This window comes from Hemibagrus wyckioides, linkage group LG06, assembly GCF_019097595.1.
Source record: "Hemibagrus wyckioides isolate EC202008001 linkage group LG06, SWU_Hwy_1.0, whole genome shotgun sequence".
In the NCBI taxonomy this organism is placed as follows: Eukaryota; Metazoa; Chordata; class Actinopteri; order Siluriformes; family Bagridae; genus Hemibagrus; species Hemibagrus wyckioides.
The window spans coordinates 19,391,942-19,533,610 of record NC_080715.1 but is presented as its reverse complement, the minus strand read 5'-3'; the positions used below and the strand labels follow the sequence as shown (position 1 = coordinate 19,533,610).

At 39.1% G+C, this 141,669-nt stretch overlaps 6 protein-coding genes across 24 annotated transcripts in view; 2 read left to right on the top strand and 4 right to left on the bottom strand.

Annotated features, from left to right (window-relative positions):
* Positions 1-5,863: 5,863 nt before the first annotated feature.
* shox (shox homeobox) lies at positions 5,864-15,328 on the bottom strand. The gene is made up of 6 exons (XM_058391145.1): positions 14,858-15,328; positions 13,395-13,603; positions 10,351-10,408; positions 10,026-10,114; positions 8,053-8,265; positions 5,864-7,732 (listed from the first exon to the last, which is right to left on the bottom strand). The coding sequence occupies exons 1-6, from the start codon at positions 15,105-15,107 to the stop codon at positions 7,643-7,645; spliced, it is 909 nt and encodes a 302-aa protein (XP_058247128.1). The 5' UTR covers positions 15,108-15,328; the 3' UTR covers positions 5,864-7,642.
* Positions 15,329-75,180: 59,852 nt separating this feature from the next.
* Positions 75,181-94,683, top strand: ppp2r3b (protein phosphatase 2, regulatory subunit B'', beta). Of its 7 annotated transcripts, XM_058393314.1 has the most exons (16): positions 75,181-75,256; positions 76,293-76,417; positions 76,903-77,269; positions 87,573-87,758; positions 88,264-88,367; positions 88,719-88,821; positions 89,804-89,878; positions 89,988-90,074; positions 90,161-90,317; positions 90,645-90,693; positions 90,781-90,870; positions 91,069-91,244; positions 91,483-91,601; positions 91,672-91,787; positions 92,270-92,315; positions 93,047-93,182. In XM_058393314.1, exons 3-15 carry the CDS (start codon positions 76,940-76,942, stop codon positions 92,286-92,288), a joined length of 1,611 nt encoding a protein of 536 aa, XP_058249297.1. In that variant the 5' UTR covers positions 75,181-75,256; positions 76,293-76,417; positions 76,903-76,939; the 3' UTR covers positions 92,289-92,315; positions 93,047-93,182. The 7 variants fall into 7 exon arrangements, with proteins under 7 accessions (XP_058249297.1, XP_058249293.1, XP_058249296.1 ...); XM_058393310.1 differs by lacking the exon at positions 92,270-92,315 and having other exon boundaries at positions 93,047-94,683; XM_058393313.1 differs by having other exon boundaries at positions 92,270-93,189.
* Positions 94,684-94,839: 156 nt separating this feature from the next.
* Positions 94,840-113,866, bottom strand: si:ch211-269e2.1 (cohesin subunit SA-2). Of its 2 annotated transcripts, XM_058393255.1 has the most exons (33): positions 113,731-113,836; positions 112,996-113,030; positions 112,083-112,178; positions 111,528-111,612; positions 111,172-111,336; positions 110,930-111,026; positions 109,844-109,920; positions 109,677-109,748; positions 109,347-109,551; positions 109,072-109,223; positions 108,828-108,901; positions 108,614-108,737; positions 108,364-108,462; positions 108,060-108,139; positions 107,840-107,947; positions 107,239-107,356; positions 106,559-106,676; positions 106,354-106,457; positions 106,000-106,092; positions 105,818-105,904; positions 105,035-105,235; positions 104,803-104,879; positions 104,266-104,353; positions 104,100-104,180; positions 102,664-102,756; positions 102,037-102,214; positions 99,933-100,072; positions 98,440-98,541; positions 97,525-97,679; positions 96,543-96,674; positions 96,184-96,389; positions 95,994-96,042; positions 94,840-95,871 (listed from the first exon to the last, which is right to left on the bottom strand). In XM_058393255.1, exons 3-33 carry the CDS (start codon positions 112,121-112,123, stop codon positions 95,742-95,744), a joined length of 3,531 nt encoding a protein of 1,176 aa, XP_058249238.1. In that variant the 5' UTR covers positions 112,124-112,178; positions 112,996-113,030; positions 113,731-113,836; the 3' UTR covers positions 94,840-95,741. The 2 variants fall into 2 exon arrangements, with proteins under 2 accessions (XP_058249238.1, XP_058249237.1); XM_058393254.1 differs by lacking the exon at positions 112,996-113,030 and having other exon boundaries at positions 113,731-113,866.
* A 226-nt stretch (positions 113,867-114,092) lies between these two features.
* Positions 114,093-117,652, bottom strand: si:ch211-218d20.15 (uncharacterized). Of its 2 annotated transcripts, none has more exons than XM_058392894.1 (8): positions 117,365-117,652; positions 117,065-117,183; positions 116,943-116,997; positions 116,780-116,847; positions 116,600-116,702; positions 116,371-116,489; positions 116,035-116,180; positions 114,093-115,548 (listed from the first exon to the last, which is right to left on the bottom strand). In XM_058392894.1, the coding sequence occupies exons 1-8, from the start codon at positions 117,426-117,428 to the stop codon at positions 115,443-115,445; spliced, it is 780 nt and encodes a 259-aa protein (XP_058248877.1). In that variant the 5' UTR covers positions 117,429-117,652; the 3' UTR covers positions 114,093-115,442. The 2 variants fall into 2 exon arrangements, with proteins under 2 accessions (XP_058248877.1, XP_058248878.1); XM_058392895.1 differs by having other exon boundaries at positions 117,065-117,178.
* A 1,840-nt stretch (positions 117,653-119,492) lies between these two features.
* On the bottom strand, positions 119,493-135,260 carry med14 (mediator complex subunit 14). 2 transcript variants are annotated; one of them, XM_058393105.1, is made up of 30 exons: positions 134,872-135,260; positions 132,166-132,192; positions 131,918-132,023; positions 131,516-131,689; positions 131,262-131,391; positions 131,029-131,157; positions 130,832-130,939; positions 129,990-130,122; positions 129,764-129,914; positions 129,528-129,639; positions 129,300-129,425; positions 128,483-128,561; positions 128,224-128,383; positions 127,915-128,109; positions 127,227-127,361; positions 127,041-127,117; positions 126,720-126,880; positions 126,388-126,534; positions 126,050-126,141; positions 125,767-125,919; positions 125,095-125,364; positions 124,499-124,733; positions 123,988-124,113; positions 122,864-123,040; positions 122,456-122,694; positions 121,883-122,062; positions 121,354-121,461; positions 121,138-121,263; positions 120,769-120,955; positions 119,493-120,308 (listed from the first exon to the last, which is right to left on the bottom strand). In XM_058393105.1, exons 1-30 carry the CDS (start codon positions 135,039-135,041, stop codon positions 120,235-120,237), a joined length of 4,287 nt encoding a protein of 1,428 aa, XP_058249088.1. In that variant the 5' UTR covers positions 135,042-135,260; the 3' UTR covers positions 119,493-120,234. The 2 variants fall into 2 exon arrangements, with proteins under 2 accessions (XP_058249088.1, XP_058249089.1); XM_058393106.1 differs by lacking the exon at positions 123,988-124,113 and having other exon boundaries at positions 119,494-120,308.
* Positions 135,261-140,815: 5,555 nt separating this feature from the next.
* usp9 (ubiquitin specific peptidase 9) overlaps positions 140,816-141,669 on the top strand; it is a 28,347-nt gene continuing 27,493 nt past the window's right edge. For all 10 annotated transcript variants that reach the window (XM_058391134.1, XM_058391129.1, XM_058391133.1 and 7 more), the window contains exon 1: positions 140,816-140,998. The gene's annotated coding sequence lies outside the window, so the exon portion shown is untranslated. The remainder of the gene's footprint in view (positions 140,999-141,669) is intronic.

The window sequence follows — 141,669 nt, the reverse complement described above, 5'->3', positions numbered from 1 at the left end:
TAGCCATTATAAGATAGAAATTGTAGCCATATAGCGATTCACATGGTCTGCAACAATCCTCCGAAAGGTTATAACATTCAAACGATGGATGGTCAGTATTTGGCGAGAAGTCATTCCCCTCACCATTACACCAGCAACCGCAGCAGCAGTTGACCCAAGGCAAACCAGGTCCAGGGATTCGTACTGTTGATGCCAAGTTCTGATGCTACCATTTGCAAATTACAGCAGATTCAGGGAGCCTGTGCCCGCTATAACCTCAGATTCATCTGCTTTAAGGCATTCTGAGATGCTTTTCTATTCACCACAGTTGTAAATAGTAGTTATTTGAGTTACTATAGCCTTTCTGTCAGCCTTAATCAATCTGTCCATTCATCTCTGACCTCTCTCATCATCAACCCTTTTCTGCACAGAGAGTCACTACTCACTTGATGGTTTTTTATGTAATTTTGTGTAACCTCCAGAGACTGATGCACGTTAAAATCCCAGATCAGCAGTTTCTGAAACAATAATTGCAACCTCTGAATAGCGTATTCACTTCCATATAGTTAATAAAGAACTAATAAACTGCTTCAGTCATAAAAAAATAATAATAATAATCACTCCAGTTTAACAGAAAAGCATAAATCCTGTTATAGAGATCTTGATTTTATATCCTATCACAGCTGTCTGTGGCCAGGAGTCCATGAGAGCAAAACTGACCTCTGGGTGGGAGGGGTGGCATTACTTTCTCTCCTCTTTCAGTCAGAGCGACAGTAGACAATTGGGGGTGTCTGTAAGCTCACATGTGCAAAAGAGGGTGGATAGTGCTTCAGAGTGTTACTGTGCTCTGTGACAAAGCAGGAGCAACAATTTGAAAACATGTGGTTGGCTAGTTTCATGTGTCTTAGAGAAAATACTGGATTCCATGTCTGGTAGCGGTTGTATGACAGGGGAGGGTCTGAATTTTGCAAGACTAAATTAGGGAGAAAATCAACAAACAAACAAAGAACTAACTGAATAAATGAATGAATAAATAAAAGTTTTACTCCCTGATTAAACTTTCCATGATGTTACAGTCTCTAAGCACTTTTTCAAAGATCCTGTATGCTACATTTACACAATATTTTTTTGTGTATAATGGTAACTTGTTTGAGAGATGGCTCGGAACATTTGATTTGCTGGTGCATCCGAGATGAAAAAGATTCCCATTTCATACAGAGGTTCGTATGAATCTCCATGATATATGGCAAGAAAAAAAAACATTTTTATTTTTAAATAACACAATCATTTCACTGTGTACTGTGTCAGCTATAAATGGTTAAAATGCCAATAAAAGCATCTTGACTTCTTCTTGATTTGACAATCACTACCAGTATTTATGGATGCCAATAAATTAAACCGGTCATTATTTGTAGAATCAAAACTGAGCCAGTAGCCGATTTACACTACACAAATGTGATTTTTTTTAATGGCCTTTTTTTTGGATTTATCCAAATATTAAAAAAAAAAGAACGAAAACCCCAAATACACAATTGAAAAGTTAGATTCTGTGCTTAATTGTTCCTTAATTTCTCAGCCTCCAGGTCTGAACAATTATGTTCTTTTTATGCTTCAAATACTCTATCTCTGGTGAGTTTCCCAAAATGTTCCTAACAATACGTTCGTTATCTTGTTCATTAGTACATTCTTTAATTAAACAGTGTGCAACAGTGAGCTTCACTACATGCATTCACTACAATACTGCACCACACATTAATTAATCAAATTAATTTAATACTAGTCAGTGTCATAGCCCCATCTCTTCCAGGTAGCTCTTCCATCCAAGCATCATTTCTGTTGTAAATTGTTGATTTTGCCCGGATCTCTCATGTTTTTTATGCTGTTTAAGTCAATTTTACATCCAATTTCAGTCAATCAGTTGTTTGACTATCAACTCAATCGGCTTTTATCCAGACTGGGGCTGGACAAAGTCAACAAGAAACTACTTGCCACCAATTTTGTAATTCTCTGATAACAAAAGCTTTCAGGAAACATTTGCCAAACAGACACATAATCAATGTAATGAGTTTTTCATTATTCACTAAAATTCATCATTATTTGGAACATTACCCTTGATAATACCCTCACTTTTATACGTGGTAGTAATATTTTGGCATAATGCATCCTGAACAGAGGAGATTTTGTTTTTATTGAACTTGATTCCAGATTATTAGCAACCAAAGCCAGCAGTCCAGTTTACAGTCTACACTTTGACTACATACTGAAAATCCTACCAGACTATAAAAATATAGTATAGACAGATTGGCCTTGAGGAGTTAAACAAAAGCAGGTTGCATCCAAAGCATTCAACTCCTAAATCTGATCCTTCAGGCTAACAAGATTCATGTGGTAAACACAAATAATCAGAGAGTATCTTTCTATGACTATTCCCTGACTGTGAAACACAACTGCTTGAAAATAGTTTCAATAGCTAACCACAGAGAAAACCGTTTTGGTTGACATCCAAAGTGAAACTCTTCTTTATACAAAATCTCATTCTTATGAGTTTTATGCAGCTCAGAGATAACTGCCTCTGCTGGGAAAAAGGAAAGTTGCTTAGGAACACTGCTGACAGTTTGTTGAACGTTTGCTTTTTCAGCGCTGAATGATGAAAGTTTTACATACTGTTACATGTGCTGTACATTAATTCATTTCAGCACCACAAAATATTATGCAAAAACTTATGTACTTAACTTCACCCAATTCCATGCTTTATGTAAACGTTGTTGCAGTTCAACTAATCAAGGAGGCAAACTCACATGGTACCTTCATATGGCAACAAGAATGTGTTATATAGGTTATATAACAAAAGGTTAGAAGGATAGAAGGTTATATACAAAAGAAACCAAAAAACACACACATATATATATACATATATATATATATATATATATATATACATATATATATATATATAGAGAGAGAGAGAGAGAGAGAGAGAGAGAGAGAGAAGATTAACTACCATTAACGGTGTTTATTAAATAAATATTCTGCACAAAACCATTATTTTTGTTGCTTTAAATTATTGTCTTAATGTTATGTTGTTTATTACATATTAAGTGAAGCTAGACTATAAGGTACAAGATGTTTCCAATAAAGGAAGTTTAATGCATAAACATCCTGGCTAGACTGCGTAAATTCATGAATAAGAAGCTTGAGGAAATCTGACAGAAGAGCTCCTGTTCAGAGTTATTGTAATTACACATGCTTCCCCCTCCTCTTAGTGTTCCAGAGAATCATCAGAAATTAGATGCAGACATTGCAGGCAAGTTAGGAGACTCAGTAAGACTCGGTAAATACTAAACTTCTGTGATAGCGATATATTCAGGTGGATCGCCCTCAGTACCCCGAATAACACCAGTAAGTGTAAGACAGTTGGTGTTAACAACTTGTGAAGGATTTTATTCCTGTAGAAAACAAAACAAGATTAGAAACTTGTACTGCATGTTATACACTTCTGTACAATGTTAATACTAACATCTATTTCTGATTATTTATTAACTGTTAAATGAACTAAATGCCCTTGAAATATGTAACTTCAAAATCAGTGTCAGATGATGAGCAGGCTTGGACACGCTTAATATCTTTGACTTGTGCAAAATATTTCTATGGATTAAAATACTATAATAAATTACAAAATAAATTTCATAGAAAAACAATAAACACTGATTTTTTTTACTCATTACAGTATTTTATGAAATATACTTGATCCTTAAGTCCCAAAGGATTGCCTGCAAACTAATAAATGCAGCCCATTTACAGAAATGTAGTGTTGCACCAACCCATCAGGATTTATTGTTCTAGCTGGTAAAGATGGAGTGATGATCTTTTTGTTAGTGTTTAAATGACATGGAGATTTATAAACTTTCAGATGTGACATGAAATAAAAATAGGAATGCAGTGAAGGCACTGAAAAGTATTACTATAATGTTGTTATCACTTGTGTTGCAGCACGAAGCACAAGTGTTAATTGTTAGAGATGCATCATACATCATGTATTGACATTTAGCTGTTCAGTGTTTGGGGAAAGCGACTCCACCACTGTGACGGGACCTGCTGTTATTCTGATACGTAAAATGTGGAATGGCAAATTATTACTCTTATTAAAACCTACACTGCTTTCCACAGAGTAGGGTGGGACATCATTCTCAGGTTTTTACCAGCCATCACAACTTACTGCGGCTCTTTCAAGATCTATTTTACGACGTTCTTTTCGGTGCGAGTCAAAAATCTGTCACATCAGACTGTAGCCTATAGCGCCGTGATGGCGTAACGCAAAAGGTAATTGCTCGCTAACAGTTTGAGCACATGGGTATGCATGGTTAAATTACATCATGGGACTAATTCTGACAGAGTTTCATGTCTAGCTGCACATTTCCAGAGCAAATCAAATTTAGATATGCATGAACATGCAGCGTAGTTTACCACAAAGACTATAGCACAGTTCAACAGCAGCAAAAAGCGAACTCAGCTAAAACAGGGAACAGCTATACATTATTCCACTACTGCACGGTTTGTAATCGGTTAATTGTAATATTAAAAAATAAAAAAACGATATACTTTTTTAACTGCATCTTAACAGGCTGTTTTGTTGTTTCTTGTTGTTGGATCATGGAAGTATTTAAAAAGCATCACACATATGATGCTAGTGTGTTGTGTATAAAAAGAATCTTAGTGAAGACGATGCAGACCAGCACGAGCTTAAGAGAAAGAGAAACACAGATCATGATGTAAATTATGTAAACAATTTCACTATCTTTAAATAAAGCATCCTGTTGTGCGTTTTGTTTCATTTTGTATTTGTGACCTGTGGCCAAGCCAAATACTGTTGTGTGCTTGAACACATAATGTAACTGTGGCTCACTACGCTTTGATTGATGGCTTTAACATGCTGCTAATTATTAGAACCCCCCCAAAAAAGAAAGCCACTCTATTCTGCTCAGTCCAGCAGGCCTTGGTTAGATGTCGGTGCCTAAATGTGAGGCCTCTATCAGTCTATCTTGATGTATGAGTGCAGGCGTACAAATTAAACATGATACAACCTCTTAGAGGGTCTTTGCTCAACAGGACGCCATTTGGACTAATTTCTCCTTGTGATTAAGACAATAAGAGCACTATGCAGCACGCTGTAATTACTCTGTGTACAGACATCTGGATTTGAGTTCCCAAGTGCAACTATCAAACAAAAGCCTGCTCATTTCAAATTGTATACAGAATTAGCGCAGTGACAGCTAGACTCCTTCTGCCTTTGTCTTCTGCTCTTTACTAAATCCATGCCATTCACTGGTAACAGCTGTAGTGTTAGCACACAGACTTACTAATAACAAACACAAGTAACAAAGCAGAGAATGGTACGAAGAAGCAAATCCCAAAATTATTAGATCACCCTGCAATTTAAAGAGTGCAAATGTGAATTAGATCTAAATCCAACCACTGCCTAGTGGGAGATCTGATTGATCCCGCTGTAAACACTCCTTTATCATCTGTCTCACTGGTGCATTGCTCCTCGAGTGTGAGGAATAAGGGAAAAAAAATCCTTTTCAAAGCCTTGTCACATGTACTGCATTAAATGACTGCATGCTTGTGGTTATGTATAATATTGATACATTTCAGCTTTAAGCTTCAAGTTTAACTGGATTGAACGGCGCTTCACTTGGGCATAAAAATGTTCCAGAACTTGCTTTTTTCTCAAAGTGTATGTTTTTTTTTCATGGAACTGTCTTTATTTTAAGACATTTTAGAGATGCATAACACATTATAAACCTTATTACAAATATTTATAATTTTATTGATAGTTTACTTGTACAAGATGTACATTCAATTTTTTTTATGAAACAACAAAAAAAAAAAATACAAACCCAATGGCAAATCATGTTTGGGCATGCTTTCATATGAAATGTCATTTATGGGATACAACAAATTTCATGGAGCTTCAAGAAAATTTCAGCACAAAGTTTGATCATGTTCTCCATCGTCCCTGAAATGTTTGTAAACTCAGACACGCTACATTTTCGTCAAACAAATGTTTGCAAATCACATGTTTCTTTCAAACGGTTGCAAATGTTAGCTTTAAAAAGTATATAAAAATAATTGCAAAGCCATGTAAAAATGTACATGTGAAATTAGACCATTCAACATTTATAAACTTTCAGATAAAATAATAAATAAAAAGAACCTATGACCTCACTTTAAGAAACAGAAACATTCCTAAATACCATAATGAAGTGAACAACAAAACTGTACCACAATGGATAATTTATTGTCAGAGGTAGACCTAACTAGGATCTACTAGCTCAAAGGCAGTTTATATTGAAACAAATAGAAATCTGTTACATATACAACGGGCTTGCAAACAAAACTGTTTTCCTCATAGTATTATATTTAGTTCCTTTGACTGACAAAAAGTTTTAGCATTTGTGTCCATGTGCTAAAAATATGATACACTGTTCAAAAGTGTTTAAAACAAAAAAACATTTTACTATTGTAAATGCTTCTGTAGATTTACAATCATTCCTTAAGTTGCTCTAAGTACTATTATTGAAGGAGAGTCTTTGGTGGGCAATTTTAGCCAGAAAAGCCTACAATGCTAAAGTAAATGCTGTATATTTGTAAAGAATCATGTTTTATATTTTTTGCCTGGTCTACCTCAATGTAGTGTCAAGATTAAAAATGTACATATGCAAAGCTATGTTTGAGTACCATCACACGTGGGGAGTTATGGCACATGACTTAGCAACTTATCATTTACACGGCCTGGAAAAAAAATGTGTCTGTGAAAAACAACTAGGAATACATCAATATCAGTGCCAAAAGAAATTGTTGTTTGTTGATTACCAAACATCAACTGCTATTTGTTTTTTTTTCTCATATTTACAGTATTGCACTTAACTGCACATAATTGCATTTCAAATTAGAAAATTGCAGTGACCCTTTTATTATTTTTGTCTTTTCAATATATTTTGACGAAACCCCAATTTCACCCTCATATAGAAGTAGTATTTTCTTGCAATAAGGATTGTAAACACCTTGATACAAGACCTGAAGTGCAAAAGCTAGTTTCACTTCTATTCCCAATACACATTGCAAAAAGAAAAGAGAGAGCCAAAATGATGGAAAAATGAAAGCTATGAAAGTTAAAGTCCTTCATACCCATGCCCAGAGGAAATATACAGGATTTATATTCCACTATGTATAGTGTTTCTTCAAAAACTTTAAGAATAAGCAAGAGAAATTCAATTTTCGTGATTGTACTCTTGGTGTGAGTGCTGCTTCCGATCTCTGTCCATTGTGGGTTTAAAAAATAAAAACTATATATAAACTAGGTGCGTGGTACTATGATGGAAGGTTGTCATAGCAGGGTGAATGTCAGTTACAATGGAGGCCCTCCCCGTTAGAACTATCCTTCATTTTAACACATGCTCTTGGCAGCAGCACAAACACAGTGGGTGGAGACAAATATGGCCGTTGCTTTTTTTTTCTCTCGGTACGGCTGACAATCCAAACTTTTGAGTTTTGAGACTCTCATTCTGAGAGTACTGACCAAGCTCTATCTTCCCTCAGTCACTCTGAGTCTGCCTTTTGCTTTGCTCATTTTCTAAGAGTCGCCACTCTTAATCGCTGGGTTTCAGACAGACATCCAGATATTTTTGTACGGTCCTGGGGCTGTGATCTGGGCCTGGAAAGGGCTGAGCCAGTGGCCTCCAAGCAGTCCTGCCTGTTGGGCGAAAAGTAAAAGGTGACTTCATTGGTATTTAATTACCTTTTTCTACAAGTGGTGTGTTTTGGCAGCTGGTTTTTGTGACATTTTTTTTCACGTTCTCTTTACCCCCAAGCTCCCCCCATGCTCTCTCTCACTCTCACTTTCTTTTCTCAGTACATTTTCTCTCTCTTTAGTTTTTATTTTGTTTTTGTTTTAACTGTGAGTGTCATGGCCTTTTTCACAGGCGCAGTCTTGTGTGAGAAACAATTATCAGTTCAGAGCAGTAGAGACGCCCATGGGGGTCAGAGTCCAAGCGCCTCCGTGTGTTTTCTTGCCTTGAGTCGCAGGTCAGCGATGCTGGAGTTCTTGCTGTTGCTCTTGGCAGCCGCTGCTACAGCGGCCGCTGCCGAGGCCGAGTCTGCCAGCGAGGCGATTGGTAGTCCGAACGGCGGAGGAGGGAACATCAGGTAGGGAGCATGTGCTGCCAGGTGGGGGTGCAGGTGAGGATGCGAGTGGGTCACCCCCTCCAACTGCAGCTGTGCTTGTACCTGTGAACCAAGAGAAAAACAATTGCAGCATTACTTTGTGGCAGGCGTTTTCAGCCTGAGGAGAGTCAGGGATCCAGTTACATGCTTGAACACACCATGCTTCCCCCTTCGCTTCTCTAAACGCTTCCACTAACTGCATGTTTTCACTGAAAATAGGCCAGGGCTAACTCACACTTCTTTTTCATCTGAGTTAACATTGTTGAATTATGTAGTGTGCCCAGCCAACTTAATAGTCAAAGGAATCCGATCATTTGAAAATCTCTGCATATTAGTATGATTCATGAAACTTTGCATCCATGCATGCAATCCTACAGGAGCTCGTAATCCTAATTATGTATTCAATTGCATGAATAAACAATTTTGCTCACAAATACGGCTATAAATATTTATTCAGATTCGTATTCCTAGGCAAAAGGAAAAGAGGTACAAGCAGCCAGAATAAAATATAGAGTTGCACATTTTCAACCATTATTTTAATATGATGAGGTGAAAATTACACATCACCCGCTTATGCTTTTTTTCTGCCACCGATATATCTAATTTTGCACGAGTATCATATAAAACCTTAGTGCCATCAGTTAAGACGTCCAACTAAAACAAAGCCAGGCTCGTGGTGTTTAGGTTTATCATGTTGGATTTGTACGAGTTGCGTTTTGGTTTTTTTGGTTTTGTTACTGTTTCACAGATTGCATGGAAAAGATAATCTGTCATTTTAGATGTTTTATTTTACTGCACTGAGATATAACCATATTCAAAAGAGATATGAGATATGAGCATTAAATTACACAGCTATTCATAATTCCCTAACACCAGCTCTCCTGCTGACATTTAGACTAAAAGTGAGAAGCACGTGCAGCACTATAGCACCGCTCGCGCCGTCTGGACAACAGGTGGCGGACATTTTGCTACAGAGTAGGTGGCGCCAGTTTTTGTCCTGCTCTCCCCGTGCTGGTGTTATGGTGTCAGTATTCAGGTCTCCCTCCCCCTGCCCTGCCAGTGCCGCTCACAGCCAATATCCGTCTGCGCTATATTTCTCCCCACCGTAAGCTCTTTAATCTAGCTGCACCGTTAGCTTAATGAGCGCTGCTTTTTTCCGCCTGACTGACGCACTCGCGCTTCCAAAACACACACTGGATCAAATGTCTCCCGGTCTCTCTAATCTCACCCTCCTCTCATCGAGGCTCAGGGTTGAAAAGGACGCTTGGGTCTGACATGGCCCCCAGTTTGCGACCCCCGCCTCATACAAACCTTTCGACAAAGCGGTCCGCCATTACGCTAAAAAAAGTCAAAGTGCACTTGGTGTTTAGCCCTTAAGCCAGCGGTGTGTCCACTGTTTGGTTTTAAGGTTCGACCTGCCAATTGACTGATGTGTTGAATCGGGGGTGTGTGGGCTGTGAAATCGGAAACTTGTTCTGAACTTTAGACATACAGGACCATAACAGGGCACTACATCGACCCTATCCAAAAGCCTTACACTACCTTACTAAACACTGTGCCAAAGAAATGTTTCACACAAATAGCAACACATGCTATGATTGGTTATTTTTATGCATTTATTTTTAGGGGCCTTGGGACGTGGCCCATAGGCTCCTAGAAGATCTGGAGGTCGAAGATATATGGATCAAATGATCTGTCTTAGAGTGTGTTTGTTTGTAACCTTGGTGTAACTGCACCACAGCATTATTATTTTCATTCATCGATTTAAAACGATTCTTTTAAGATGGAAAGAAATGGTTTTAGTTAGTAGTAGATGTGCATACCTGTTGAAATGGCATTCTCAAGGCGCCCATGTTAACGTAGGGAGCGACTCTGCACGCGTCCAAGTGACTGGCGGAGCCCAGAATCACACCTACAAGCATACAACAGTCAAAATGAGCCAGATGTCAGAAGTCAGCTGCTAATGATGCTATAATTTCATGATGCATACTACAAGAGAATCAGTAACTTTCATTTCATTTGTTAAATTGTAGGAAGTAGTGAAAATCCTCTTCATCATCTCCCTGAGTTGCACTGAAAGACTAAGGCTATCCATGAACCGTTTAACACAAGGCCTTAATTGACTGATAGAAATATTTTACCATATACCTTTGTGCATCTGATTTTCTTGTTTTCGGCATTTTGCTCTTCTGTTCTGAAACCATACCTGAAACACAAATGACAGTGGGTGAACTTGACTGTTACCCTATTCAAATTACATATCACACCAAATTATATTTAGAGCCGGGTCCCTAACCCTTTCAGCCAAATTTAGGAATGGGCGTGTTTACTTATCGACATGACGACGTGAAATATACTGTATGGCGATTTATATCAGGATTCTGTATAACACAATTATTGTAGGCACTTTATGTGAAAGTGTGTGCATGCAAATTAAGTATTACGAAATATTTATGAGTGCAAGGGGTTAACAAAATATTTTTTTAAAAATCATACACGTTGTATATTTGTCATGATAATAATAATAATAATAATAATAATCATCATCATCATCATCATCATCATCACATCGTATGAGGAAGGCCTGTATGATGTAAGTGAATGTCGACTGCTCTATCCAAAGGTCCATTTCATGATAGTAATAGACTTGCTTTTTTTTTTTTTTAAAGAGATACCCTTAGCTCGTTTGTGTGACTTGTTAGAATCGGTCTTTTTTCAGTGGCAATATTAGTGACTTACGCCTGGTTAATAAAGCCTACATTCAAGACACAGAAGCTGCAGCTATATGAATTTAGCTAACACAGTTTGCCGAGCTCTTTATAAAACAGAATGTGTTTCTGTGCATAAGTGAGGGTCATGATTGTCTGAGTGGCGTTTTCGATAATAAGATGGAAAATATCAGTGAAGTGGTTTAACGCGGCTGTGTTATTGGCGTTATGTAGCCTACACATAATGCTCAGCGTTTCATATCTAATGAGATCATTTAATGACCATTACAATTTCAGACGTGCAAAAGGTTCAGGTCAGCTTCGCTCCTGCTATACTCTGTTTTGAAAATGTGTCAATTATATTAGAAGAATATAGTGATATTATTATTATTATTATTACTACTACTACTACTACTAATAATAATAATAATAATAATAATAATAATAATAATAATAATAATAATAATAATCTTGAGTTGACGTTGTACTTCTCGTCTTTCCGTTTTGTTTAATAATATGTACCTTATGTGATATTGAAAACAAATCAATTTTCCGTTCGAGATCAATTCTAATTATCTATCAGTATGCTAAGCGAAGTGAATAACACTGGTTTAGACAGTTATTTCTTCATTAAGGGCCACTCAATGATGCATTTCGCAAATACCCTAATCCGATTTCCTTTTGATTTTTATTAGAGACAGTGAATAATGACATTTAATTTAGCTCTGCACCAGGAACCGAAAGATATTAGTTGTAATTGAATTACTGCCTTCTCTTCACCAAGGTCTCATAACTTTCAATTAGATTCCTGACAGCTGCTCGGTGTGAGGTTTCTGTATAACACTTCAGTAACAGGTTAATATCGGCTATCCACCTCGTGTCTTACAATTTCAACACCAGCGTTTAAGCTGAAATCAATTTTGTTCCCTTGCTACTGGAGATATTGCGCGTCTGTTGTCTGCATTCTGGTACAACCACGGTCTTGTGCCAAAATATGTAAAGAGCATATTCTTAAATTCAACCACGTTTTTTTTTCCTTTGGTGAAAAGGCCACAATACTTATAGACTGGTTTATATGAGCATGCTTAATACGATTTGGCCTTTGCCTCTGAAAGAACATTTTTTGAAGATTGACCAGGCTGTGGCCCAGGCGGTGAAGCTGCTACCTCTTACCGGAGCAAAGCTGAGCCCCAGCACCAGCCACTGCCCAATTGGATTATTTCTAATACATTTTTATGGGAACAGTATATCAAGCCAATGGTAGATATTACAAAGATAACGCTGGAGAAAATGAGGTGTGTGACATAAGAAGGTGTCCCCTGCAGCAGCAGTTCAATCTCTTCATTAATTTTAATGATGTGGTTAGATCTTTCCGCAGCACATAAGCAAGTTTACCTCTGATCGCTGGAGCTGCTGGAACTAAAGGAGCTATTTCATATCCGCATTCACTCTGGCTACCCAAACTCGCTCAAACTGACAAATGACTTTTTTAATTTCATAAATACCTGCCTTGATAAGCACATTCTAAATGTGATCATTCTGCTGCACCAGAAAGACCTTTTATAATTACTAACCAAAATATGAAATATATTTTTTTTCATTAGTTTTTTATATGTTATATATCTAGTTTATTGTGTTGGACGAGCTGCATCATATGTACATAGTATAATTGCAGGATATAATCTCTACCGTGCTTTTTAACTAAGTCCTATTTTGGACGACAAATCATATACATAATATGACAAATAATAAACATATATTATACCACCCACAAATTGCGTTTATTAACGATTATGTGATGATATGGGATTGCCGGAGATTTTTAATGTAATAATAATAATAATAATAATAATAATAATAATAATAACGATCAACAGTGATTTCATACAGTGCCAAATTATAACCTCTAAGTTATTATTATTATTATTATTATTATTATTATTATTATTATTATTATTATTATTATTATTATTATTTTGTAGTTGTGATGATTATAATTATTAGTATTTTAGTAATAGTAGTACTTGCTGGTAGCATTAGCAGTACAATAAACTGTGCATCCAAGGGGATCAGGATGTGTTTTGTTGAAGAACACAGGCCTGCTAAACTTCAAACATTTGTGAGCAAAGGTGGTGCATATAAATCAATAAGCGACTGAAGAGCCTTTTATCTTCATCCATTCCTTCAGGGTCTAAGAATTACAAATGTATCGTATAGTTAATATCTAATATGGTTATAAGGTAGTGCACAGCTGAGTTTTTAATGTGTATAGACTGACGCTGTGTGTAAGGTTGTTTTAGAAAAACAGCCTTGAATGGACACTTATTATGGTTCCAGCCCGGTTTAGTCTTAATCGGCCTGCTAAAAATAACCTCGGCCTGCTAAACGTTTCCATTGTGCCTCTAGAATGTGTCTAAGCCTAAATATCCTTAAAAAAAGTGCAATTTGGTTTCATGCATTAACAGCACTGGTAAGAGCTCTTACCTGAACCCTGGCCTCGGACAGTCCCAGTCTTTGGCTCAGCTCTTCTCGCATGAACGCGTCCGGGTAATGCGTCTCATCAAACAAGCGCTCCAGTTCATTCAGCTGCTCTAAGGTAAAATTTGTCCTGCTCCGTCTCTGTTTCAGTTTACCCTGGGCGTCCTCGTCCTCCGATTTCACCTCTTCCTTCTTTTCTTTGCACTCATAAATCCCTAGGAAAAAGCAAAACTCGTTACTACAAGCTGCCTCATACAACAGTTTACCCTGTCAGTGTGATAAATATACAGACGAGGTTCCTTCTGTTCCTTCAAGCACAACAACACAGCGCTCTGAGCAAAACATGTCCTGCCACAGAAGGCTTGTTTATTGCCAACAATCTTCTGAAGTATCGAAAACTTGGACAAAAAGAGAGTGTCCTTAGGCATCTTACTATTAAACTCATATCACAGACATAACACTAAAATAGATATTTATTACATCCATTAAATATTTAATGCGATTGTTCTTGTTTAATTTTTATATAATGTTCAAAACATGCATCTTTAGAGCAATTCCTCTCAATAGGTAAAACATATTAGCATAAGACAAATAACATAGTAACATTGTGATATGTGAATTTGTCAATAAAAAGCTATATTACTCAGTCTTGACTGAGACTGTGATTTTACATACACTTTTGTAATTTCCGTTTTTTTGCCTAATTTTGCGCAGAACCATGTTTGCAATAATTATTCCTTCCAAAACTCACACACAAATAATATATTATTATTATGATTATGATTATTATTATTATTGTTGTTGTTGTTGTTGTTATTATTATTATTATTATTATTATTACTATTACTATTAATAATAATAATATTAAGCCTACTTCAAGAAAAGATACAAGATTTATTTACAAATAGCTGGGTTTCTTAAACATGTTTTTCGTGTGATCAGTGTTTTCTATAATACACTGCTCTGTAAAGTGAAACAGGTTTAGCTGAAAATAGCCTGATCCCTTATTGTTTGTTATTAATTTTTTTTTTTTTTATTGCTTTCTTTGTTAGTTAGTTTTTTTTTTTTTAATTTGTCGTGTATTTATATATATATATATATATATATATATATATATATATTATTCTGGCAATAGTGGAAGAACCAAGGCCTTTTATGTAATTTAACGTCGTTTGCTTACTAAAATATTAGGTAATAACATCGACAATTAATAATCGTGAGATTGCTAAATTCTAGAAAATGCCCGTTTTAAAGTTAGGATTAAATTCACATCTTACATCAGTATCAGAACAATCACAACATGCTTTTTATGCACACTTTAAACATTTTTACTAATTCGGGAATATTTTCCGTGAATTGTGGGGCTTCACTTCAACTAAAACGTCAACACAGACTTTAGCAGTGGATATTTTCACGCGCCACTTCCTTTAGTTCGGAAACGCTTTGAGAAAGCCGTGCACGTCTCTTACCGTCGCTCGCCCTGGCCACGTTAAACTCCTTCAGCTTGTCCTTGTCCAGCTCCACGTGTTCCTTGAATAGATGCACGGGACAGTGCGTGTTGCTGTCGGTAATGTCCTGCAGGCTGCTCTCCGAGTTTCCCAGCTCCCTGGCCCGCGCCAAGCCGCTCTCCAAAACTTCCCTGTACGTGATGCTCTCTTTGCTGCTCTCCTTGCTCTTCTGGTCGAAGGATTTCGACACGAACGCCGTGAGTTCTTCCATGGTTGGAGAAGAAGCGCTCCTGATGGCACAAATCCACTTTACGACCCTAACGCGCTGCTCTCTCTCTCGCTCGCTCTCTCTCTCTCGCTCGTTCTGTATGTGTGTATGTCTATGTGTGTGTGTGTGTGTGTATGTGTGTGAGCTCGATAGTAAACGCGCGGATGTTGGAAAGGGGGGTGTACGAGGAGGAGGAGGAGGTTTAGATCACTCCGGTTGGTGTGTCTGTGTTTTTGGAGATCACACTATTTATACGGCGCTCACCTCGGCCCAGCCCCCACCGCCGTGTCCTGAGCAATTACAGGCTCCTCGCGCTTCTGAATTCAACTTTCAGCAGCTTTGCTCCAAATCAATGCCGCCGTGGAGCCCCTTAATATGATTACACTTCATTAAACATGCCTACGGTGTTGAGGAACCGGGGAGCCGTGTTTAATTAATTCCGCGATAATTTCATTAAGGCTATTAGGTGATATGAATGGTGCCATAACATGAGCCGATTTGCCTGAACTCATGGTGCATTGATGCAATTTATGGATGTTTTATATATATATATATATATATATATATATATATATATATATATATATATATATATATATATATATATAACTGTCTATTGATAGGAATCAAATAAGTCAAATTAACGCATGAACACCAATCCCATACTTTAAAAAAAACGCCGGATTTATTTCTAAAATTCAGGAAACAACGCAAATAAATCGATCTATTGCAAAGATGCATTGATTATTTGAGCAATCAGTCACAGCACTGATATGTAGTTACCATAATTGCATGAATCTAATTAAACTTGTGCTTTCTACATAAAGTTTCTTTTGTTATTAAAAAATATTAAATATATAGCCTGTAACAACCCTGGATCAAAAGAGTAGTGTGAGTAGTGTTAGTGTTTGAATGTCAGCTGTGTAACACTTATTATTGTATATATATGAATACTATATATATATATATATATATATATATATATATATATATATATATATATATACAAAAGACACCTATTACCTATTATCTATCTTTCTAATATTTTTGCGTTGTGTTTAAATATTAGATTAGAATAATATTTACTTATTAGCTATATCGTGGTCATTAACTATTAGTCGACCGCATATGAAATGTTGTAATTATATTATATTAAATCATTTGTGAATTAATTATAATTTGCATAAGTCAACTTTTTATTTACATTATGTAGTATTTTCATTGTTTTTTTTTTTACAATTTAAAAGTTTCCATGGTAACAGTGACATAGCAATCAGGACAAAATACGCGCAGTGCTTTGTTTTTATTCTGAAAAAACAAATTGCTTTGTAGTAGTTCATATATAGCGCAAAGTGCTAGCTGGAATATTGAACTACTACTACTACTACTACTGCTACAAATGATAATAATAATAATAATAATAATAATAATAATAATAATAATAATAATAATATAAAGTCTGTACAGCTATCTGCTGATATCTGATAGGACTTTATTTATTATCCCAATCCTGTTTATAACTGCCATCACACACCGGGATATTCCAACATGTGAGTGAGCTTCAGCTTCGTGCTGCTGTATTTTTCCTGCATTAATTAAGTACTGCTCACTCCGCGGTTGGAAGTTATTTGCGAGACTGACTGATATGCGAGAAAGGGTACAGGCTACTGTGTCATTAATCATCGCATTAAACACCTTCTAACAAATGCGTATATTCTCCAATTCTATAACCTATCATTGTTCTTATGAATTTTATTCTTAAGCCAGAAAATGTTATGGTGATTAAGTCTTGCACGTTAGCTATGTATATGTAGATGTTGATATTGTCTATATCAATATGTCGATTATATTATATATTTAATATTGTAGTAACATATTTTTATTTATCTCTTTATTTTTTTGTGTATACAACTGTAAGTATGAAACATTAAATAGCTCAGATGTAAGTGTTGTAAGGTGGTTTCAGAGACATCAGGTGCACCTGAAGTCAACGTATATCCTATTGATTTTATACCATTGTTCATTTTGGTTCTTTTTTCTGTAAAGCTGCAATATTTCTGCAGTACATTTTGTATTGTTTATGAATATAATGATTTTAAATTATTATCATGGCACAAGTGAATGATACAGCCGTGAAACTTAGTCCCAGTGCATGAGCAGAAAACCCACGTGTGTCTCCCAATCAGCAGCTGCCTCGGGCGTGTACACGAGAATTGTTTCTTTTAGCGCATTTTACACTAAGTGGCTATCCTTAAAGTCGTACGATCCATATTTTAAACTATCTGTTATCGGCAGAGCAGCTATAGGAACCGAGTCTGCCCTCCCTTCCCCTCTCTGTTCCTGACAAACACATTTCTAGGTGCAGTTTGTATGAGCCCGCTTCACAATATACTATAGCTATATCTATGGAGAGCTAATAACAACACAGACATTAGTTTTAATGAGTTTATTAGATGATAATGGAATGAGAGGGACGGCCCATGCGAAAAGCGAAAAAGACAGGAAATTTATATATATATATATATATATATATATATATATATATATATATATATATATATATATATATATATATATATATATATAATATTACTAGTCTATTACATAATAAGATATTCGTCTACTTGTTATTCTTATATTTATGTTCAATAATTTAAGTTCAATTTGGTAAATGACCAAAGCTCACATAATGAAATGATAATGAACTTGTGAAAGGTTTCAGTGGGAGTGCGGCTTGAGGGCGGACAGGCTGATAGATGGCAGACTGAAAATAAATAAATCGTCAGATTAAATATCGATAGAAGGTTTAAATCTGAAGCTAAGACCAATATGAATGTGCACATTAAACTCCTGTCATATTTGGCTGAAAGCGCTTTTCCTGAAAAAAGGATGGACCATATCATTTTTAAGTAGCGGTGTGCTAATGTCATGTCAATTGTATTTCATTTACTTATCAAATCAACAAACGAAGCTTTGAAACAGCTTTGAACCGATCAGTATGTTATCCAGTGAAGTGCAGGTACAGCGCAGGGTTACACAGCGTCTCTGCGGCGTGCGGAAGGATGAAGCGCTCGGGGACAACAATTCCCCGTGTTTCATATGGTCATTATGTTATATCCCTTTGGTGAATAAGATTCACATTTTCTCTGAGTTAGAGACTCAATAAAATATTGACCCCTTCGGTCATTTTCAAACCGGTACTGTTTTATAATAGGGATGCACAATGTATCGTTCGTTAATGTGTTTGTTGCCTTTTCGGTAATGGCATTATAGCAGGAGTATAAGGGGGGCTTTATTTGCATGCTTGATGATCCTGAGATATAGCTACCTGAATGTTTCAGGCTGATAAATTTCATAACTGTTGCAGACTGGATTATATGTCAGATCAAGGGTCAGCCAATGTCCCTGAACAGCTCAAGCGTGGTTGTTTTTGTTTTTAATACCGAATCCCCAGTGTGTGTGTGTTCAGTATCTGAATGCGCAAAAAGAGATAAATGTCTCGCACCATTTGCATTATAACACGCTCGTAGCTTTGATTAGCTTTTGCCACTTTAGCCTTTTAACAAACGGAGTAGCGTGTATGAAGTTGCACGGCGAAATGTGGTGTGTTTGAGCGCAGTATGGTCCTGTGTAAGCGGTGGGTGGGTTTGGAGGGGTGGAGGAGGCGCGTGTTGGCTGATGGCCATGTAATCTGTGAGCTAGTGATCAGTCCCTGTTGCATCAAGCCTGTCTTTAGCTGGATGAGTGCGGTGGAGCTTCAAGCAGCCTTCATTCCTGCTCGGCTTTGGGATCTTGTTAGTGGCTGAGTACGGGGAAAGTCAGAGGGTTTTTTTTGTGTGCAGCAACTCCATGCTAACTCTGACCAAATGGCAAGAACACCGTTTAAACTTGATGGTTTCTGTAGATGAATCCCGTATGTGTGCAAGACTTAATGCTTCTACGTTCAGATATAATATTATGGGTTTTTTTTTTGGGGGGGGGGGAGGTTGCCCTGTCTTTTTTCTTTTTTTTTTGGCTATATCTTTTTGTTCACCTGATCAGTCCAAGGTTTAAAGTACCAGAGCGCAAAAGGGGGTTTCCAGAAATTCAGACACTTTTCAGTGTTATGCACGAGCATGCATGCATCCGAGATAATGATCAGTAGTTTACTCTAACAGCTTTGCCCCAAGAATTAATAGTTTTCATTCTGCTTCATGTTACAGTCGCACTTTTGTTAAGAAGCAAAAATGGCTACTATCATAGGCTAGGAAATAATTACTTAAAGATTATAGTGGCTATTGCGTGGGTAATGTGACGGTGAATTAGCGGTGTATCTATAGAGGGGCCTTTGTAACTTTAGAATAAATGCCTCAGATAACTAGATATTTTAAGCTTTTTTTTAGTGACAATCTATCTGAACATATTCGTTTTTATGTCATTATTTTAATGAGTTAAAGTATTAAACTAATTCAAAATAATTTTGCTTGTTGTCCGGCACAGGGGGGGGGGGGGGTTGAGAGAGTGAGAGAGAGAGTGAGAGAGAGAGAGAGAGAGCAGGAGACCCCTAGAGCATGTGTTTGTTTTAAATGTATCCCCCCCCCCTCCTCGAACACTATCTGCCCACAGGGTAACGTTACCAACTAAAAAGAGGCATGAAATTGACTTTACACCCAAAAATGTTGAGGCGATTTGCTGCAAAAACATAATAGTCCAAAAGCCTGTTTCACTCTTGATCTCTCCAATTTGTTTTCTTTCCTCTTCACCATTCTTACAACCAGTGAACTTATTTGTAGCCATGATCCACATCATTCATTTAGAACTGGCTCGCAATGTGAACGGGGTTTAATTGATTCTTTCACATGACCCAGTTATTAAGTTGTTTTTGTGCTTTTGTGGAACTATCTTCAAAGGCAGTTTCTTACATCAGTGTATTTTGTAAATGGGTTTTTATGCTAAAAAAAAAAAAAAAAAGATTCACAAATTTAACTCTAGTAGGCATTTAAGTGGGTGTACAACAAACACCTGACTTATCTAGAGATTATCCATGCAAACCGACAGAGACATATGAAGACATCACTGGTAACCCATGTTTCTTTTATAGATTCCGTTATAGATTTTTCTTCCATGCAAGTGATTTTATTTCCCAGTGAATATATTGCATGACATTCTATCAAATAAAAAATAGAGCGAGTTCATTTGCAAAATCGAAGGAAACAACATAAAATGGATTTTGCAATGTCACCAGCCTTTACTTCTAGTTTTTATATGGCACTGTTAAGCAGCAAAAGCAGCATAATAGTGCAGCTTAGTGCATAATAATTCTTCAAACTATAATGGCACATTATAGGTAAAGTCCACATTTATTTAGTACATATTTAGTACTCAATGTTCAAAGTGAAATTTCATTTAAACCTTTATTAAATAATAAATACATTTATTTATTTACAAGAGAATTACTGTTTTGAACAAATTCATTAATGTTACTGTAATTTTATAAGACAATGCCTTCTCCCTAATGTAAAATAAAGTATGGAATGATATGATTTATGCTTTATTTAAATTTACTTGATGGTGCAACAAGGTTAACAAATTGAAGCTCAAAGTAAACTTATTTTTGCTTGGAAAATGTCATAATTTAAAATGTTTAAATTATTTAGTTTTGCATTGGTAGGTCAGTAAGAAAAAATGTTTTATGGAATTCTCCTTTAAAGCCATTGCTATTTTTAAAGCCAGCAAAATTTAGAAAATCATTTTGTGGATAATGTTTGGCCAGGCTGCCCAAGAGGATCTACTGCAAAGATTCAGATCTGATAAAGTATGACTCACATAGCAGCAACAATGTTTTATCTGTCACAGGTCAAAGGCCCGTGTAGCTTGCTAGATGAGACGTGACAGGGGAATTTCAGTAAGAGGATCTTTCCTGATGATATCAGAGTTAATAGCCTGGGACCCTAGGGAAATAAAATGGCTCAGCACAATACACTCAAATCAATACTATAAGAACAAGTTTATAAAAGATGCACAACGTAGTGTTTTAGCTCCTCATTCACAAATAAGCTTTATGCTTCATGTGCTCTCAGAATTGTTCAGTGCTTATATCTGGAGGGTCAAAAGGACATGCATGAGTGCTGATATTGGTCATGGTTTGTGAAGAGCCTGCTGGGTTCTGTATGCAGAAAGGCAATTAAACTTGTAAATTAAACATGATTATAGGAGCATCGATGAACCATGAATTATGATGTCAATTAGTTCACACTCAAAAGGTGCCAGAGGATTTGAAGGTATTTCTGCCACCTTAAATAGCGAAGGAAACTCATGCAAAATCGACTACTTTGTGCATATCATTCTTATCAGAGAATTCTTCTAATGGAGATGTACAAGTCACGCTGCATCAGCTCTGAGAAAACTGATAAATTTGGTCATGCCTTTAGTCATACATTTGGTCATGCCTCTATTGGTTGATTATGAGGTTATCCTCTCCTCCCTTAGTCTTACATAAAACACACAGTTATTGCATGGCAAGAGAATATGATCAATAAAAGCTTGTGATCATTGCATCCTGCGGTCAAAACTGGAGACAGACACACTACCCCTTGCCTCTAGCATACATTGATTTGGTTGGGGTAGATATGTTTCATGGTTGCCTCGGCAGGCATTGTTAAATTAACCAAAGACTATTTGCTTACTGTAAGTGGGTGGTTAAATATATGCAATGTACACCATTATTACAAGCAAACAGTTTCTTGTGTCACTTAAAGATGGTGCACCCATTTTATATTAAGACAAGCTTTTATGGAGCTGCCCAACACTTGCTCGATCATGCAATTAAATGATTTTTTTAAGCCACGTTTTTTGTTACCCAGCATTGGTTAGAGATGTGTGGCACATCCATTTGTTGAGGGTGATTTATGCAGTCATCTTAAGAAGCAGAAGTCACCGATCGGCAGGCTCATTAAGATTAATTAGTGCAGGGATGCAGAGTGGCAGGCCTGATTAAGAGCCACTGGAGATGGCTAACACTGCTGAGGTGAGGGCGAGGAGCTCATCTCTTCCCCTCCCTCACTCCCTGACTCCCTCTCTCTCTCTCTCTCTCTCTCTCTCTCTCTCTATCTCTCTCTATCTCTCTCTCTCTCTCTCTCTCTCTTTCTCTCTCCCTGAGGCCTGCAAGTTGAATGGTGGGGGGACTGAAGAGACCACCATCTGTAGACGAGCTCACCAGTCACCCCATCTGTCATGCTGTGTTCCCCTGTCCCCCTGGGCTTAGCCATTCACCCGCTGCTAGAACCAGTAGTGGACACAGGGTAGAAGCCTCACTGACCCCTGAGGTAGAGTGCTATAGATTAGGGTTAAGTTCACATGAACAAAACTATATGCATGGATGTGTGGATATCTGCAGCCTTTATTTTTAGATCTCTGCTTGACTAAAGAATTTGCATTATCATATAATTCAATATTTTTTTAAAATGTAGGAAAAACAACACTTTAATAACATAGCAATATGTGTGTGTGTGCCTGAATGTGAGTGTGCCTGAATGTGAGTGTGTGTACCTGGTTGCAACAATAAAAACAATCAGGAAGCACCCCCAGGCATTGCCTGTTGTTGAGTTCAGACTCTGAAAATCCAAAAAGCTGGCTCTCATCTCTTACACGTCTCCTTTAGTTCCAGGCAAAGCCCCACTGAGACCTGTACATGGCCACTGACTGCCAGAAGGCCCCAAACAAGAGATGGACCACACAATCATGTTAAGCCTTAAAGGATATTATGTACTGCCTTCCAATCAGACCACCTGTCATTGCACATGCATTTGTGTGTCTGAAGCAGCGCTCGATGTGTCACAAGACATGGCTTCATTTAAGACAGTGTGTGAAAATAACAACAACAAAAAATACAGAAGCAGCAAAGATGAATTGATTTCTTTATTGTCACTATATTGCACATGTTCAGACAAATTGCTTTGATTTCAGACCATGGTCTTATTTTGTGTGATTTTTTATTAGTTCATAAAGTGAAGTATAAAATCAGTGTTTTTCTTAGTTTAATTTTATTAACAGTCAAAAAGAAATCATCAATAATTTGCTTCCTGAATATCTACAGGATCGTATATCAGGCCTATTTTTTTCTGAGAAGTACTGAAGGCTGATACGAAGAGACAATTGAGGATAAAGACTCAGATAAAAAAAGATACATTTTGGTGAGTATAAACGACAATTGATTCTATCTCCATTTCTTTGATATACCTGAGGTGAGCATGAATTTGAAGCGAGCAGGGGGTGCTGTCATATGAAATGTAAAACGTAACAAATCTTCCACAGAGCACCTAAACAATAGGGCTCTCACTAAACAAGGCCTTAATCTCTCCCGTGTATGCAATATCTTTCACAAGGCTGGCATGCATAATCACAAAATATTGGCCACATTAGATATCGCACACACAAAAATAGCCCTGCGATAGTGGAGAGAGAGAAAAAAAACATAAAGAAACGTGAGTGGCCTGAAGCACTAGAGCCATATTCTATTCAAAAGTTGTTTTCCTGAGAATTAGGCAATTGACTAATGGTGTAAATGCTGTTAATTAGCCGTGCAGAAATCCAAGCAGGCTTTTCTGCCTGTAACTAATAAGAAATCAATTAGCTAATGAATTGGTCATTAAGTGAAAAGCTAATCTTAGTCGGGGCATTTTTTAATGATTTTGTCTATGATCCTGTCTAATTGCCGTTGTCATACAGAGCTCTCAGCTTTCAGCATGGCTAATGAAGCTTCATTAGATCATAACTGGCACTCTTGGAAGATTTAGAGGCAAACCTGCTTCCCAATTATTTTTAATTGCCAGACATTCACACAAACAAGTGCTGCACCTTGTGGAACAGGAGAGGAGATCAGGCTTCGCCAACATCTCCTTCATTACTTCATTTGAAACGATTAGAGACATGTTCAGGGTCGCTGTTTTGCTGCTGTTTTTTTCCTAATGTAAAGACCCTCTACATTTCAAAAGTGTGGGTTATTGTATTCTTTGTCACTTTGATTACCATCCAGCAAGAAAGCTTGTTTCCTTCTTACTCTCTCTCTCTCTCTCTCTCTCTCTCACACACACACACACACACACACACACACAAACACATCCAAAAGTATACACAAAATGACTCACACATGGACTTGCTGCATGAGCCGCCGCTAAATGTGACAGCCAAGAAGTGAAGAGAAGGCAGGGTGCCTCCCAGCTATGAGTAATTAAGACAAAATAACTTTGTTTTATATTCTTTCTTATCAATCATGCCCAACAAATTCAATCTTCCACTTTCAGGTTCAGCTGTTAATAATCCAGAGAAGTGCCTCTTTCTCCATTGATCAAAGGGTCTTTTATTTGACCCAGTGAAGTATCAGAAACTTGCTCATTTTGAACAGAAAATACAGTGGGGGAAATTTTCTTTATTGCTTTTTTTTCTTAATCTTATACTTTCATATTTTTACACATACTTGAAATACATCTCTTTAATTTTATTTTTTTATGATTTTGTCATTTCTCCATTACTTTTATTGTAAAATTATGAAAATAATGGCTCCATTAATTTTCCTCAGATTTATGTGACATCATCTCTTGCCTCTGGTCTTGCCAGTCTTTCCATATGTTCCTTCTTCTAAAAAATAGGAGGTGCTGAGTGCAAGCTAATTCCCTCCAAAGTACAAACAATGGGTTTATTATGCTGTTTAAGGAGGAATTCAATGTCCAGCATCTTCTGAACACTTCTGCATTAGCAAATTCTACATTTACACATTTCTTGGGCAAGCAGTTTGGCAAATATGCGTCCATTGGCTTGCCAAACTACCATGCCTTAGAGGCATTTATTTTCCTGGAAAATGAGTGTATGCTGTGGAGAGGGATAGAGAGAGGGGGAAAGAGAGAGACACAGAGAAAGAGAGAGAGAGAGAGACAGAGAGAGAGAGAGAGAGAGGAGGGCTGGACTGCCTTCACTGGGTGGCGTGGTTTTGATTGGGGGTGAATGAAACACCAGATGTCTATCAATATTTAGTAGTAAACATCACAAGCGTGCTTCACAATGTGGCAACTGGGTGTGTGGCATAGTAATTGTTATGGACAAAAATCTGGCAACACTTCACTAATACAGCATATATGGTTGCAATGGAAATTCCTGCTCATACATTAGACATGCAGTACATAACTCAGACTGTTATGAATTCCACAGTGTTTCAAATGCTTATGAATGTTATCACTTAAATGTCTAATGGATTTATAAAGCAGCTTTTACTGAAGTTAACCGTGACCACAAATTGATTTATCCAGTGAGTACTGACCATTCGCTCAGACAGTATGAAGACAAATGAGTCATGAGGAAAAGCATGGGTTATTTTGTAGTCTTGGTGCCATGTGACATGTGGAAAAGCTCCCCTGCATCACCTGGAACCTCTGACTAGAGCAGATGACTCATCCAAATTGGCCAGGACAAACGAAGGAAAGACGGCAAATTAAAAGTCTGTTTCATATTGCATTTTGCTCGAACTCAACAGACAAGGCAGAATCAAATTAGGACATGCATAATTTAACTTTATATTATAGGGGTGAGCATATGTTCATTCGTCCAATTGAATAATTTGAAATGTACACAGTAGGGTTTGGGAGCTGCCAGGTCTGCAGATGAGGGCACAGCAGTGTGTGTGCTGTCTATTAATTTCACCATCTGATATGTGATCTCATTGCAAAACAATTCTAAACTATATACAGTAAATGAAAAGCAAACAACAAACTATAACTGCATCTTCTTCCCAGGTTTTAAGGATCTGTTGCTATTGCTTACTGTTCTCTAAAGGGAATAGGAGGCCCTATGGCTTAATACTCTTCTCAGTCTATAGGGTTAGTGCTTAGTGTCTGGACATCTGGATGCAGTAAGAATACACACACACACACACACCAGCAGGAACACTTAGCCAGAGAGAGGCCAGTCCTCCCTTCACAAGTATTATGTAAATTGAATTTGTTAATTCAGTGCCCCTGTCTCAGGAAAATCTGCCACCAACACCTGCCACTGTTTCAAGCGCAAAGACGCAGATTCACACTGACATGGTCTTCATTAAATAAACAAACCAGGTTCTCCATAACAGCATTTGGTGGAAGGCACCATCAATTCTTATACATTTAGATCACAGAAATTGGGACTGACACTGAGGAGCTCTATCCTCCTGTCTCCAAACACATGGGGTGAAAACAGGCTGTGTGTGTGTGTGTGTGTCCCCTTGCCTCTCAAACCTCTAAGACTAGGACGTGACTGATGTATATTTCAGCCACAGTTCTACAATCAAAGAAACTCTTGTGGCCTTCTGATGCATCATCTAAATTTCATAAAGGCTCCAACACCACGAGTCCCTCCATGCCACGGTACTGCTGGCAAGCATAATGTCTATTTTCCTTTAACTCTGACACTTGCTCTTTGTGGCTGTCTATCTTATTTCTCCTCCACTTATGTCCTCTTAACAGGATCAAGATAAATTCATGTGGGAGTGGATCGCAGAGGCAAGAAAGCAGGAAGGACTGGAGAGCCAGTCAACATTCTGCAGCAGATAGGTATAAACCTCTTGTGGTAACACCATCCGACTTTAAGTTGAATTCTGAATGTGCAGTGATCTTTGGATGCTCATGGACTTGTGCAGTGATGGGGGGGGGTAAATGAGGCAGGAAAGCTGTTGTGCATTAACAGTGTTGGGAGCAGGGCTTTACATTTCCAACTCTGGTTTCCCCCATCCACTTTGCTTTATGGTTTATTTATTGACACCGGCTCAGGCTCCAAGGAAAGTTCTCCTGAGGTAGATGTTTTTACCAAGTGGAGAGAGGGCATGCTTTTAAAACACACTGGGGCATTAGCACACTGTTAACAAGAGCTAATGAAATGCTTCAATCCTGTAAAAGCCAACACAAACAACTCTGCCCTTACAGGGAAGCAGGGAGCATGTGGCTCAGTGTTCTTCACTACATGCATGTCCACTTACTCTCTATCTCTCTCTCTCTTTCTCTCTCTCTCACACACACACACACACACACACATTCTTTCTCTCCTACTGCACATGAGAGCTTATAAACTCAGTAAACTCTGTAAATCTGCATTTCATTGCTTACTTATGAAGAAGTAAGAACCTTTATTGTCATTAATTAATTATAGACACTAGTTGGTTGACATCCAACTAAAATAAAACTATTCAAAATCACCAAAATCACTGTAATGCAAGTTTTCATTAAATAGACAATCCTATGTGAATTCACATCTTACATACCTTCTGCTCTTCATATGCCCTAATAAGCAAAAATTGCATTTATTGCATTGCTTTAAATCCGTGGTGGAAAGCAACTCAAGCCCAATAATCCATGCTTGCTACTGGATCTAGAGTAATGCAAGGCTGCAGCATCAGCAGATGGCTAAATCAATCATATGTCTCATAAGGAATCTCATGAACATAAGACATAAACATAATTAAATATCTGCAGGAGTTACCACAATACCATAGTGCATCAACATTACCAAGTGCATTCTGACAGGATGAAGAGATGTATTCTTGTAAGAATAAAAACTCAAGCATTTTGTTCCCTTTTGTGTTTCTTGTCTGTTTATGCCTGTTGGGTATGGTTTAGAGATTATGCCTCATTTGACCAGTTTTTGCTTCATTTTTTCATAGGATAAATGTGCAGTCATGTCAAAGTATCTGACAGCTTGAACAACATTCATTGCAATTAAAGGTCAAATGGCATGCAAACTAAACAAGGTGGACCATCAGTCGTTGCTGTGGTTTTGAATAGGGGGGAATTGCAGCATAACTGGGTGCATCAGCATTTGGTCATTTCCATAAATGCTCGCGGCTGTCTTGCTATTACTATTTTTAAATGCACTTGGGCTAAATGCCCTGTCACATCATTTGCGTTTTCGCCAAATACGGCTACCATTTCCTAAAGGCCATATTCTAAAACAAATGCCCATTATCATGAAGTCTGCCTCAGCGAGTGAAACTTTGAGTCCTCGGTTGAGATCATTGACAGCTTGACGTGGCGAAGGTCAATTGAAATAACAGGTTTGCGCTTTATTATGAATTTAGCTCCTGTGTTTCACTTTGCAAGTGAGCTGGGAACATTGTGTCTGAGAGAAGGCAGGTAGCCGCCATCCACACACGCTAATGAGAAGGTTATGCTAAACCACACATGGCAAAACTTGTGATTAAGATTAATATTTCCTGAATATTTTTAACCAGTCATACAGCACATATGGATTGTCGAGAGGTTAGGCTGAGAAAGAAAGTATGTGTGGCATCATTAATATTATGTAGTTACTCCACCATAACTTGATATGACATATTACTTGATATGGTCTTTAAACACATGGCAATATAACTAAATTAGGAAACTGTTAACATAATTTTAGGGTAATATTAACATAAATCTGTTTAGAGATTTACAGCCTTTCAAGACTAGTTTTCAAGTAAATTCCTCAACTTCTGCTACCAGTTAATGCAAAGCAGAATGCTTCGAGATTTTACATGTAGCACTAGACACTTACCTCTGGCTGTGCATGGCACTGGTCACATGGCCTAGTTAGGGGGATTGTTCCTGTTTTTTCTGAATATAAATTCCCCCCACACAAATACTTTTATAACGCTACAGGCCTGAGTTTACCTGCCCCTAACAACCGCTATGGTCTCAATGCCTTCTTAGGAATCAGCCATGATGAACACACAGGGAGCAGCTGTCTCCTCCCTGCACCCAGTCCACAAACACATAAACACGCAGTTAAATATTCTGTACTGTAATCTGGTGTGTCACTCAGCCTCTACCTTTACAAAGGTTACATGTATTAATGTCAGTCAGGGGGAGTCCCAGAAGCAGGGCTCCCCATAGCCACCGCACTTTTAAAGGTGCAGCGGCACCGCACGTCACAGCCAGTATGAAGATACAAACAAGATGGCAAAGCGCATCAATCCGCCACTGCCTCCTGCCACTTTGATCTAATTCCACTCTTTGCTTTCTGATGCATGGAGCTGTCAGATTAAGGGCTGCTCAGGAGCATGCCGTGGCTGTTGAGCTTGACAGCCTGTGTGATGGATTACAGACAAAACAAAAGGGTTATCACCTTCACCACCAACATTTCTATCCTTTCAGAGAGCTAGGGGAGGAGAACACATCATGCTCCCCCCGACAGAGAGAATGCATTGGTAAAGGGAGAACGCAAAGTTGAAATGCTTCCCTACTTCTGCAGGTCTAAGAGCAAGAGCTCTTGTAGGAACAGTGTATTATGTGATGGCTGTCTAGAACCTTACATGCATATCCGCAGCTTTCGAGCACAAGCACCTGGATTTCAGTCAAAGGTTAGACCAATCTTCCAACCGCCAGTCAGAAATGAATTATGGCCCGCTCTCGGAACCATTACCACAGAAATGGTCTGAGAACCTACAGAATATTGTCTGTATTGACTGTTCTCCATGGTACACTGGAATTACAGAATGTTAGACCCAGGGTGTCATAGTGGGTGGCATTACCACCTCTCAGCTTCAGGATTTCTCAATCCTGAAATCAGATGACTGTCTTTATGAAATTTTAATGCATGTTTTCTATGGAATTCTTCTGGGTTCTCAGGTTTCTTCCCATCTTCCAAAACATTTCTGTGGGTGGACTGGCTAGGGTAAATCACCTTTTTCATTTTTGTAAAGGTGAATCAGAGTGTCCTAATCAGGGTGTATTCCTGGATCACACCCAGTGTTCACCAACCAAAAAGCCTACAGGACTAAATGGTTTCATTATACACTGGTGTAGTATCTTACACGGTGCTAAAATCCGCTTCCAATTGTTTAGGGTTAGTAAACAGTGTTAGCATCTTCAAATCACTTTAAAAATGATTCATCATTTTAAAGTGCTTGAGGTGACCTTACCAATTATGTAAGCGTTCATTAGTGTGGAGGAGCTGCTTTCTTTTTGTCCTTGTCAAGATGAAGCATATGTTATTCAAATCAAGTTTTGAAGAGGAACAAGCAGGGGGAAATTCACATTCAGTGGAGTGTACCGAGTTTTAAAATACCCACACTGAATTCAAATGACAGAAGGAGATAATGAGTGTGTTTGATGTGACATGTTCACTGGGGAGATGTTACAAAGGCAGTCAACCTCGCTAAGCAACCACATTACAGGTCAGTTTACAACACACCCTCTTCCACACAGACACAGAAAACAGAGTTTTTACCAGGCTTAATGATGTTAAAGTGGAACGATAGCTGTTTACAGCTCCTATCTTCAGAGGGTCTGGGTGAAATTGGAAAATATGCATGGATACATAGCTTTTGTGTGGATTTCTTTGCTAATATCATTAGTTTTCAGCTTGTTTATATAGAACAGGAAGTGTGTACCTCTGTGACATTGTGTGTGTGTGAGTGGACATGCATCTACATTACAGACCGCAGGCTGTCTCTGGAAACAAGACTAATAAGCAACCCCCAGTAGTAAAACAGGCGTGTAGAATTGAGTGACAGATGAGAACTAATGCTGTGCTATGTTTATTCTAACTGATGGAGAAATCACAGAAAAGCATGCGAGGCATTACGACTGTACATAACAACAAACATAAGAAACATTACTACTTACTACTTATAGCGCAGCAGTGTTTGCATCTCTCTTTCTCACACACACAAACACACAAGAGGACAAGAGGAATGGAAGGGAAAAGAGAGGTCCATTGTATTTTTGCATGGGTGTGTTTTCGTTGGTATGTTTTCAGTTACCGCTGATATTAGTGACCAGTTCTCTCAATACATTCTTTCATAAAGCTTAGGCACTTTTTGGACATAATCGATTGAGTAAATTAGATCTAGCGACAGAACATAAATCACCCTGTAACCTTTTCTGCATGTCTTCGGTCCAAAATAATAGACTGACAAGCCAGTGCCTTTTTCAAGCATTAAGAGATCAGACGTTTGAAAGCTGGCTACGTTGCATTTCATAATTGTCGTGAAGCCAAGCAAAAAAAAAAAAAAAAATCTTCCCCCGTCCTCAGAATGGGACTCGGTGCTCAGTGAAGCCTCCATGATCTCCCCCTCCTTCCCTTACCGTAGGCTCTACTGATTAGCACTGACGGGTCCTGGCATATCTCCTGGGAACCAGACCAGGTCTCATGACTGGCTCTAGATAGAACGATCTAATGGGGTCACACTTTAAGTCAAGAGTCTATTAATAAGAATCAATAAATACGCCATAAGAGATGCAGAAGATGACAGCAGACACCAGAGCATTGTGACCAAAGGAGGTCGGGCTCAGAGCTGCAGAGGCCTAGTGAGGTAAAACCATACTGGGAAAATGTGTTCTCTGTCACGAGGATGTGTGTGTGTGTGTGTGTACAACAGTTTGTGCGGTAGTGTGTTCCTGTGTACGACTGCCGGACTAATATGAAGGAACAGAGCTCCTGTATGTGGGGGATTGTCTTTCTGATTTTATAGGCCCAGCGCAACGTCTGGATATTATTTTTAGAGCATTTTGTGACACAGAGCTTTGTACATTTTGTGTAATTCTCTATGCATTAATAAGTTTTTTCCAGCATGGTTTAAACTGAGGCAGCAATCATTATTTTTAGTTGTTATATCTCTCCTATTGTGGGTGTAGGCAGGCAGACTTGTTATACTTTTTTTGTCACACCAATCTGAAGTAGCACAGATCAGGAAGGACAGGAAGGAAAATACAACAAGGATTCAAATCAACTTTAAACTAAACACTACTGTGTAAATAGCAATAAAACGTAATATAGTATTAAGTCGATTTGAATGTATAAATATTTACGTATGGACACTATGCTGAATGTAACTGATTAATAATGATTGAGGCATCTCACTACAAAAAAACAAAATCAATTAATACTAAAATAATTTAAATTTAAGGGCACACAACCAAATCATAAGTAGCATTAGTCAGTGACCCAGGAGTGTGGGCAGAGGGGTGCTGTTAATTTCACTGGGGTTTCACTGGGATAGTGAAATAAATCAGGCCCAGCTGATGTATGCCCTCCCCACTATGCCCACAGGAGCCCTAGGTAATTGAGCATGTTCACTGCCCCTTTAAAACCCTTTAACAGAGTGATAAAACTAGCAGTATGGCTCTGACTGTGGGAAATGTTCACACAGAGCCCCTCCTGAATGGAGTAGGATAGAACTACCAAGCATATTTTAATTTCATCATATTTTAAATTCTTCTTCACCCTCTTATTTAAGTATGAAATATAATAATATGCACTTCAAAGCCAGGCAGAATTGTACATTTTGCAAATAGTACTTTCTCCAAATTCCTAGTCCAAACACAGCTCTTTGTTTTGCCACTAGTGTTGGGAAAGACAGCGGGAGTGAGTAGTGTATGTGTGTGTCCCACAGGCATGCATGCCGTGTTAAGTCAGGAGTTGCTGTACACTTTAATTCAGCTAGCCAGAGCATACTCTTATGTGAAGCATATGATATTACTTAGGTAGGTATGAAAGCAATCTGCTTTAATATCAAACACTTTGCTGCAAAGAATGCTAAGGTCAACAGAGGTGAGGACCTGGCTGGTTGACGAATAAAGGCTATAAAGTATTAACTCCAATGCCAGTTTCTTACTCTTGCACAATAAAGTTTGTGGTAAATTGCTACAAATGCACCATGAAATGGCAATGAAATGCAAGTGTGTGTATAATAAGCTGTAGGGGCCATGCAGTGTTATTCAGTATTGCCTATAAGCTATGGTTTGTGGATTTAGGTTGTTGTTTTTTTTCTTCCTCTGTTTATGCTTACCAGACTTTAGTATTAGATTGTTTATTTTTTTTTATCAGGACTTGAGTAGAACTTCTAGCAACATTGCGTCTGAAGTTTATCTGCCATAGCCTTAGAGAGAAAACTGCGCAGGAAAACCAGCAAAGGAAAACTGAAAAATAACATCCTACTCCAGCCACAGATATTCTGTGATGTAAAGTTACAAGCATGTTCATCGTGAAAACAACATGCCTTTCAAAATGCCTAGCTAAACAGGAAATTGAGCTCCAGCTGAGTGTTCAGTGGCATTAAGGTTTATGGCGCTGTGGCACACCGCATGCAGATGACGACGTGAGCTGTATAGCCATGTTCATCTGTTTGCCTTCGTCTACATGTGCCCATGTAATGATGCAATGAAAATTCATGATGCGAGAATATTAACTCTAGAGTTTCATGACATGAATTAAAAAAGAGCCTCATTTTGATGGCTAATTATTTTTTAGACTTGACAACCTTGTAGCGGCCAGCTCATTGTTGGTAACAATAGACTTATTGCTTTCCCAAAAAGATGCACAGCGGTAAGTGAACCCATAATTACCACCCATAATGACAACATTCCCTCTACACACTCGGCTGAAGAACAGCTAGCGTAATTGTGCCTAGATTCCAAGAATATCAGCAATGCTTTGAGACTGTCACGCCCCAGATATTGTTCGCTGGGCATTTTAACAACATTGTTTTCTTACATAACACACTCAATATGAACTTTTAAACTCCCGGATACCAGCAGAGAGATCTAAATGTGTTTATTCTTGTGTGTGGTGAAAATGACTTCCAAAGTGAATATTTTGATCTCTGAAAAGAAGACCAGAGTGAGGAAGATAAGGGTATTTTACGTAAAGCAAAGTATATAGACAGTCATGCTCACTGAAAACGCTTTTTGTTTTGTTTTTTAGTCTAAAAAAAGCTTTATTTCTAGTTCCACAGTCGTTTTTTTAAAGATACATTTTCTTCATAATTCACAGTAAGCTTAATGCGATATAGTATGTACATTAATATTTTCCAAGATAAACTAGCTTAGCCCAGCAGAGATTCTTTTCTTGTGATGAAAATAGCTTCTTTTGGTGAGCGGGGCTGGTTTGATTCTGGCCATGCTTTTGAGAGGCAGGACACACAGTGAAACTGATGTCCATGACGGACGCCTGTGGGCATCCAATCACAGAGGTTCTCCAGCCCTGCCAGCTCAGCGAGGCCTGTGTCAGTCACATGGCTAATGACCACTTCAGTGACGGCTTCCTATCAGTGTAATAAGAAGCACCTGTTAGCGGGGAGCCCAAACATGGAGAGGGCTGTAATCAACCCCGGGGGACTGATTGAATCTTTCCTCCTGACGGTGGAGACGCGCTCCAGTGAAAGGCTGCCTCCGCTCATGACTGCTGGAAATGGATCTGCGTGGATTAGCCTGGGACCAACAACCGGATGAGCCTTATTGGTTTATGATTGGTCTGAGCCTGACCACATTAACCCACTGATTGTTCAAGAAGACATTATTAAAGGTTTCCAGAGAGAAAAATTACAGTTCTAATCATGCTGCTCCTAGATGCGAGACTGGAAAAGCCCCTGTTATTCATGGAAAAGTGCTGCCAAAGAAGTGTGGCTCCTTGTCGATTAAGGTTATTGTGCAATTTCATGTCATCTGTAGCACAATGAGGGATGAGATTAAGTTCAATTTGGACCTGCAGTAGGATTTCCTCACCTCCGTCAGGCCCTAAGCCCCACCATGTCAAGCAGGCCCACTGGGAAATCAGCCATCTCCAGACAGGTCACCACTGGCCCATGTATATATTCATGGGCTTAATCTCACATCATTTCTGTGCTGCAGGGAAAGAAACGTATTTAATTTACACTAGCTCCATTTGGTTCTCACAATGCACACTGGGGAAAATTTCATATTTGTGTCTTTCAGAGTAGAGATTCATCGGGCTAGTGAAAAACATATCAGGAAATGGAACCTGGTTTGTGGAATTCAACCTGAACACTTTAAAGCATTGTGGCCTCTGTGGGAGTCAATTTGAGTGAAAGGCTCCAAGTTGTCTCCAGCAGATGCTGAGTGTATATTAAACAGATTAATTATTAAAACATGCTTGACAGATGAAACGTGGGACCTCAGGCTCAAGAGAGAATGTTTGTTCTTCTGCCATATACTGTAGTCATTTTTTGGGGGGGGGTTCTCAAGTTATTAGGCACCTTGTTGAGGTTTTATGGGCTTGCTGTCATATGGGCTGTGCTAAAACCATTTGTGCCTGTCTGAGATCGAAGGTCTAATCAAAATATATAGTACTCTTTAGATTTTTTTTTTTCAAAAACTCAGGAATTGAAATACTGTGATAGCATGGACTCGGGCTGCGATGATTATTTATTCTTTTATGGAGTGTCATGGACATACCTCAAGATAAAATTGTGACAGGATAAAATTTTCCCTGTTAATCATCAAACCATCCGAGAGTTCATTTCTAAATAGATTATCCAGATTATGCATTATAAAGAATCTGTGTAATATGAATTTTTTGTAAATAAAAAAGCAGGAGAATTTTCTTAGTCTCTATGACGAGAATCTCATGCATATTTAGCAGTAAGAGATCTCAGGATGGTTGCCAAAGTCCTAAACAGTGGTAATTTGAATTCCTATTTTAGAGAAAAGAGAGAGAGATGTGTTGGAAGGAGCCTGTTTTAAAAAGCAGCAGAGGATGCAACAGCAGCGGCACTAGTGCTGAAGACAGAGAACGAGTCCCCCAGCCAGGCAGATCTGCATCTGGCAACGGGTCTGAGAGCCACCTGCTCCAACAAGCCGTCCCCCAAACATCTGACCATGAAAATTGGGAACAAATTATTCTGTCTGAGATCTGAGCACTCTCTGGTGCTAAAACGATCAAGAAATGGCTGGACCTTATCTCCCATTAGACACCAAAGACACGCGACAGCAGCCACCAGTTACCTGGCCTCCCTGTTGACAGCATTGTCACTGGCAGGTCCCCCCAGCCTCCTCCAGACCCTGGGGAATGGGTCTCAGATGCAGATCACCACGATTAGGGCAGGACAGCCCTCCCTTCAGAGTGATTAGCATTCCCCTGGCGTGACCTACAGGTGTACCCCAGATTAAGTGAATAAATTCATCGCCCAGAGGATCACTGGGCCTGACCCCCTGCTGCAGGGGCCTGAATGAGAATGTGCTGGGAGCTTACAGGCACAGCCATGATTACAGCCTCACCCTGGAGGACACACAGGCCTGACAGACTGGAGAAAGGGGGAGACCACAGGAGGAATGAAGTGGATTTGTTTGTTTTCAAAGCAAACCCATTTGTTCATTTATTGCTTCATCATCTTATATTTATTTGTTTAGTTTTTCATCAGATCTTTACAGTATCTTGTTTTTTGTTGCGCTTAACCATTCTGTGAAATTATGTAATTATATACTTCAAGGTTGTTCTTTTCATTCCTCGTTCTTCTCAAAGTGAGTCAAAACATCTTCCAAAATTACCTTTAGCTCCTGAAAAGTGACATCAGGCATGCAAAAAGATGATAGTTTTATGCCCTAAGCATTTTACCGAAGAAAGTAGCTGTCAAAACAAAGATCACTCTCAACTGCGGCAAAGGTTGAGCTCCTGAAACATAGACATGTGTTCATAGTCTATTAATTTTCATAGTCTTTACTTTTATAGTTGTTTGATTGTTTCTATGGTCTATTGAAAATTGCATTAGGTCTAAGCTTTCTTCTGAAATGGTTTATTATTACTGGCCCATTCCAACTACTGTAAGGTTAACTGGGTAAACCATTAATTGATGGTACTTAGCATAACACATATTCTTTATATGGTAAGCAGAGATTAACAATATCTGTCACTTTTATATTTTATTTAGTTCTGCCTGCTGTTGTGTCTCTGTCTGTTTTAATCTTTCCTGTGAATGGCAGATATTTACCACTGTATCTCAGGAACATCAACCCACTATCTAGCTACCCTGTATTGCTGCTTGTTGTTTTTAACCGTCATATTTGTTTGCTGGATGCTATATGCACATCAGACAAGAGTGAAGGAAGACATCTCACCAACTTTTCCCCAATCCCATGAATCCCCCATTGCATCATGTGGAAATGAAGATTTTCGCAAAGGCGTTTATCATGTGCCAGTAAACATATTTACTGCTGCTGGATCTGTTCGTTAATGTTTCATTTTGGACATCCTCACATCCTCATCTCTAAGTAAAGAAAGGGGTTCTGAAGTTTAGTTTGTCTTACAGGCTGTGCTTCAAACAGATATGCTTCTTCCCTAGCTAACCTCTACGTGTCCTAGTCTCTCAAGTGAAGAGGATAGAGACACTCACCATTAGTTTAAATGATCCTGTATTTTCAACACATCTTATAAAGGAAACAGGCCCACTTTTTATGTTTTGCTAAATGTTTTTTAGCTTTTCTATAAATTGTGCAATACACTGGCTTGTGCTTTAAAAGCCAAAATTTTTATATTGCACTTGAGAAATGAGACAATTAAAATCTCATTTAACCCAGATCATTCTTTATTTGCCTGTTTTAGAGTGACCTCTTATTCCCTGTTGGCTTTGGTCTTTGGACGGTAAACTCAAGGTTTCAGACACGTCTGGTCTGCTTTTTCATATTCAGTATTAATTGAGTGATAATAAAGTGAGCTCACTGAAGATTGTGACTGGAGGTGCATTCACTTCAATGGAAGCGGGTGGATTAGGCCCAGTCTTAGCACCCATGCCGTCTGCACTGGGAGAAAGTGTTTCAAGGCTCAACTGGCCACAGATGAACATAAGGGCCATTAGCATAAAGGGCAGACCATATGTATGGGTCTGTGCACAGATCAGGTAATCTCACCTATATTTTCTCAAACTTATGGCTTGTTATGAAACGTAGATTAAAAAATATATCAATGGCCAAAATAATGATTACAAACGTGAAAAATGAGAGGTTATTGAGCAGCTTTGACTTCTTTCTCTCTATTCTCTGCCATTGTTGTTATCAAATGACACAGTTTCTCAAGCACAGCATTTGAATCCTAAGGACCTTGGGGAGCAGATTTGTCTCTCACAAGCCCCCTTCTAACGGGGATTAAGGAGATTAGAAACCATAAAATGACCAAGCGCAAACTCCCTAAGTAGCCCAGCTTTTCCTAGCTCCCCCGTCCAGGGATGGACCCGAGGCTGGTTTACAAAGTTCCCCTGAAAAGCCCTTCTTAACATAACAAAGGTCTCAACATTTCGCTGATCCTCCAGAATGGCAGACAATGAACTTGCGGCAGTCCACCCAGCTCATTTTCATCAGAACAAATGGCATTACACTTGGCAATGACATTGTTCTAAACTTGAACACGGGACTCTTCTGTCTTTGTGGAGCTCAAGGTGTCATATTAATTATTTAAATCTCCAGAAAATTTCCAGCTCTATTCCTCCAAGGCCTTATCCAGTGCCAGAAGGCCTGGAATCTGCATTAGTTTTGTTAATTAGAGCTGAAACAAGGCTTTGATCTCAATGAAAATGTAAAAAATGGAAACTTCCAGAATTCATTATTTTCCTTCTAACAAATTTAGCTTTTTCCCTTCCTTGTGTGCGTTCATTATGCCTGTGACAAACTCTGATTTAGCATGCACATTGACAGGTGAGAGGTCAAGGGGTTCTGCAGTTAACCAGCTTTATAGGGTCAGTGATAAAGGTAATCACATCCCACATCTTATCCATTCTCCCTGACAAGCGCACTTTACACAAACACATCTCACTGTAGAGGAAAGGAGCTGGGCATAACATTTTTGTGTGTTTTTTTTTTTTTTTTACTTATGGTGTGGGAGCTGAGAAACAAACAAAAAAAAAAATCATCAAAGTCCTCTATCAAAATATAATATCCTAATATAGAAATACAAGTAATGAGCAACTTTAAAAAATATACATTTTTTATTTTTAGTGTAAGTTAATATGAATTATCCAAGACTAAATAATATTCAATTGACGAAAGAGATAAGAAATTTGATCGGAAACACTGAAGACACCACTATTATTATCATATTAAAATATATATTATGTAATAATATCATTTCACATAATTTACCCGCATCAGTGTTTCTGGTTGAAATTATAGACTGGCACTACACTCTATAATTGTTGCAAAAGACGGAAAAATTATGACATAATGTTGAATTTGTGATCAAATACACCAAACATTTGGGTAAATTAGAGTGTTTATGCTTCAGGATGAGTGTCAAAAAAACGGGGTGCTTATATCAGCTGATTTAGTGATGTAATAGGAAAAGTGAGCTGCCACACTAACACCATTCACATCTGGGTCCACCAGGAGGCACTTGTTCACTCTGTAGTTTTTCTTTAAAAATTATTAGGGAATACCGAGAGCCTCTTTGATTCAGTTCCAAAGCTTGGCTCATTCGATTAGTACATGTGGAGCCTGAAGCAAAGCAGATTAATTACATTAGACAGGTTTCAAAACACCATTGTCACCTCTGTTCAATCAGTATGGTATTAGAGCAGTCATTCAGTTAGCACATGGCTGTTTCCACTGTAACTGAAAATTTAGCTAAAGGTAATTTACAGTACAATGTGTGAAGGAAAGCTGTGGGTCTGTGTCCTCCTAAAGAATGGACACCCTGACCCGGCACCATTTAAGCCATATAATCTTATTTAATATCTGTAATTGAATTTTCATTGCACTTTATTGAATGTTTGAACTGTAGTTATACATTTCACTTTTACAAAAAAAGGCAATTAATTAAAGCTATTTTGATACAAAGTTTATTGTCTATATATTTTGCCAAAATACTATATGTACATTTATCCTCTTCCATTGGCAATATTATTCATGCTTGTGGCCCACGCCTAGTTAACTGTCCCTCAGCAAGAGATGGTATAATCACTGTGCTTACTGCAATGATAGCCAGTCAGACAGCACAGTCAGCCAATTTAGCCCCACCATTATCCACAGCTTAGATAGAGATCAAACTCTAGTGTGTCCTGCTCTCACTCTCTCTCTGTCTTTTGGGTCTTTCAAATGCCCCCATTTATTTATACCCTCTCCCTCAGAAGCCCACATTGCGATTTAGTGCTAGAAAGTGAAATAATTACACAGGGAACCCAAGTAGCTCATGGCACATGGGCTTGATGTTGACCCACCATGGCCCAGAGTCTGCCCACTCCCAAGGCTCATGCAAGCAGTCAACAATGAATACAAAGGACTGAGGGGGATTAGCCAATAAGACATTTGGTAGACATTGTTCTATGCCTGTAAATGAGTTTCCCCAGTTGTATGCAGCACGGACCAGAGATGGAACATCTCAGCAAGGAAATCTTATAATTACCCCTTTCTCTCTTCCGTCTCAGTCTTTCTTTCTCTCTCTCCTCCATCTCACTCTCGCTCAGTGTCTTTTTCTCTCTCTGGTTCTTTGAAAAAAATGACAGTTTTGGCCTCTGGATCCCAAATCTTGGACATTAGCAATTGAATAGAAAGCTTTCATACTGTATATCATTTTAATCCTTCATGTTTAGATGCACCAGATGGCTTATTACTGCTCACACCGGGGAAAAAGGAGACAAATGGCCTTGTCGCTTATAGAGAGAGATCAGCAGGAAAAATGGCATTCATATAGGGTGGGCTTTGGATAATTGTGTATCTGACTGTTCTGAGGCTATGGAACTTCTGCCTATAAATCATAAAACTATTAATAATGGACAGGTGTGTGATCTGAAGAAAAGATGTACCTTGGGATAGAAAGCAAAAAGATGGAAGATCTACAGACGATGTGTAATATAATTAGTTTTAATCTTTTACATGAGTAAGCATTTTACAATCCCAATATGAATTAAAGAATAGAATGTCTGAGTAGCAAACACTGATGTGATGCCTGATACGCTCCAAATGACATGATATTTTGTGTAGTACTAAATACTAGCGCTGGCCAGATGTGCAAATATGTACTTTATACCACAGTACTGTTGAATTCTCGATTCTGATTGGTCAGAAGGTTTATTATTTATCTATAACATCACTGTTCTGTCTGGTAGGTCATCATATCTATGGTAACAGTTCATTCACACAGAACTGAACTGGGGATGCTCCACTTAATTTTACAATAATAATAAACTGGATTTTTAGAAAAAATGTATATGTTATTATATGACAAAGCAAAATATTGATTCACTGAATTATTGAATTTTAAAATATATGAAAGGAGTCACAGGTGTCAGCTTTTTTACCCTCAGTAGGTTTCTGAACACAGGAGAGCCTTCAGGACAGGCTTTTCTGGTTTTCACAGTCACATGACTAGCTTAAAGGTTTTTTTGTCTCATTCATGACAGAGAATACAGGAGCTGCTGTTGAGACAACGATTGTTTATAGATGCTGTAACATAAGTGACAACAGGAACTAACTTTTTTCTGCAGAAAATCAGCTCTGGTATAGGCCTGTGATTGGCTCCAGCAAGGGAAATACTTGTTTCATTTTATTTTTTAGGGGGTGGGGGAGGATGGTGTTGTTTCTTATTTTGATTTTTTTTTTTGTTGTGGGGATTATTTAATCTTGAGCTGTGCTTTGCATTTGGCCGGCTCCCTCGTCTCCACCTCTCTGTCAGCCCTCCAAAAGGAAACAATACGGTTTAATCTTCATAGCTGACAATGATGCATGGGCTGGATGGAAAACACTTTTCAGGTGTTGTCATTAAAAACCCATTTTTCCCCCACACACCCATGTCCCAAGTGAAAGAAATATAAAGAAATAGCCCCAAAGTGTAACGCTTTAATACCTCTGGTACCGTCCTTTTCATCAGCATCTGCAGAGAGCAAGCTGCCAGGACTGTCTTCTTTTTCAATTACCTGATCCTTTCAACTTGCTTAAAATGAGAAAGGGGTCTGTGATGGAGGTCTGGAGCACAGACCACTGCCATTTGCTCCTGTACCTCTGTGTATTTGTTTTTTTTTTGTTTTGTTTTTTTTCTTTCTTTCTTTTTTTTACTTATTTCACATTAGTTTAACTATATAGACCATCTTGGTAATGTTGTGTGTCATTATAACATAAAATATACATGCTAAAGAAAACATAGTTATAGATAGATAGATAGATAGATAGATAGATAGATAGATAGATAGATAGATAGATAGATAGATAGATAGATAGATAGATAGATAGATAGATAGATAGATAGATAGATAGATAGATAGATTGTGGTTAATTCTTAGTTAAGATGAATGCTGCCTTAACAAAACATACTGACACATTCATTCTCTGCAATACCATTTTTAACGGTGGGGAAGTTTATTACAGTGTGGAATAAATATTATATCCGTGTGTGTAGTTTGAGTTCAGATGTATGCTTACATAAAATGACTTTCAAAAGAAGTAGATCTCATTCACTAATGCTACCTTTAGTGCAAACTTGCCTTTGTAATTCTCCAGTGCTTGTGCAGTTCTGTGGAAATGTGACACTTGAAAAACACTGCTCTGATGTTTTACCTCAGTTTCAGTGTGCGCTTTGATCGAACGAGAACAATTGATTAAGTGTGGAAAAAACATTGTCTTTTTTTTTTTGCTAGACAGCGTGCCTTGGTGCTAACGTGCGTTTTACAAAGATCACAACTCCGCAAATATTTGCATTGTGAGATGAGCCGAATAAAGCACTTCACTGAGAGCTGATGGCTTGCAGATTAAACCTCTCCTCTTTTTATGCACATTTACTTTATAAAGCAACACCCTACAAAACAAGTGTGAGTTTACGCCTCTGCAGTCTAATACCAAGATAGTTGCTTAATGCTTTAGGGCAAATAAAAATAAGACCAGAAATCCTTTGATATCTCATTGCAAAACAAAGAAAATGTGCGTGAGAGGCTCTCTGAAGCTAAAGCGTTTCCTGTACTTGTAATGAAAAAACAATTGAAGTTTTTATTATTGCCACTGTTTTTCAGAGTGTGACTCAGACATGCGTGTGAGCTGTATAGTAAAGCTGGGGTGTGGGTGTGCAGGTGCAGAAGACAGATGAGGGAAACGGAGCAAGAGCTAGCTATCAGTTGATCTCTCTGTGCAAGCCATCTGTTTCATCTTCCACGCAAGACACTAACAACCTCTCATCTTACCCATTTAAAATTATTAGAGCAATAATTTTTACTGTCAAAAACACAGTCTACCACGTCTATCCTTGTCAAGGTCTATCCTTGTCACAGATCTCCTGCAATTTCAGAAGCCAATATATTTAGCCGTCGAATAAATAAAAATAAAAATGTGCTTTTTGCTTACAGATTCTGTTTTCGGTTGCTATCCTGCTCCATAATTTCTCAGCACACGAGTTATTTTATTTATAACATCTCAATTAACCTTTTTGGCTAATAACAGCATTGCTGACACACTCAGTGAAGCTGCACTAAAGGCCAAGTTTCCTTTCCAGTGTTTGACAGCATCTAAATTGCTAATGCCATGAACATTATGCTGTGATTTTTTTTTACATGGTTGCTTGGTAGAAGGATCACACAGAGCCAAGGTTGCTTCCTCTTGTGCTGTATTAAGATCATCTAAAGAAACTGCTAGAGCTGGAGTGCAGTGCTGGCACCAGTGCTGCATCTCACCACTTTGTAAATCATTAGCTTTAGTCTCATGGCCTCATTGGGAAAAATACACACACTCTCTCACACACACACACTCAAATGCTGAAGTGCTTTTCGGCACTAGGTTTCCATACTAGATGTTTGAAATCACTGTTTTCCAGATGGTAGATGTGTGTGTGTGTGTGTGTGTTTGTCTGTGAAGTGCAGCCAGAGGAGCTTGAGGAAAAATTAGCTTAGCACTGGGCTATGTGTTACATGCATCATTAATGAGCTCCCAGGATAGCGGCCACTCCTGGCCTCCCCCTGACTCTGAGATGTCACTGGTTGGCTGGATTGTGTTCTCATCACTTAGACATGGCCTCAGACCTTTCAGCTCTTCCAGTCCCAACATGTGTAGCAATTTATTCACATGAGGGAGATTTGTTGGATTTTATCTGAACAAGTTTAAGAGCAATAGTCACCATTTCTATAGAAGCATTTGTGATTTTTCATAGGAGCTGAGTTGGTCTATATGTTAACAGCAAGACAAAGATACAGGGGTTTAATTTGAGATTTAGAAAGAGGAGGAACCTGAATTCTTTTGTGTATGTTGACAATGTGTTGAGAATTTCATTTAATTCAACTCGATTCAATTTTATTTGCAAGTGGAGGTCTATGTAGATCCCACTGAGCAAAACAGTAACAATAAAAAAAAAAACTCACTAAGCCGAAAAACCTTAAAAGAAAGCAGACTAAAAAGGGATCCCGTAGTCTTCTGACTGATGCCCAGTAGTTGGTTTATAGACCATTACTCTACACACTCTATATTATGAAGTCTGTTGAAAGGGTGTTCTGTATGAATATTCTTTAAATATGAGTCCTGTGATGAACTAAGAGGATTTTTTATAATTACAGTAGCATTTTCTAGGTACAAAACTATACAATTCAAGTGAGATTATCCACAGAAGCAAGTGGGAGTGTTTTGGGAAATGTGATATTTAGGGTGTCCATGTGGGACCATCCACAACAATTTGATCCGTTATTGTATAAAGTTCTCAATATTGATATCATCTGATGTCATGTGATATCAAGAACACATTTTGCATTAATATACACCTTGACTGAAGAAATGCATTTTAAACTTTTGATGTGAACAACAATAGGAAAACTGTAATACATCGTCATTAGTAACACCAGTTTGCCGAAATTGAAAGTACTCAGCTCTCAGTACTGCTTGAAATTCACACAAACCAAAGATCTGCTACCTCTCTAATTTAACTCCTGAAGGTAGAGCAGGGTAAAAATAGACAGTCTTGTTCACTTAACAATCACAGGCCAGGGGATTAAACAGGCCTGATCCCCATCCGACTCGCCTGGTATATGCGCCCACAGCAGCCAGTCAACCGGCCTGTGTGGTCCATCCATCAGCTCCTCTTAAATTCTTCATGTCACACCGCACCATCATACACCTGTCGAACTGCTCCTTGATATTGCTATTTTGAGAATAGAAATACGACCGGTGAGATGTGTTTTCCCTGTCGCCTTGGTAACTGTGTCAAGAACAGAGTTTAATTGGGCCGAGTCGCCCAATCTCTCCAACTGAAAAAGACCAAACAGATCATCTTGAAGAAGCCAAAAAAGATCCCCCCATGGTGGTTAAGACGCAGAGCAGATACAGATGGTAGATGTGTGTGTGTGTGTGTGTTTGTTTTACAAGGACTTTAACCCTGCTTCTCCAGGAGCTGAAATCACTGCTATTAGATCATCTGCCAATGATTGCTTTTGAGAGACATTAATTTGCCTTGATGAAGATGTTGATTACGCTGCTAAATGTACTTGTTCATTATGAGCACTGAATAAACTCATGAAAACATGCCTGCCTCTGTTAGGCATACAAAGCAGAAAGGTACAGCACCTGAAAGATGACTTTGAGTCACGTCTCTTGTGAAAAGCAGCTTCTCCATAATTCAGTGCTCTGCTCCCTGCCTCCATCTTCAGATGACAGAAGTACGACGGAGGTCTGTAATTACATCTGATTGAACAGCGCCGACTGTCCCGTTTGATAGCACCCCAGACAGAGAGTTCTCACTCAGGTTGGAGGTCAGAGTTCAGCTCCAGAAGCATGTGTCTTTTCCTTCCTAAGCAGGACCAGGTGACCAGAGCACCACCGGTCTAAAAGGTCTAAAGGTGGGCAGCTGAGAGACAGACTGTGGGGTTATTTTCAGTGCTAGTTCCTCCACCCGCTGCCCATGGTGGCCCTGTGAGGGAGACTTTAAACAAGACTAACAGAGCAGTAATGAGGGACGACACCAGCCTTAAATTAACTTCTGCTGAAGGCTCTTGTCTCACAACTGAAACAGCTTTTCCATCTGACAAGCATATAATAGACAGTTAAAATCTCTTTCATAGGAAGGTTTAATAGATTTATAAAAAAAATATTAAACATGTTCACGTTTGCGACTTTCATTCAGATCAATCCATGTTCTGTTACCATTTGCTTCATTTCATTTCATTCAAAATATTACAAACACCACATGCATGAGGAGGTGAGATTAGTTATTAAATACATTAGATCGTCATGTTTTTTTTACATCTGCTGGCTGCCTGAAATGCAATACTACAATTAAACATTGGGGATGACAAAATGATAAGGCTCTTGAGCAAAAACAGTGACAACTTGTGTGTAGACTGTCAAGAATATGTCTCACTGAGTAGAGCCATTAGTTTTGGTAAGCTATCTGCCTTACAAGTATTTAATTTGCTTGTTGGTTTTGCTCTGTTCTTCATGTCTATTTGACAGACACAAGGTTAAGTTTCCTGGGGTGCCTATCATATACACACTCTGATATAGAAACCCCAGAGAGAGAGAGAGAGAGAGAGAGAGAGAGAGAGAGAGAGAGAAATGAGATAAGAGATGTCTGACAGGACAGGATAGCCAGAAACGAGAGACAACCACACCACTTTCTCAAATGATAAACCCTTATTCACCTCCAACCAAGGTTAAGTTAACCTGAGTGTCATACAATGCCCATGTAAGATCTCCACAACTCTCTCTCTCTCTCTCTCTCTCTCTTTCTCTCTCTCTCTCTCTGGCTCTCTCTCTCTGTCTCCCCATTACTCTGTCAGTTGCAGGTGTAGGCAGGACTGCCAGGAGAAAGCATAGCATATCCCAAGCTGCATAGACACATCTCTGCTAGCTGCATCTGTTATTGAACTGCAGCTTACACTGGTGACACATATATAATGTATACGATTAGCCTAAAGCGATTCTGCTAGAATTGACCACCATACAATGCAACCTATTGTTCTGGCAGGCATTCACTACAAATTCACTGCCCATTCCCCCACATTAATAAATAAGAGAATCACTTAAAGAAAATCAGGTGTTCTAGTGTAAATAGCTATACACACTGCACACTACCTCTGTACTTTCAGTGGAAGTCTTTGCCAGAATTACCTCAAGCCAGCCTACATTTTTATTCCAGTTCCAAAGCAATAATTGATCTGCAGCTCTAGTTTACTGGGCTTGGAAGTGGAACAGATCGCAGCAGTGCACAGGGAGCCTCAAATATCACATTTTGATTTCATAAGTAAATCACAATGCTGCCAAATGCATGCTATAAAAGATTTTATGATTCACTTTCAAAGAAAAGAACACAAAACATGTGTATGAAAGGTTGGCGATTATAACAGCATAATTCTTCTGCTCAACTGAGTCCATTATTTAATTATTTTATTATACTGTTTTATTTATTATATACTACTGTTACAGAAATTCCTTGTCAGGAAATATTTATTGACAAACTCTTCTTTACTTGACAATGGTTTAATGTTAGTCTGCAATGAAAAGCTTTCGAGTAAATTTCTCTCCTCCTTATAGAAGCATTACAGCAATGTCCAGCGAGAGAAAGCTAGTGACCTGGCTGATTGATAATCGATGGCTGCTGGCTCTGCTTGTATTGTGTTTCTGTTCTAGAGTTCTGTTTTAATGTTGCTCTTCCCTTCTTGGTCTCATTAAAAGATATGGTTACCCTCAAACAGCTTTTTAATTTAGCCTAATGATTTTTTGAATAATATATCAGATATGTAGTAAGCCCAGGGGAAAGGCCTCGCTTTCTTCAAGGTGCCTTTAATGTGAATAAGCTTTGGTTTTGCGCCTGTTTTTGTTCTTGTGTTAGTCCAAATAGGAATTTCATCACACCAGCATAATACCTTATGAATCATAAACTTTGGGCACTATATGAAGGTCAATCAAGTGTGACACATATTTTTTCTGACAGTTACAGCAAACAGGCCTCTCTCTTTCTTTGATGGCTATACGACTATACAGAGCACTTCAACACTTCCTGAAGGAGAAAAACTATGTTTTATCTATGTGACAATTCAATGCAAAGACGATCCTGTCTTGCTCTTCCAGTCAAGATGCTGCATTCACTCTTCACCTCTAGCACAAATAGCATTTTTAAACCTGAAATTCATACTAGGACTCACCTGCACAATGAGTAAATCTCAGTAAAAAATACTAAATTTAGACAAACAGTCAATTATGCTGTATATACTCGTAGCATAAATAACATCATAATAACATTTATGTGCTGTTGACAATCAATCAAGTATTACATTAAGATTAATTGGTAAGCTGACTATAGTAAATGCCATTTCAGGGCAAGTTACAAATAAAAATTGTGTACTGACAATGCCCGATGTGTGTGATTGGTTGGTGAGTGGTGGGAGGCTGGGCTGTGAGTGTTACTCAAACATTCAGCCCCGGTTCATGATCATCACTCATCCAGTCTTCCCCAGCTCAATGTGATCCCTCCCTGTCATTAGTGTGATTGGCGTAAATTATTTAGCTATGCATGTTTGGAGAAGTCTAAACACAGCAGACATTCATTGAGGCAAAGCGTTTTCAAACACCAGCCACATGCTGACACGCTCCCCGAAATGAACTCCAAACAAGCAAATAAACACCAACTCCTACTGACGAAGGAATTTGGAAAACCACTTCAATCATTCTCAGATTAAAACAGAATCTTAATATTGGTCTCTGTGCTTATTTGTACGTATGTTTTAAGTTTATGTTACCGCTGCACAAGCTCAGGAAGATACTGGCTACATCTCTGACAAGCGCTCTATTCCCTGTCTTGCAGGCCTGTCAGTCAATAGGAGCCCACCCTCTCGAAGTCAGCAAGAGGTACTCAGAGAGGAAATGATGGCTCTCAGTGGAGTGGAGAAAAAAATCTATCAGGCCTTTTTTCGAAGCTGTCGGAGCTCAAGAGCCGTGTAATCAGCAGCGCATGCATGCTCAACGAGGCTATTCCCCACTGAAGCGCATTGAACAGCAGCAGTGGTGCTACTTAGGATGACATCACACGCAAAGTGGGTAAACACTTCTTGACATGTTTTCAATATGATTACATTAGAACAAGCAGCGTTTGATTGAAAAGCTAATATTCAAGCCATGCAAATCATCAATCACAAGGAGCAGTGTATTAATTATTCAATAAAACAGTCTAATTCAAGAATCAATGTTGGGATTGGGGAGTGAGATGAGGGGGCTCCCAGCAGTGAGGGAGTGGGGGATAATAAAAAAGGAATAGGGAATTACCACTCTCTCAGAGCTGTGGCCCCACTCGTCCTGAGCTGTCAAAAACAACTGCCATGCCTCTGTTTCATCTCACTAAGTTTAAAGATGACTTTGGAAACACTTGATTTTTTTTTTCTTCGCCAAACTCGTTAGGTCTTTGTACCTCATTAGTTCGGTTTTCTCCCTCCCTTGCCATCTTTCTCTCAGTCCTCCTTGTCCTTTTCTGTTGCTTTAAAATTGTCATTACTTGCCCTCACGCCTCGTGTTTGCATTTGAAGTTGGGAATTGGGGGGCTGTGATCTCAGGCAATTACCAACGGGGCTAAATTTTATCCATGGGAATTCATTATTTACATTCAATTAAACAAATTGATCAAGCGGCCCCTACTGTACGGGACCACCATTATAAAGAAGGCACAATGGGAGCAGGCAGGTTTAATTTGAACTAATACAAAGCCATCTAAAGTATGCTGCTAAAGCAAAACCTCAAAGGTATTTTTCTGAGAACTCGTGTGGCCCTTTTCCTAGGGTGATAAGGGTGCCTCTTATTAGTTCTGATAGATACATTATTAATGTCATAATTGGACCCAGAAGTCCACTGAAAGTTTGAGGCCCATGAATAACTTTATTTAGTCTAGGCTCTTTATTACCATCTGAGTCGTTATGCATGATTGGCTTTAACATATCCAAACGCTACCCTTAATCTCCACTGAGTGAGCAGCAGTAATTTGCTAGCAGCATACAAAATCTGCTTTAACACTGCAGTTGTATTCCTCTCATACAACTGAGGTACTGAGATTACACTTCGTTTTCAATACTGATTTCAGTCATTCCTTGTGCCTTGTGTAAGTGTAAGCTTTAAACGAACAATGTGGTGCCTCTCTGTGGCTATTTGTTTGACTCACGGCCTCAGTCTGAATATGACATAATACACTTTCAAAGCACTTTCTCATTTCTGGGCCTTTATATGAACTAAAATCCCACAACTTGACATACTAAAGTATTTTGGTTCTTGAGGTTTGTGTCCTGGACCACAGCGAGACTTGCCATGATCTGATAACAGTCTTGTGGTTAATAAGAAGCTAACAAAGTCAATAATAGAGAGGTAGTTTGATGATAATTGCTTTTACACTGGCCACAGAGCTGTTGGACCTAGATTGGATATATAGACCGTACAGATTCATTTTTCCTGAAAAGTGATAAACATATGATATTGCCCAAGTGTTCCTCTCCTCAGTTGGATGTTTGCAAAACCTTTTCCACTCCAGTTCAAGGATGTTTGTTGTTAGACTTTTCAAGAGGCAAAATATCCCTTATCAAGATTTCAAGATTTCAGGAAGGGGGACAAAGTCATTCTCACTGCATTGCAACCAAACTCAGTACAAACGTTTGATATTTAGAATTCACTCTTTTGATTCTAGGATTACAAATAAACAAATAAATTAAAAGCACTGTGGGTGAAAAGAGAAATCTATGCCTTGTGCAGAAAATCCGCTAAGTCAACTGTCTGATCAACAATACAATATTTTATATAGGATCTTGTATTAGTGCTTATGATTGCTGCCAGCCTGAGTACTCTAGCATTAGTGTCCACATCCCCTCACCATGCATGTTAAACAATACACTGACTGTCAACAATCACGCATTTATTAGCAGCTACAGCCTCCTCTGTATTTATTTTTATAATTACCTCCCATGAGGCTACAGCAGGCAGCTTTTCAGAACGCCAAGCACACAGCACACAGACCACGTCGCCTCTGGTATGTGTATATGTGAAAATATGTCTGTGTGTGTAGGTGTTTGTGCGTGTGTGTGTTTTCAGCGTGTGAATCTTTGCTAGCCGACAATACGAAACAGCAGTCAACAAATAGGCCCAAACTGAATTAACCACAGATTAATGTATACAGTATTGTGTTGTATTTCATTGTGAGACTGTGATGCAGCCTGTTCTCCAAGGGCACTAGATGATTGTGGATTAGTCAATGCCTCAGTGCAGATTGATGGCTCTGTAGAATGTACTAGTCCTTCACAAAGGAACATATTGATTGGTGTTGGCTCTGTATTCAGCCCCCATTTGTTGATCAGGGCTGTTATGAGCAGCATGTCAGATTTGACTGAGAGGCCAGTCAGCTATTGGGCCAGAGAGAATGTCGAGGAAAGTCGGAGCTTAGTGCAACACAGAGGCAAGGTTTAGAAGAGTCATGACACGTTTCCCAAATCTCAATGCAGAGATAAATATCGGTATGCTTGCAATCAATAATATAATTGTTTATTATTTGTTTTATTGCATTGTTCTCTTTAGACCTCTGATAAGCTATGCTGTCATTAGGCAACATTAGGTAAAAAGCCCATTGGATGTTTTTAAATTTAACAAGAACTCATGACACACCTCCCTTAACAGCAGACGTTGTGCTCACCTGAATACTAACAGCATCATTAACATTCATTTCTGGATCACTTCCTGGTTTTATACAAATATAAATGCTTTGTGGAAATTTAGTCACAGCAAAGTATTGCCTTTGTTCTGAGGTTTTATTTGGTTTGACTCCATGCCTTATTTTTGGATTCCTCTTAGTTATTAATATTAAAATAATCTATATTATATTAATTAATGTTTATGAGTGATCTTGCCATGGCTTTTCACATGCCTTTAAGTTTTGGATTTTGGATTGTGTTTCTGCCACAACTTGCATAAATCCTCCTGCCCACCGATCCTCAATCTGCCTCTTTGAGTTCCCTCATCACACTGACATTTCCACAACATTTAAATAATTTTTATTATAGACTGTAAAAAAAATGAATGTATAATGTATATACGACGAAATACTAAAAGTCCAATATGACAGAAAGGAGATCTGAATTGTCACATTAAATATTCCTGCTCTCTAAAATAATATAATTTTTTTTTTACTTTGTGTCAGTTCTTGGAAATAATTCTGGCAACACGAACTTTCTTAAATAGTTTGTATTAAGTTTTTTTTTTTTTTCTCATTGTCAGAAATGTAGTTATGGTTATGGCTATGGCTGTCAGTTCCTACGTTCCCCTCTCTCCTCCTCATTGCCATGCCTCACAGATGAAGTGAGTACTCAAGCACGTAGTCCTACCTGCCATAGTTGGAGACTGTTGATAGCTGACAGAGCAGTGTGATGTGAGACGTATTATATTGGCATGGTGAAGTGATGCTGATTTTCACCCTCCATGTTAACTGCTCTAACTGTTAAGCAAACCCTAACCGAATATTTTCTCCCGAATTTAGCTTGACAACTACGCAATACAAAAACACTGCTTAAAAAATTAGATCTGAATTGTCTGGTATAATAGGTGCAAATGATCCTATGTTCATAATTCTGTCAAAATGTTAATAATATCAGGGTTGATATATTCTCTTGCTGTTATGTACAGAATTTCTACTACAGAGCTTGTTTCATTTATATGCACATAATTTGTATTTTAATAGTATTAGTTGAGTAGCATGAGACCAAACACCATTCCTCTCACGGACCCCAAGTCCGTCTCAGTTTTCCGGCTCAAGTAAAAATAAGCAAGAGCTTCAGAATATTCGCCGTGTGACTACTCTTTAAAGTTACAGCTAGCTAAAATGAATCCTGATCATAAAACCTCTAAAGGCACTAAAGATGAGCTAGTCTGTACTGGTGTGTTTTGGCAAGGCAGCCTGTTTAAAGTGGTGAAAGTCATTTTCCCTGGTGCAGATCTGCATGAGGCTCTGCCTCTAGTTAGCTATTTAAGTGAATCCCCTGTCACCAGGGATGAAGTGGAAAATTCACTGAGGCCTGTTTAATAGGGATATCAAGCAAACTGCTTATAAAAATGCCCATTTATCATTCTCAGGGCCTAATTGGTTTCCAGTTCCTGTATACATGCAGTGCAATAAATTGAATGTGTCCTTTCTTCTGCAGCTCAAGCGTTTCAAATGCTGTAATCAGCTGTGCTCGGCTCGAGTTAATATAGGCAGAAAGGATACAAGCAGAGCCAAAACATGCAGAACTCATTCCATAGCTAATTGCAGTTCATTAAGGCCTTAAGGAGGAAAACTATTCAGTTGGCTTTATGCAGTATTTCTGGTCCTGACTGCAAGTAGTTTGGTGTTAATCAAGCTGTGTATGACCCAGCATTAGCAACAACTGTTTATAGATTAATCACTGATAGGATTTTTCATTCCATATGTAAATGATTATTGAACATTATCTTTTTTATGCTGTTGCTGATTTTTCTTTCATCTAACTGTACAATGAGGTTTTATATTTTCCCACAGAGGCAAATGGTGTGGAAAGAGACAGAGTAGGAGAGACATAGTAAAGCGTACGTGTTTATGTTGCAGTGCTATAATGAGCTCTGTGTTTAAACAGTGACAGGATTTAAAGGGTGCTACTCTTCAGAACACATGGTTTTGGAGTTATTGTGAAGTGTTGTACACGTGTTGATGCCAAAATATGAACAATAATTGCTGAAGCGAAATAGCCATGGTGTTGTGACAAACTCCTGGGGTTATACTGAACTTGCTGCTGGTGCTGCAGATGCCCTGGAACACTGTGGTGTTAGTGAGAACCACATGAAAACACAGCAACACACATGTACTACAAACTCATTAAGCAGCACTAGCAGTGGTCATTCATCACAGGCCTGTAGGATGGGCCTTCACACCGTTGGCCAAGGCTGCAGAGGGAAGCAGATGGAGCCTCAGAGGTTAATGAAGGAATAAAGGTGCTCCAACAAGCCACAGGCGCCACTTGCTGATGACCATTCCAGAGGCTTCTGGCCTGCCTGGAGCTTCAAGAGGAGGCCGAGGATTACGAAGACATACTGCTGTGATGAATTATGTTCTGCCACATGTTAGCTCATATTCATCCACAGGGAAAAGCAGGTACAGGTTTTGGTCTATTCAGAACATGAACAAGTGGACCACAGCCATGTTCATATGGAGAGTCTAATGTAGGTTGACAAAAAAAGGAGAACTTAAGCATATATTTGGGATAGAGGTCACTGTTGTTCATGCTTGTCACTCTTTTAAACTTTGTGTTATTTAAGCTCAGCTTCTTTTGTTAGGCAAACGCTGAAAACTACCTTCATCCATTCTTACTGACGTCTCACATATTCTGATTTAATTTGTCTGGCTGACCCTTTAAATGATGTAGAAGATTTGCTTTACGTTGAAGTTGGCATATTGTGCATTAATCATTAAAAATGTTTGTGTAGACAATGATGAAAAACTTAGATTTGTTTGTTCTTCTGCCAGGCATTACACTTTTGTCTTCTCTCTCTCTCTCTCTCTCTCCCTCCCTCTCTCTCTCTCTCTCTCTCTCACCTTAATTCTAGTTTACAGCCAAGGGGTAATCACTTCAGAATAGGGTGTGCATTCCATGCAAGTATGAATCTCAACTAGCCGAGGTCCAAGTCCATTGCAGCGTATACTGAATTCTAATGGTCGGCTAAGAAAGCCTGACAGCAATACTTGACATGGGCATTAAATCATTGCCCCAAGGAATCCTCCATCCTGCACCTCTTGACAGGAATACTGTCATCTCTGCCAGGGCATTTCCTATGCCTCTTGACAACACTGGATCAGAATTAGTCATTGCATTAGATGTAAATTGGTGCTGTTCAAGGATAATAATGAGCACCAAGATACATGTCGGTGTCGCTGACATGACGCCATTTTGATACTGTCTCCCACCGGTTTATTATGTCTAATGGTATTCAAGCCACGGCTGGCCGGAAAGTTTATTTTCAGGTTATGCACTTGTATTTTTATGTTTGTTTGGACACTTCTCAGCACAAAGTGTCCAGAGCATAGCTCCACACAGAGGGTCAGTCTGGCAGTGTTTACCCAGCTGTCGGCCTGATGGCTGACGGCTTCTCTCTTGACATGCTCTGGCATTAAGGTTGACTAGCCAACAAGTTCAACTGCATGGACAGCTCCATGCCACAACTGGCACCACAATACTCCAAAACAACCTCTGGTTACAACTCACGATTCATCATTCATCATGTTTATAATCAAACTTCGTCATGTATAGAAATGATCCTTGATGTATATTACTCATACACTGATGTGTAGTATATAAGTATTTTGTTCCGCTCTGCTTGTATAATCCAATTCTTTTCATCTGAAAATTACTGAGGGTCATTTTATATGATTTATTTAAAAGCTGATAAATATTTGATGTTACATTTTGAGAGGTAATTCCCCTACTACATATGTGTGGAATTTTAATTGATGTTCCCAAATAATCATTATTTCATGCTGTATGTGTTTTATTCTTTCCTTTTTCTGGGCACATAGCCAAAAGGTGAAACAGAGCTAAAAAAGGCTGCATCACGACCTAATGTTTAAGACGTAGCTGTTTTACATGTTGTTCCAATATTGGAAAAATACATCTATTATGTTTTTATTATTATTATTATTATTATTATTATTATTATTATTATTTTAAGTATGAGTCAGAGCAGGTAGTCAGCCCCTGGCATCTATTCACTTGCTTTAAAATAGTGAAGAACGTTCAGGTTCATCACTGAAATACTCAATTATGAGAGCACAGGCGCGTTTACATTGGGTACAAGTGACACAAGCTGCTAGCCTGAAAAACTGACTTGCTATGTGAGCACAGCACTGTATTCTATGATCAATATGGCTCAACCTTGTCTTTTATTAGACTCAAACCTGCAATTCACAGTGGTCTTCTGATTGCTGATAGTTAAAAAGACACCACCAAGTAATATCAGTGGTGGCCAGGACAGGAAAGATGACCAAAGAAAACGTACCGTTAAACTCTTCCTGCAAAATCAAAGAGAAGCTGTTGCTTTGGTGCTCTGGTGTTTCATTGAGTGAGTCTCACTCGAGTGCATAGCTGTGGATACAGGAAATTCACAGTGGCCTTGTGAAAAAGTAGCTCACCAGGGTGGAACTGAGAAAGAGGTTGATGATGAGTTCCTGGGAGCAGACAGAGCTCAGAACAAGCCCCATGTCAGATTCCCAAATGGGAGGAAGAATGTGTCCAACAGTGAACAAAGGCAAGTCGCTCTCTACGGAGTTTGCCCTCGCACGGTTTCAGGTCTGACTAAGTTATCCTATCACATGCCTGAGTTAATTTTGTGCAACAGTGCAAGACTATGGCAGCTCTGTCAGGTATTCATGGAAGTTGTACGTTTCGATTCTGCAGGGTAACATATGAGCACTTGAAAAGCTTGACAAAAGGTCTTGAACATCTTCTTTTCCAACATTTTATCTTCTTTATCAATTGCAGATATGGAAAAATTGCTGACCAGCAAAATTTCAAGTTTTCTCTGCATTTAATTGTCGTTTTTCTGAGTGGAAAGAACAATGGAGTTAATTTAGCATAATTCTCTTAAATAGTCAGATCTTTGAAATTGTTTTCCGTAAGTGTTACATACAGGCTTGTCCTTCTTCATGGCTTACTGTTTTCACTGCCATATAGGTTAGATAATGCACAATAGACATTACTTGCATGCAACACTTTTACAAAGGAAAAGCCCTTTTTTAAAGTGTAGTACTCAAGCTAAATGAAATTGACATGTCAATCAATGCATAGAGAATGCATGCTATTGAAAGAGACATCCTTTTATTCTTCAGCCTTTACATCACATTCACTTGGCCACATGCTCTGATCACTGCTCTCACTAGTGAGAGGGCATTGAGCTGTTAAATAAATAAACAAACAGACAAATCGATTGATTGAAGAATGTGCCCTGAAGTTTACTTTTTTGCTGAAAAGTTCAGTTCTTTTGTTCCAGGCTAACAATGATATCCAACCTCTGTTATGAATCATACAGTGTGTTTTATCATGCATGATTTATAAGTGTGGTGTGAATGCAACTTCATGCCTTTTTCCATCTTTGTCAGTTTTTGCGAGCCAAGCGTGTGTTTCCCTTTTATCTTTGAAGATGACCTATTGAGTCTAATGCTACTTTGTCATTGTTTTATATTGTGCAGCTAGCAATAGGCTCTTGAGAGTTCACTGAACTATCCAGCCAGAATTATATTGCCTTATGACTGGAACCTTGATTATTACCACATGACATCACTAATACAAAGTCCACTTGTTCCCATTACTTGGGCCTGCAGAAGACAGGCCAAGCCCTGCAGCATAGCTGCTTCTGAGGAAAAGGAAAACCAGGTGTGTTTTGCTGTACTAAAGCCAAGCTCATTTGCAGTCTCGGTGGGCTCGTGATGCAGCTCGCTCAGGGGGACCGAGCATCAGTCAACTCCAGCAACATCTGGAGGGTCCTTTCTGGGCTTCCAGGTGTGTCGGGCAGCACATGAGAGCAGCATATCTGGATGAGGCCAAGGAGACGAGAGGGCTGTGTTCGAATGTGGCAGAACAGCCTGGGCTCATGGCTTGCTCCCTGTACCAGCTTGCATTGCTGATGAGCGTGAGATGCTGATACAGGGGGAATTTGACACGCCGCTCCCTCCCCACACTTTAATGAGTGTACCACTTCCACTGCGAGCCGATTAAATGAATCCAGGGGAAAAAGGGAACGTATTTGAAAGTGAATTTTAGATTTCCGGTCGAAGCGCTTTCGCCCGAGAATGGGCACGAGGAGCAGAGGGGAACGGCGATTGTCTAGTGCCCTACTCTATCTCCCCCCCTTCACCCCCGTCTCCACACCAGAACTCCTCACACACAGCATGGATGATCAAAAGAGGCGAACGGCAGCCGACCATTATGCCAATGACACTTTGAGTAAGAGTCCGGAGAACAAAATGACATGACAGCCATTAGTGTTTGAAAGTGGGGCTTTAAAGAGTGGCTGAAGGATGAGTGTCAAAAGAGAATCAAAGAGAAAAAGTTAAATCTTCATAACGTCTGCCTCTATCCACTAAAAAAAAAGTTTTCCCCAAACTAGCTCCCATTCAACTCCAAAAACATGAAGATGAGTGTCTCGGTGAAGAACAAAGGAGCATGAGAAGTTGAGTCTGGAGGTTGAAACATGAAAGCTAATAGGAGCGCTGTATTCCATTGTACAGGTGGTTCATCATTAGGAGTAGGCTAGAATTTCAGTCAGTATAGAAACAGATGCATGGAGCTTTGCTCAGTGCTAAGATCAACTCTTTAACTTAGGAACTACCTGACAAATATGAAGTTAGGATGGAAATGATAAACACCACTTCTGAATTTGCATGCCTGCATGCTCCCAACTATTTTAAATAATCAGAATAGTGGAAGAAAGGATGTTCTTTCTTCTGAGCTGGTGTCTTAATGTGACTGCTGACAAAATGTTAAGTATTTGCCCTCTGTAGTGCTGTTTGTGCAATTTCTCATTCTCCTCCTCAGTTATGCATGACATTATGGCAGTGAATGTGGCTGATCAGCTGGATTTCACTGGCTCTGACCATGCAGCTCGACTCATTTGGCAGCACTATGCAAAAATGTGTCTAATGTGTCTCCCTGTCGCATAATGAAAGATTTTAGAGCGTAAATCTTTGATCTAGGAGAACATTTTCTGACGGGATCACCCCCTCTCTTGGCTGAAGCCTTCTGATCTCCCTCCAATTACGGGTGTCAAATGAGTGTGTTTACAGGCTGATTAGATGACTACTGCAGTGGCAGTGCCCCTCCTCTCTGCTGAGGGTCCCGCTGTGTCCTGCTGCACAGAGTCATGGGCATCAATACACCCACCTAAAGCCCCTCAGGCCCCCCTTACATGCACACGTACACACAAGCACACAAACATACACACATAGTGCGCACACAGCTGGGACAGTTTCAAGCCACATCAGAGTCAGTTGTATGGCAGCCAAGATATGGAGGTCTCTTGGGTCTCCCATCTGGTGTGGCAGGCCAGGTTCAGGTTCCTGCCTGACAGAGAGAGAGAGAGAGAGAGAGAGAGAGAGAGCAAACCTGCCCACTTTACCAGGCTCCACAAATCTTTTATTTATTGCCCATCTCATCTCACATTTGCTCTAGTTAGTTAATATTCAAAGCAGGCATTGGGCACTTCAGATGGAAGTCTGGTGAACTGCTGGCTGGACGGCACAGGAGGAGTGTACTCAGAAAGCCTCCCTGCTAAGAGCTGGAAGATTCTGGAAGTGACCATCTAGCTGAAGGGAAATCTGTGCTTCTTACCCTCAGCCATCTTCATATTCAGCAGCTTGTTGATTATAATGAGGACCCTGGTTCACACACTTGGGTTTGAGCAAAGAGCAATAATCTTCAAAACTGCTGCTTGCAACTTGATTGATTTTCATGATGCCTGCACTGCCCTCAGGGGACACTTTTGAGCAATTTGTTTTTGTCCATGGAATCAGGACAGGAATGTCTGATGATGAAGTAATAAAAGTTTAAATTCCACTGAAGTAATTTATAAACAGTGGTATTGAGTTTGTCAGCAATGATGACGCACCATGTGTTGAGTGTAATGTCGCATGCAAGCTACACTGAAGCTTTGATATTTTATAATGTGGAAAACCACCCCTTATTATGGTACAATTATTTCTGTTTAAAGTAAATTAGCAAACATCAAATCCAGTAAGCACTAAAACACAACTGCTAAAGCTTAGCTTAAATAAGTCCAATAATATACAGTGCACCATTCTGTAGATTCTGAAGACCACAAAAATACTTTATTCTGTAGTCATATGAGATAATCGTGAATAATTGACTGTACGTTATCTGATCATTTTTGCTGTACTGTTTATAGTGCAAGTTTAAATGTGTATTGTATTGTGTAAGGCCCCTTTTCAAATGACACTTGTTTTATTGGGTTTATTATTCTAAGTAAATCCAGGGGCCATTCCAGCAGATTTGTGGCTACATGGTTTCCAAACTTGGAAAAGTCAGACTGAGATGCATGAGGTTTAGCTGCAGTTTATGGTGTGTGAATATTGTGTGTAAGACAGATGCCAAGTCTGATAAAGGTCAGCCCAAGATTTCATAGATTTTATCTGCTTTAAAAAAAATCTTTATATGATATGCACATTACTGTCAAATATCACATAAAGTGTGTCTGAGACGGAATTGTATGGGTGCAGATATTTTCCAACCAAGATGAGAAATTTCCAAAAGACACTTTTGTTTTTGTTATTTATTAAAGCAGTGTATTCTGTATAATCCTTTAACCTTACACACATAATACTTTTTTACTTTGTACTTATAAAGCAAATGAAGAAAAAAATCCATAAGCATAAACAAATGCTTGAAAATGTTTACAAAACAACCTATTTTATAAGGAAAGAATTATTTGAAGATATATATATATTTTTTAAAAATCATTAGTACATTATTGCAATGTTTGTTGTTGCAGTTACATATTCAAGGTTTCAAGGTAAGAAGTAATTAACTTCTTGCACCAAATTTTCTTAGCAAATCATCTTCAGTTCATCAAGATTATGAAGATCCCACTGAGCTCAAAATCCTCTCTAATAATATAAAATAGGGATAAAATAGTAAGTTTACTTTAAACTTTATCATTTTTTTTCCTTCTCTGTTTCTATACTACTGTAAAGCTGCTTTGAGACAATGTCCATTGGTAAAAGCGCTATACAAATAAACTGAATTGAATAAAAATTGAATAATTTTTATTGGCATTCAATTCCAGACCTTCTTAAGTTATTTTCTTTAGTTGTTTGGGGTCATGCACCTTGTCCTGGTACATCACCCCATTCACGTTTCCTTCTATGACATGCAATGCCTCAGTACCATTTGCAGAAGCAGCTCCAGATCAGGATGCTCCCACCTCTATACTTCACTGTGAGTACTATTCTCTTGGGACTATGTGCACAACTCCAAACATCCATCCATCTATATATCCAGTACTACTTAGTCCTAAACAGATTCACAGGGAACTTACAACATATGCCTTTGGACTGAGAGAGGAAACCAAAGTACCAAGAGACCTAGAGAACCAAGAGAAAAGAGCAGAGGTGGGAATAGAACTGAGGTACAAGGCAAATGTGATTTGTTTCTATTTTTATTTCATGTAACTATATTTTATTGTTCCAAAAGATTTGTTTCTTTTCTGATCTTTTTAGATCTCTGTTAGCAGTGCAGTTCATTGCATATTGTTCTCTGTTGTTTCTGCTGCTTTCAGGTTGTCCTGCAACTCTACCCAAGTGATTACTGTCCTCTCTCTTATGTAGCTTATCATTTGTCTGAGAACACTTTGTGAGATCCTGTGTGGTGAACTTGTCTAGAGAGGGTTAGCTGTGGTTCAAACTGGTGAACTCATCACATGCATATTATTGATCCAGTTGTACGGACAGGAATGTTTATAATATATTTGTGTTATGTAATACTTAAGAAATACAAGAGGCAGGATACATTTCTATGCAGCATTTAGGGTGATGCACCAGTCCATCGACTGTATATTTACTTATTTATTACATATTTCTTTATTATTTTTTCATATATTATCAATAATTTTTTATAATATAGTAAAACTATTAATGTAGCATGCATACAACTATAATGTCACTCATGAAACTTGTTTTGTTTTTGTTTTATTTTTTATTATTATTTTTTAAAAAGTTAAATCAGTAGCATCATTAATTCCAGGCCTGAAATATATCTCTTATTTATTTAAATAGGAACACACTAAGAAATATGCAATATTGTTAACTGTTTTCTCATATGATTTGTGCAAACACTGTATGACTGTATGTTAGTGCACGTTTTCTCTGTAAAAGGAAACAAATGTCTAAGGGCATTGCCACATCATGACACCCATTTGACACGAAGGCCCCTTACAATAACGCCATTCCTGTCATATATTGCAGGCACAGCAGACACTGGCCATCAGCTAGATCTCAGACAAAGCTATCACTAACCACACAGACAAAAAGATACACACACAAGCAGACACACACTCTACAGTAAAAAAAAAAAAAAAAAACATACACACATCTTGATTGTGTTTATATACAGTACAAATATGTAACCATTAAGTCTAACCACTGAGGGGCCACAGGGAATTCTCCAAGCAGTGAGACGATGGAGTCTCTTTCTGTCGTTCAGTGGGAACATAGGAGCCAGCAGCAGATCAGCGCTCAGAGCAGAAAATCTCAGCTATTATTAACTAGGTGGCAACGAGAGCACTGCTCCTGCTGTTCAACAGCTCCCCAAGCTCTTTAAGGGGCTCAAGACGTATTTTCCACTGGCCCTCTGGAGCATCACTCTGCTCCCTCACTCACACACACTTTTTCTACCTCTTACTTCCTCCCACCTCTTTTCTCGGCTTGTGGCGTCCGCATGGATCACTGTGGATCGCAGGGATCTGATTTGTGACTTAGCATCACCCCTGTTTGCCGTTTTTCCTCTGGTCTTTTCCCATCTTGTTACCCACTATTCAAGCTTTGTGGTTAAATTATGTATTAAGGTCAATGTCAAAACATGGAAGATATGTAATCTACAGGGAGTTTCTTTTTATTCATTATTACAGTGAAGGCAGAGCACAACTGTCAGGGAGCTGAGGATGTGCACAGCATGGAAGCTTGCTGCTCAGCAGGGCTCCTCAAAAGCCCCCGCTCCCTCCTCTCCCTCACGATGGACCGCTTGATAGATTTACCCAGCTAACCCATCTCACTTAAAAAGTTCTTTCTCCTTTGCTCCAATCTGAAAGCTGTCAAGTGTACCTATATGCTGGTGTCACAGATCCAAAGCGCAATGTGTGCACCCAAGACACAGGGGGGATGTCATCCATTCACATGCACTTTGGGAAGCTCCTAACAGGGGACTCGTGTCACGATTCAGCAGGCTCGCGGGCAGAAGAATCTCCGTTCAGATGAGGGAGAAACCGTGCTCCCTAAGTTCCATACTGTTGTCCATATATCTGACTCTAATTAGGAAAAGTGACAACCTGAGAGCCATGCAATGTCTGTGCTGCCTTTTGTCTGAGGGAAATCTGAAGGTGCGTCACACGTGTGGGATTATGAGCAAAAGAGCGTGACTCTCTGTTCACACTCGATTGATGACAGAACCATTTTTCTCTCCACTTTTACATAACAGAATTGCTCAGACAGCAGCATGCAGGCCTGGTCTGCCATTCAGGATTGCCTGGGACCTGCACCAGCTCGAGAATCTCTGTGTGCTGCCTGGCTGCTTGGCTGGGAAACCTTGATAAATTGAAGCCAGCTCTTGTCGGGGTGAGCATAATTATTTTCTGATTAGATTAATTCAGTTATACTTTGGTCTTCTCCAGAGCCACTGGCGTGCCTGAGAGAAGCTCGCTCAGTCATGCTAACGATTACACAATTAGTTGAGCAGCACAAAGCAAGCTGGGAGATTCTGCTTTTGTTAACAATCTCCCCCTCCCACACCCACACACACACACACACACCATAATAATCATTTGTAGAATTTTCTGGTTGCATTCTTGTGATGGGGGTTGGAAAATGCACCCTGATATTGAACACACCCCACTCCTCCTTCCTTATTTTTCTTCATTGTGAATGCCATAAACATCGCAATAATCTCAACAACAAGCAACTGAAGCTAAGCAACATTCACTTCCATTAGAGGCGCAGTATTTTAATTTAGAAAAACCTATTTTAAAAATCTTTGTAGGTTTTGTTTGTTGACTGTCTACAGGAACCTCGCTTTCCAGCTGCTCAAATGCAACAAGATGTTTTCTGGTAGTGCTCATTACACTGGAATGACTTAATGTAAAGACGTATTGAGAGCTACATGATGGATCTGATTAGGTCTGTAGTACTGAACACAGCTGTTTACTAACTGACAAAACCTGAAGTAGTCTATTGATTAATCCCAAATGATAGCTGATTGCCTGCACTGAGAAAAATTTTTTTTTTATCGAGCATGCATTTAGAAAAGAAAATATAACAAGAGGGAAAAGTACATGTAAACTGCTTTTTAATGGTTTCTGTAATAGTGCTCATTCTTATTCAAGTGCAATTTTGCTGACTGTTCCTATCCAGACTATTCAGCTGAAGACTTGCTGGTGAAGTGCTACTTCATCTATCCAAATCATAAATAATGCAGCGATATTTTCAGATAACCTCCAAAGCCAAGGCAATTGCTCCAACCGCTCTGGCTTGAACAGATCACTGACATGAGCAGATCTTCTCTACAGTCAAGCCAAACACACTTTCACCTCATTTTACAAGACTTGTCTTAAACTGAGTTGTCTTAAATGTAACTATAGAAAATTATAAATAATTCTAATACATTTAGCCTACAGATCTTACATTCTCCTCTACAAATTATGACCAGAGTTTGCCAAAATGATTGTAAAGTAAAGATCATCTGTACTTGGGGGAAAGAACTGATAATTGCGGTGAATCTTTTGGGATATTTAGCCCACGTTCACCCTTCAGCACAAAGTTTCTTTATTCTGAATAGCTAGAGAAACAAGCAAGGAATGGAACGATTTCAGTGGAGCTTTCAGTATCAAAAGTTACCTATCAAAAGTTACCTCTCTAATTGACCAACCATATTACCTTTTTTTTAGTAGTTAACAACAAAACCCAGAAATGATGATGCATCACTATGTATCATACTTTTTTAAGCTTTATTATTATTATTAATAATAATAATAATAATAATAATAATAATCTTGTTGTTGTTGTTGTTGCTGCTGTTGTTGTTATTACAATTACTACTACTACTACTACTACTACTAATAATAATAATAATAATAATAATAATAATAATAATAATAATAATAATAGTAATAATAAAAATATAGTATATATTTCTAGTGATCGTATATACATCTAAAAAATACAAATCAACAAAAAAACAAAAGTCTATTTAACAAAGTAAGTCCTAAGCGTGAGAAAAAGGCATTGTAAACATATATTTCTATATATTTTTTAATATCTTTTTAATAATCTGATTTATTATAATTCTGTTTAATACTGTTCCACAGTTTAGGGCAGATGTAAGAAAAACATCTTTCATTGATTGAGATGTGACTGAACTCAATATCCATGTTTGATGAAATGGAGTAATAGTTGCACATCTTGTGTCATGTTTATTCGAGCAGTGACTGGCAACATGAAACCAGATCCATCTTGGAAGTGTGTAGTTATTGTTTAGGATACTTATGGACCTCTTTAGTGGTGGAAAGAGTACAAAACATATAGTACATATAGTATTTCACTTGAGTAATAGTAAATGTAGTCATCAAGAAAATGACTCTTGTAAGAGTAAATAATTGATATACTCTTGATTTTATAAATAGTTGATTTACAATTGGAAATAATTAACTAAGTTTCCCGATTATCAACAAACAGGTGAAATGAAATACTGAGTATGAGTTTTCTGTAGCTTGATTGGCTTGTAATTAATAAATGATTCTAGCTACATATCTATCAAAGATGCCTCTTAACATTGTCCTGAGTGAGAACTACAGGCTGTAGCAGCATCTACATGTAAGAGGCAATCTTTATCAAGACATCTTCTGCTTCAGCTTTCATTCTGGAAATCTGTCTTGCTCATGTAACTAGCAAATAGTAAAAGTTTTTCAAATTGAAAATACCTGCTAAATTATGCCAGGGATACTTCATCTTACTGTGCTGCTGCTGGTTCATTTGGTGCCAGAAGTGTAAAGCAACTACTTTATTTTGATTGGGACAAGAACATTTGTACATACTGTACTGTCTTTCAATTTTTTAGTCTTACAGTCATCCTGGGTCAAAAGCATTACCCTTTTTTTACTTTGTAATATTGATCAAAAATAAATCTAAGAGGTTGAATGTTTCCACTATGATTTATGGCACTATGATTTAATTACATTAATGAGAGTACATTTAGTTACTTTCCATCCATGCTCATAATGTTTTGGAAGCTTGGTGGTTCAATTCCTTGTCTATGATCTGAAAATTCCTGCCTGATCACAGATCAGCAATGCATGTTGATTTAACATGAGCTACACACCAGGAAGGACCTGGAACTAATGAAGACTAATGAACAATAATTACATCATCTTTGGCACCCAGTTGTACAGTGAGGACGAATGCTAATACGCATTAAATACACAGCGCTAGGATTGGCGCTTGTGCAGCACAGGGCAGATTAGCGAACGTATAATAATAAAGTTAAAAAAGGGGAAAAGGCTTCACCTGTTCTTTAAGTGCACATTTGCCTTCAAGTGAATTGTGAGCATATTTGTGTACAGTTTGTGTTTGTGTTCCAGGCAGACTAGCAGGTGATATGGTGAATGTAGGCCATGTGAGAGCAAGTTCTCTGGTGGCAGACTGTGACATCTCTTAATTGGCAGTATTAGAGCTTGTTGTCGACGACTTTGTTGTTTGTGAGAGCGCATTCTCCTAAAGCTTTTGTTTTCATTCTTGCTAGGAAATTAAACTTCTTTGCCATTATTTTTTCCCCGCTGTTTATTCTTTTGATCTGTGTGTACATTATCCGCAGCTCTTTGAATTCTGATTTCGCTGTCATGTTGCTCTTTTCATCAGGCTGATGATTGCAGCTCTAATAACATTCAACTTTTAAGCCATGGCAGAATGTTAATTAGATTCTCTCTTTTTTTAATTAATTTGTCCCTGCAGGTTTTCATATCCAGTCATTTTCAACACTGAATTGTGTACTTTATGCCAAACAATGAACAATGCAACCTCGAAATAAAATCCTATAAAAATCGCTTGCGAATAAAACAACAAAAACACAAAGGAATAAAGCAGAAGAAGACATTTGACCTGTGTTTACATAAACAGCTTATGGATGCTTAATCTACTGAATCCATGCTGAAATGTTGCCTCAACAAAGCACCACCAAATCAGAACTGATGTTTCAATCTCCACAGAGAAATCCTCAGAGGAGGGAGAGGAGCTCGGGCTGAGGCTGAGGCACGCTCACTTTCGCTGGATTCTGTTTGGGGTGTGTGAGGGGGAAGGGCGAAGGGGGTGGTGGATGTGTTTTGTGCTCGGTTATCCATGTGAGATAAGCACTTGTGTTGTAGGGTATTAGTGGTAATATGTGTTTCACTGCCTCCCTAAATGCTTGTGTTGTCCAGCGGTCCCCACTGTCCCATCTATCATGTTCAGTGTGGAGCCACGTGTTCTGTGCTCGAGGAGCCAGCAAGCAGCCCGGGATAATGAAAGGTCACGCAAGAGGTGCGGGCTTGAAATTGCTTTACTTCTGACTGAGGCGCATTTCGGCCCAACTGGTGCCTTACCTTTCCTTAGCGGCCTCTCCGGTCTGCCGAAGTAGAATTTAAATGTCTTACATACTTACAAGAGAATTTTTTTTTCAGTGCAGCACTAAAATGGAAAACACACTAAAAGCCCATTATATACTTAGTCATCTGGCTCTTCGCATTATGTGGCCACTTTTTGTGTTTTGCAAATTGTATTCATTACAAGATTTGCATTGATTTTACCCTTAGCCTTAAGCATTGTTTGGATATGTATAGAATTGCTACAGATCTAATAAAATGTTTTAAAAGCTGATTCATGTTTAAAAGGATGGCAATTTATTTTTCAAGGATGTGTGTTTTTGTTTTCATCATTAGTCTGAGGATTTATTTTTAATACAAGTTCCTGTTTTTCTGCATTTTGTTCTAAAGCCTTCTTTTGGACTAATAAGACTGAATCTGGCTTGAAGGTTTTGTTTATAGACATATAAAAGAACAAGCATGATGTGCTTCTACTCTCTGAAGGAAATTGATATTCATTGGCTAGAAGAAAAAAAAAGTGATATTTATTAGACTTTAAAATGAAGTGATTCCTATCTTTCTGAGGGGTAAATAATACAGGGAAATCTTGAATTAAAGATGTAAATCTTGACACTTTGGCAGGGGGGCCAGAAAGGGACAGTAGTCTCTAAGGCCTGAATTATTCTTAGCGTAGACCAATTAACACCATGTATCTTCTTTTATGTTAACTTCAATTAAGGGCCTTTACAGTTGGTAAGTTCTTTTCTTCTTTCTAGTTGGAGTGTCAGAAACACAGATCAAAGCTGAATGCTGCCGTCCGTGCACCATAGGTAACAGTGCTTTGCATAAGAATCTGCATATTGCTAAGAAGGTTTTCCTTCCATTTTGCATGAATTAAAAAGCAGGAGGGGTTGTGTTGTGCTGCTGAGGAAGTACATCCGCTTACACGGCTCAGAAATCTTTCAAACATATCACATAGGAACCTCTGTATTTTCAACATGTAGGACATTGCATTCCTGTTTTTAATTCACAGGCGAAAGTTTATGAGACTGTAAGTCTAATGCTCTAGCTTAGTTCTCACAATATCATTTTAATGTAGATAATAAAAGATAGGAGTGTTTGTGCACATCTTCTAAAAAGGCTTACAGGTAATAGCCTTACTGAAGCTTCAAGGGGTATTGTTCTTATTTTTGTAGCTGTCCTGCTGCTACACTATTCTAAGCGAAAAATCCTCCCACTCTGTGCTGCTCAGGTGTGTCAGGTTACGTCACTGTTTATTAATGACAGCATAAAAAATATTACAAATACAAATGACTATTTCATAGCATGTGTGAGTGTAGCTATAATACATGATTTTCTGAACTTGTCCACAGTGTGAAACTGCCTGTATGAAGAGCCAGCCTGCTGTGTGTGACAGGCTGCTATAACAACAGGGTCTGGTCCATCACATGGTAATCATGCTGAAGAATGACTGAGGAGAAGAGCAGGAGGGGAGCGGGTCCGCGCTGAAGGCTCGGCCGATCAGGCAAATAGATGTTCCTCAGGGCAAAACAGCAACACACAAACAACCTGTTTTTCAGCACTCTTAATCACTGCTCTTTAATTGCATTAAGCAGCAGCATATCAATAAATCAATGAGCAAATGAACTGCATGAGTATGAGCAATGAGCGTTTAGTGTTGTAGCGTATTATTTTATTGACGTCCCACTAACTGCTGCCCTTGAGATATTGAATGCTGTTTAAGTGGCGTGCTGACATCATAATAAAAGCCTACTTGGTCAGTGGACTCCTGGATATAAGACACACTCACGCACACACAAACACACACACAATGATCTTGCACTCAGATTTTTATATACATTAACAAACAGAAATGATCATGAAATTGTTATCATGCCATAATAAGAGTTCATTAAATCAGATTAAAATATACAATTTAACACAAAACATGTCCAGTTCATTTCAATGACATCTGTGCCATTGTGATGTCACAGTTTGTGTGACCTTCTTCAGGAACATATGATCTAAACAAATTCATTTCATAATCATAATATTTTAGTACTGAAACTTTAATTAAGTCCTAAAATTTTCTGATCTACGCTGGAGAAAGGGTTGAGTATCGCGTTCGAGCGAGACACTACTGCAATCTCCATGTTTTCATTTCAGCACCTGCAGACAGCTAGTAACCTCATCTTGTATAACGAGCAAGAAGACGCACATCCCCTTATTTTTTGTGATGGATTTGTGGTGACTAGAGTCAACTGAAACTATGCTTTCATTCAGTTACTGGACCCAAAAGAATATTTTATAATAATGGTTGTTGGAATGATCATTTCATAGACGGTTTTTTAATGATTTTGATGCACCTTCACGTTTGTGTGAGTTTACGTGACTCCTTTGACAATGGTCATTTTAATTCAGTGTTTACAGAAACATTTAAAGGCGAGCTGGCTATTTCAAACTTCAAAACATTTTGTCAGGTGCAATTTCTTTGTTGCTTTGCTTTCATAACCTTGGTGTCTGGAAGCATTATTGACTCAAATCTTTTAGTCTGACTCCCATTGAAAAGGCCTGCGTAGAATGCAGTGTGCATCATTCTGAGCATGATGTGCTGCCATCTATCAGGCAAAGTACGTATTTGCAGTGTCTCACTAAACTGAAGCTGTGCTGTGATTTTTGGTATTTCTTGCATTGGTTCTTACAGCAAGCTGCCTCGGTAAATAATATGCATATAACAGGCCATTTGTCTTAGACACTAGCAGCAAAGGTTACCAGTCGCTGTTGGCTTGTTTTACATCTCCTGGTATTATTACAGCCTAGCCTCACACCAGTCATATTGCACGGTGCATATTTCCATCTCTGCGTAAACAAGATTTTATTTGCTTCAGTAAAAAAAAAAAAAAAAAAAGACAGAAATGAGTAAACACGTTGCAATTCAAAATATTTATTTGCACAGCCCTCTTCTTCAGTTTTGACTCAGATGCAATAAGAATTGCTTAATTTCTGCAGCTGCTTAGCGTAGTGGAAACATCATGCTTTGAAATTGATTAATAATAACAAAAGATGGAGGATTTCAGGACACACACGTGTCTGCAAGTCTCTCGATCACAAAAGTATGCAGTGCTTTAGATATTTCCATGCTGGTGTGTGTGTGTGGCTTCTTCAGTAGCAGGTCTGCTGTGGAGGCCGTTGGCAGCAAAGATAGTGGAGAGGAGGGGGATCAGTGCTGCACGTGTCTATGCTACACAGATAGTCCACAGTGCTCCCCAGCCTGCTAATGTAATTGCTTTTCATTGATTCTGTCTGACTAGGTGGCTCGTTTTCATCTGTTTTCCAGGAGCCTCTGCCAAGGCACGGGCCTCCCCTTGATGTGAAAAGTGTGTGTCCTTTTCAGCGCATATAAAGCAGAAGCTTCCTCACATGACAAGATGGCATGGGCACAGAGGAGATTTTGCTGGACACCTAAAAACCTCAAACAAAACTTTGCCTGAGATGTTTTGATGGAGTAGTAGGAGAATCTCTTAGGCTTTGATGAAAAGATGGCTTGTGTATGTGTTCGGTAATTGCTATGTTTAGCTTGACCACATGGTTAGCCATGCTCCTTGCCATGTTTGTTATGTTTATACATGAAAACACTTTACAAGTTTGAAAGAACCAGCACACTGCCTCATTACTGCAAGCGGCAGGTCTTTGTGTTTCCTAACCAAGGTAAAACACACAGGCTGGACACACAGGTCATCTCTCTTAGACCATGTGATGTCCATGCCAAACATACAGCCGGCAAACTCGCTTTTCATCTGGTTGAATATGTTGGCAAGTGAAGACTTCCAGTGATTGTTGCTCAACCTTACGACAGTGTAGATTCCTCTACAGAACTTTAGCCATGTGTGGAATAGCTGAGCAGAAAGCATGAAGGTTACATTGTACACAGAACCAAGTTCAGGAGAATCTGCACGTGCTATTAGAAGAGTAAAGACTCTCTCAGATTAGATTAGACTGTTCCATGGGTCCAAATGAACAGAAAACGATAATGTTTCTCATGTTCTCAGCTCTGTTTAATAGACTCTAATATATATATATATATATAAAGACAAAAAGAAAGAAAAAAGAAAGAAAAAAGAAAAATACTTTTTTAATGTGCAATTTATTTCCAGATCCATTAAGGTCTTATGTTGAAAATAATAGCATAATTGGCTCAAATGAAAGGATTTTTATCAGGAATTGGCCATACAGCTAATGTGTAAATATGGCTGATGGTAATTCGTCTCGTTCTTTCTTTGAACTACAATGCGGTTTGACAATTAGTGTTTTTAATGGCCACTTTAACTGTACTAATTTCCTGTTCTTTGCTCGTGTCCAAATTCCAATGGTCAATTTTTACATCAGATTTTTTACTTCAGTTTACTGGCCACATGGCCTGAATTAATGACAGCAATATGATGTCTGGAATATTAAAAAAAAAAAGAAAAAAAAAAGAGAGACTGTTTATTTTAGTGCAACAGAAAAAAAATTATGTTGGTATATTTTCCACCAAGCATATCAATCAAAGCTAAAGAATGACTGTTATCAGAGCATTGTGAACTCTTACCAGTTCACCTCTCAGGAGGATTGCTGAATTAAGGCCTCAATACATTACAGCATCCTTAAGATTTAAGCATCCTTAAATCTCCCACTGTCCTGTTTTTATCTGTATATCTATTTCACTCATCAGACTGTCGGATCATAAATGCCATGTGAGTGTAAAGCTAAGAACGTTCCAGTAGAATCTACAAATATGCTATTGTTTATTTATGCTTATTGCTCAAGATTTAAAACTAAGATGAATTTTAAACGATCCTAGTCCTATTATCCTAATATAAGAAATTTCACTTAAACTGTGAACTGAAAATAAACATTATATTAAATATTATGAGCAATAACATTTTAGTTGTGACATTCTAAAAGACGAAAAGATTTATTAAAGACTAACATCTGATATTGACTCATTTTTTAAATTACTTGATTATTATATAATTTGCACGTATTAGTGCACTATTATGTCATTCTGTTTCAGGAATCCTGTTTGATAAAATTGTATTTTTTATACAGTTTGATAAGGGTCTTATTTTATGGAAGTGCATTTAAGCTCTATCATCATCCTAATATCACTGAGCACAACAATGGCATTACACACAGAAGCATCATCCTCTGTCTGTGCAGACATTCCTACATAACCGAGATGGGACTTGTAGGACTGGTTCCTCATCCAGTCAAGTCTAATGCCTTCTAATCTTCTCCTGCTTTTTTCTGAATTATTCAAACAGTTCTTGAAGCAACAGCAGCGTCTCGACAGCAAGCAAAGCTCCCCATGCGAGAGCTTTAGATAATGTAATGTAAAATGAATGATGAAATTCAGTTAGCTAAAATGAAACAACGTTGCAGTGTGTTTTCAAAGGTGAGGTCTGGGGTGATAACAAATAACCTCTTTTAACCAAAGTCAAAGAATGGAAATACTAAAAGGGCTTGGAAATTTGTTTTCATTTTCATGTTCACAGGGTGCACAAACATGCATATGGGAGCGGAGAGTGGCTTTGTCCAGACAAACGTTTGCCAATTTAAAGAACACTGAAAGTGAATTTTGTTCCCATGTACAAGCCATTTGAGACAAGATCGAAATCTCAAGTCAGTTAATAGATGAAACACATTTTTGGTTACTCATTTTTGTAGGGAAACAATTTAAGGGGCAATTTAGTTGATGCATGAAATAATTTGTGCTGTGATGTAATGCCCATTGCTTTTAATCTTAAGAGCAAACAAGTTTATCTGCTCTTAAATGCAGCTAATAACACATCATTAAAAAAAAGCCTGAACGTTCTTTAGTTAATATTGAAGACATGCTGCCTGACCTCAATAATTCAATGTGACTAAATAAAACAATAAAAGGAATATGCACATAATGATGTGCATATGTTTTCTGTCTTGTTGCAAGACAAAATCAATTGCCTCTGTGAGCTAAACAGGGAAATATTTTGTTACAGCAGTACTATAGCAACAGAACTCTACATCATTTCAAACGCAGATATCTGAAAGGTATTAGTGAGTGAAGAAGGATTTATATATTAGAATTGTATTGGGGTTATTTGGGGGTTTTTGCCACTCCATGCAGTATATTAGAATGGTGCAAATCTCCTTAGTGTAAAAAAAAACTCATAGCCCTTCCTCTCTATACTCTCTCTGCTTTATCCAGTGCAGAGATGGACCCGGTTTAATTCTGAAATGAAAAAGAAATGTGGTAAATTCTTAAATTCACCTGCATAGTTATATAGAGAACAAGAGTTATCCACTGTGCACGTGTGATTGCTGTGTGTGTGTGTGTGTGTGTGTGTGTGTGTGCGTGTGTTTATAGAACCCTGGTAAAGTATGACCCCTGCAGGTCAATGCTTCCCCCCGCTGTTTTGCTTATGAAAAGCCTATTAGATATTTCATTGTTCAGCACAGTGAAACTGAACGTGATCATACTTGCTGTTTGAATCCACTGCGTTTGGGTAATGCAATTTTCATGTTAGTTCTATACTTCACGTTTAACATTGATATCATACAAAATCCCCAAAGGCAAAAGAATTGTATGCCCTCCCAACTGTAATTTCAAATGGAGAGTACAAACATCTGAGAGCAATTGAAGTATTGTGAAAGATTCTCCCCACTGCGGCTCACTTTAGCTCTGCGAAATGTGAATTTAAATGTTTTCTGAACTGAATTTGATTTGGTCTTTGTACTTTTATTAACAATCAGAGGTTGCGTGGGTGGTTTTTGCAATGTTCAACAGAATGCATGCAAATATTTCACCACTATTAAAGAGTTTTAGCAAAATGCTATCGGGGGAACATTTAAAAATGCTACTGTGAAGACAAAGATTAATACACTATATATATATATATATATATATATATATATATATATATATATATATACTGTTTAGATGACAGGGTGATGGGGTTTGTGTCCATGCACAAGTCACAGAGAGAGAGATTGAATGATTTCTAATTCTATTACTTCTATTATGGGGTTATGGGGTGCTTCAGGTGTTACCTCAAGGTACTTCATTTGAATAGCATCTCTAAATTGTCCGTAGCTTGTGAATGTGTGTGTGTGTGTGTGTGTGTGTGTGTGTGTGTGTGTGTGTGTGTGTGTGTGTGTGTGTGTGTGTGTGTGTGTGTGTGTGATTGTGCCCTGCGATGGGTAGGTACCCTGTCCCCCACCTTGTGTCCCAAGTCACCTGCATAGGATAAGCGGTACAGGAGATGAATGAATGGATGGATGGACATATAGTTTTGCTATTATACAGGATGTAGTCAGGATGTAACTAAATCCTTATGTTTCATGAATGACTAATTATTAGTTAAATGATTCACTTTTAAATGATTAAATGATTAACTTTTACTTCAATCCATCTTTACACTTTTTTCTATGTTTACTTTTATGCTAGTCCTATAGTATGATGTTAATATTATATTGTAATTTATTTAAAATGCAGTCTTATTATTATTCTAATTATAGTAGTCTAATATAGTCTAATTATTATTATTATTATTATTATTATTATTATTATTATTATTATTATTATTGTTGTTGTTGTTGTTGTTGTTGTTCATAGTAGTAGTATTTTAGCCTACATTTTCTGCATTTATATTTTAAATTTTAAATAAATGTGTCTTCTTTTTAGTTGCAGTGGAGTGTGTTTGACTGACATTGAAAAAAAATATTAAAAGGAAGTTTTCGGCATCAACTGCAGTTTAACAATGCAAGTAAGCCTTCTGCATGTTTTCGGACTTGGTGGTGAATAATAACAATAATAATAATAATAATAATAATAATAAAATAAATTATTATTATTATTATTATTATTATTATTATTATTATTATTATTATTATTATTATTATTATTCAGGACAATTCATTAAAAAAATGAAGAGGAGTTATTTATGTTATATCCTGGAGCATGCTAACACACTTGTTTAATGTTCATGTAACGCTTTTCCTTTTTTGCCGTCGGTTCGCGAAAAGTCTCGCGAGAAAAGGCTTTCCCAGTCACCCGGGAAACGAGAGTTTGATTCAAAGTAAACCCCGGTGAAGTGTGTTGGGCGTCTTCTGTATGAATTTACAATGCGGGTGAGTTCATGCAAACCTTCTTTTATATGCATTTACACAAGCAAGGGACCTTGTTTGAAGGGTTATGCGGATTATAACTCCGAAACGGTGTACAGTGTAGCGCATAAGATTGGTGAGAGACGTCAAACTTTGTGTCAAGGCAAGGCCATAGCTAATCAGCTAACTAGCTGCCTATTAGCTCCGTTAAACCTTTGCAGGCATGTTGAGCCAGTGTTGTATAACTCGTTATTTATAGTGTTATATAACATATAGCGTTATTTAATCTCACTGGGTCACTGCAACCGCTTCTCAACGGCAAAATAAAACTGTTCAAGTTCAACTAAATGGCACCTGTGTGGCTACACATTATTTCTGCTAGTGTTATGGAGCTAGTTTTCTGTGACGCGAATATTCATCCCTGCACGAACTGCAGCTGTGTACACATCTAATTATTCTGTGTACACATCTAATTATTCTGTGTACACATCTAATTATTCTGTGTACACATCTAATTATTCTGTGTATGTCTTTAGACGTGCAGAGGACTGATGTGGTCAAGCAAGCGTGTTTATAGCGAAGTATCTCTTAAACACCCTGCAGCTAGTAAAGCGTGAGCATTTTTCAGTGCAAGTGGAATGAAGCGTGAGAATGTCTCTGAATCAAAACCGATGTTTTAGGACGTGTTATAAACGTACAAAAAATGTTTTAAGATATGCTTGTTTTAATTCTATAAGTTTATCACTTGGGAGAATGATTTACATTTATTTAAAAGACTCATACTGCGCTAGTTTTGAGCTCATCCAATTAAATGCTTTCTAGAGTGCATATGCCCCGCCCACTCTCTAGCGTTGGTCTTGCAGGTAGGTAACAGGCAAAAACAAGCAACACCTATTCATATTTAGCTGTAGGTCTTCCAGCACACTAGAGTTGTCGTTTATTCATTCTAAGGAGACAGTTATGTGACAAGTACTTTTCACATGAAAAGTTTGAACCACTTGGGGCTGCTCAGTGTCTTCCTCATACTGATGGAGGGTGTGATTCTGTCTTTATACAACAGTTATACAACATCATGCCTTCTCCATCATGGGAGTGCTATTCAGTCAAGTCAGATGCCTCCTGGTGATGACCCTACGGTTCTGCATCACCATCGGCACTGCGCGTGGTTGCCTGTGGCTCAAACATGTATGATGTGACTTCAACATCCTATGACATCTTGTTTAGGATTTCATCATTGTTACAGCTGACAGACTTGGCTGAAGGTGGCGGTGACAAATCCTCCACAGAGAAATTCTTGAAAATGGCTCTTGTTAAACTCTTTGCTGATCTTCATAAGCCACTGTCAAATTTGTTTAGTCTCAGCTTGGGCCTGGCATGGTGTACCTCAAAAGCTCAGGCAAGTGCTGTAACACGCCAGCACTCTGACTTCTAAAATACTGAATATAATCACGGCTCTCATGGGGGCTTTAATGTTATTATAGAGTTATTGCTTTTGATTATGAGTAAGAAGAGTTCATAAATAAATGAAGATCTGTGTGGCTATATATATATATATATATATATATATATATATAATTTTTTTTTTTTTTTGGCAGTACAATCATACAGATGTGTTAACTAGACTAGTGTAAAGTACCACTGAAAAACCCATTTCCCCTCTCTATTTCTAGATGTTTTGACCTTTGCAAGTGAAAACTTAATGGAAAAATGCCTTCGCCTCAAGGATTACAGCCGGTCCTGAAGATGAAAGTAGATGAGCTCTTCCTGAATTGGTTGAGTGAGCCAAGCATCCAGGAGATGCTTAAAGACTACCTCAGAAAGATCAAGAATGGAGATGAGCTCGAGTTCGAAAAGGGCAACAGTCATTTTAGTGAAAACAACAATATTGCCTCAAACTGTAATGTGACCGAGAGGACTTCTGCATCTCTGAGCGCTCCCTGTAGCCCCCCCTCAGCCACACTGCCATCTGGGAGTGGCAGCAGTAACAGATCAGGACCAAACAGCAGGGCGCTGAGACGCTCCGTCAGCGTTAAAAAGGTAAAAAATCATGTGATTCTCTCAGACTTTGTGTAACGTTATTGGAAAAAATATATAGAAAGTGTGTATTTTGTGCACCACTAAACGCTAAGAATATAATTCTAGAATAGAGTGCCACATAGTAGTCAGGTGTCTGTTCTTTAAATGATGATTTGACAGTTGAACTTGGAGAACTTTGTTCCTCTGTGTTGCCACAAGAGGCTGCTGAAGAACCGGCTGCCTCCGGCTTCTGGCTTCAGGGTCTGTGGAAGGACGGGATCTTCTGTGGAATCTTGTGCATTGTGGAAAGAAATACTTTCCGTATGTTACCTTGGACTAAGTCTAGCCCATGGAATGAGTTGTTAAAATATTTTAAACCCACAGATATTGGATTGATGGGTCTCCCACTGTGGGCTGATTTGTGTGATGATTGGCATGATTGTTCAGCCTCAAAAGATGAATTTTGTAACACAATACATTTAGTAGACACTCTGATAGGTGTGTACAATTCGTGTAATTGCAGAGGAATGTATTAACCTGTGGCTAAAATCGAAAAGCCCTTATTTGTACTGATAACCCTAGCAAGAAAAAGAAAAAGACATTCCTGAATGTGAATGCCTGCGATGTGGGGTCAGTGAGTTGGACAGACAGCTGCAGCTATGAGTAGCACTATAGCATGCAGTCATGTTAGAGGTCATGTAGAGAGCCTGTCTGCCCTTTACACACTGCTGTGTTGGTGGATTTTTAAGATAAAAACCATTCATTTGATCAGTATTGTGATTCATTTTGTTCTTAAAATACTTGTGAAGACATGTGATGGATTTAACTGTGTAAATCTGTGTAAGTAGTGTGACAAAGCTTCAAATTCTTTTCACACTCTAGAGCTTATCAACTCTGTAGTTGAGGCTCTTTTGGTGGTCGGTCATGGCCAGTCAAGATATGTTCCCCTGAATGGCAAGACTCCTGATATGACAGGAACACAGCAGCCTCGGCACTCTTAATAATATGCGGCGTAATTTTAGGCAGTGTCAGGTCGGGCCTGTGTCACTTGCTATGCAGACACCTGAGAACAAAGATCTGGGCGGATTACAGTTGGGCAGGGACGGACAGAGAAAATATCCAGCCTCTTGCATCATTCTCTACACCAGAACACTACAATTTATATTCCAGATGAGAAAGTATGCCCCTAGAACTCCAGTGCAATTAAAAAAAATTGAGGGAACAGAATCATAAAAATGAAAGGGAATGTGCTGTAACACAGCTTTTGTCATTGCTTATGAAGGTTTCAGACAATGGGCTTTTTTAAAGAAGACATCTGCTTGCAATAAGACTTATGTCAATGCTATTTTCTCTCTGTTTCTTAGTGCACTTCTTCGTTTGGTAGACAGCACAGATTTTGACAGCTTTGATGTCCATGACCAGTTATTCTCTGCTACTTTAGTGATCCCAGGTGCTTTTCTGGCTATGCAGCAACTGTTGTGCATTCCCCATTTTCTGCTGTGACATAGGCAGCATGTGCTCAAAGCTTGTCACGTTGTATTAAAGTTAGTCTGATCCCACATCGAGTAATGCTCTATTTCAGGAGGGCCAAAGGAATTCCAGAATACAAATGCATTCTTCAAAGGATTAGTTGGAAATTCAATTAACGTCATGGGGAGGCTGCTTGGAACAGCTGGTCCGACTTGACACAAGGTTCCGACAAAGATAGACTTGTTTCCCTTGTGCAAGAAGAAATTGCTCCAAAATTGCCTAGTGTTTAGCGTATAGTTTGCAGAGTCCTTCCAAACTCAACACTGGCTCAACGCAAGGAATTAAACACGGCAGGGCGCGTTGTTATAGAAAATAATCAACGACAGTGTGTGTGATGCAGCCCACCATGAAACAGAGGGCCATTACCACTCCAAAGTGGTCCCAGTAATCCTTGTTGAATCTACCCAATCCAATCGCATAAGTGTACAAGTAGAGTCAAACCTGCCTGTCAGAGTAGTGCACTGTACTTTTTATTAAGACGTTACTGATCTACTGTTTTGATCTTAATCTTAATGTTTATGTATAAAACCTGTACAGTCTATGCAAAAGAAATTGTGAATGTATTTAGCTGTGTTTGTCTGAAATTAAGAGAAATAGGTTTCAGTCATTTAAGCCATATCTCACAAGCTGTGCTGATGTATTGAATATCAGTATGGCTGTGATTTGAGGCTGCAGTTAATCACAAATTTGATTGCTTTTATACAACATTTCTATCAACAAAAAAAATCATAATGATTAGCGGACTTTCTAGACACAGCATGGCCAAATATTTTGGTTAACAAAAACACTTCCTAAAGAAGCCACAGCTAGATAGACCACTGATTGTTGCCATGCCAACGCACAGACTGACTGACAGCCCATCATAAATGTACCCATCTATTGCTAGAACTGGAAGTTTATGTAGAAAACACAGACGAGCAGTTTGATACAAGCAGTGAAGTGTACCAGTGTTATCAGCACTCCTGGAACACTGCCGGTCATATATTTATCAATCTAACGAGTTCAATTAACTAACATTTTTTACATGCATTAAAAGTTGTCATGTAGCTCATACGTCATTGCGTTGTTATGTATTTATCCAGAGGAACAAGCTTACTAATGAGTTTACAGTGAATGGTTTAGGTGTTTCTGGGTATTTCTGTGTCATCATTCAACACCAGAAACGATTTTCCTGAAACTCGAAGACCAAAACAAATCGAATGTAAAAGGCCAGCTAGTACAGCACAGAGACTCCACTGTGTACAGCATTCATATGGACATGATTAGCTGACACCAGTATGGATCATGAAGAAAAAAAATGATGTTGGAAGGCATGAGCTAATATCAAATTTTCCTCACACTATAGTTCTGTAACATTTATTCCCAGCGTTTTATGGCGCTTTATTTAAAGCATGATTTAAATGAGCTAATGGCGTGAAACTTAAAATTAGGCTTTATTGATATGATGGACAATTTCTCAAACTTGAATAAAAAGACAGAAACACACAGAATCCTGGCTGGACACATTCATTTGCATGACGTATTTAGAGTAAATAAATAGTACAATGTAACGAGTCACCAAACACAAATTGAGCATTGTAGATTATCTCCAAGGACACTGCCTGAAGCAAGATTTATTGATTTACTGAATCTGTCCAATTGTCCTTCATTTTAGTTATGTCTTATCAAGCTCAACTTGTTTCTGTCAACTAACACGCAGTACTGGTCAATGAATGTCTTGGGCAACATTCTTTACCATACCAATACTTGTACATGTCTGACGCTCGCCGTATTGTCTTAATATTAGTATTATACCACCAGATATTCTTCATGTAATAGTATTGAATGCTTTTATCATGCCAACTCTGTTAAAAGGAAGGCAGCTGTAAATGTGAATATCACCAGATACCACTTACCCTGTGCTCTCACCGACAGTTATTTTCTGTGATCTACAGCAACAGGAGGAGTGATATGCAGTGGGTGGGGAGAGTGATGGGGAAATAATGATCAGAGTAGAATCGAAACACCAGGAGTGAAGCCAGCCATAAACCAACACACCTTCTCAAGATCCTGGTACTTCTGATTGGCTGGAGCAGCTCTGGCTGGATCAGCAAGGTCTGCACTGAGCTCAGTAAACAGGTCTCTGTAGATATAGATACTCAGGAATGTTTTGGTGTCACATGAACGCCATACAGGGTCCAGTATTGATGTGCTTAAACCAATAGGGTTCAAGTTATTGACAAAGATAAAAAATATGAACATGTGGATCCACAACCTTACTTTGTGGGCAATAACAACTACTTAAACACTGCCTGTGATTTGTGGCATGAGATTGACACTGTGGTCTGGAGCTGAAGTAGGGTGAAATTAAACATGTCAGGACTGTACTGTAAGTAGGTGATGGGTGGCCAGCTCACACTGTAAGAATGCCATGCACATTCTGGTCTGAAAAAGACAACATGGGTGATGGGGAATAAAGGAGGCCATCTGTGTGAACTCTGTAAACAAACATCTCTGAACTCCCATCTACTTTTTACATGTAGAAAAAACAGCTTTATAAAACATTCCCAGTGCTTTGGGAATCTTGTGGTTATGGTTTTTGTTGCTTAAATGCTGCCTTTAGATGGGCAAAGAAAGGACTGAAAGAGTGCAGAGTGAAACTGCTTATCACATACACTGATCAGGCATAACATTATGAGCAGTGACAGGTAAAGTGAATAACACTGATTATCTCCTCATCATGGCACCTGTTAGTGAGTGGGATATATTAGGTAGCAAGTGAACATTTTGTCTTGAAAGTTGATGTGTTAGAAGCAGAAAAAATGGTCATGGTTCTGATAGAAAGGTGTCAGAATACACAGTGCATCGCATTTTGTTGCATATTGGGCTGCATAGCTGCAAACCAGTCAGTGTGCCCATCCTGACCCCTGTGCACCACTAAAAGTGTCAACAATGGGCACGTGGGCATTAGAACTGGACAATGGAAGAAGGTGGCCTGGTCAGATGAATCACATTTTCTTTTACATCACGTGCATGGCTGGGTTTGTGTGTGTTGCTTACCTGGGGAACACATGGCACCAGGGTGCACCATGGGAAGAAGGCAAGCCGGCGGAAGCAGTGTCATGCTTTGGGCAATGTTCTGCTGGGAAACCTTGGGTCCTGCCATCCATGTGGATGTTACTTTGACACGTACCACCTATCTAAGCTTTGTTGCAGATCATGTACATCCTTTCATGAAAACAGTATTCCCTGATGGCTGTGGCCTCTTTCAGCAGGAAAATACGCCATGCCACAAAGCAAAAATGGTTCAGGAATGGTTTGATGAGCACAACAATGAATTTCTAGTTGTTGACTTGGACTTCAAATTCCCCAGATCTCAATCCAATCGCGCATCTGTAGGATGTGCTGAACAAACAAGTCTGATCCATGGAGGCCCCACCTTGCAACTTACAGGACTTAAAGGATCTGCTGCTAACATCTTGGGGCCATATACCACAGCACACCTTCAGGGATCTAGTGGAGTCCATGCCTCATCAGGTCAGGGCTGTTTTGGCAGCAAAAGGAGGACCAACACAATATTAGGCAGGTGGTCATAATGTTATGGCTGATCGGTGTATGTTGCAATATTATTAATTTTTAAATAAATGAGTAGTATTTTACAGGTTATTTTGTTCTTTGTTCTTGGCAATATCCAAGAGTGGTTGAGATGCATCTATAGCAAGTTATGCCGATACTTACAAGTATCATGAACTAATGTATCTTTATCATAGATGCACTTTAAAACAATAAAAACAATTTTTAAAATGTTTTATGGACCTTAGAGCATTACATGCAATACAAAGTAATTAGAAGTAGAGCCAGAGATTGATCACAATATTTACCATAAGCACTGAATTTTCTAGTTAATTAAGTAAATGTAGAAATATCACTGGCTTATACAACTCCATAAAGTAGGAGTACAGCCCTTAGGTGCATGTGCTATATAATGTTGGATGTTTTACCAAATGGTGCTTAAGCTCTCCCCCCATGCAGTATGTTACAAATGCGCAAATAGTACCTAGTTATCAAGTAGGCAGACAGTTTAATTAAAATTCCAATTAAACATGTGAGCCAACTACTGAATGCCTTTAGCCTGTTAGTCATTAAGGCACTGTAAAATTAAGTAAAATTGCATTGTTATCAGACCACGACTATACACTTCTAGTCCTGGAGGGCCATAACACTAAGCAGCTCGGGTTTTTTCCACTCTCAACACTTGGTTCAACTCATTAGCTTCAGTAATGGAATAAGGTGTATTAAAACAGTGCTGAGCTGCAGGGTTGAGCCTCTTTGAGACTGGAGTTGATGTATAAACTGTGTGTTAATAGACGTTTTCTTAAAAGCTTCATTAAATCCCTAACTATCAGTATTTATGGATTCAAAATAGCATGCATTGGGCAAAAACTGGTAGACAGTCACAGCTGTATCATTGCAGGTATCTGTGTTTAGTCAAGTCCAATATCACACACCTGTGTGTGTGTGTGTTTAAACTGTTAGTACAAAAGTGTTGCATGCTTTTCTGTTTGTTAGTTCAGGTGAAAGATGTCTTTCCACTTATCAGATCATTAGCTTTCCCTATTCATCACTGCATCTCTTTTTCCAATTAAAATAAAACTCTTTATGAAATACTGAGTCATGGGAGCATTATCCAGCTGAAACAGGCTATTAGGAAATACTGTTCCCATGTACTTTATCTGCAATAATGTTTAGGACAACAGAACAATGATTTTTCTTTCATAGCTACATTTTCAGCAGTTTGTGCTACCGTAGCTCTCCTGTGGGATCAGACCAGATGAGCTATCCTTTGCTCCCCACTCAACCTTGTACAACTTGCACTGTATTGAGTTATGTTTAGCTTTCATGCACTTTTTGCATTTGGTTGCTTTGCTGCTGTTACATGTAGAGATTACTATAAACTCATGAACGATTAAAGCCCAAGTTCAACAGTTGTTTTATTTGTTATTTTCTGTTCAACATTCGAAAATATTTCCATGTAGGTTCATGATTTATTCAATTAACCAGGCATCAGTATCAGGCATTTGGTTTATTGTGGTTTTTGCTCCATTTCTTGCTTCTCTATATTTTCTAGTTGGGAATAAGGAATGGATTCACATCCATTATCTGAAGTGTAACTACTCAGTATTCAGAAGATCATTTAGAAACCATTTTGACCAAAACAAAAAGTAGAGATGACTAAAAGATAGACTTTGTGATATTAAGACAAAATTTCTGGAGTCCCCGATTTCTTGCCCCCAAGGTTTTATGTATGTTGTTTGTTTGTTTATTAATAATAATAATAATAATAATCATCATCATTTTTAACATTAGTCATCTAGTGCTGTTCAACTCTAGCTGCTTTGTGTATCTAAAATATATGTGGACATTCAGGTTTAAGTACAAGTCTGTAGCAACTGCTGCTGTTTGTTAGCACCTTCTTTTCTGCTTTGCTGATGAGTTTCTTTGCAGTTGTCCCTCTGATTGGACACAAGGCTTTGTTTGGAAAATGGCACTATTGGCATGGACAGCTGCCTCCTCTTGTACAAGCAGTTCCTCGACTTGTTCTGTTAGTGCCAGCTTACTTAAACAGAGGAGAGTTGTTTTTACATACCATGCAGAGCTATCAGACGGAAAAGTGTGTTACAACTGAACAGTCATAACAAGCAAAATGCAGAAAAGCTTCTCTGACTTGTTTATTTTGTCTTCTTTTTTCCATTCTGATGTAGCTGACGGATGGATTTGGATAACAAAATCAGATAACAAATACCATGTTGCGTTTATCAAATGCATGCAGTGCCCTTCCATCAGAGGCAACAGGAACTGGGATCCTGCTGAATCGAGTGGAAGAATGTGCACTCTGCAATCTGGCATCTAAAAATACTTATCATTTAAGCCAGCCAGGGCTTAATTTTAGTCCCAGTTTAGCAAGAGCCACAACATCAAGCCTTGTGTTCACAGTAAGACAGTTTTAAAGCTGCTGTCTTCTTTCTGAATCCCATACCTGTTTTAGATGTTTTGAACACCGTAATGAACAGCTATTTTTGGTGGCTGCTTACAGAGCATTGACATAAATGCTGTTTTATGATCTTAAGAAACTCCTGCTTCTTCAGTCATGTCCTCTGTAATAAGGTATGGAATGGAAGCTGTAGCCTTGGAAAGCCAACTAAACAACATGTAACATGTTGTTTTTTTTTTTTTTATCATTATATGAGACTTTTAAATCATTTGTCAATGCTTAAAAATGACATTTGGTTGGTTTTGCTACCAGTACATAGCTGTACTGTGTTATTGTGAAATATGTTAGTCTTACACTCAGACAAAGGGGCAGGTTACTGTTTGTGTAATGGAAGAAGCAGTGTCGCAAGAAAGCTAGTAGCTGTGAATTATCATGTTGCAGTCTGCCAAAAGTGTGTCTCCTTATCACAGTACTCTGAAACAGGTTTGTCGTCTTGCATAACCTTCTGTGATAGCTGTGGAATGCACACTGGAAAGGGCAGAACCACCCCATGCCTGCTATCTCTCTCTCTCTCTCTCTCTCTCTCTCACTCTCCCCCTCACTATGACTTGTGCATAGACACAAACCCCATCACCCTGTCGTCTGAGCAGTGGCCCTGCAGGACAAGGCTGTGGAAGCTCAGAGTGTTGTACTGGATGTATGGGACAGTGGGCAGTGTAGGGAGCAGGGCTGAAAGAAGCAGCTGCTGCTGGTCATTAAGTGACTTTGTGATCTGCTGAAGGAGGACAGAGAGAGTGTCCTGTGGCGAGACAGTCAGTGAGGAAGACCATCGGCGGCTGTGCTTCATTGTCTGGTGGAAGCATGAGGATGAAGGAGTTATCCCTGCGCCAGGACCCTGACCTGAGGAAAGAGCTAGCACTGCTGGCCCGTGGCTGTGACTTTGTCCTGCCTTCACGCTTCAAAAAGAGACTGAGAGCTTTCCAGCAAGGACAGGCAGGTCGTCTTAACTGTTGCCCAAAAGGCTGAGCCTTCTTTCTGTGTCTATTTCATGAGAGTATTGTGTTTTTGTGAAAATATCCCATCTCTTAAGTTCTTGATGGATGCAAGGACATCAGTGTGATTCATTTGCATGTTGCTTGTTGAGATTAATGCAGCTGAAGTTTCTGATGCTAACATTAAGCAGGAGACTCTGTTCTGTTTGGTGTAGGAGATGGTCATTTCCTTTTATAGACATGGCTGACACTGGTGTAGCAGGGGAAGATTAAAAGCATTCATCTCTCCTGCTGTTACACTGAACCCTTTCCTGGCACATCAGAGCAAATTCTTCCCAATGGTGGAATGTCATCTAAAGGGCTCATGATGTTTAAGTGTGTGCCGTAGCGTTGGTGATGGAAGCGTGTGCAACAGGTTGTTTACTGCTGATAGAGTAGAGGTTACTAAAAGCCAAAATAAAGACAAGTATAATGTGGTCTTACCATGAAGGAGGAAGTCAGCAGGAGTAAACACCATGGGCACAGCCTATTACATGACACACAAACAGTGCACTAAACTCTTGAGTCATAAATAGGTACAAGGGTATGGGTTTAATATTGTGTTTGAACAGATACACTGTGTCTGGCCGGTAGGTGGTTGTTATTATTAGGTTGAAATTTGTGGAATGTTTGTAGTGTTTGGCTTCTCGCTGTTCTATTTTAGGCTTATAATAACATTTGTTATCCATATCCTGTTCACTTGTAAACATACCAGCAAACAGTAAGGTTTTTTTTTGTTTTTGTTTTTTTTTTTATGGATAGAAATGGATACAAGCTTATTAATTGTACAGTTTCTTGGGTTTATTGTGATCTCAAGCCGGTTTGATTTTGAGAAGGGATCCCTCACAAAGGCTACTTGTTGATACCTGCTGATACCAAGCTATTAAAAACATAGTGGAAACTCTAGATGTTAGCTCATGTCTTTTCGCAGCAGGCCTGTAAAGACGTACTGGGCTATGTTTGGCTTGTGGTCAGCATGGTCACTTGTTTGTGGCCTTTGAGCTCTCAGCAAATCTGTTGGTCCCATTCCACCACTTCAGTGCGAATACAGTTCATACAGTGTGATAATACATCACCTGCTGTTATGACCAAAATGTTAAATTAGGATAAATGTGCTTCTGGAAACGTGTTTTAGACTGCTTTCCTGGGGAGGATTTCCCCATGCCTGTCAATGTTTAGCATTGAAGAATAGATTAAACATTTGAAATGTGCACAAGAACTTTTTTTTATTTGGTTTCAAATATGAAGTTTGGGCAGCTGAGATTTTAGTGGAGAAGGTGTGAATAGGATTTTGGCTCACAACTTGTAAAGTGCATGCCCTTACCCATTACAGAATATTTTAGACCCTTTGCATCACTCTGTGAGTATTTACATTGGTGTCACAGCAAGTAGACCTGATACTGGCATTGCTGCATCTCTGTCTAGAAGGTATTATTGGAGGAATAATTTGGTCACGTTTCCTGGGTAATTACCGCCGTGTTGCAGGCTGGTATAGTTTTAATGCCTAAACTAAAGGACTAAATAGGGATTATGATTATTAACGTTGAAAGACTTGCTTTTAATGTTACCCTCAAGGCATATACTATCTAGGGGAAAACACAAGCAGATCCTCAGCATGATTTCTAAAAGTGTTCTGACTTCTTGTATTATGCTGTCGTTACTTGACCTGTCCTAAGCCAGAAAAGTTCATTAGGCTGTAATGTGTCGAGCAGCGTGGCTGTTGCTCCAGTGGGACTGGGTGTGAACTCGGCAGGCCTCGTGGCTCACTGTTTATTTCTGTCTGTTTTGGCAGGCTCAGCTTAAGAAAGAGGAGGCCGTTTCACCAGCATTAAGCGAAAGCATTCCGAAGTTCTATTTCCCTCGAGGGCGGCCCAAAGCCAATATCAACATTGACAATCTCATTTCCAAGATAGAGAAAATATTTTCTCAGTTTCCCAGTGAAAGAGTAACTATTGAGGATATGGGGAAGGTTGCCAAGGTAAGTGTGATTTTGTAATTTGCAGCCTCCAGCCACCCAGCAAAGTATTTGTTTGTTTAATTAACAGAGGTCCACAAATATTTGCAGGTTTAAATATGTTTCTGTTCAGTAATCAACGTTTTCAAGTAGATATTGCTCATCCTGAGGAAAAATCTGGTGGCGGATTCCTTTAACATCACTTTGCTTAAGATGGCCAACAATTTATGGGAAACCTTCGTTCCTTTAAACAAAATAATTTATAAACATAATTATCGCTCGTTTGCCTTGTTTGTTTATATCAAAGCTTACATTTAAAGTCCCGATGAGGAATCGCTGCTGTTGGCAGGCTAAATTTTGGCAGGGCATGAAAAGATGCTTTCAGAGGAGTATTTTAAAGAAGGCTGTTAACTTAACATTTTATTATGCTTAATGTGAAATTTTGTTTTCTGGTGAAAGAATATTTAAATGCTGATTTTCATGCCTTTCTTCAATAGTTGGGCTCTGTGTATAATTCATGTTTCCTTAGGCCTGTGAATGCCCACTCTACTGGAAGGCTCCATTGTTCTTTGCTTCTGGGGGAGACAGGAGGGGATATGTGTCTGTTCACAAATTCGTGGCAATGTGGAGAAAGTAAGACAATGAACCTTTCTTTATTATTGGAGTCTCTCACTCTAACATGAGCAGCACTTGTTTTTAACAATGACTTGCACGTTAATGTGAAGCCAGAGACTTGAATATGCCATGTAGCCTGTGTGTTCATTTAGGATTCCCCCAATAGCTCAGCACTGCTGGAAGAATTAATGCACTTCTCTTCACAAATCAGTATTCATGCCTTGCTGTAGGTCAGAAATGACCAAGCAGGAATACTGAAGTCTTGTTTTTAGAACACAAAAGTCTGGGGTTGTGCATTTCAAATGAAAATCCATGTTCTTTGAGAGGCCAAAGTGTCTGAAAGCATCTGTTTCCTGTTCTCCTGTTCAGAGTGCTGCAGACTTGTCATGATGATGCATCCAAGTTTATTCACCTTCTAGCCAAGCCTGGCTGCTCTTATTTGGAGCAAGAGGACCTCATCCCATTCCTGCAGGTACGGAGAATTAGCTTAGAGAGACATCTAGAGAGCGTCCAGAACATCAGCTGTGTAGCTTGCTTGCAGAGGCAGGAAAAAAAAGAAGTTTTTTGGGGGTGTTTTTTTCAGATCCTGAGACGTTTCACAAATAAAGAGCTGAGAAGTAGATTCAGAACAATGGGTAGTAACAATGAGAGTAGTTTACTCATGTGCAATGGCTCATTAATAACTTTTGATACATTTAGTAAACAATACATTTAGTAAATGTTGTCTTTGTGTACATCCAATATGAAGGCTGTGCGTCGGGTGATTATTGCAGCCGGAATTGCATTCACATTGAAATGCAGAAGGTCTCTGCATCCTTTCTCTCGAGGGCAGAGTGGTAACAAGCATTATTTGCCATGCTGGCTATTTCTGCAGCCGTTATACTGTTAGCCCGTGATGGACGCCTTGCTGATATTCAGGATGGCAGGAGCAGGCACTGGGGGTCAGCAGCCCTTCTCCTGCAGAGGAAATACACTTTGGCATTCACGCTTTAATTTGTGTTGTGTGGCTTCAGCAATTGCTTTGACTGTTTTGATGAATGAAAAAAGTATTGTGGTGGAGTACATTTGAATGTACGTGCCCGCACCCAAAAAGAGGTGATTTATGTGTTTTCCTATTATTTCATTTCATATGGGGAAGGAGTGCAGAACCCCCTCAAAATAAGTCACGGCCAGCTGAATCTGGTTTTGTCCTTGTAGAAAACTGCACTAGATCAAACCTTTTAAAATGTCTGCACATCATTGGTCACCATGATGTTCTTTGCAAACGGGTATATACAGAAAGAATTTTTTTTTCCCCTCTTAGTCACTAATCTAAATCAGAGGCCATTAGCAGCACACAAATTGCTTCAACACAGTTTTTTTTTCTCCTCATATGACTGTCATTTGTACTGTCGACTTTGATGTGATATTGGTATCTGAGAAGAATTGTGAAAGCCTCATCTCTTTTGTTTAAGGATGTGGTGGATTCGCATGCAAGCCTTGCTTTTCTGAAGGAGGCCTCAGACTTTCACTCACGCTACATTACCACAGTAAGGGCAACACATCATAACTGTTTAAAAGAATTTGTCTCATTTTAAATTCTTTACATGTATTTTTTTATAATGAAGATTCATTTTCAGTGAGTTGTTTTCCCAACAGGTAATTCAGAGGATATTTTATAACGTCAACCGATCATGGACGGGAAAAATAACATGTTCCGAGCTGCGGAGAAGCAGTTTTCTTCAGGTTGGGATGCTTTAGTAGGGTCATGTGATGAGGACATTATTAACTGGTGTATAAAACGTTTTACAAGTCACACTGAATTTTCACAGAATGTGGCACTACTGGAAGAGGAGGACGATGTTAACCAGCTGACTGAGTACTTTTCCTATGAGCATTTCTATGTCATCTACTGTAAATTCTGGGAGCTGGACACTGACCACGATCTGTACATAGACCAGAGGGACATGGCACGGCACAATGATCAAGGTAGCAGGCCAGTCTTCTTTACAAAAAAAGTTGGTTCATAAGTGCCTTCATGTTTCTTTATGAAGTCAAATGTCTTTTCCATTCCTCACCACATCACACAGGTCTGCGTTTGGTGAAGAGGAATAAGATCAATAGGACATTAATTCCCTTGCACTGTGAATTACCTGCAGCATGATGTCATGTCTGCCACTTACATTGATCTGCCTCTTTTAAACCATGTGTCCTTTAGGGTTAAAATAGTTCATATAATGTGTCTAAATGACACTGTATTGCAAATGTAATTGTTTCATATGTATCTATAATGTGTGTGTTTTTTTTTCATCCTAGCCATCTCCCACAGAATGATTGAAAGAATATTCTCAGGAACTGTAACAAGGTACAGCCATTTGAACAGAAATTGAATCCATAAGACCCTAGTAGTGTCTTGAATGGTTGTTCATTAGTGTTTTTTTGTCATGAACAGAGACAGGAAGGTTCATAAAGAAGGCCGGTTGAGTTATGCTGACTTTGTTTGGTTTCTTATCTCCGAGGAAGACAAGAAGACTGAAACAAGGTACCAGCAAATTATCTGTCTTTTATCTTTATGGTTCTATTGTACTGCATTTTAAATCGACTGCTGACTTTCTGCAGTCTTGTTAAATAAATAATGTTATATTGGTTCATTTTGTGCTTTGTAAATATTATTTTGGACTGAAATAAGAAATAAATTACTCAATGGTCTGAGTAATTGTTGTGACTCGTGGCTCTGTAGCATAGAGTACTGGTTCCGGTGTATGGACGTGGATGGCGATGGCGTTCTGTCCATGTACGAGCTGCAGTACTTCTATAAGGAGCAGTGTCAGAAGCTGGAGGCCATGGCCATTGAACCACTGCCTTTTGAGGACTGTCTCTGCCAAATGCTGGATCTGGTCCAGCCTGAGACACCGGGTAGGCTTCGTTTGTTTGAATAAAGAGAGCAAGTATGTGCGTTGTTTATGCAAGTATTTGTGTATTCTGAAATATGGTTTATAGATATCTATATAGCCTTGGATTAACATGCACTCCAAAAATAACTTGGTATTGCTTCCTAAATTAAGATGGTGGTGAATGCACTGAATATATTGATTGTTGACTGGAGCATGTAGAAAAATGAGTTAATATTGATATTTGTTTATATTCCGTTTAGGGAAGATCACCCTCCGGGACTTGAAGAGATGCAAGCTAGCTCATATATTTTTTGACACTTTCTTCAATATTGAGAAATATCTGGATCATGAGCAGAGGGATCCATTCATGGTAGCAAAGGTAATGACCAGTCTTTACATCCTTTTTATGTTTGGACAAGGCATTATAATAATTTGTTTATTATAAACAGTCCTTCCAGGATGCTGAGAGTTTGGGACAGGAGTTTTCTGACTGGGAGCGATATGCTGCAGAGGAGTACGATATTTTGGTGGCAGAGGAAGCCGCCAACGAGCAGTACAATGATGGGTAAAGCATCAGGATTTCATCACCTATTTCATATCGTTACCTTGTCACATCTCAGCTCATGCATCATTAATATCACACTGCTGCCTCTCACCTCAGAACATGTCCATATTCCAGCCTGGGTAAGCTTTCACTAAAGACAAACTTAGAACTATTTAGGGTTTAATCTACACTGAGTGGCTATTTTAATTGACAAAGTTCTATTAGTTATATGCTAAAAGATGCCAAAACAGCTCTGTGCAGGATACTTGGATTTATTTGGAGCCATTGTTCATGGCAGTAACTGAGCAGTATTAATTGTAGTGTCATACATTCTCCAATGAATCTGAAACTCATCTCTTGATTAAAATAAGGTCCAGTGATGATAACTTAAAAGCCTAATATGAGATCTTTTTTATTACTGTTTTGCTTTACATTAGACTGGCGTAAATAGTTTGAGGATCTAGGACTATGTTGATGTGCTGTGTGTTATGTGCTGGTTTTAGGAGCACCACTGATTTCTGACGGCAGCTTCTGTGTTGAGTTCTATAGGTAAGATAGTTTAAGTGCTGGGTGTCGGTGCTTGTTCACCTGAGACCACTCACTCAAGTCCCAGGGAACCCAAGTCCTCAATCATTTTCTAACTGATTTAATCATGATATTTACTTTCACTCTGGCAGAATGTCTCCCTTTTTGATATAAAGTGGGTAGGACTAATGTGGGCTAAAACTTGAATAAATGTTAGCCTCTCCAACTCTATGGCTAGGCTGATGTCACTTCTTTTGCCCACACTGTGTTCCTTTTCACTGTTTGCTTGAGTGAAGTAGCAGGCAGGTGTCAATCAAGTATTCTAATCAGGATATGTCAAGGCTGATGTGACTTTCCCTGCCTACTTTTTTATTTATATATTTTTCAATACTACAGGTTAGTATGTGTAATATCACACGTATTGTTTGGCACCATACACTTTAAAATGCTAGGTGTTTCCTGGGACTTTTCATCGACCTGTCCACTCTCTTCACCCTGGTGCTCCACGTGTTCCCAAACCTCCAGTGATCCATTTTCCACATACTGACTTGAGTAGTTCCAACTTGACGTTAAAAGTAGCCGTGTTTTATCCGAGCTTCTTTACTTGGAAACAGATTTAAGTGACCTGTTCAGTGTGTGAAATGTATTTTCTGTGTTGGTTTCATCCAGTTGAGTGAAAGCTGCACTTGTCAGTCAGCACTACTCATGTTCAGGATTAATGAGAGAGTAATCAGTTGCTGTTCCCTTCTCTCCAGCTATGAGAATCCTCTGGTTCCAATTGACTGCATCTCCAGTGAGTTTGACCTGTGCAGTGAGAAAAGGCACTTGTTTGAGTTTGCTAACCCTCACTGTGACCTGGACCTGGACAAGTACAAATACGAAGACGATTTTGAATGACGGCCACTTGCAGCGATACAAACATCAAAACTATCCACAGATACACAGACACCCAGCAGAGCACAGCAAGACAGGCCACGTGCAACTAGCGCCATGCCCGTAGCCATTCCCTCTAAACCACTTCAATGCAGCCACATGCATGAGCTTACAAGTTCATGTTTGTGTTCTGACTGGCCAAAGAGTGCGTCCCAGGTTCTAGTTAAGATGCAGTACACCAATAGCCTGGTGGAACACATGAAGAGGAAGGCTTGGGCTCGCGCAGCACACCAGCAGTGTAGAATCAGCTGTACAGAGCCTGACGGCTCCTACTGAGCTCTGTGCCTGATCAGCACAGGATGAGCGTTAGGACTGTCAGGCTCGTCTGTCTGCACTCGAACCAAACTACAGGTTATTGAAGAACACTTGAAATGTGCTCCAAGTGTAGAATATTTAACACACAATTGGCAAATGGCAAACATTCCACATATTAACCAAAGTGACTACAGACTTGAGCTTGATTTCATTAATGTTGTATTTCTAATAACGCTGTGTGTAGGTGTGTGAAACGCCTCGCACTCAGAGCTCCTCGAGGGGAAAAAACTGTTTTTACAAATACTGTGCCTGCTGTCAGCCTCGACTTCGCTGTTTCACAGATGTGAACACTTGTTTTAAATTATAGATTTATTTATAAATATTTGTATATATTTATTTGGTGTTTGCGGTGTTTTGTTGGAAATGATGAAATTTATCTGAATTTTAAATAATTCTTTTTCTTTTTCTATAAAAGTACCTTGAACAATGTACTTTAAAATGAAAAAGTAAGCCTTTTTTTTTTTATGAGTTTAATAAAGTATTATATCGTCAGTCATCCTGTCTATGATGAGTGTCATCCATCAGAATGTGAACTCTGCCTTAGGGGTGTGTGTGTGTGTGTGCACCCAGTATGTCATGTTGGGTCATAATTACAATGAAGTTCAGCTAACAGTTTACTCATGAAGTCATATTTTACATAACCTGTTCAACAGAAATTCAAGCCTCTTTATCAATATACATACAAGTCAGGTTATAGCTTTTAGCCATATTTTATATTCTTCTCCTAAAAATTGATTAAAAATAAAATATCTATTTGTTTTCAACTGTTACTACTATTTACCAAAAAATACCAGTTGAGTACATGTGTAAATATGAGTACATGTCAATTTGTCACTTCTGTTTAAAACCAGCTCATCCTGTCCAGAGAGCAGTAATTCGGCTCAAATTTTTTTTATATTGGACAGATGTGTCTTTTCTGTTACATATTGGTACAATATACAAAGTCACCTGATCAGTCTTGAAATTTATCAGATTATATGAACCTGAGTTGAAAAGCTCAAGTGGTTAAGGCTGTGGGTCTTTGATCAGGGTTCGAGCCCCAGCACCATGAAGCTGCCACCGTTGGGCCCTTGAGCAAGGCCCCCAACTTCCCTCCTGCTCCAGGGGTGCTGCATCATGGCTGGACCCTGCACTCTGACCCCAACCACCAGGGATGGGATATGCAAAGGGGGTGGGGGTGGGGTGGGGGACACACCCAGATTCTGATATTGTATATCTAGTTATATGCTTACTGTAGTGATGTGGACAATACAAAAAAAAAGATTTCAGGTACTTATTAAAGAATCTTTATTTTCTCTTTTGATTTGTTTGGGGTTTTTTTTAATAAATGAAATTGCAGTGAAAAGGTTAACATTAATATTATACACAAGAAGTAAATATATACAATGCAAACAAATATGTGAACAAAATTCTTTTCAGTTTCAGGTTAGTTTGTTTTGGGAAATATTACATATTTCCTATAAAAACAAATATTGAATCTTTTCTAATATTATTTCAAACATTTCGCTGAGTGAACAAAATGATGGAAACATCAAACCGTATAATGGATTATATAAGACAGTGATAATAGTTAACCTGCACTGAGCATAGTTTGAGCATGTAACCTTCCTGATTTTGTAACTGTTGCTCATTGCTTTAGAATAATATATATACATACACACACACACACATACACACTCTCAGTGGATTTCAGACAAATAGATATGTATACCGTATATGATTCATATAAGAGGTTTTACATTTCAGCTCAGTGAAGTACTTTAGATCTGTGCTAATGCACACTTAGACAAAGTAATTTGTGATCTAACAGCTGTGGTTTTCTGTGTATGTGTGTGTGTGTGTGTGTGAGAGCAGACAGTGCTTTTCCCCCACCAAGAGTGTAAGACCCCACCATAATGCGCTGTGATGTTGCATGAGCAGCAGTTTGAAAAGATACAGTGGCTAGCTTCACAAATCTCAGAGGAAACAGATGGAGACTGTCGTATAACAGCAAAGAAGACAAAATACACATTCTATCATCTTTAGCTTAGAGCTGGTTTAGATGATACCAAAAAAATGACACAATGTAAAACCAATAATTAATGTCTTTAGCACCAAGGCATTACGTTATTGATTACAGTAAAGCTTAAAAAAACAGGATGAGGTCATACTGAACACACTGTCATTCTTATTAACCTCAACGAACTGACTTTCATGAGGAAATCAAATGTCTATTTCTACTGTGTCCACATCCAATTCCTCAGCAGTGACCCCTGGCTGGATATCAACTGTTCCCTTGCTGTCAGGCTGCTCTCTGAACACAGTGGGATGTTCTGCAGCTCTCGGCTCCAGGCTGGAAAACGAGGTGTCAAAAAGGACTCTTATTAATCATGTGTCTTAATGCTGTTAATATTCTAATTCATTTTGGATAATAACTGACTGTGGAGATTGGCTGTCAGAACTCTTACAGCTTACCTTTTCACCAATTTGCCCGCTTTACTCTCTTGTGAAATTCGCAGATCTCCTGTAAACACAAATAAGGGTCTGTAACTCTGGTCAAACACCCTTTAGTGAGGACTTTTAGCTGGACAGGACATAATGAAGTATTGTGTCAGTGCCTGTAGTAAAACTGCTGACTCAGTACTGACTTTGTGACTTGTCGTACCTTCAGATGCAGCCGGTTTGATGGAGGGCGATCTGGAGCGATTAGTGAGTGAGTGCTGTTTATTAGTGTCAGAGCTGATGAAGGACACGGCATCCTCTCCCTCAGCTGTGCCCTGGAGAGACGCTCTGTAATAGATGAGAGGCATCCAGCATTCCTCCCTGTTACTGATGCTCTGCTCACCAGTGTACCGCTGCAGATAGCTATATCTGACGAGGGAAGCAGAGAAAACAGCCTGTTTTTGGAATTTAAAGAATTGTAAATGTTGCCTTGCAAAACTGAATAGAGCTGTGCTCCCCGAGTCAAATCCCTTGCTGTACACAATGCTGCTTGCTCTTTCTCTGCACTGTTGATTTACTCACATGGTCTTCTTGTCAGGTTTGAGCAGCTTACTAGAGAACTCGCTGAGGATGGTGAGGTAAGAGAGGTATGGTGGCGGCAAGTGTTTCTCTGACTGAAGAACATAGCCCTGGAAAACAAACTCGATGCCATCCCTACAAAGAAACAAAAACACAACGCCACGGTTTGGAGAGATGACTCAATTCTACACAATGCTGTAGTCATGTTAGTGTGCAACCTGTCTTGTTCATTCTGCTTCATTACTCCATGTGAAATAAACATACCCATGATGGACCCTAAATAACAGCATTGCGGGTTAAACAAAGCTGTATGCTACATAATTGCCTAGCACTGTTTACCTTTACTCTTCCACACTTGTATACTATAATGATTTATTATTCCACTATCTGTCACTATCTGTTTTAATTGCTATCACCTCTGGCTCTAAGTCTACATCCACACTTGTGTAAAGCTGCTTTGTGACAACGTCTGCTGTTCAAGTGGCATACAAATAAGATATGAGTAGATTTGAATTGAATATATAATTGCTTTTCTATCATACTGCTAAACACCCCTGAATAACTGGATGGCATGGATTTTAGCACATGTTTATTAAATTTAGAACCACTACTGAGTTTCAGTCTCCGTGGAAAGCAAGGAATTTAATTTTTATTAGCAATCTGTTTAGCTTGAGTTCCCTGCAAGCGATAATGAAATAAAAAATGAGACTACGCAATTAGCGCAATAAAATTACAGTCATTCAGTTAGGAGCTAGTAAAACATCTGTTGTTCTGGTCACGTAAGCAAGGTAATGCCAGCTAAAGTGACCTGTTATGGAAAATATAACTGACTTGGTGGAGGAAACATCATTTCACCTCAGCAGGACACATGGCTGGCTGTTAACTCTCACGTCTACTTAAAAGCCCACATAAAATACTGCCAACATAAAATGATGTAAGATAATGATGAATTAATGATAACCCAGCCTGTGCTGCACAGTGTTACCTGTGGATCATGGCCAGAGACTCGCGAGATTTGATCTGATCCCAGCCGAAGGTGAGCGAGAAGCGTCTGGCCAGCTCTTTGATGCTGCTGTAGGTCTGCACTCCTGAACTGCACACGCTCCCAGTGTCCTGCTCCTGCTTCAACCGCAGGTACAGCTGCACACAGCGAGAAGCGTGTCAGTATAATCAGTATAAACTCTCACCCTTCACCTTTCTTATCAGTCTAAATGCAGTAAGTGCTCCTAATTCTGTGTCTGTGAAGACTGACTGTAGTGTAAAAATTCATTCTCTTCCAAGTCCCACCTAGAATATTCACATCAGACACGAAATACAAGAATGATGCAATGTAATGTGTGCATAGTGTAAGTGCAACTTAGCATCTATTTAAGTGCTAAGGCAGGAAAAGAGCTGCAGTGCTATGCTTTTAGAAACACATTAACTATATGTACATCGCCAAGTGGAACAGTGAGCATGGGGACTTCATATGAGGCAGAAGAACATGAACAGTATATTTGTGTTTGTTTGTAAGCATAATTATAGTAATATTTGCTACAGGCTATATAAATATAGCATTTTATGTTGTCTTTTGATGGCATGAATTGAAACGAGTAAAATGGAATCATTTCTGTTTAGGAAGACGTGTGAGACAGATGTCAGGAGCAGTTTTGCAATGAACTGGCCTTTAGGGGCAAGAGCTGATCTCTCTTTCCCCTATCAGTCTCACTCTGTACAAAGATCTACCATAAAGCAATGCAGGGAATGAAGGAGCTGCTAGAACATTCCAAAGAGGGCATATTGGTGGAGGGGCTTTGTGTCTGTGAGATGCTGACAGCTGCAGAGGCTCATCAATGAGCATGGGACACTGAGGAACTGAGATTACTGGAACAGGAGATGGAAAGAGTGCTGGGTATGATACCTGCTGAAGGCACAGAACCAGGGTGCGTGCACTTTCAATCTTGTCCATTTGTCGGGTACGGTTCAGAGTTTCTTTGATAATATCGCCAAAGTCATTGTAGTACTGTGAGAAAAAGAAAATTACTGCATCAAGGCTCTGCTTAAAAGTTCAAGCCTGTTCATTCATCAACAGAATATTATGCCCAGGTAATAGATCTGCAACAGGGGCATACTGCATCACTAGTATTCAAATGTACTCTACATATTAGTCTTATAATGTGTGTGCATGGAGCTGGGAATTTTATAACAAAGAGAGACAAAATTGCAGAGATAAAATAGCTGAAATTGCACTGGTTCCTGATGGCAAACGTTTTGTGAACCCATTCACACTGGTAGCATTATATGCTCCAAGCCTCCTGAACAAGCTACATCACAGGCCTTCACTGACATAAATAATATCTGTGGTGCTGGAGTAGATGTGTGTGTGTGTGTGTGTGTGTGTAGATGTGTTGCCCTGCTGTCTGACATGGACTAGGCCCTATCAGCATTAGATCAAGAAGTCTGGACCTCCTGCCCTGTCGGCCAGAGAGATTATGAGCCTGCTTCTCGAAAAGATGCTCCTGACCTGACAAATCTTCTATAACATGGCCTCCGTGACTAGTGCACTATTTAAACGCTGTACCAGTGTAGGTCTAGCTTAGCTGCTTATCCTTAAACCACCCAGACATATAACCCACTCTGATTCCATCCCACACAACAGCCGCCTTTTAGCACTGCAGAATTTGCCGTTAAAAACCTATTTGAGCGGAAGGAAGGGATCATGAAACTGGCAAACATTTTATAGCTCAAAGAAGTGAACAGTTGTTAGAGAGCCTTCCAAAAACAGGAAGTAGAGCAAATACAGGGTTACAGTTGGCTGCCAACTTTCTGTCATTTGCTTGACTTTGAAAGGCATCGTTCATTATGGCAGCTGTGTGTGCGTATACACGTGTGTGTAAATCAAGAAGATCAAGAAGAATGTTGATGATAGACTGCTGGCTCTGCCACAGCCAAGGCGGATGGGCATTCCAAACATGTCGGCATGTCAAACACTCACACTTTTATGCGCACACACACACACACACACTGTACAGTGCTGTACATTTTCCAGCTCAACCCATAAATTCTATAGTAAACTGGTGTACTAGTGAAAAAATGTTATTTTCAAACTAATATAATAATGTGATCACTTCAACAGTGATTTATAAACTTTCTATATATCCTTCCAATAGATCCTAAATAATCAGTAACAGCTGCTGGAAACAGTGCAGAAAAATGTGAAAACCTATTTTTAATCTTGTCATTGAACTACTTTTAATAGATTTTCCAACGCTATAAAAAACATAGTTCCTTAATCTTAGTGTGTGATAATATTTTATTCGTCTTTTTATTTGCAGCTATTCAATAATAATACTTGGTGACAAGTTTAAAGGAGAATAGGACAGTAGTTATGCCACAGCTCTGAATGAGCCATACCCTCATGTAGTGCTTGAAGATCTCAGCAGCCATACTCATCTCAAGCACACTGTGCACTATCAGTTTACAGTAGGCAGCCAACAGATTCCTCCGCCTGTGCAAGTCCTCCGGCCAGCTCACCCCACCCTTATTCTCACTGCCTGAAACATACACACATACAAAGGGGTCAAAATGTTGGTGAGATAACAATGAGTATAACCATGCTACTCAGCTACTCAGTTCCAAAACCTTATAAGTGAAAATATATTGAGGTGAGGAGCCGTTAAGTTTTCCCACAGAAAAACGTATCAGGATTTAACATGTTCTGCGATGAACCATCACCCTAGTGGGAAGATATTTTTAAAAGCTAAATTGCTTTTAATTACATTACAATCAAAAATCCCTTATGATATATGTCAAGGGGTTATACATTCCAGGCAGGTTAGAATACCTCCTTTTGAAATATTCACATAACCACACGAGTTTGTTCAAGTCTCTATTTCTTCTGTAAAACTGCTTTGAGACAATGTTCATTGTTTAAAGAGTCACACAAATAAATTAAATTGAATTTCATTATTCATTATAATGTTTTGTAGTCGATATTTCTGCATATACCAGGTCTTAAGTATACACTGATCAGGAATAACATTATGACCACCTGCCTAATATTGTGTTGGTTCCCCTTTTGCTGCCAAAACAGCCCTGACTCTTCATACACTGTGTATTCTGACACCTTTCTATGAGAACCAGCATTAACTTCTTCAGCAGTTTGATCAACAGTAGCTCGTCTGTTGGATCGGATCACATGGGCCAGCCTTCACTCCCCTGGTTCATCAATGAGCCTTGGCCGCCCATGACCCTGTCACCGGGTCACCACTGTTTCTTCCTTGGACCACTTCTGATAGATACTGACCACTGCAGACCGGGAACACCCCACAAGAGCTGCAGTGTTGGAGATGCTCTGATCCAGTGGTCTAGCCATTACAATCTGGCCCTTGTCAAACTCGCTCAAATCCTTACGCTTGTCCATTTTTCCTGCTTCTAACACATCAACTTTGAGGACAAAATGTTCACTTGCTGCCTAATATATCCCACCCACTAACAGGTGCCATGATGAGGAGATAATCAGCTGTATGTGGTCATAATGTTATGGTCATTCGGTGTACACACTGAATAACATTTACAGAAAAATGCATAAGTACAGATGAACTACTTATGCTGTATACTCAAGATAAATTGATTTTTTATAAAGTTGACTGATGAGTGATAGAAGGCACATCATTTCTGTATTTTTTACTCATTTTCATGAAGACTTGATTCATGTATTCAGCAATGCGTTGAAGTGTGTTCATCTGCTTCAGGAAATCTTAACAGACATGTTAGTCATAATACAAGTATGAAATGTAATACCTTCACAAGCTGAAAGGCTTACTCCAACAACTCAAGCACAGCATGTAAGATTTTCATATGAATGATTTTGAGGCTTCCAAACATACTTCACTAAGCATTTTGTCATTTTGGGACTGGTTTGCAGTAATGTACTCTGACTCTAATGTATTATGAGATGGGTCTTTATCCATTTAGATTAACAAACTGCTAATTTAACACCTCGATTCAGGTTACTGGGTGATCAAATGATTTTGTGAAAATGAGGTGTGCTTGGTTGCAGTAGACAGTAAATTAATTTTTAATGCAAAATGGCAAATGAAAAATTAAGAATTAGTTTGTTGTCAATTGTGCAGACATTGTCAGATAGAAAAAAACAGATTAAACAAATTACTGTATGTAAAATTTCTTTCTAAGCTTTTGCCCTCTAGTAAAAGTGATATAAAATATCTAATCCTTAATCCAGGTCCATGAATGACTTGGCTTGTGATGGGTGCGTATAAGCCATTCCATAACTAAACAATCTGTTGTCTTTAACCGGGTTGAGAATGACTGTGAATGTCTCTCTGTGTGCATAGCTCTGTGTAATGTAACTTGGAGGCAGACTGCCATCTACTGGAAAAACAGCATTAAAAGTTTCTAGCATTTATAATCTGAGTTTAAATCATAAATGTGTCTCACAAATGTACATTGTTAAAAGAAAAAGGGCATAAAGAGGACAGTGGGAGGACAGGGCTACCAGTGTTGCTGTGGCTGTGTGGCTCGGAGCCGGTGAAGACATGCTCTAGGATGAAGCTGAGCAACGCTTTCTGCAGTCTGGGTTCAAGGGTGTAGAGCAGAGGAGCACCTGCTGATGAATCCCACATCTGCAGCTGGTAACTGTGTGCTACGAGGACATCACTCAAACACATGAACGCCTGTATGAGGAAGAGTAACACAGAAACATATGTTAGACTTACTACACAGTACAGAAAGAAGCAGTGAATACTATTCAGATGCCAAATAGAGCGATAAAGATTCATTTCATAATATAAGTTTAGGGTTAAAATATCTTTATAACTTTATAAATATCCTCAATCATTAACTTTATATATACCATAGTCTACTTTTTGTGGCACTCATGACAGATCATTGGAAGGTCAGAGACATGCATAAAAGAATAAAAAATTAAGAGCAAAACTCATGCAAAAGGATTTTCTTTTAAATAAAAAGTTATATATATCAATACAAATGATTTCATATATGCCTCTCTGGAACACAGGTGGTATTTAACATATCCCATCTCAAAGTATAGCCCACGGGTTTAAATAAGCACACAGGTAAAAAAGAGCAGAACGGAATAAGCTGGCATGAAGGGTGACCATACCTGCTCTCTCACCACCTGCTCCGTGTGTGAAAGACACCGGTGGCATTTTTCACAAAAAGCTCGTAGCTGACTCCTCTGATGGAGAGCTGACTCCTACAAACATGCACAAGTACACAAGCAGATATTTGGAATCACACTGCAGGTTCTTCTTTATAGTGTACTGCTTATACATTCTACTTGCAGAACTTCAGTAATCTAATTTTACCTATTACACATTCCTGATAAGTCTGACGTAATATTTTAGAATAATTGTGTTGAATGGATTATTGAATTTTCAAATGGTGCCTCGGCTTTTTCATCAGCCCTGAGCTGCCAAATCACAGCAACACGGTCCATCCTGCCTACATCTTCACTTCCCTCCCTCCTTCGTTCAACAAGCTGCTAGCAAATGTGACACCTTTTTTGTATTTGTATATATGGCATTTTTGTGGCCTAAAAGATCATTGTTTATCATAGGCGTGAGGTGGGGACAAAGATGGCAAGAACACGATTAAGCTAAATAATAGAAGCTGATGGAGGAGCCCTCACTGAATGTGGATGGATGAAAGCATTGTTAGTAGCAGTGCTGCTGGTGCCTCATGTAAACCATTCTTTCATAATTATACACATGTGCCCGGCTCCGGGGTGAAACTGCCGTTCGAATCTCATTTCAGCCAAATGACTCATTTTAATCGTACAATATCCCAATTTTCTGCTGAACTCATCTTGTTTTCGCCCACCAGCTCCTCTCACTCAAATTCGCCCTCGTTCCCAAGTCAAATGCCACTGACATTAGAATTGCAGATTGGGCCAAAGTCACCGCCTGGGTCTCAAATTACAGCCTACGCTGGCAGTTATTGATGAGGGGGTCGGAGAGTGAAAGCACTCGTTCGGGTGCGACTCCCCCAAGTGAAGGATTTTAATGTTGCTCTCTTACCTACAGCATTCTTAATGGCCATCAATATCTCTGTGTGGAAAGGTTAGGGGTCGAGAAATATGATTACCTTGTGCACCACATGGAAACATGGGCTTAATAACGACGTCACATTAGAGATTAGCAAAGGAGACTTCACACAAGAAGGTAGCCATTACGCCCCCTATAATCCATCACCTGAACCTACTCTTTTTCCTAATGCCTGATGATCAATCGCAGGCTTCTCTCGATTATTAAAATCCAGTGGACACAACCCAGGGCCTTTGAGGGCATCACGGCTGATATTTCAAATGGAACGTAGCAGAATTAAAGGACATGTTGCTTGTGATGGATCATATGGGAATTGTGTAGACACTAAGTCACACACACCTGAAAGGCTCGCTTAATTTATCACTCCAAACTCTGTCCGAGTGTAAATATTAGCATTCACATCTCTAGATCTGATGCCAATGACAAAGCGGAGAGAGTCACAGCATGGCAAGGTTGAGCTTAAGGAAGAATGTCAGAGCAGTTGATGACTAACCCTGGAGGTCATGCCTTCTCCAAAGTTGTGTAGGTTCCACAGGATGCAGCAGCAGACACAGCGCAGAGCCTCAGTGATCATCTGACAGCAGCACACAGAAGACAACTGAGCTTTCACTGGAATCAGGCTGTTCACAGTAAGAGACTGTTGTAATAGGTGATCTTACCTCTACTGGCACTCCTCCGTGCTGTAACTCAACTACAAGGAGCTTAGAGACCAGCTCATATATACCCCATTTAGACAAGTCCTGAGCACTGAAACACAATAATACCATGAGAATGTCCACATGAGAGTAAAAGGGTGTACGTGTTGGGTTTTTTTTAATAGTAGATAATAGTAGATAACATATAACCTTACAAAAACATTTCATTGTTTTCTCAACCTATTCTCCATCTACTGCATCACTATGGCCAATAATGGACATATTTAATTGTATGTGAAAAGCATGGAAGTGCAGGTGTGGAGAGTTGATTCATATTTATGCAAAATATATTTTGTTCTTCAATTCAGTGTATTTACCAATTACGCTCAAAGTCTCATAACCTACTGCTGTGGTACGTCACAAATTTCATAGAATTTCAAAACTCAACAAGTTTTTATTCATTCATTTCATTTTCACATGAAGTTTGGAGTGAACAGCTTTTCTGTTATTTTCTTAGAAAATAACAGATGCTGAAAAAAAAAACCAATCATCCAGTCTTACTTGTTGAAAGCAGTTAATTTTTTCAAAATGGACAGAATTTCTTCCTTTTTGTCTTCATCTCCAACGAAGGTTCCATCCTAAAAAACAAGAGTGATACTGTAGTTACATCACTCTCCTAGTCTAAAGCCATCAATGTCATGTAGAACCAGTGCAGTCAATATCAGTGCACAGGATTTTGACTTTAATGAATCAGTCATATGTATCTACTATGCATATGCTGTACAATACCCACACTGACTGCCTCTCCTAAGCATGAGCCCAGTGTGTGTGTCCAGCGCTGGATGAGTTGGCCTATGGCAGAAGCTGCCAGTTGCTGCCAGTGTGAATCGTTTGCACAGAGGTTATGGTACGAGCGAACAGCTGCTTCCAGTAGTGCTGCGTCTGTGTGTGTATCCACTGCAGCCTCCAGCCTAGTGAGCAGTGCCTGAACAGACTACAAACACACAAAACAGTGACACATGCTGAACAGCAGGGGGCACTCTATAGGGCATATTTATAAAACACGTCTTTAACAGTCCTGAAGCAGGGATTAGTGTTTCACTTTTATATTCTTAACCAAGTGTAATGATATTTACATTTACATATATGGCATCTAACAGATGCCCTTATCCAGAGTCTCTATCAGTGAATACTGGTTCACACAGTCATGCACTAAGAATACCATCAGTCTAAAAACTCTCCTGGGAGCTAATACAGAAAGAAGAGCACGCAAGCTATTTTTCAACCAAGCGCTAGTTTTTACACATCATTCAAAGACTGCCAGTGACTCAGCTGTTCAGACATTTTTTGAGTATTTTCAGTTTATAACATATTTGAATAGATTTTCTCAAAATCAAAATTTGACCCAATGTACACTGAAAGGTATTATGTGGACGCCTATAACGTGCATACTTGTACTGATTAAACGTTTTATTAAGTAGAACTACTTATATTCTGTCACTAATAATGTTAACCTTCCAGAATTCTTTCACAGGTCAGTAGAACGTACAAAAATATACGGACAAAAATGACTAACCTCTGTGTATTCGTCACCACAGATGTCCATTTGAAAGTACTGAGGTATTTTGAGGAACCATGTAAGTTTTTCCGAATCTCCTGAGTACTAGAAATACATAGGCAGATGAAATGATCAGAACATACCGCGTACAGAAAAGAAAGAATAACAAACACCAAGGGCCCCTAACCCTGTTATTTTACCTTGGATAACAGATCAGGTAGCACCTTTAAGAAGTGTTCTGTAAGTTTTGCACAGTCATCTGTCTGTAGCCTCTTCTCTTTTGTACTGATCACCTAGAGCACAACAACAGAATGTTCAGAATCAGTCTGTTTCACACTCTACCTACATACGTACACATCTAAAGGTACATCTCAATAACTTATTAGCAAAATGATCATGTAAATATCTACCGAAGTCTCAGTCACTAAGCATGCAAAAACATAATAACCATAAGCTCAGAGCAAAGACAAGGAATCTCAGGTGTGTTCCTCTATGTCTTCACAGCTAAATGAGTGAAGTGAGCTAAATGAAGATGAAGGAAAGCAGAAGCTAACTTTCTTCCCCATGCTTCTCCCTGCTAGTGGAGGTCCCTCAGCAGTCTGCCTCACTGATGCCAAAAGAATCTCAATCACCAGAGCCTCCTCATCGCTGCTCAAAGCTGTGTAACAAACAGACATATTCATTCACACAACAGGTAAAAGAAAAATAGAGAACAATAGTGTTACTAATGCTGGACACATTGCAAGGGTAAATACTAGCCTTGCTCTGATGAGGAAGGATGAGATGTGAGCAGAGTGGTGAAAAAGGCCCAGTCTTTCAGCAGAGGCCCACCACTATCCCACAGACTATCCACCAGATATAGCACATGCTGGTGCAACTGCATAACACAATAGAAACAACACAATTCATCATTCATTCAAAATCACTTGTATCCAGAATTCATTGATTACTGTAAATCTGCTTTGTGGCAACCTCCATTGTTGAAAGTGCTACACAAAAAAAACTGAATAGAATTTTCTTGCAAGATATTAATGTTTTCACCACAATATTCATCCAAAAATCATACCAGTACCATAGTCCATAATGCTTATCACCTGATAGCTACCAGACTGGGAAGGGTAAGGTAGGTGAGGACTAGCCCAAGCTTCCTGTAAATACACATTAAGCTTCCACATCTTTTTGAAGTGCTGCTTATGTAGCATCAATTGGCAGCTAAATGTTCATGGAGGAGATTCTAATTGCCTTGTTCTGTATATAAGAGCTAACAGATGTCCATGATTGGCTAGTGTTACTCTAATATCGCTCTAATCCATGGGAGCAGGATGGTCATTGCCGTCCTTTCTACTTAGAGAGCAAAGCTAATAAATCCACAGAAGGCAGTGCTTTGATGAGATTCAGACTTTCAACAATATGCAAAAGTACCATGAAGAACTAACTACCTGGTTCTCAGTGTAGAACTGAATAAGGGCTCGGACTTGGGCCAGGGTGAGCTCTCTGTGTCTGTCCTCCTCTGATATTCCTGCCCTCATCACTGGAACTGCAGGTTTACTGAGTAATCTGAGGGAACGTCATAAAATGCTTTATAACCATTACATGTAGTGCTAATGCATTCTGGTATAACAATTCTATGAACAACACATAGCTATTAAAGTAAAGTTAATTTGTTAATTAATGATTGCTTAAGCATTAACTTCATATACTTTCATTAACTAATGGTCCATGTTAATCAGCAACAAAGTATTCATATTGGTCATAACACGTGATCATACAGACTCACTTCTACCAAATGTTTACAGCAAGCATGAATCAAGAAATTTAATACTGCTATATTGGTTGGACTAAAATTGATTATTGCTGAAACATCAGCAGTATAACAGATAATAGATATGAAAGTACATTGTTTGTTAATGTAAACAATCCTGTAAATAACATTTGTCACGGTTAGATACGATAATCTAACTTAATTGGCTTTATACATTTACTTGCAGACCTCTCTATAGTCTCTTCCAGTCTACAAACATTACTTGGTGAAGCACTCACTTGGTGAAGAGAAACTCGCCTGCCATGGCTGCAAGCGGTCGATGAGTAGAGTACACAAACTGAAATATGTGCTTGTAGTCATCCTGGCTCAGCACGTCATCACAGGACCTGCCACAGTGAGAACAGTTTGGACGATCAGGCTGCTTTATAATATCCAGTATGTGTTTGAGTTAATGAGGGTTCTGGCGGACGGTAAAATGACAGAGAAAGAAAGACTCACTGGGCAATGGCCATCAGCAGCCTCATTGCCTGCACTGCTACCTCGTGGTCCTTATCCAAAATCATGGAGATCATTCTCTCCTGTGGAAAAACACCTCAATCAATTAACCTCACAACCAGCAGCAAGCCTTCTCTAAATACTATCCTTTACTATCCACTCTATCATTTTTACTTGCTAAGATGTCATTTTTTCCAGTGCTGCTTAGTGTCAGGCTACATCCCACCATCACCCAATTAAAGTTTTCCTACAGCATGCCACCCACATATTTATTCTTTACAACACTAGAAACTAAAACAGATGGTACCTTAAATCGACTGGTGAAGAGGTCCATTTTGGAGCTAAGATTAACATCCTGATAAAGTCCCTGAAGACCCAACACACACTTCAAGCGCACGTCAGGTTGCTGTGAAAATGACACATGAAGTAAATTTACAAATCTCTCAGTCCCCTAAAAAGAGTTAGGTCAGTCTAAATACTGTACAATTACATTTAGTTCACTCAGGAAAGAATCAGCATTCTATACACAGAAATAATTGCAGTTATAACAGTCTGACCTTGTCATGCATCAGCCATCCTACATATTTCAGACAGGTATCATTAAGAAACACGGCACTGTAAAGCTTCATCCATACAGTTAGTTCCTCTATACAGATCGCCCTGATCTCAGGTATCACATCTCTGCCAAACAGAACAGGCCATACACTTTCATTAAGCATCAGGGAAATGCAAGGGAAAAGATCTAAAAGCAGTAACAAATAATTATACTACCTGTATCTTTTAAGAAAAACTCCTTTAAATATCACATCCATCATGTCTTCTATTTCAAGCCTTCTATCCTTCAGCTGAAACAGTATAAAGTTCAAACTTCTGAAAGTTTCATTTCAAGTATATCTCACTTCACAGCATTTGAATAGGATGACCCACATTTACACACGCACCCAAAATATGAATTCACCAATGATTAAAACAGGAGAAAATGATACACAGAGCAATCAGAGGGTGATGGTCTCACCTCTGTAATCTTCTTCTTGATCTTGTCCAGCCGTGGTGAGGCTCGCTTGCCGGACATCTTAGCCAGCTCAACTTCACAGAGTTTCTGGTTGTTCTCCACACTAACGCTGAGATTGAGCGCCACATTCACCAGAGCGCTGAGCAACTTTACTGCTGCAGGACCACATACGGATGGCGAGACAAAATCACAGAGCAAACATTTAACTCGTGAATATCCAACACCAGCACTGCTTTCTCCTTGCAGATGAGAGTGAGAGTCAGTGTTTAGAGAGTTACCTGCCAGTGTGCACGTGTGTCTAAAAGCACGCATGTGTGATGCAGAGAGCTCAGTCAGCAGAGAAATGAGTGTACTCAGGAGGTAGTTGTCAAAGATCACGCTATATTGACACTGTGATATCAGCACTGAGACAAACTCACAAAAGTGAGAGCGGAACTTTTTCCAGTACAGACCAGACATAACAAGAGGATACTCTCCATTGTCCTAGGAAAACGAAAAGAAAAGATAAGATAAGACAGGACAGTCAGACAATAAACATTTAACAAATAATATATTGCTAAATAGCAGTGAAAAAGCCTTATAGTCACAAAAGTAACGTTTACACTCACAATGTCCATGGGCCATGTGACAGTAAGTATCCATGGAAATGCCAGAAATCTTTTATACTGCAAACCTGAACTCTGTAATTTGAATTCCAAGAGCTGTAACACTTGTCATTAAAAAGCACAGACATACTGTATATCATACAACCCAAGAGAAGGAGAAGGCTTCACACCTCATCAAGGTCCTCCACCATTTTGCTCATGACATCAGACTCTTCCTGGCTCTGAAACATCTCAGCAGTTACTACCCCTAGAGAAAGTGTCATTTAAAACATCAGCTTAGGCACCAACTTGATGCTATAAATATATATTTTACAAATACGTGATGTCATACAATTTCATATCAGCCATATTAGATATTACTGTGTAGCTGTGAGTTCACTCAAATTCAAATTATCTCTGTCCACGTGCCAAAACAGTATAGCAAAATTACACCTACTGTATACCAAATATCATATATACCACATATTATTTAATATGCTTCTATGTGATTCGGGGCAAGATCACTTTAAAAATGAATATTACAGGAGCGTACACTGATCAGGCATAACATTATGACCACCTGCCTAATATTGTGTTGGTCCCCCTTTAGCTGCCAATACAGCCCTGACCCACTGAGGCATGATCTCCACTAGATCCCTGGAGGTGTGCTGTCGTATCTGACACCAAGATTGTTAGCAGCAGATCCTTTAAGTCCTGTAAGTTGTGAGGAGGAGCGTTTATGGGCCCCACCTCACAACTTCAAGACAAAGTATACTTACTGGACTCAAAGGATACTTTTGATAGATACTGGCCACTGCAGACCAGGAACACCCCACAAGAGCTGCAGTTTTGGAGATGCTCTGATCCAGTCATCTAGCCATCACAATTTGGCCCTTGTCAAACTCGCTCAAATCCTTACACTTGCCCATTTTTCCTGCTTCTAACACATCAACTTTGAGGACAAAATGTTCACTTGCTGCATAATATATCCCACCCACTAACAGGTGCCATGATGAGGAGATAATCAGTGTTATTTACTTCACCTCTCACTGCTCATGTTATGCCTGATCGGTGTAGAAGGCCAAAATTATGTGCAAACACTGTGGCAGTTAAAATCACCAAATAATTACTTATACACTGTCCTTAGCTTAGTGTTTAACATGTATGTTTATATTTATCAGAGGTGAGACTATCAGACATCCTGTGTGGAGGAAATTTAGAAAAACTCACGACTGAAGACCATGGAAATGTCAGGAATGAATGAGCGAATATTTTACCTTTGCATCCTGAACACTGAATGAAGAAGCTGATGAGGTCAAGCAAGGCTGGTTCTCTGTCCATAATATAAGCCTCAATCCAGTCATCAACCACAGCCTTTGTATGAGAATCAGAACATAAGTACTACGATCAAACCACCCTTTCAAACAACCTTAACCAAAGACAGGCATTAAAAAAAAAACAAGGACTGTACTGATATTGTCAAATGTCAAGGTTTTATGCTGGAATAAAGGTCATGTACCTGCATAGCGCTCCTGCCCATAGTGACCACCTCAAACAAGGTGAAGGCTTCCATGTCTCCATGTTTGAGCTGCTCATTCTCTGCTCTGGCCAAGCTACCGTGATTGGTCTTTGAGAGCTTCTGCTTAGCATTCTCTGAACCATCTCTTGCTTTCCTCTTCCCTCTCTACACAAAAAAAGTTCACATTACAAAGAATCTATTTTTTTTCTTTCATATTATACTCATCACTGTGTTTTGATAGAACAGGACTGTTGTTAACAGTTTTGTCATAATATAAGTAGCCTTCCCCTGAACTGGACACATGCACAACTTGTGTGGTGGCAGTGTGGTAATATAGTATCTACAGTAAGTCTTACCACATTCTTCTTTCTGTTTTCATTTCTCACACCAGAGGCATGATTCACAGATGTGCAGGAAGAGACATCAACACTACTGTTCTCTCTTTAAAAATATATTCAATCATATGGTTAATTACTCACAAAACACCATAGTTAGTAGTTAAATATAATGTATTTATTATTCACGATTGAGTGAAATGTTTGCATACCATGAGGACAAAATGATGTTGATTTTTTGGGTGGGCCTTAATTATCAAATGACAAAATGCACTGCAAAGTTTTATGTATCATACCAGATGTGACTTAAGGGGTATAGACAGAGAGGGTTCAAAATATTTTTCTGTTGATTTTGATTTATGATTTTGATTGCTGTATTCCTGCCACATGTCTTGCTTTAATTTATTGGAATTATAAATGTAAAATTTAAAGTACATTATAATGTACATTAAAGGACATTTTCCCCCTTTTTCAATAATACATTAGGAATGCAAACTTTTGCACTCAGGTATAAAATTAGGTATAAATCTCCTCAGGTATAAAATTCCTAATACATCAAAGAGCTTATGGTCTTACTTTTGCACTGTTCTCAAGAGTAACGTTGGTTCTGCTATCATCTCTTCTCAGATCATTTTGTGGTGCTGGCTTCCTGTTTTCACATCCTTTGAATTACTATGGAACAAAATAAGGGCTATTTATTTATATTAAGGGCTGTTTATCAGAAATTTTGCTTTCAGTTCACAGTTCCTAAGTGTGGTGCCAATGTGCTTATAGCAATTGTAATGGGCTATTTTGTAACTGTGTAGTGTTTGGTTACTGTATGTTGTGTAAATGGAAATAATAATAATAATAATAATAATAATAATAATAATAATAATAATAAGTTTTCCAAAGGTTGCTGTTTATAAACGGATCATTAACCACATACATTATCTTGCCAAAAGTTGAGGGACACCCTTCCAAATCATTGAACTCAGGTGTTGTTTCTCAGTGGTGGTACATGGCCCCTTAGTTCCAGTGAAAGACCAAGAAACTAAGACCAAGACATTTTGGACAATTTCATGCTCCCAACTTTGTGGGATCAGTTTGGGGATGACCCCTTCCTGTTCCAACATGATTGTACAGCAGTGCACAAAGCAAGGTCAGGACTCTGTGCAGGCCAGTCAAGTTCCTCCACACCAAACTCACTCATCCATGTCTTTATGGACCTTGCTTTGTGCACTGGTGTGCAGTCATGTTGGAACAGGAAGGGGTCATCCCCAAACTGTTCCCACAAAGTTGGGAGCATGAAATTGTCCAAAATGTCTTGGTATGCTGAAGCATTAAGAGTTCCTTTCACTGGGACTAAGAGGCCAAGCCCAACCCCTGAAAAACAACACCTGATTTCAATGATTTGGAGGGGTGTCCCAAACCTTTTGGAAATATGGTGTACAAACGGACTGATCAACATTTACATAGAAACTACTGTAGATATGAGAGTGTAAAATACCTTGCCAATCAAAAGGGACTGCATAATTGTGTATTCTGCATAGACAACAATGGTTTTAAATAAATAAAAAAATAAAAAAATAAATAAATACCAGGTAAATATGTCAAATAAGGCTATACAAAGTAGTGGCTGTGTGAAAAGCCCTGACATTATAAACCAAATAAAATGTTCACAGAAGGTTATGAATTGGTGTCCCAAAAATAATAATGATAATTAAAAAAAAGGAATCCAAATATTAACGTTAAGGAAAGGTTCAGTGTTTATTGGGGCTTAGTTGTGATAAGTAAATAATATGCGAAAGTACTGAAAACAAACAAAACGTGCAAATACAGAAAACCGGCTATTAAAAAAAGAATGCATCTCATTGGTCAGACACGCGTCAGTAAAAAGAAAGTAAACATCTGATTGGTCACTGTAAGTGTCACTCAGCCTGAGCTTCTTCCTTCTGTTTCCCTTTCCTTTAGCCTTCACTACAACACCGCATACAATAAAAGAAATCCTGTCCATCTTCACTACCTACACATGAATCACGAACCCGAGAGTTTACAGAGTGCACTGTTTAACAGATGGTTCATTTAATACAGTAAATATTACAATAATTAGCCGTAGCATATCCTGCTGCTGTATGCGAATGGCAGACTGGTAAAGCTTCCAGTTTTACAACCCTTAAGGATTAAAAGACGCTCATACTGCTTGTATATCCACACACTAACTGGTACATAGAAATGTTCTTACCAGTACTGGGTGATACTGGTGTGAGAAAATCTCCGAGAAAGACGAGAGATCTTGAATTACGGCTGCAGCGCGACACCCAGTGGTCTTTCGCCTGAACAAAGCCAGCGCGTGCTGTGCGGAAGTACGTCACACGATGTTAATCCCCCCCCCCCCCCCACGACACACACAAACACACACAAGAATTATTATCTATCAGGATTATTGTGTGTAAAATATTGTTATGTTTATCCTACATGAGAAACATTATGCCTGTCATTTAAAGACATAAAATAGTTAATAATTAATGTTTTGACAAATCAGTTATCAGGGAATAAAGGGCAAGGAGCTCAAGTTGTGAAGTATAGAGCTTTAATTGTATTTGTGAAACTTTTAGCACCATAATTATTGACAGTAATAACAAAGATGTGAAAAAAAACAAGTGTTTTAACAGTAGTACCCAATCATATTAAACACATCATTCACTTACAGAAAAAAGGTTCAGATACACTTCAGTGCAAGTGTGTGTGTGTGTGTGTGTGTGTGTGTTTTAGAATGGGGGAGAAATTGCATTTATTTCTTTTACAATGTACCTACAAAAATCTAAAAAGAAATACATGTTCAAAATTGTCTGATTTTTTGCCATTACCCCCTCAACATTCAGACCAGACTGGAAGAAGGAAATGTGTATCTGGTTATACAGCATTTTGTGCTAAAGGTATGCACACTTTACATGACTACCGAATAAACTACAACAGTCATCATGGTCTTCTGCACTTTTATGAACAAAATGAACAGTGCAATAGTTTTAGTGTATTACTAACAGATTGCATACATACACTATATCGCCACAAAGTTTTGGGACACCCCTCCAAATTATTGAATTGAGGTGTTGTGTTTCAGGAGCTGGGCTTGGCCCCTTAGTTCCAGTGAAAGGAACTCCTAATGCTTCAGCATACCAAGACATTTTGGACAAGTTCATGCTCCCAACTTTGTGGGAATAGTTTGGGGATGACCCCTTCCTGTTCCAATATGACTGTGCACCAGTGCACAAAGCAAGGTCCATAAAGACGTGGATGAGGGAGTTTGGTAAGGAGTCCTGATCTCAATCTGATAGAACACCTTTGGGATGAATTAGAGCGGAAACTGAGAGCCAGACCTTCTCATCCAACATCAGTGCCTGACCTCACAAATGCACTTCTAGAGGAATGGTCAAAAAAATGGTCAAAAAATGGTCAAAATGGTCAAAAATTCCCATAAAACACTCCTAAACACTCCTAAACCTTGTGGAAAGCCTTCCAAGAAGAGTTGAAGCTCTTTGGGGGATCAGTTTGGGGATGACCCCTTCCTGTTCCAGTTTGGGGATGACCCCTTCCTGTTCCAACATGATTGTACAGCAGTGCACAAAGCAAGGTCAGGACTCTGTGCAGACCAGTCAAGTTCCTCCACACCAAACTCCCTCATCCATGTCTTTATGGACCTTGCTTTGTGCACTGGTGTGCAGTCATGTTGGAACAGGAAGGGGTCATCCCCAAACTGTTCCCAAAATGTTGGGACCATGAAATTGTTCAAAATGTCTTGGTATGCCGAAGCATTAAGAGTTCCTTTCACTGGAACTAAGGGGCCAAGCCCAACCCCTGAAAAACAACACCTGAATTCAATGATTTGGAGGGGTGTCCCAAAACCTTGGGTAATATAGTGTATTTGCCCTAGCTACTGTACCATTTTTTTTCTTGTCAGGACAACTCAGAGACAAATGACATGACTGGACTGATTTCCTCTGTGAGCTCTTCTGGAAGTGAAGAGATGGCTGATATTAGACTCTGTGTTACCTGTGATACCCTATAAAAAAAAATAAAAAATGGTTATATGGGACTGTAGCTTGGAGAAGTAGTAGATGTTCATCATCAGGACATTGTCATTCATGATTGTGTGTGTGATTAATTTGTTTATTAATTTTCAGTAGGCACTTTATCCTGATCAGGGTCACAGTGGATAGATGTATCCCTATCCTGGGAACATTGGGCATGAGCAGAGATGATTCTAGTCTAAAAGACACATTGCATACACACATTTACACACAGATTCACATCTACAGGCAATGTAGCACAGCTGATCTACTAGCATGTTTCTGGGAGGTGAAAGTAAACCAGAGAACTGGGTTAAACCTCATACAGACAAGAACATGCATAAAATCCCAGACGACACAGACAGCAAGCTAAGCTCAGGATCAAACGGAGAAGGTGTGAGATGGTTGTCTAGTTGTGTTGCTAGAACCAAATGACCCTTAAAATTGACATAAAACAATAACAAAAATAACACACTTACCAGCTGATGTATTGAGCTGGTAATTGTGGTTCTTGTATGGATCCTTCCTCTGCTACTAAAGACATTTTTATTTGTCTAAAATTGGTTTCAATGTCTTTTTTTATAGCTGACAATGGGAATACATCTTTGAAGCTGTTAAGCACTTGCTGAAAAACAAGCCAAATATGCAAATAAGGAATGACAGTACATGTGACTCAGCTGAATGCAACTACCTGATCTTCTTGGACAAAATAAACAGTTAATTAAATATTAATGTATTTACTAAGCAAGTGGAATCAAGCACTAATTTTGTGCACAAACTAATAAAATCATTGATATGGCAAAAATGTAACTCACATGTACTACAGCAAGCTTATGGGCAATATATTTGTGTCTTCCGAGGTGCTTCACATCATTATCTAGTAGCTGACTAAACCTCAGCAGTTGGTTCAGCCTTCCAAGGTGAGGGAAATAGCCTTTAACCAGAATATCAAAAATAGGTCATTAAAAACATAATTGGTCATTTTTCATCAAAAAGCATAATGTTTTTTCTTTATTTGTCTGTACAAGTGAAGTAGTGTATCACCATCCAATGCTGGTCTCTCCAGCATATCCACAGGACTTCCATGGATAATATAGACTTCCACTCTAGGGAACATGAGAGACAATCCAGCAATGTCCAAGTAGTCCTAGTTAAAAAGGAAATAGTCATTATTCCAAAGCAGACTAAATGAAGAAGGCAGTGTTACACGATTTGGTGAGTTACCTCCAGCAACGGTGCAGGTTTAGGCAAGTGTTCAAGGCACTGCTTCATCTGATCTATAATCTCAGCACCTGTGTGCACAGTGTGAAGAATGCATGTCAAGGTCTGGAGCAATCCTGGCATCTTTTCCTGTAAATCCATGTAAAGTAACTCATGGGAAGCTTACCTTGATTTCGGAAAGCTTCCAATTCCTCAGGACTCATGTCCAGTTTTGACTGCCCCTACAAGTAACAGACATTTGTCAGTATATGCAGACAATGAAGAAGTCTTCAGAATCAGACGGCTTACCTGATGGACCTGAGATCTGACAAGGAGGTCGAGTTGGCCGCAAAGACAAAACATGTCTAGTGCTACCTGCTCTGGGCTCAGGTGGATGGGCCTCAGGGGCTTCTTCAGATAAACCTCCACTGGACACATGCAGGTAGCATGAAGAGAGATACAAAGGGTACTCACATTTTTATCCTTTAATTGAGTGAACAATAGCTTTTTATTAAATCAATCTTTTAACAGACCTATAAGCTCTACTGACAAATCAGTCTCTCTCTCTCTCTCTCTCTCTCTCTCACACACACACACACACACACACACCTTTGAATCTGCTATCATATGCGCACGGTTGACAAAGTGGTGCTGACAAACTGACAGCTGTCATCCTTGCAGATCTGTCAGGATTTTTTTTGTCGTTTAAAACCTCTTTATGATCCCTCCATCCCTCAGACACCGTCCTCCGAGAGCATCAACCCGTTCCATACATTTTTCTACGTTCTTCTGGTTTTAAACCTCAAACGGATCGCGGGGAAAAAAGCCATTTAATTCCGACTCCGCAAAAATCACATTATACAGCGGAGACCGATGACGTAATCACTGTAGATAGTAGAGCGGGTTGCCAGGTGCACGAAAATCCACGTAACAGTCTACATTTTCACTTGCAGACTGCCGCGTTATGCAACCTTAAAGTAATTATATATCTAATATAATAGATAATTATTAGAAATATTAAACTGTACTATCCGCCACCACAATTCTTGTCTCATGCGCACCAAACATAGCTCTATGTAGGTTAAAGTATTTTTGTATTAAGCAGTGGTGCGCATCACCATAATATGATCAGCATCAATATATATGATACTCCTTGAACTTTTCAGGACAATAACTATTGAAGAGAGCTGCGTGTTTTATATCCTTTTATATCAAACACATGGCTCGTTTTACTGCCTATTTGGGATCAGTTGTGAAGATCAGATCTGGCAACTTTGCATTGCGGCTAATGGAACAATTCATAGTGATGACATCGTTATGGAAAAGTGTGAATTATCATCCGTTTTTGCCTGTCTCGTGGAAGAATCGTGCTGTGGAAAGGAACTGTACAATCATAATATTGTAGTTCTTGATTTTACAGATGTTTAATACTGTAATATACATGTACAGTAAACATGTGGTGTTTGTTTATAAAAACAGGGTGTCTCATATTGACTTGCTTAATGTTTGATTGGACACAATCGTATTAGACGTCTTTGTATGATGTATGATTTACAATTTCCCTTCACTGGAGCCAAGAGGCCCAAACCTCCAGGATGACAATGTACCTGTGCACAAAGTGAGCACCATAAAGACATGATGTGCCAAGGGTGGAGTAGAAAAACATGAGTGGAACACAGCATACCAGGCCTCCTCACTCAACATCAGCACCTGATCTCACTAATGCTCTAGTGGCTGACAAATGTCCAAACCCAGGCTCCAAAATCTAGTGGACAAGCTAAAGGGACTAAATCTGGAATCGGAGGTTCAGAATGCATACATGGCGGTGGTGCTCAGGTATTTTGGCCATATAGCATTGTAGTAAAATGTTTGATTCCCTCTGCTGACTTTATGTGAATCATATGGTGCACACATACCAAGGTACTAGCTTTTTCTTTGTTGTTAAATGGGACGTCATGCACCATGAAGTAAAACATGCAGTTACTTTATCCATTTCTGTTGGTTCAAAGGCTGAACCAATGTCAATATTGAATGCTGTAACAGGTAGTCCATGTATAATAACTGATATTCCATTTGAAATGAAATGAAGTTTAGAGAACATTTAAGATTGGGGTTGCTTATCTATATTTTCTATCTATCTAGGCCTAATATCAGTGTTAGTGCCATAATTAGTCTGTACTGTGAGATTCTAAATGATACCTTAGTGTAACACGATCAAATGTTGCTCTTGTGAATAATAAACATGAATATTTAAGTTCTTGAAAAAAAAAAAATCAATGCTTGTTTATGATGGGAAAAAAATCAGTACTCTGCCAATCTTTAGAAATTCATATTAGGGTTCTAGTGGCCTGTAAATACTAATTTGTGAAAATTTACTTTGCGAAAACTAAGTCTAAGCCAGATTTCTGGGTAATACCCAATATATTGTTAGAAATATTCGGGCTTTGATTTTTAGTTATGGAACCTGTATAGTTTGCCTAGCAAGCATACTGTACATATTGTAGAGGATGCTAAAATCTACACACTTTAACAGGCTTTACTCAAACATGAAAACAATCTTCACTGTGACTGAAACAGTCCACAACATAAAATCACTGTTTCCAAATGGACTTTAGTGATAATTCATGATAATCTGATCACCATTTAAAATTATTTAGGTATTTCGATCAGCCTGCAAGATGGTGAATAATGACAAATACTTTCAAATATTTATTAAACAGTAATAAAGACAGAGGTATAGGCTACCATCAGGATTCAAATGCAGTCATCCAAAAATAGGGCTTCTTCTCAAAGTTTGGTACAGTCTATACAGTGTTCAGAGTGACCATGGTAATGAGAGTGGTCAAAGGATTTTCCAGTAAAAAATAATAATAAAAAAAAGGAAGAGAAGAGAAGAGAAGAGAAGAGAAGAGAAGAGAAGAGAAGAGAAGAGAAGAGAAGAGAAGAGAAGAGAAGAGAAGAGAAGAGAAGAGAAGAGAAGAGAAGAGAAGAGAAGAGAAGAGGACAGGACATTAAATAGTGTCATCAAAAAGAATTCAGCCCCAGTATCAACACGGTATTGATAGCTTGCATTATAAAAAGTGAATTGTTTTTTTTCTCCAAAATGCTTATTTTTCTTAAAGGCAGACATTAAAATAATATATAAAAAGCATTTACAGCTGAGGGTAAACAAACCTATTTTTTTTCTAATTTCAAACCTTTATTTAAGAAGTGCACCAGACAAAAATAAACTGTCCTCTTTCCTTAATCGTGTCCTGAATTTATAGAAGTATGCATGGCATGTTCACAAACGCACCGTCCTCCATTCCTTTAAATACACTGCTGATGAAGAAAAATCAAAGAATATTCCATTCCATCATAATTTTCTTTCTTTTATGACAGAAGTTTGTACACCTGAAGAAAATTTCTGTGGCTGTGTGTAAGAGCCTTGATCTGCAATACAGCATGCCTTCGATCCGGAGAAGCTGGACTGAGGTCTCTTATGGCCGTGCACCAGGATTCAGCGTCAGATTAGCCATGAGTTCATGAACGGAGGCAAATATTGTACATTCCCCTAAAAGAAAACATATTTTATTACAAGATGAATATATTATTAACTGCATACATCATGGACTGTGGATGCGATGCAGTTAAAAGCAATTAAAATAGAATAAACCAATTCTTTATTTCCTTCAGCAAAACATATGAAAATATCTATTATTATTATTATATCAGCAATAAAATATTGATGAAGTCACTTCACCTAGCTTAATAAGTAGTACCAATAAGGAATGAATGGAACCAGTCATTTAACCCACAGGTCAATGTCTTTTCCATATACAAAATCCCTTTCATTTTAAATGGAGGTTATTTATTTCAAGAGAACTTGAGCCATACATAAACACCTTTATAATTACTCTATCATAATTTGCATTATTCAAGTTTAGTTTGCTCTTCGACACAAACCTAAGGGATACCTGAAACATAACGTACAGTAAAACAAGTCACATGACTGCCAAAGCTTAAATGTGTACCTGATCGAGCTGGGTGGAGCTCATTAAACCTCCTGAGGATGGTGCTAACCATGAGGGCAGCGGCTCCAGAAGAGCTGTGTTGTCGAGGGATGTCAGCCTGCTGTGTCAGCCCTGTGGCCATGTCGTACACGATTGGCACAATGATGCTGATAGGCTCCTGGGCTCCTACTCTCTGGGTCAGCTGGAGCTGAGGACCAAGAACTTGGTTAATCCGAAAATTCATTGACTGATGATCGATCTTTTCTGTCCTTTTAATACTTGCAGCTCATTTTTTCTCTATTCTGATTAAGTACCTCTTTGGTCCAGGAAAATTTAAGGATGAAATATATTCAAAGCTTCACTAGTGAGTTGAGTCATGACGGTACTTACAAAGAAAAGCATTTTGGTCTTGAGCACTACAGCGATAGTTCCTGGAGGAGCAATGGGTGGAGCGCTGGGTGGGATAGTCAGACAAAACTGAACGTTCCACTTTAGTTGGGCTGCTTGGTCAGGGAACTGCAGGAGTAAAAATAATTAAAGCTTATTGGGAATCACAAAAACAGACATGCCACATGCACTCTCACACAGATTTATACACTCTCTTACCAGCTCAAGCTTCATAATTCGAACACAGTCTCTGAGGATATTGGTGGGAGCCCCCAGCAGTTTTGTAAAGGCATTTAGAGTGTTGTACTTAAAGGGTGGACCTGCAACCTAAAAAAATATACATGGGACAAGAAATTACTTACATCCATTCACAGGGCAAGCAGCATTAGCCAAGGAGGGCTAGAGTTTGGCGTAATGTACATGTTCTTGGAAAACACTTATTATAAAACTCTGTGGTTAACATGTTGGTTAGATGTTGAACAGGAAAATGAGCAGTATGTGCTGAACCCTATCCCTCTAAGATCTAAGGCCATCACATCACCAAGAACATTTTTGGTTAATTTATGAACTTATATCACAGAACAGACAGTTTTAATTTAGTCCTATGAAATGGTCCGAACAGGAAATAGCCCCAGACACATTAGATTAATTAAGTTTCTACAGACACTTGCACTAAAATAGTCAAGCTAATTGCTTAATCTACAGATGACGTCCTCTGGAATATGGCTGGGGAGGATTCTTGTCTTACCCTGGTCTCAAAGAACTTCTCCAAAACCTGCAGTTCTTCTTGTGACCAGGGACCAGTGTTCTCCGGTGTGACTTTCAGCTGCAGAGTCTGGTAGCTCTTTGGGTTCAGAGCAACCCGACATTTCAGCACCTCTGTCTTAAACATGATGACTCCTGGCTCATTGGAGTTCACAATAGTGAGCTATGGAGAGGAGGAAGAGAGGGTGGTTAGAGTTCAGCTATGAACAGATATAGAAACATGCACAGACAATTTTCTCAGACACAGATTTAGCCTTGTATGCTATTCAAAAGAATGATCATCATAATTATTGTTATTATCAGCTTATTATTGTGCGTGTGAAAAGAACTCAAAAAAGTTAAACTTGTGAAGCACTGGGAGAAAAAAAAGCTATTGTATCTCATAATATGCACTCTCTACTTTACATACAAAAAGGAAAAGGCCAAGCACAGAGTGAGGAGTGAATATACTTATGAATGCAGTCAATTGCTCCATCACTAGACAGGACATGTATTCATAGGGTTATGCCCCTCCTTCATTACCAGAAGACTAAGAGTATAAAGCAGAGGAACTTACATTGGGTTCCAGCTGGATAATTCTCTGCAAATGCCTCCTCATAATGACTGAGCCGAGGAAGCGTTCAAGTGGCGAACACAGGTAACTTCCAGCCAGTCCTGGCACCAGGCACATGGTGGGAGAGGGCAGCAGTAGCACATGCAAGGCATTGTGTGTGAGGATGGTGGGGATAGAGGCCGCCCATGAGCGCTGAGGTAGCTTACGAGGTGGAGGCATGCTGGTCGGCATTACTTGGGAACCTACACATGAAATCAATGCTATTCAGTTGAAGAAGAATATTCACTACTAAAACTGTAACAAATACTCAACAAAGTAACACCTGATTCTCCATTACACATAAGAAAAGTCATCTGAAGTGAACATATCAGATTTATCATTAGCTCAGTAGGATTTTGTGCATGTACTCACTGGTCCCAGCACGAGGAGAGTGCGAGGCATCTGGAATGGGCGAGTGGAGAGAGGGGTTACCAGGTGACATGCCGTGTATGCGTGGGGAGGGACCCGAGACTTGTGGAGAGCTAGGCCAAGTGCCGGTCCTCTGGCTTGGAGACACCATGGGGTACGGGGAACTGGGGTCCAACGCTCCTACAGTGCAATCAGAGTACAGACTGAAATCTACAAATATTTATTTTTACTCTCAGTGACACGTAATAATAAATCCAATGCTAATTAAATAAAATAACTTGGAATTAGTTTAAAAGCCAGCTACTCAGTTGTTAAGCAGTTTATGCACCCTGAGGATCTGCAATCAACTTACATATATTAATTCATATGGTCATGGTCAGATTTGATCTTTATATTAATGTCAAGTCCTGAGTGATTAGATAGAATTCTAAATATTACAAATTTTGGACATACTCTAGATCTTACATTGGCTTTGTTACACAGTCTGGTGAATTTCTCAATAAATATTTTGCATACACTGATTTACAAAGAAATTGTGTTTCATGTCGGCGAATCAAATGAAAACCTTATTTTTGTTTTGCATTGTTTTATGCAAATAGGTGTCAGAAATATATAATTTCTATACATATTCTTCATTTCCTTTAATGCAAGTGTTCCTGCCCTCAACAAACGTTCGGTTTCTTCTAGATAAAACTTCTAGTAAAAACTCCCAGTTGCTATTTTATCTTACACGTTTAAGGTTTTCATTCAACATACCCTCATAAATACATACAATAAATTGTAACAGAAAGTAACTTAAACAATCATAAGTTTCATTAATCATAAGCACATAATATGCCTAAGTCCTACAACAACATGCATGTACATAGGACTCCTTCATTTTACTTAAACAAATATAAAATTAGTATCAACAGCCAAACCACCACCAAATCAGTGTCCATTCAATCTCACTTGTTAAAGTTAGTAAGAAATTAGTCCCTGCACCAACTTTACTCACAGTCATCCCTGTCAGAGTCTACAACAGCTATCTCACAGAGCCTGCTGAGGGCTGCATCGCAGTAGAGGGAACATTTAAGGCCAGCTGAAGCCATTACCAAGCCCTGAATGCTGCCCCCTCTGACACTTACCATGTGGGCTGGCAAAGTTGGAGGTCTGGCCCATAGAAATGCCCAAAGAGGAGGGAGACGGAGTGGGCCCAAAGGGCGAGGGCGCCCGCAGAGCTCCACTAGGGGAATTGGCTGCATGGATGTTCCCTGCACACAGTCAACTGATGAGAAGTCTGTCTCTCTCACTGTTGTTCTTTCACACACAAATCCACACACACACACACACCCGCACACACTAAAGCTGAAGCAGGACAGCCCTATGATTGAGATGAGTGGACAGGCACAGGGCAGTTGGCATGCTCTGACCCAGAATTTTATGCTCATGGTCAATGATGATGTGAATATACAGAGCCAAAAAACCCCACTTGCGTGTTTGCATTGTGAAAGGCTAAATGTGTGCAATGCACTTGCAGTATAAAATAACCATAGGACTGCTTTCTTTTTAATGCCTTAATTATCACAATGAAAAGCCAAGCGAATATGGCATGGATAAAGCAGCAGAACCACATACTGCTTTAGGCACTCAGCTTACCCGGTGAATGTGTTGGCATCATAGAGGGTGATGGGGCCACACTGCCATGGTAGGGGTTGTTCGGGGAAGTGAGGGGTGGATAGACCCCCTGGCCTCTGATTGGCTGTTGAGGTTGCAAGTGGGGCATAAGTGTGTCCATGACATCCACACCAACTGGAGAAGGAGGATTGTCGTCCTCGTTGACTGAACGCCGCCGTGCATCCTGGTTGCTGTCCACAAACATGTTCAGGAATGTCTGCAGTAAAAAATGCAGTTGAGAATAATTTAGAAGGCAATGTTATGTGGTTTACTTTCATATGATCATCACCACTCTGCATATCTTTACTGCATCACTAAGTGAGCAAAAATGTGTGAATTCAATTTCCGTACTGGACATCAATTACTGCATTGTCAAGCCATTGCTCATCAGTCCACATGCACTCTAATGTTTTTGTCTAAAATCATGCTAAATTTAACTTAAAGTACAAAATGACTTGGTACCAACAGAGAGGCAGAAAAAGCTAATTTCTATTTTACATTGTTATGATGAGAAGTTATATTTATAATAAAAAAAAAATAATTATGAGCCTTATAATAATAATTATGGGCCTTTGTACCTTTAGTCCAGGAGCTGGATAGAAGCCCTCTACGATCTTGGTGTTATCAAAGAGGCTGTAAGCACCATCACGGATGGCCACCACGCCTCGACTGCGGCAGTAGATGTCTATGCAGTACATGTTGCGGAACGCCAGACGGATGTGGGTGGGGGACTGTGGTAGAATGGAGAAGCACTGGTAGGCTGTGTTGGTCCTCTGGGTCAGACCAAGCATGGGTACAGTTGGCAGTTTGTTGATAGCATTCAAAGGGGCCAGTGTGTCTGACAGTACCTGAGAGAGCAAAGAAATATTTATGAGTTAATATCACTTGACATTTCTTTTAAGGTACGGGAAACTGGCTGGAATATTGCCAGTGATAGAGCAAAATGTCTATAATCAATTTAGCTTAATGCTGCCAGTAAGTATTGTAGAGTTCATATTCTAAGCTGATTTGTTCAATCTATACTCCTCAAAGCACTCAGAAAAATAGCATGGATGTCCAATCCTTCCCTACTCACGGAGATCTGAATTTTAATATCAACTATCAATGAACGTGTACTCTAACCCATCTAGATCTGTACTAGCATTTTGAATATTAGAGTGAGCTTTTTTGAAATTAGTCTCAAGAGGTTATTTTCAAGAATATGCCTGATTTCAGAACATTTAAGTGCACAAAAAAAAAACTTAATGGACCTGTAGTAGCTGCACCACACTGGGGGTCTTATTGAACATCTCCTGGAGCTGGTGGAGGATGATGTTGTGGCAGTTGCTGCAGCCTGAGTTTGGCCCAACTGTGCCCAGAGCAAGGTGGAAGCGTTGGGTAGCAGAGTTCCACTGGATCGTAACCTTCCAAGATTAAATCATGTTGAGAATTACGAAACAACTCTATCTTGTACAACAATCAATGATGATATTGAATAAATTAACCATATAAAAAGTGCTAAAAATAGTGTCCAGTTCAAAAACATATACTTACAGAGCTGCCTTTTGTGTTGCCATAACACAGGACTAATTTCCGATAGTTATACAACCGTATTTCTGAGAAGAGGCTCAAGTAGGAAGGCATTTCTGTGCAAGGAGAAAAGAGACATAAATTTAGTCAACTCAATAAGGAGAATGACAACAGCAAAGCAAGATCCTGCATTCAATCCTGAACTCAGGCTGCGGTCGGTGCACATGTTCTTCCTGTGGTTTGTACTGGGTTCTCTGGTTTTCCATCACCTCCCTAAACCATTAGATGAAGTGTCTACAGTAAATGTGTGAAGTGTGTAAGAGTGAGTGTGCGCATGGTGTCCTGTGATGGATTGTACTCACCAGGAAAAGCACGTGAGAAATCCAGCACACACTCGTACAGCTGGCTGATGCTGTTCCAGTCATTCAGGAACATTTCTACCACCTTCCGTCCTCCCACAGGCTCTGACAGCGGGTTCTCATATGTCAGATAGACATGTCGTGTTGAGGCTGCATTAGGACATACAGAGAGACTCATAACTGCTGGAGCACAAACCAATCCATTTATGCCTGGTTCCTGAACGTCTTGACTGACACGTGATCAATAAAAGTTCATTTCTAATATACATTAACCCCCATTAAACCAAGTCCAGTGATGCTGTGCTTAAAGCCAGTGAGGAATAATTGAATCTCACCCTGTTCTTTATTTGATGTGCTGTTGAGGGGGCAGTTGGCAAAGACCAGCTCTGCCACCCATGTGCGGTTGTTTCGGCCCTGCAATCTGAATGTGCAGTCCAGCAGAGAGCGATCCAGAGCCTTCCTCGTCTCCTCACCCACACCTTTAGCAGGCGGCACCCTGAGAGGTGAGGAACAGATACATGGTGAAAAAACTAAGCCAATAGAATCTAAACAAATATTGTCATGCCTGTAAGCGAAGTGTGCTTTTCAAAAAGAGATCTGTATATGCTGTAAATGCATACTACATAATTTTAAATAGCCTTTTATGAGAGACTCACCTGAGAAGACGAATAGCATGGCTACATCCGTCTCCTTCAACCTGGACCCCTTGATGAGGAATCTCCATATTAGACAGCTGAGGACAAGAACAAATACATTCTGAATAGAAGAACATGCCTACATGTTTTTTAATGTAAAAACAAAATAATGAAAACATTAAACTAGCAGGTATATCGGCACTGTACCTCACAGCGCAGGCCAATGAGAGGCATGTTGGTATCACACATGGCTACCAGATGAGCCAGTTCCTTGTTGAATGCACACATCTCCCCTGAGCGCTTGGGCTTTTTAGGCTCAGGAGCACCCTGCTCCACTGACAACTGCAAAACAACATCACGTTTCAAATATTGAAAATATAATTAAAAGAAATATTCTGCAGCACAAAAAAAAATAAAATAATAATACATATAACCTCGAATATCAGTTCTAACCAAAGAATGTCATGCGATTAAAGCAACAGCAGTTTCTACTCCCCCCCCCCCTTTTTTTTAAATCATGTTTGGTAATCACACCACATTGCTTACATACCCTGGCTCACCTTCACCATTAATAGTTTTATTTAAACATGTATTTTGATCTTTTCCATGCTCTCTGCAAATATACTTGGCAAACTCTGTGCTTTTAAACAAATATACGGTGCAACTCAATTATGGCTCTTTAGAAGGTTATGCTCTAGTGGTATCATAGTGTGAAAGAACACTGTGTCTCTGACTTTCTAAAAGTTGCTCTTTGCTCCAAGCTCCACTACTTCGGGACTGGCCTTAAGGAAAACTGGGTAAATTAGCTTCTTTTTTTTTGCCAAATTATTTTTTTGTGAACAGCTAGGTTTTAACTTTTGTGTAAATGGAAGAAAGCTGTAAACCAAGTACCAACCTTCCTCTTAGCGCCAGGCCTGGTCAAGCGGCCGGAGGAAAAGTCCTGCACCAGCTTCTCAAGGTCGGGCTTGAACTGCTGCAGCAGCAGGGCACATGGCAGCCCATCCTCCCCCTCTGGGTGACTCACTGATAGGAAGTAATATTTATACTGCAACTCTGTGGGGTTGCTAGGGATGTCAAACATTTCAACCACCTGAGAAGAGAAGAGCAGCAGAGCTTTACACCATAAGACAAAATAAAATGGTTGCCTTTCCAAACCATTTCAGCACTGATTTTTGTCTTAACAAATAATCCAGAGGAACCTTACAATGTAGTATTGTGGGAGACGGGTGAGTTTGATGAAGAGGCGGTGTTTTGTAAGGTTGCCCACAGGATGAGAGGAGGAGTTAGATAAGTGGAGAGAATCTGTGCACACTGTGGGTAGATGCTTCACAGACTGTCTGCAACGCTGCTCACCCAGCCAGAATCTATTCAATAGAAAAAAAAAACACATCAGCTGCTGTAAAATGTAGGATAACAATTTGCATTTGAGAGAAACAAATGTATTACTGCTTTATAATGCTTACTTCAGCTGCTGTAACCATGTGATGATGCGCTTCATGTCATCATTGATGGTTTTCTCAATGTCATCTAGCATTGATTGATCTGCAAAACAGAACTGTATTAGCCACTGGTGGTCTGTGGTGTGATGTACATACAGCCAGAAAATATTAGTAACATGTATATTGCAATCATGATTAGGGGTGAGGGGTCAATCAATCAATCAATCAATCTTTTATTTTGCATTTCAAAGGTTTGGACTGTAATTTCTAAAACATCTGAGTTTGACAAGATTTTTACATAGCAAGTAGATATTTTGCTAAATTGACAAAAAGCTTAATAATAATTTACCAGATTCACCAAGTCCTGCTCACCATGCAGAGGTTTGTTTAGAGAGAATTATGCAATGAAATTTTATTATGCACCTCTTTGTTTAGTGCCAAGTCTTTTCATCAAATTCTGCAAAAATTGACATCTATGCCACAATTAAATACAATTTGCATGAAATGCCAGCAGTACCAATAATTTTGCTTGTTATTTATAATGTACTCTTTCAGAGATCAATACTTTTGCTTTGATTATTAGTCAAAAAAACTGTAGTATATACTGTATAATATACTGTAGAATATTCCAAATTCATTATTAACATGATATACATTTTAGTTCACCTCACTCAGGCATAGTTCAGGAAACCTCTGGAAATTTGACATTTTTTGCTGAAATATTTCAAAAACTACTGAAGTGTCCTTAACCTTGTTATTAGGTGTGTAGGTCAGTACGGGACAGACATGCATCAAAATATACAGTGCATAAAGAAAAAGATCCTGGGAAATTTTTGCTTACCAATTCCATACAGCATTGGCTGAAACATGCCTGAGTGCAGGTCAACAAATATGTGAAGACACTCAGACCGTCCACATGGCTCCAGAATAGGAATGACGAGAGTAGGAAGAGCAGTCTCTATAAATGCTGCAGTGAACACATACAAACACACTGGTTACACACTTGCGCACATTGTAGCATGGTCGAATGTGTGTTGGAAGAGGCTTCCTGATCAATAAAAGCTCTTACAGTTGTCACTAGGATTGCTGCTCTTCAGTATGGCTTTGAGTTCCTGCAGCTTCTGATGGGAGCGGGCATGAACACTGTCAATCAAAAGCTTTTCCACTGAGAGGTGGTCAATCTGCAGTGGACAAAAGACCAATAAAGTCACCCACACAGAAAGGTATTGGAACCTACCAGTGCAGCTCTAGAACACACACACACACAGAAATCTTAAGAGAATTACATCCAGACAACTCTCATACCTTCATGGCTCTTTCCATTAATTTGGAATCACAGGCTGGCAGCGGAGGCTCATGGGAAATCTGCAATGGCTTAGATCCATCTGTTTCGTCGATCTTGATGCTGACTTTGTGCACTGATGCTGTACCTGTTTTGCGACCCAGCACCTGTTGACTAAAGAAAGAGAGCCGATGAGCTCCTGTTAAAGATCAGTGAGCCTTTAGAAGTATCAGCATGTGAATGTCTTACTTCCAGACAGCCAGGGTGAGGCACTTGGCGGGAAGGTAGCGCTCCACCTGCACTAAATCTCCCCAGCGCTCTCTGATCAGCATCAGAGTCTGAGAGTGCAGCACCTCCAGCTGCAGGGAAAGGCAAAATGAATCTGATGGAACCAGTCAAGGAATAAACAATGACTGCCATAGGGAAGTAGAAAATTGAATGAAAAATTTAACACACAAATCTTAAGCAGCTGTGTCCGATTTTATTCGGGATGGGTCAGCGTGGGTGCAGATTTTCATTCCAACCAAGCAGAAGCTACATCTGAGTCTACTGAAAGCCAAGATCAATTGGTACAGCTCCTGCTTGATTGGAATGAAAACCTGCACAAACCCCAGGATAACACTGGACAACCCTGATTTAAAAGCCTTGATTAAAGCCTGTGTGTTGTGGATTCCCTGTGCAAGATCTTGAAATTAGCTTGAGATTATATACTTGAAGGATATGGCTAAAGGATTTTATATTTTATATTAACTAATGCTAGCCCTGAAAAACACAAACATCTTCACAGCTGCAGTAAGTCAAAAGGGTGTTGAGAAAAAGCAGCAGCAAAAGTGCTTACTGGAATGCAGTTAATGCCTGTGCTTTGTGCACAGCTCCAGATATACATATCAATATAGAACTTTTCACAGCAGCATCAGCCCCACCTGGCTTTGTGCCCACTGTAATATGTGTGCAGTTTTATTCCACTTCAACCACAGTAATTTGCCAATGATTAAGCTTTACGAGATTTACAAGACAAGATACTTAGACTAGTTGATGTTAATATATTACAGAGAAAGTGAGAAGGAATAAATAGGACACTGAAAGGATACGTAGGCAGTTGTACATATCCTGGAGTGGCTTTTCATCGGCACACAGGCGTGACTGTACCAGCTCATGGATAAAATTCACCTGCATGCTGTGCACCAGAGCCCGGCCATCTGGGATAGAAATGGGATGTCAGTATAAGTAGCTCTAGAATATATTATAGCTTGATCTTCTATAAAAATGTATGTATGAATATACACACCGCCTGTCTCCTTGTCCTCAACCAGGATCTCCAGTTTCAGCAATCTCCATGGAATCTCTGGGTCATCCCCCATCACTGTTAACGTGGCTTCAAACTCTCCCTCCACCCGGAACTTCACCCGGCCGTTAGCTGATTATAGACAGCAGTAAACAAGCTCTTTGCAAATTTTGCATCACATAATTCAGTGTAAGAGCTGAAGTCAATGGAAAGAAAATGTGATGCCGGGTACCTACCCACAGTCAGGTTGGCCAGCTGAGGGGGCAAGTCAGTGGTGACAAGCCGATGACGCAGTATTTGGTTCAGTTGGTTCAGCGTTGACTGTTTCTCTGCTTTGGTGATAGGGTCTGGAGGGATTATTTTGTCCTAAAATAAAGTGCATACAAGTTGATTTGTTACAGCAACAAATATTCTACTTTCCTGCGAATAGTATGGCACTGACGTAAACAAGTTTGTAGATCTGATCCACAGGTTGTGGTTGAACACTTACTCGAATGCACGTGGGAAGACGTGGGTATGACCCTGTAGTCAGAACATCAATGGCAAAAGGAATAGCAAAGCTGGGCAGGCGGGCATGTACCAAAGCATCCCGAGCTAACGATGCCAGTCTGTCTGCGGTGTCAACAAATAGGAAAGCTTGCTGGTCCAAAAATGCAGAGATCATCTGTAAACAGAACGATGAGTGAGGATACAAATCTCACAAATCTCAAAACTCACAAAGCTGTAGAGGCGTATGCATAATGCAGCAGAAATGCTCAGAGTTATTCCAAGAGTAAATTACAAGTGGGAAGATTTTGACTGCACAGATTTCAGGATTTTACTAATCATACAGATGAAGATTTGTGAGTAATGTATTAAGGCAGAAAGGAAAGGTCTTGTCTGAAACACATACCGCACATCGCTCCACTTTCCCAGCATTACTGGCCCATTTTACAAGTGCAAGGAGCCGTACAAAAAGCTGCCGCGTCCGGCTCGCAAAATGGACAATTTCGATTTTCCTGAAGAGAAGGAAACAAGGAGGACATCAACACAATTAGGATAAAATGTATTTAAGTGTTTATGTGACTGATATAAAACACAATAAAAGCAACAAATCTGTTACAGTTTGAATGACTGTTCTTTTCAATTGCAGAGACTTACCTTTCCATGTCCGTTTTCCGTGGGAGTCTGAAAGCAAAACGGAAAATAAGGAGGTTGAAATACATGACACAAACTAATCATAGATCAGACATCTAAATCCAGTCCATTACAAACTGTGCACACTAACAGCAAATATAAATATATATATATAAATGGTATAGATATACACACATATATTATACTAATATATATATATATATATATATATATATATATATATATATATATATATATATATATATATATATATATATATATATATATATATATACATACATACATACACATATACATACATATACATATACACACACACACACACATATATATACACTATATTGCCAAAAGTATTCGCTCACCTGCCTTGACTCGCATATGAACTTAAGTGACATCCCATTCCTAATCCACAGGGTTCAATATGACGTCGGTCCACCCTTTGCAGCTATAACAGCTTCAACTCTTCTGGGAAGGCTGTCCACAAGGTTTAGGAGTGTGTTTATGGGAATTTTTGACCATTCTTCCAGAAGCGCATTTGTGAGGTCACACACTGATGTTGGACGAGAAGGCCTGGCTCTCAGTCTCCGCTCTAATTCATCCCAAAGGTGTTCTATCAGGTTGAGGTCAGGACTCTGTGCAGGCCAGTCAAGTTCATCCACACCAGACTGTCATCCATGTCTTTATGGACCTTGCTTTGTGCACTGGTGCACAGTCATGTTGGAAGAGGAAGGGGCCAGCTCCAAACTGTTCCCACAAAGTTGGGAGCATGGAATTGTCCAAAATGTCTTGGTATGCTGAAGCATTCAGAGTTCCTTTCACTGGAACTAAGGGGCCAAGCCCAGCTCCTGAAAAACAACCCCACACCATAATCCCCCTCCACCAAACTTTACACTTGGCACAATGCAGTCAGACAAGTACCGTTCTCCTGGCAACCGCCAAACCCAGACTCGTCCATCAGATTGCCAGATGGAGAAGCGCGATTCGTCACTCCAGAGAACGCGTCTCCACTGCTCTAGAGTCCAGTGGCGGCGTGCTTTACACCACTGCATCCGACGCTTTGCATTGCACTCGGTGAAGTATGGCTTGGATGCAGCGGCTCGGCCATGGAAACCCATTCCATGAAGCTCTCTGCGCACTGTTCTTGAGCTAATCTGAAGGCCACATGAAGTTTGGAGGTCTGTAGCGATTGACTCTGCAGAAAGTTGGCGACCTCTTCGCACTATGCGCCTCAGCATCCGCTGACCCCGCTCCGTCAGTTTACGTGGCCTACCACTTCGTGGCTGAGTTGCTGTCGTTCCCAAACACTTCCACGTTCTTATAATACAGCTGACAGTTGACTGTGGAATATTTAGGAGCGAGGAAATTTCACGACTGGATTTGTTGCACAGGTGGCATCCTATCACAGTTCCACGCTGGAATTCACTGAGCTCTTTAGAGCGACCCATTCTTTCACAAATGTTTGTAAAAACAGTCTGCATGCCTAGGTGCTTGATTTTATACACCTGCGGCCATGGAAGTGATTGGAACACCTGATTCTGATTATTTGGATGGGTGAGCGAATACTTTTGGCAATACAGTGTATATGTGTATTTATATGTATATATATATATATATATATATATATATATATATATATATATATATATATGTATATATATATATATATATATATATATATAAATAAATAAATAAATAAATAAATAAATAAATAAATAAATAGGGCCAAAAGTTGTGTGACACCCCTCCAAATCATTGAATTCAGGTGTTTCTTTTCATGGCTAGGAACTCTTAATGCTTCAGCATACCAAGACATTTTGGACAATTTCATGCTCCCAACTTTGTGGGAACAGTTTGGGGATGACCCCTTCCTGTTCCAGCATGACTGCACACAGTGCACAAAGCAAGGTCCATAAAGACATGGATGAGGGAGTTTGGTGTGGAGGAACTTCACTGACCTGACCTGAGTCCTGAGCTTAACCTGATAGAACACATTTGGGATGAATTAGAGCGGAGACTGTGAGCCAGGCCTTCTTATCCAACATCAGTGCCTGACCTCACAAATGCACTCCTAGAGGAATAGTCAAAAATTCCCATAAACACACTCCTAAACCTTGTGGAAAGCCTTCCTGGAAGAGTTGAAGCTGTTATGGCAGCTGTAAAGGGTGGGCCAACTCCATATTAATCTCGTATGCGTGTAAAGGCAGACGTCCCAAAACTTTTGACAATATAGTGTATACATACACACAATCTGTATACATTTAGGAAGGGAGTGCACGCGCTTCTCTATGTCAGCCAGCACAGTTATAAGGTATAAAATGATAAGAATGATAAATGGGTGTCAGCTTGTTTGGGGTTTATGTGACTTCAATTAAAAACTTACCCACTTAGGCAGTCTATGCTTACGTCACTGATGCGGCTAAGCTAACAGTTACACATATAACTGTGAAGCTAAATCGTTCACAGGAAATTAGATAAATTATTATAGCTCAATATAACTACTGTATACACATTTCATGGACACTCGAAAGGCATAACTGATTTTATTTACTTACTAAACGGTCAGTATATAGTGTTTAATTGTTAGTTTGAGTTCAAGCTCGTAGGCTAGGCAGCTTAGCTAACCGCTAACGGGAGCTAACCCCATGTCTATTCATTGTAGGAATACAAACACATTTATCCCGTCAGCCGCTAAAACGCTAAAGGACTCACAGTTCAGCCAGCAGCGTTATTTCGTGGTATGTCCGCTGTAGCAGAAACTCGATCAGGACGCTGAGGCGGACTCCCTGAGTGGCCGGAGCTCCAGGGGCAGGCTGCGGCGCTGAGCTCGGCCCCCCGACGGGCACCAGCTGGCCGTCTGTACCGATCTGCACCGGAGCCATTTTACACGGCCAGTGTGTGGATATCCGCGCTGCTCAGGCTCAAGACGCACACCGCGCGCCGACAAAAGATGTGTTTTACTGTTTTTAACGCTCCTGTGTGGGAAAACGCGCCTTCACCCCATGGAACAATCACTCTAACCCTGCTGCTGAATTAGCCGTGAGAATCCCCATGGCTTCCGACTGCCATCACCACTGAACAGTGCGTGCAACCAGCCGCTGTAGTGCACGTCCCCTGCCGCTTTTCCTAGAAACCATTTTAAAATAAAAGTTTATTATTTTATTCGATTTGGGCGTCTCGTGATGCAGCCAATTTATAAAACAACCACCATGTAAAGTTTAAAATGATACCGTAATAATTCATTAGTACAAAGTGTTTAACGTCGAAATAGATCAATTTAACATCCACCTGATAACGTAAGTGTGAGACTTTTATTTTGCACACAAAAAACCCCGCTGTGCGCCACAATCTCTCCCGAGCAAGAGTCATTTCTAGCAAATTATTTCGTCTGTTCCAAACATTATTTCCTACAGATTATCACTAAAACGTCTCGTTAGAGGCTACAGAGTCCACTATGAAGACTCAAGGCCGTTTTCTTCTCAACCCTAAACCAATAAAGCACAATTAACCGTCGCAATGTACAAAACGAAAACGAAAGGTCAATTCGAAATGAATATATTAGTGCCCTAGAAAGGGTGGAAAAGTCTTTATTTCAAGCAGCAAACAGCGCACTTCATAGGGTGGATGGAGCTATTTCGGATTGAACTCAAATCTGACAATGAACAGTCATTCTTATCACACTGCTTTGGCGCTTATTCTGTTTGTGTTCTACTGAAGAGAAATTTCGAGATGGATAAATGATGACTTATTCCAGATGTATTTATTTATTTTTGACTTATTTATCCTGGAAGAAAATGATGACTTATTCCGTTGTTAATGACGACTTACATTATATTGCCAAAAGTTTTGGGACACCCCTCCAAATTATTTGATTCAGGTGTTTTTCAGGAGTCGGGCTTGGCCCCTTAGTTCCAGTGAAAGGAACTCCTAATGCTTCAGCAAATCAAGACATTTTGGACAATTTCATGCTCTTAACTGTGGGTGAACTTCCTGTTCCAACATGACTGCACACAAATGCACAAAGCAAGGTCCATAAAGACGTGGATGAGCGAGTTTGGTGTGGAGGAACTTGACTGACCTGCACAGAGCCTTGACCTCAACCTGATAGAATACCTTTGGGATTAATTACAGCGGAGACTGTGAACCATTCCAAAAATGTCCCAGACATCTGCCTTTACATGTACATGAGTGTGATATGAAGTTGGCCCCTAACCCCTTAACAGCTTCAACTCTTCCAGGAAGGCTTTCCACAAGGATTAGGAGTGTGTTTATGGGAATTTTTGACCATTCCTCTAGAAGCGCAATTGTGAGGTCAGGCACTGATGTTGGACGAGAAGGCCTTGTTCAAAGTCTCTGCTCCATGTCTTTATGGACCTTGCTTTGTGCACTGGTGTACAGTCATGTTGGAACAGGAAGGGGTCATCCCCAAAATGTCTTGGTATGCTGAAGCATTAAGAGTTCCTTTCACTGGAACTAAGGGGTCAAGCCCAGCCCCTGAAAAACAACACCTGAATTCAATGATTTGGAGGGGTGTCCCAAAACGATATAGTGTATTTCATTGTTCCGGTGTCTGTTATACCTGTTATATTAACTATGTTGTACAGACCATAAAATATAATCTTCATATAAAAGTGCATGATTTAGGAAATGCTTTATTTTTTATTTTAAATAGTTTATTGTTTTTCACAACTGTGCACATTTACTATAATTAGTAATTTTTTTTTTTTAGAAAAAAGCAATTCTACTGTACTGAGTTTAAAATGCTAGATCCACACTAAGCCACACTTCACCACACTGATGACACTTCATTAAAATGAGAAAAATCAACATAAAATTTACATACAGTTTAAATTATGAATCTTTTCTCATCAAAACATAAAATACTGAGTCATCCATTAACAATGGATAAACCAAAGAGATTTGAATACAAAAGAAGCAGATGTTTGTTAAAAAACACCCTTTCTGTACTTTTTGTTTGCATTTGTATATATAGAATATTTCATTTCATTTATTTTTCATCTATTTCTATATCACGTTTATATTTCTGAATACTTTTTGTACTTCTGAATACATTCGTATATATAGATTATTTAATTTATTTACATTTATATTCCTCTTATATTTATTTTTCTTGTTCTCTGAAGCAGTATCTGGCAACAGAATTTCCTTTGGGATTAATAAAGTTCTAGCTTATGATAGATTTGCCAGGAATTAGACAGATGATCACACATGCACATGTCAACACAGTGTGTATGATTGTGAAATGGGGAGGGGAAAAAAATCACAGATTTATAATAAATGGTTTAGTTTATTCAGGGTGCTCCACACCTTGTGCCCCGAGTCCAGGGTCCCCATAACCTTTTGTAGTTTAAGTGGTACAGAAAATGGATGGAAGTCTAAATTTTGATTGCCTCTGCCGGGGAGTTCAGATCTGACCAGTGATAGAGCTTTCTATGAGCTAATGAGCCAAATATACTTCCTAATCAAAAGAAAAAGCCTTTACACCGATCAGGCTTAATATTATGAGCAGTGAGAGGTGAAGTGAATAACACTGATTATCTCCTCATCATGGTACCTGTTAGTGGGTGGGATATATTAGGCAGCAAGTGAAAATGGACAAGGGTAAGGATTTGAGCGAGTTTGACGAAGGGCCAAATTGTGACGGCTAGACAATTGAATCAGAGCATCTCCAAAACTGCAGCTCTTGTTGGGTGTTCCTGGTCTGCAGTGGTCAGAATCCAAGGAAAGAACAGTGGTGAGCTGGCGACAGGGTCATGGGTGGCCAAGGCTCATTGATGCATGTGGGGAGCGAAGGCTGGCCTGTGTGATCTGATCCAACAGACGAGCTACTGTTGCTCAAATTGCTGAAGAAGTTAATGCTGGTTCTGATAGAAAGGTGTCAGAATACACAGTGTATGACAGGTCAGGGCTGTTTTGGCAGCAAAAGGGGGACCAACACAAAATTAGGCAGGTGGTCATAATGTTATGCCTGGTCGGTGTATGTGTCACATGCGTTGCAGCATATTGAAATATACACAGTACAATTACATTCTCTTAGCTGTGCATGTTATGCAAAACACATAAATACATCAGAATAAGTACAATTAAAAAAAACTGTAAATAATTCAACAATCAAAACACACTTATTCACATTACTGTATAGTTATTGCAGTGGTCCAGTGTATTACAAATGTGCTTATGGCAACAGTGTATGTAACAGTATTGAACATGCTCAGTTTTTCACTTGTAAATTAGAAATATCAACAAATACACTAGCCCAGGGTGTGTTGTAGTGACTTCCTAAATAAAATGGTTAAGGAACTCACAGTGTTTGCCAATAAATATCTGTTTCCATGTCTGAACCCTTACTGAAAATCTGATGTGTTGTTTACAACATGCACAAACCTAAAGATATAACGGAGCTTAGAAGATTCTGTCTGTTCTATCTCTCTATGAGCATCTCCAACCTTACAGAACATAGATAGATAGATAGATAGATAGATAGATAGATAGATAGATAGATAGATAGATAGATAGATAGATAGATAGATAGATAGATAGATAGATAGATAGATAGATAGATAGATAGATAGATAGATAGATAGACTTTGTCATTGTATAGTACAGGTACATAGCAACAAAATCCTGTTTAGCATCTACCAGAAGTGTAAATAGTAGAAACTGTGCAAATAAACAAGTGCAGACAAATATGTAAATATATATGCCGCAAATAAACATGAGTGTTATCATTCTCTCCAGGGCAGGGGTCATAAAATATTGCTTGTAAGATTGCTAATAATTATGAAAACAGTGTTCTAAAAAACATGGTTTATATGTTAATAAACACAACCATACCGAGTCCCTATATGTTTAACAAGCTTTCTGATCATATGCTACAGTGTATATTGTTATCACTACATCTCTGGTTCATGTCTTTCTCTTTTACCCAAATGTTGTATGTACATCTCCTGATGTCTGCGTGTTTATTGACATTGACTCCGCTTATCACGTTATTTGCATTTGTAAAAATAGAAAAAAATTAACCTGCATCTGTCACCATCTCCACCGTCTGAGTAGGATGCAACCATTTTTTAAAGAATTTTCTTAAATTCATTATGTGAAGAGTTTTTCCTACAACTATTTCCAAATAAATATATTTGGAATAAATACATAAGCATATATCTTTATTTATACAGCTGTATATAGAGTGTAATGTACAAATCTGCTCCTTGTTCCGGATTCATACACATATTATTATTTATTGTTAAGTCTAACTATTTTAATGTTTACTGTTCTCATTCCAGATATGTATATATGTACGTATGTACCAAGAGCACCTTAAAAACCACAACAATTTCCTTGTGTGCTTGCGCACACTTGGCAAATAAAGCTGATTCTGATAAATCTGTTCGTATCCAGCTTGAGGCCTATTGTTATTTTGTTTGTTTATAGTTATTCGCCTTTTGTTTATTTTTTATTTTGTAATCTAGCATCAGTTGGCAACATTAACTCATGTATGACTCCTTATGAACAGATGATTGAACAGTGTCCTACACCAGAAATGGCTCTCCAGCACACATCACAGCTGCTGGTTGTGTGACCAGGTTCATTCCGCTCACTAATAGCATGTATGACTATTTGTGTAAACCATAACCAATCACTGACCACCATCATTGTTCCCAGCAACCACTCCCTTATCACTTACCACTATTATTTGTCCTATCCATTTGTTCTTCATTTTAAACTCTCTTTTCTGTTTTGTAATTATTCACTTTCTTTTGGTTAAAAAAACACACTATATCGCCAACAGTTTTGGGACACCCCCCCCAAATCATTGAATTCAGGTGATGTTTTTCAGCAGTTGGGCTTTCTCATCCACGTCTTTATGGACCTTGCTTTGTGCACTGGTGTGCAGTCATGTTGGAACAGGAAGGGGTCATCCCCAAACTGTTCCCACAAAGTTGGGAGCATGGACTTGTCCAAAATGTCTTGGTATGCTGAAACATTAAGAGTTCCTTTCACTGGAACTAAGGGGCTAAGCCCAACCCCTGAAAAACAACACCTGAATTCAATGATTTGGAGGGGTGTCCCAAAACTTTTGTGTGTGTGTGTATATATATATATATATATATATATATATATATATATATATAAAATCGAATTGTATTTATATTGTAAAGATGTAAAAGGTTAGTTGGTGGTGCCACATGACAAAACATAAAAATAGTTCTATTTAAAAATAATTCTATTTTATTGATGTGCTAATGACTACAATTATGACGTCATCTGTCACCTTTTGAGCGCGTATTATCTACTTTTTGTCTACTTTGGCAACAGAGTGCAGTTGTTTTTGCATATGACGAATATGTTGTTTTGCATATGTTGAACCTTGATAAATGTAACAAATGTAAAAAAAAATTGGCTAATTAAAGTAGTAATATAGAGGGCACTTTAGAATTTTGTTTAGTAGTAGTACTTCTCGCGGTAATTTCTGTTTGAGAGAGAGAGAGAGAGCGAGCGAGAGAGAGAGAGAGAGAGAGAGCGAGCGAGAGAGAGAGAGAGAGAGAGAGAGAGAGAGAGAGCGAGAGAGAGAGAGAGAGCGAGCGAGCGAGGAGGGGGGCAGCTGATGTTGGTGACGCAGGAAAAACACCCAACACACTAGACAAAAAAAAACGAGGAGCGGATCGCAGACAGTTTATGCAGGCTGAGCGCCGCACACACACAACACACACACACACACACACATACATACATACAGCTGAATGACACGATCGGGCTTTAGCAGTGCGTAATTGATCGCGTCTTGGGTCAGTTGGAAGAAGGTCCGATTTGATTTTTGGTAAGTGGTAACAAGGACTTCTGGCTTTCTATGGAGCTAGTCAGGTTTAGCTCAGCGGCTAGTTAAATGGGCAAGCCTGCTAAGTGTGTAAGCTAACAGGCTTCTGTAGCGCTGTTCCGAATTCCTGTCATTGTGGACTTAAATGCTCTCAATTGTCACCACATATATAGCTAACCTATTGCTGGTTAATGAAATTAACCACACCACACCGCTTTATCTGTCCCCGAGGGTTAGTCAGCTGTTGGCTAACTAGTTGCGTTAGGGGAAATAACTTTATTAATAGTAGCACAAAGAAGAGGGTCGCTGGCGAGCTAGCGACACCCAGCCTGCTTAGATGGCTGATCAACACAAACAAGTGGTTTTAACCGAGGCCTGGTCGTGACAAGACTTGTGTTAGGAAGCTGGTGACCCATTTCATATGTCTGCACCGTGCGTTAAGTCGAATAACTTCCTAAGCCCGATGAAAAAAAACAACAACTTCTCTGCCAGGCCTAATTTAACTCCCAGTGAGCTAACTAGCTGGTGAGTGTGTTCTTTTTAAAAGCCGACAGCGCTAAGTTAGCTAGCGTGCTAAACAGGCTGTGATTACAGTTTGTCATTTAGATGTCTGCTCCTGTTGATGGCTGCAGCTTCTTCTTGTGTCATAGAGGGCATATTTATTAATAAGGGCA

Bases quoted from the DNA above. Each gene is read 5' to 3' on its own strand.
- ppp2r3b (XM_058393311.1), top strand. From the start codon at position 76,940: ATGCCTTCGCCTCAAGGATTACAGCCGGTCCTGAAGATGAAAGTAGAT. The intron at 77,270-87,572 runs GTAAAAAATCAT...CTGTTTTGGCAG, and splicing joins GCTCCGTCAGCGTTAAAAAG to GCTCAGCTTAAGAAAGAGGA. The intron at 89,879-89,987 runs GTAAGGGCAACA...TTTTCCCAACAG, and splicing joins ACTCACGCTACATTACCACA to GTAATTCAGAGGATATTTTA.
- si:ch211-218d20.15 (XM_058392894.1), bottom strand. From the start codon at position 117,428: ATGACAGCTGTCAGTTTGTCAGCACCACTTTGTCAACCGTGCGCATAT. The intron at 117,184-117,364 runs GTGTGTGTGTGT...GCATGTGTCCAG, and splicing joins ATATGATAGCAGATTCAAAG to TGGAGGTTTATCTGAAGAAG. The intron at 116,848-116,942 runs GTAAGCTTCCCA...CTGTGCACACAG, and splicing joins GGAAGCTTTCCGAAATCAAG to GTGCTGAGATTATAGATCAG.
- shox (XM_058391145.1), bottom strand. From the start codon at position 15,107: ATGGAAGAACTCACGGCGTTCGTGTCGAAATCCTTCGACCAGAAGAGC. The intron at 13,604-14,857 runs GTAAGAGACGTG...GCTTTTTCCTAG, and splicing joins CGTGGCCAGGGCGAGCGACG to GGATTTATGAGTGCAAAGAA. The intron at 8,266-10,025 runs GTATGCACATCT...CTTGGTTCACAG, and splicing joins TGAGAATGCCATTTCAACAG to GTACAAGCACAGCTGCAGTT.
- med14 (XM_058393105.1), bottom strand. From the start codon at position 135,041: ATGGCTCCGGTGCAGATCGGTACAGACGGCCAGCTGGTGCCCGTCGGG. The intron at 126,881-127,040 runs GTGAGTCTCTCA...CTCACCTCTCAG, and splicing joins CATGCTATTCGTCTTCTCAG to GGTGCCGCCTGCTAAAGGTG. The intron at 125,365-125,766 runs GTCCATTAAGTT...TTGCTCTCTCAG, and splicing joins GTGTGGTGCAGCTACTACAG to GTACTGTCAGACACACTGGC.
- si:ch211-269e2.1 (XM_058393254.1), bottom strand. From the start codon at position 112,123: ATGATAGCAGAACCAACGTTACTCTTGAGAACAGTGCAAAA. The intron at 111,027-111,171 runs GTACATGACCTT...TCTCATACAAAG, and splicing joins TGGGCAGGAGCGCTATGCAG to GCTGTGGTTGATGACTGGAT. The intron at 108,738-108,827 runs GTAGTATAATTA...TCTGTTTGGCAG, and splicing joins GTTTTTCTTAAAAGATACAG to AGATGTGATACCTGAGATCA.